The sequence below is a fragment of the Varanus komodoensis genome, unplaced genomic scaffold, assembly GCF_004798865.1.
Source record: "Varanus komodoensis strain SLA01 unplaced genomic scaffold, ASM479886v1 scaffold1, whole genome shotgun sequence".
Lineage (NCBI taxonomy): Eukaryota > Metazoa > Chordata > Lepidosauria > Squamata > Varanidae > Varanus > Varanus komodoensis.
Window position 1 is genome coordinate 25,418,123 of NW_025335268.1, and position 143,876 is coordinate 25,561,998.

General features: G+C 40.6%; 6 protein-coding genes across 17 annotated transcripts in view; 4 read left to right on the top strand and 2 right to left on the bottom strand.

Annotated features, from left to right (window-relative positions):
- LYST (lysosomal trafficking regulator) overlaps positions 1-19,061 on the top strand; it is a 115,275-nt gene extending 96,214 nt beyond the window's left edge. For 2 of the 3 annotated variants that reach the window (XM_044420004.1, XM_044420012.1), the window contains exons 42-53: positions 185-341; positions 834-974; positions 2,807-3,024; positions 3,377-3,607; positions 4,671-4,860; positions 5,169-5,305; positions 8,162-8,260; positions 10,359-10,498; positions 10,813-10,910; positions 14,364-14,520; positions 17,338-17,409; positions 18,204-19,061. In XM_044420004.1, the coding sequence (XP_044275939.1) occupies positions 185-341; positions 834-974; positions 2,807-3,024; positions 3,377-3,607; positions 4,671-4,860; positions 5,169-5,305; positions 8,162-8,260; positions 10,359-10,498; positions 10,813-10,910; positions 14,364-14,520; positions 17,338-17,409; positions 18,204-18,342 (1,779 nt within the window). In that variant the 3' untranslated portion in view covers positions 18,343-19,061. Of the gene's footprint in view, positions 1-184; positions 342-833; positions 975-2,806; positions 3,025-3,376; positions 3,608-4,670; positions 4,861-5,168; positions 5,306-8,161; positions 8,261-10,358; positions 10,499-10,812; positions 10,911-14,363; positions 14,521-17,337; positions 17,410-18,203 lie in introns of those variants that run through there. The other variant, XM_044420019.1, reaches the window with a different exon arrangement.
- A 9,107-nt stretch (positions 19,062-28,168) lies between these two features.
- On the top strand, positions 28,169-47,496 carry GNG4 (G protein subunit gamma 4). The gene is made up of 3 exons (XM_044420030.1): positions 28,169-28,364; positions 37,406-37,514; positions 46,057-47,496. The coding sequence occupies exons 2-3, from the start codon at positions 37,428-37,430 to the stop codon at positions 46,183-46,185; spliced, it is 216 nt and encodes a 71-aa protein (XP_044275965.1). The 5' UTR covers positions 28,169-28,364; positions 37,406-37,427; the 3' UTR covers positions 46,186-47,496.
- A 9,877-nt stretch (positions 47,497-57,373) lies between these two features.
- Positions 57,374-91,108, top strand: B3GALNT2 (beta-1,3-N-acetylgalactosaminyltransferase 2). 4 transcript variants are annotated; one of them, XR_006413736.1, is made up of 13 exons: positions 57,374-57,595; positions 62,659-62,806; positions 63,540-63,640; positions 64,119-64,315; positions 65,459-65,554; positions 76,901-77,011; positions 78,633-78,711; positions 79,779-79,962; positions 80,958-81,083; positions 81,362-81,521; positions 83,666-83,722; positions 84,734-84,869; positions 90,058-90,188. XR_006413736.1 is itself a non-coding variant. In XM_044420076.1 (12 exons), exons 1-12 carry the CDS (start codon positions 57,484-57,486, stop codon positions 90,190-90,192), a joined length of 1,506 nt encoding a protein of 501 aa, XP_044276011.1. In that variant the 5' UTR covers positions 57,374-57,483; the 3' UTR covers positions 90,193-91,108. The 4 variants fall into 4 exon arrangements, 3 of the variants coding, with proteins under 3 accessions (XP_044276011.1, XP_044276018.1, XP_044276025.1); XM_044420076.1 differs by lacking the exon at positions 84,734-84,869 and having other exon boundaries at positions 90,058-91,108; XM_044420083.1 differs by lacking the exon at positions 84,734-84,869 and having other exon boundaries at positions 64,122-64,315; positions 90,058-91,108.
- Positions 91,109-91,181: 73 nt separating this feature from the next.
- On the bottom strand, positions 91,182-116,732 carry TBCE (tubulin folding cofactor E). 4 transcript variants are annotated; one of them, XM_044420057.1, is made up of 17 exons: positions 116,547-116,732; positions 115,285-115,421; positions 114,956-115,040; positions 113,529-113,720; positions 109,776-109,864; positions 107,467-107,566; positions 105,920-106,022; positions 103,164-103,240; positions 100,900-100,992; positions 99,982-100,046; positions 98,652-98,716; positions 95,930-96,082; positions 94,495-94,648; positions 94,068-94,136; positions 93,520-93,579; positions 91,694-91,785; positions 91,182-91,455 (listed from the first exon to the last, which is right to left on the bottom strand). In XM_044420057.1, exons 2-17 carry the CDS (start codon positions 115,382-115,384, stop codon positions 91,363-91,365), a joined length of 1,590 nt encoding a protein of 529 aa, XP_044275992.1. In that variant the 5' UTR covers positions 115,385-115,421; positions 116,547-116,732; the 3' UTR covers positions 91,182-91,362. The 4 variants fall into 4 exon arrangements, with proteins under 4 accessions (XP_044275992.1, XP_044275984.1, XP_044275976.1 ...); XM_044420049.1 differs by having other exon boundaries at positions 116,542-116,731; XM_044420041.1 differs by having other exon boundaries at positions 116,433-116,729.
- An 11,980-nt stretch (positions 116,733-128,712) lies between these two features.
- GGPS1 (geranylgeranyl diphosphate synthase 1) lies at positions 128,713-135,308 on the bottom strand. Its single transcript, XM_044420138.1, has 5 exons — positions 135,129-135,308; positions 134,786-135,002; positions 132,129-132,234; positions 130,366-130,436; positions 128,713-129,694 (listed from the first exon to the last, which is right to left on the bottom strand). The coding sequence occupies exons 3-5, from the start codon at positions 132,196-132,198 to the stop codon at positions 128,933-128,935; spliced, it is 903 nt and encodes a 300-aa protein (XP_044276073.1). The 5' UTR covers positions 132,199-132,234; positions 134,786-135,002; positions 135,129-135,308; the 3' UTR covers positions 128,713-128,932.
- Positions 135,309-135,453: 145 nt separating this feature from the next.
- Positions 135,454-143,876, top strand: part of ARID4B (AT-rich interaction domain 4B) — a 120,972-nt gene continuing 112,549 nt past the window's right edge. For 2 of the 4 annotated variants that reach the window (XM_044420103.1, XM_044420119.1), the window contains exons 1-2: positions 135,665-135,925; positions 137,034-137,096. In XM_044420103.1, coding sequence (XP_044276038.1) covers positions 137,091-137,096 — 6 coding nt within the window. In that variant the 5' untranslated portion in view covers positions 135,665-135,925; positions 137,034-137,090. Of the gene's footprint in view, positions 135,606-135,664; positions 135,926-137,033; positions 137,097-143,876 lie in introns of those variants that run through there. The other 2 variants (XM_044420111.1, XM_044420125.1) reach the window with 2 other exon arrangements.

Below are 143,876 nucleotides of genomic sequence, written 5' to 3' on the forward strand. Positions count from 1 at the left end.
CATTTGATAAGTTTATTTTAAAGTAATCTGGCCAAATAATCTCAAATTACCTTATAAAGAGGTGAATAAAATGCTTAAAAAATTATAATCAGCCCATGATGTTACTTATTCAAGACAAGTGCCAATATGTTGTTGCTTTCTTGGGCAGAAATTGACCCCTTCTTGTGTGCTTTTCCTGTTGCAGTATCTAGAAGAGGAATATCGTAAAGGAGCTAGAGAGGATGACCCAATGCCCCCTGTGCAGCCTTATCACTATGGATCTCATTACTCCAATAGTGGAACGGTGCTTCACTTCCTTGTTAGAATGCCTCCTTTCACAAAGATGTTTTTAGCCTATCAAGGTAAAATTGCTCTTGATTTTTTAAAGATACAAATAGTATGTATTTTAATGTCTCACCCTTGTATGGAAACTTCATTGTATGTATTGCTAGTTTAATGCAGATATTATATTAGGATATGAAATGCCTTCTGAATTTAATATTTTAGTGCATGTATAATGTTAGAAATATAGTTTTCTACAGATAGGGTTGTTGAGCTTAATTTACGACAGGGTGAAATATAGATGATGATGATGAAGACGAAGAAGAACTAGATATAAAACAGTACAACATTTTTAAAATTGTACTTCAAACCTTTTAAATTAAGCTTAATTTCTTTGACAAAAGCTGAGTTGCTGAAATGTGCCACCTCCTTTCTTACTGTACATGCTCAAAAAATAAAGGAAAAATCCTATTTGTTCCATTTTTTTCCTGTACAGGATTCTATAATTATGCAGCTAGTGTGATGTGTTCCTTTCTGCAATATAACAAGTTTAATATGACTTTATCTTACAGATCAGAGTTTTGATATTCCTGACAGAACCTTCCATTCCACCAACACAACCTGGCGCCTTTCATCATATGAATCTATGACTGATGTAAAGGAACTCATCCCAGAATTTTTCTATCTTCCAGAGTTTTTGGTTAACAGAGAAGGTATGTTGAGGAAAAAAAATCAAGCTAATATCCCATTTTAAAAGTCCTTGCTTGCATTTACTTGACACTGGCTGTAAAATTGATAATCCCATTTATGAACAAATGCACACCTCCTTAATATAGGAATGAAAGGAGGGGATGTAAACAGTTAGCAGTACTGAGAGATGGAGCTGGAAACTGCTTGAATTTCTGACATCAATAATGCTGTGGTTTTAAAGTTGCAGAATGCAGTAAGCAAGAAAAGAACATTAATCAAATCAGCACTCTGTTTTAATGGCATCCTAAAATTCAGTGCTATAGGATCAATGGAAATAAAATTCTGAGAGAGCATTTCACCTTGGATTAATCATGATAGCATTAATTTTGTGGGGAAGATGATAATGAGGCCTCTGAGCAGCCATGTTGTGGCTGGTAAATTGTCATGTCATGCAACAACCACCATAACAGCCCATTGGTTGTTGTTTAGATAGGGAAATTGGTCTAAGTTCTTGTGATATGCTGTTGACTTGTAGTGTATATACCCATTCAACAATAAATCATTATTATTCTGCCTGGATTGTTCACGGTTAACATCACATAGTTAAACCATAGAGCAAGATTCACATATAACAACCTCCAATTCAACAACAAAATATTATTTAACAACAACCTATGCTCAACTCAGTCATGTGTTAAACAACCCACAGATAACTCAACTATTAATTGACTGAGTTTGCATGGCACAATAACTTATTGTGGGCGACTACCCATGAAGGGTTCTTGGTTTCCCAAATCCAGACCTCTTCCCACAAGTGACTTATTTTTTGGCAGAAAGCCACCCTGACAACCCATGCTTTGTTCTAGGGGTAGTTCAATCCATGATGGGTTGTTCTGTTGTCCAAACTTGGGAGAACAATTTTATTATTGGTTATGGTGATTGACGAGTGACCATATTTGACAAGAATGACAAAAATCCCTGCTGATTGTCATGTTCTTGGCCTTACTTCCAAGGTGCAATTTGGAGTGATGGTTACTTTAAAAAAATTGGCCCCAGGTAATCACTCAGATGTGTTAATATTTTTAATTAGCAGTTTTGATGATCTTTTTAAAGTATATTCTCTGATATGTGTAGTCTTTTCTTCTCAACTTCCCTGTATGTTTCATCTGTGAAAGGTAACACTGCCCAGGAGTAGGTAGCATACATGGAAATTGACAAGGTAAGATTTCCACACAGTTGACAAGGACCAATTGTCAGTTGAAAAGCACTGGGAAAGGAGTGGAGGGAGCTGCAAAAGAAGCTGCACCAAAAGCAGTGGAGACAGTATGAGCCCTTATTGCTAGAGGGATGAAATTATTCCCCCACCTATGTAATCCTCTTGATTTTAAGTGTAACTATTCCCACAGCCACTGTGCATGTCAGTATTACGTGCTACAAGGGTATTTGGGGTACATGGAGGGAACAGGCAAAGGAAGTGGAAAGCAACTGAGAGGTTGAGGAAAACAGTAGTTTGTTCAATTGTCCACCAGACAAACTGTATATAGGGAACCAAACTATGGGTTAATCAATGGGTTAAATTAGCTATGGGTTAGAGTTATGTGTGAGCCAGGGCACTGATTCCCAAAATAAAGATGAATATCTTATGAAAGAGTTTTGAAAGAACTCCCTCACAAGAAAGGTATTTGTACAATGTAAATTGAAGGAAAAATAAATGCAAAATGTAAATTGTTATAACTATATAACAACGTGCTCATTTAAAGTTTTTAATATAGTAACATTGATAACTGCATTTTTATATATATGAAATAGTGGAAGGACTAAGCCAACTAGTATAAAACACTGTTTATATTAATAGGGTTTGATTTTGGAGTACGTCAGAATGGGGAAAGAGTAAACCATGTGAACCTTCCACCATGGGCTCGAAATGATCCTCGGCTTTTTATCCTGATCCACCGTCAAGCTTTAGAATCTGACCATGTTTCCCAGACCATTTGTCATTGGATCGATTTAGTGTTTGGGTATAAGCAAAAGGGCAAAGCTTCAGTTCAAGCTATCAATGTCTTTCATCCTGCTGTAAGTATCTTTCATCAGTCATCAGTCTTTGACACAATCAGTAGAAACAGTCAAAGCAATCATTTCCTTAACCTGTGAGAAATTCTAAGGGTATTGCTGCTTTGGTTTTCTTTGGTGGTGTATTGGAGTTTTAAATATCTGCTTTGTTTGTTAATATACAAGGAGAATATTAGGCAAAGAACATGCACCAGAAATTTTGTTCAGGCTTCATATTGTAATATGCAAAAGTTGTGCTTAATAGTCTCAAGGTACACAGAAGCACTCGTATGTTAAGTGCCTCAGACTATGTAGTGAGAACCTCTTCTCACCCTACCACAGAACCTTATATTCTTGTGCTTGGCTCGTATTTTAGACATACTTTGGAATGGATGTGTCAGCTGTTGAAGATCCAGTTCAAAGAAGAGCCCTAGAGACAATGATAAAAACATATGGACAGACTCCTCGCCAGCTGTTCCACACTGCACATGTCAGCAGACCTGGATCCAAACTCATTATGGAAGGAGAGCTCCCTGCTGCCATGGGATTATTAGTGCAGTTTGCTTTCAGAGAAACAAGGGAACATACTAAAGAGATTATATATCCGGTATGTCAGTGCAATTCATAGCTTCACTGAATTGTGTGTGTTATTGCACCCTGCTTTGTGTATCCATTACAAACAAGTATATTCTAATTTCATTTGTGCATAGAATACACCCGTTGAAATCAAAGGTACTTGAGTTTGTCTTAAGTCCCATTGGTGGGCCCCCTTCAAGCATGACTAAAGCTGAATTCAGTGCATTGTTTTTCTGTGGAAACAACCTTTGTGAAAGAGTACTTGGAAGGGGATTTCTTTTTTTCCTAAAGCTTCCATCAACTTATGTGTATATAGAGTCTGAAAATTCATCACAAGCTTGTATTTCCTACCACACTGTTTTCCTTGGACAAAGAAACCATTTTACTGGTCTGCAAAGCATTGTGCTTCAAGTGTTTTATTGCAGTGGCCATACATTGTTCTGCAAGAAGCTTTATCAGTGTTTTGTCACCAGAGACATCAATGGCCTTTTCATTTTTAAGTAGTAATGTTTTAAAATCTTTCACTAATATTCTAACAAATTTTTATGCCACTAATTTTTACTTCGTTGCTTCAGAATAGAGCCTTTAGTAAAGAATGTTTGACTAAAACACAAGATCACATCTGTTACACTTGTTTTCCCCAGAAAGTCAGTCATTCAGTCTAGCTTGGATATTATGATCACAGTCCAATTGGCTATGTTTTACTGGCCTGAGGCTTAACTGCAATAAGCTTGCACACTGCCTCCCTCCCCTTCTGTTCTCACATCTGACTTCAACCACATTTCCTTTGTTTCTAGAATCAAGATTTTCCATTACTTGGAGCTGGTAAACTGCTTTAAGTTTCCTCATCTCAGTGAGATGGAGCATGATGTTATTGTTGCTTCTGAACTGTGCCTGTACCCCCTATCTTTCCTTTTGATGTTGGGTTTAGCACCTTAACTGTCACTGAAGTTAACTTTATCCGTAGATGAATAGCTATCTTGCATTAGTGTATATTAAAATTATGTTAAATTTGGTGTTTCAATTTATTAATGACAATGAATTTTTAAAATGCCTTCACTGACAGCTGTTCTATTTTGCTGCCTTTGTCCTAGAGTCCGCTACCTTGGATCAAAGGTTTAAAGTGGGGGGAATATGTAGGTTCTCCCAGTGCCCCAGATCCTGTTGTCTGCTTCAGCCAGCCACATGGAGAAAGGTTTGGCTCCTTGCAAGCCCTACCAACTAGAGCTATTTGTGGGTTGTCCCAGAAATTCTGCCTGCTGATGATATATAGTAAAGAGCAAGGTAAGGATGCTTACTTTGGAAAAGAATTCATGACTCTTTCTCTGTGATATGAAACTGAAGGATTTCAAAGGTTTCTAGTTTGACAGCTTCAGTGTTTGAAATAGACACAAAATATGGACAGCCCGGATAAAGTCTAAAAATTACATTAAATAAAACGTAAAATGGGAGCTGTGAAAGACAACTGGAGGTGCCCTGATAGCAATAATTGTAAAAGCCAAAAATAGATACACACTGTGTTCTGTAGCTTGTAGGCAAGGATAACATGAATATTTCACTCGAACTGAATATTTTTAATGTTGTTGTTGTAGGTGTTAGAAGCATGCACAGTACAGCTATCCAGTGGTCAGCAATTCTCAGTTGGGGTTATGCTGACAATATCTTAAGGCTAAAAAGCAAACAAAGTGAACCTCCAGTTAATTTTATACAGAGCTCACAGTTTCATCAGGTAAAATGCTTTATTTCTCCTTTCTCTCAAATATCTGTTCACCTGTCTCTGTTCAGCTATAAAAGGCAGTTTTGAAAAAAATTGAAGCCCTCAGCCACTGTATCAAAAACAGCCTAGTCTGTTGGCACTTATATGACTAAGACCTAGTTCAGAAATAGTGATCAATTTATTATACTAAGGACAGACTTTGTGTTTCTGTGCTCCCTCCTTCCCCCTCTCTTGTATTCCTCACTACTTTGTGGTTTATTAAACCACATTTTACCATTACATTCAGACCAGGATATTGAATTAGTCATGCTTTAATAATGAGGTTATGAAACCAGGGTCTGATGTAGTACTGAAATGACAAACTCTGGTTATTAAATATCTTGTATGTTTTATGATTGTGCAAGAGAAAGAGGTGAGGAAGGAGCATGTGGGTGTGATGCTAATTGGTATGCCTGAACTGGCCTGGGAGACATTATATCACAGCATGAATTTTCAAGGGCTACAGTTCATTTTGTCAGATATATTCATCATTATCTTTAGGAGACCATTGCATGTTTGTAAGCATTGGACCACTTATTAGACCACTGGCTTTTAATAGCCTTTTGGATCCACTGTTAAAAAGTTTATTTTAGCTGCACACATAGGCACTTACACAGTGCCTTGCAGAAGTGTTCACCTGCCATTTGACTTTTTCTTATTTTGTTGAGGTACGACCTGGAAATAAATTGATTTAATTGGCATAGTTAGCACTTGATGTACACAAAATACTCAACACTGGGAAGGTACAAAATATTTTTTATTGTAGCACAAAACTTAAGTAAACTAAAACAAACTGGAACTTGTTGGTGGCTTAACTGTTCGCCCCTTGGTTGTGACATGTCTAAATAATTTCTGCCGCCATCCACTGCCTCCAGAAGTCAGATACTGTATGTAGTTGCATGGAGTCCATCTGCGGGCAATTGTGTTGTTTCATGATCTCAGATTAAATGCATCTCTTTTTGGAAGTCCCAAAGTGATGGTGAGTATATCTAAACAAACAGCATTATAAAGACCAAAAAACAGTCAAAACAACTAAGTTTTGCAGAGGCACCAATCATGGTTGGGTTATAGAAAGAAAAATCTCAACTATAAACATTCCCTGGAGCACCATTAAATTCATTTTTACAAAATGGAGAGGAATATAGCTGAACCTAGGAAGAGCTATCCACCAAAACATCTTGACAAAGGAGGACATTAGCTGGAGAAGCAACCAGGAGGCCAGTGGTAAATCTGAAGGAGCAGGAGAGATCAGCAGCTGAGACAGGAGAAACCATCCATAGGAAAGCTATTGCCCAGGTGTTCCACAAAGCGGTAGTGCAAAGAAAGGTGAGAAGGAAGCCATTGCTGAAACAAACCCATAGCAAAGCCCATTTGGAGCTTGCAAAAAAGCATGTGAGACACAGAGCAAATATTTAAAAAGTTCTCAGTGAAAAACTGATTTTTCGGCCTTGTTACAAAATGCCATGTGTGGTATAAAAGCCAACCATGATCATTAACCTGAAAATACCACAGTGAAGTATGGTAGAGGCAGCTTCCATTTATGAGGATGCTTTGCCTCAGCAGGGACTGGGAAGGTGCTCAGAATTGAGGGTAAGAGGGCTGGAGCCAAATATAGGGCAATTCATTCTGCAAGGGAACTGGGACTGTGCCAGATGTTCACCTCTGAGCAGGGCAACACCCTAAGCACACAGTGAAAGTAGCAGTAGAGCGGTTTAAAAACAAGAATGTGAAAGTCTTAGAATACTTAGAATAGTCTAGTCAAAACCCAGACCTCAATCTGATGGAAACTGTTGAGAGTTGCTGTTCACCAAGAGGTCCCCTGCAACCTGACAGAGCTGGAGCAGTTTTGCCAGGAAAAACAAGCAATCTTTGTGGGATCTAGATATGCAAAAGCAATACAGTCTTACCTAAAAAGACTCAACTATAATTGCTGCAGAGGTGCTTCCACCAACTATTGACTCAAGGGGTGAATTCTTGTGCAACCCATGATTGCTAGTTTTTGTTTACTTTTGTGCCACAATAAAAATATTTTTGCACATATTGAGTGCCTTGTGTACATCAACTGGTCACAATGCCAATTAAATCCATTTCAAAACCAAGTTGCAACAAACAAGATGTGGAAAAGTCAACTACAGGGTACATGTGACTACTTTTGCAAGGTACTGTACTAGGATAAATCGATTAGTCTTACTGCTGCTGCAGCATTAGATTTAATATCCTCCTTTCTAACTGCTTCCTGGGTGTCTGCTTCCTGGTGTCTCTAACCTTGTGGGCATATCTCTTTTAATATCTAGATAGGGAAGCACTGCCCACGAGCAATTTCCTCAGAATATGTTACTGAGGCAGTGGTTGTCATGCTACTATGAATGAATAAATACTAAAAAGATAGCACTAAATTAGTGACTCCAGTTACACACACGTGCCAGCTCACAAGTATGCAGTCAGATGTTCAGTTCTGAGCAGTATTTTCCTCTATCTTTCTATAGAAGCTGCTTCTGGTACCTGTACACATTTTTCATGAAGCTCATTAGGTTGCACAGAGCAATGATTTCCAAATCATTGGAAATCATTGGAAGCAAGAGCTCTGTTATACACTTAAATCAGTACTGGTATATTTATACCCTAATTAACCAGTTGTAATTTCTCTGTGCCTGTGATTTATTGCCCCCCCCCGAAAGACAAAACCACTAAAGAACTAAGAACTATAAGCATATAAAGTATTTACGTTCCAGATGCTGTGTGTATTATGTAAGCCATCTCTTTGAGACAGGCGTGAATGTAATAAAAGTTACATCACTATTTAATGTGTCTACTTTCCTTGTATCTAAGGTAACAAGTTGTGCTTGGGTACCAGACAGCTGTCAGCTCTTTACCGGCAGCAAATGTGGAGTCATCACAGCATATATGAACAGATTCACTAATAGTACAGTAAGTAAATGAGAAGGAAACAATAGCTGGTTAAAAACTTGGCTATGGTGGATCTTTATTTCCCACTGGTATCCTTACTTTCCTGCCCTTACAGTGAAAACATCTCTAGAAGAAATGAATTCCCCCTTCTCACATTTTAAAAATGTAATCAGTACTCTGAATGGGCTCTTGATTTTAAGGACAGGTTTTATTTCAACATTGCTTGGATTGCTCTTTCCCTGTTTTTTATGAGTTTACTAGTGGCCAAAATATATAATGATACATGAGAGCCATTCAGATCACACACCATTTTTTATTATTATTATTATTGTTATTGTTGTTGTTATTATTATTATGTTTTAAAGCAGCTGCTGAAGGTTACAGGCTTAATGGGAACAGAAAAGAATAATTGGTCTGATAATTACAAAACTTCCCCCTCTCCTGGCCACCTGTGTATTTTCTACAGTGGGGCCAATAGCAGCATGAAACAGGTAGTTTGATTTGAGAAAATGGCAGGGGTAGAGTTAACCACCCCACATACTTGTTCCATCGTATTTAGAACTCTGCATTTGCTTTAAAATAAAATTTTATCATTAGATGTTCCAATCATGGATCTCCTGCATTGCTTGTAGTCTGTTCCTCATTCATGAATGAAGGTGTTGTGTGAATTAAAATTAATACTTGCTCTCAAGTTTGGTAAAGATGAACATTAGATATATTGTTCTCTGGAAGATTCTATTGACAAATTGGGTATAGGCTTTTTTCCAGTGAAGCTTATGTTGGTTTAAAAGATCCTGATTTATAATGTGAAAGCTTGTAGAGCTTGTTCTCTCTCTTCTGCACTTTAAACAGGTTTGTCTATTTAGGATTTTTAAAAAAAGTAGTTTTAGTAAATAAGCAATGCTTTAAAATGAACAATTAAAATATAGGCTTATTTTTGGCGTATAAAAACACTCAACATCAATGTGAGAATTTCTTTCATTGCTGCTCAGGTGTGTTCCCCTAGAACTGAACCACCTTTATGGGAGCCCCATAGGTCTGGCATCTCTACATGCCATGGACAGCATGCAATACATGAAGCCATATGGTGTGACAACATGTTCACTAGCATCTGTTCTGTTTTCTGTTCCCAGCAAAATAAGTTTGGCTCTAAATTCATGTTCCCCTAAATCTTCATGGATGAATAACTTGATTCAATGCAGTGTAAGAAATATCAAGCAAATGTTCATTTTTCTGTATGCATTCCTGAAGTATATGCACACTGCAATCCTGAATGCTTGACACTTCCATTTCTATCCATAAATCAGCATCATATGCTAAAATGCCAGTGTAGTGCTTTGGTTTGTGACATCATGTGGGTGTAGTAGACAATTGATGTACCTAAGCACTTATTTACTGGCACAAGAAACCGTAAGGTTGGCGTATTAATCGGCTGTTGAAGCCCTACTTCTGGCGTTCTAACAAAACATTGCTGTAACTAACATATCTAGGAAACTGTTGGGTTTGTCTGTCACCTTTGCCTGCTGTGTCAGTTTTTACTGTGATGATTCTGCATCTTAATTAGCTTTCTGGGTTTTAACAGAGAAAAAGGTAGAATTAAATAATAGTGTTGAATAGTTATTTCTTCTTGCTCATGTTCATCTTTAACTCTGGCAATATAAAGGACAGACACATCTGCTTATGAATTAGTTGAGTAACAATGTGTGCTGCAAAACAAAGCAGCTGCACACAGCTTTCCTCTGTGCTAATAACTATGTGAACAATCTGAAGAAGCTACCTTTCACAGCTAATACCATACTACCAATTGTTTGACAGACAAGTACTCTTAAGGAACAGTGGTAGAAACTTGAGGTTTGAATGTAACCCTCACTTAATGCTTTTTGTAAGTAAATGGAAAACACAATTGTGCTGGATCCTAGACAGATCTACTCAGAAGTCCTACTGAATTCCATGGAGCATACTTCTATTATGTGTATAAGATTGCTGTGTAAAAATCATAAATGTTGCACACTGATTCATAGCTTAAAACCTCATTTGCATTACAATATATTGTCCTCCATGTCCCTCCACTCTTCCCTTCAGTAAAGATGGATGGTATTGAGATCTTGTTCCTTTTCAGCCTTCTGAGATTGAAATGGAGTCTCAGATGCATCTGTATGGTCATACTGCTGAGATTACCAGCTTATTTGTCTGCAAGCCCTACAGTATAATGATAAGTGTAAGCAAAGATGGAACCTGCATCATATGGGATTTGAATAGGTACAGGTATTTTTAAATAATTACTTTCAATATCTCAACTTATATATTTAAGGACTGAAATATTATTTAGGATTGATTTGGTCTCTTTCATACACCATGAATTAATGTGTAAGCTACATCTGTCCACCTGTATAGCATGCAATACATGGGGTGTATATAAAATTTATAGTAATTTGATATTCAAAATTGATATTGTTGCAGATACTGGTGCCTTAAATGCTATTTAATGCACTAAAACTTACCTTTGTATACTAAACTAAACCTATTAGTAATCTTGAAAGCCAACCTGCAAATCACTGAACTGATTCTTTCAGGCTCTGCTATGTGCAAAGTCTTGCTGGACACAAGAGTCCTGTAACAGCAGTGTCTGCTAGTGAAACAACAGGGGACATTGCAACAGTTTGTGATTCAGGTAGGTGCCTTATCAAGGTCAACCACTGAGTGTTATAGTGTGTAGGGAATTACAGAATAACGAAAAGAATAAGTAAAAATATGAGGGGAGACCCAAAGAAAACAGGAATTACTTCTGAAGGGAGGGCCCCTTGTAGTACAGGCTTTCCCTGCTAGGTGGGTGTTCTAGGATCCCGTCTGCATCAGCGTATCCAGCTGGGTTGTTGAGACACTGTGTTTGGTTTCAGTGAGCTTTAATTTGGAGAATCTTTCAATGCATTTGCTGATTTACACAAACAACATGCGATGGTGAAATTTTGTTCAGCTGAGTGTTGAGCAGTTTTTGAACAAAAACAGCATGGCCCTTGTGCCACACCTTCTCTGTTCAACCAGTCTCGCCCTGTGTGACTTTTTTTTGTTTCCCTGGATGAAAAAAGTCCTCAAAAGTCCTCTTCCACATTTTGCTGATGTGGAAGAGGCGACACAAAAAATGGCAGACCCACTAAAGACATCAAAATTGTTGAGTTCAAAACCTGTTTTGAGCACTGGAAAAAATATCTCAATAGGTGTATTGCATCAATGGAGAGTACTTTGAAGGTGACTGAAGTTTGAACATGTAAAAAAAATTCCTGAGTGTTTTGGGGGTTTTTTGGTCCCCCCCCCCCTTGCATACTTTTTGTCAAAACAGTATCTGGTGGCTTATACAGGAATATGCAAGTTTTCAAATGACACACAAATATCAATTGGGCCAAATGGAAATACAACTGATTCTCAGCTGTATTGAGCCGAGAACATTGAGAACAAAATGGCAAGATAAGTTAACTTTCGGAGAGGAACTGGCAAAACCTTGAGAATTTCAAATATGATTCCCTCAAATAGCTCAGGTGGTTAATTGCCCATCAGTTTGTAAGGGAAATGGAAACAAGATACTTGTTTCTGCAGGTTTAGGGGACTGCCTAATTGTGAAAAAGTATTGTGTTTCTAAATGGTTAAAAAAGGATCCACAGCTTCTAGAAAATAAAGGTGTCAGTTGTGGTGGCAATGGGATAAAACTGGAGATGGGCATTGGAGGGAATTAGCCTGCTCAGGGTTCCTTGGAGGAAGGGTTGTGTGGGACATGTGTCATCATGAAGTTAAATCTCTCCCTCTTGCACTGTAGATGGATGTTTTAGATGAAAGGTCTGTTCTTCAGACCCCGTATTGGTATAAAATGTTCAGAAACGTATGTATCTCTCTTGTGCTGCAGCTACTATATCAGTGAAGAAACGATACTATCTTAAAGCAGCAGTGGGGTACTTCCTTACATTAGGCCAGATTATTTGTCTACATAGCCCAGACCTGTTTTCAGAGTCTTTCCAGGTCTTCGGAAGATGGGGAAATAACAGTGTCTTTTTCCTTCCCTTTTTATTTATTTATTTTATTATTTATTAAAACATTTTTATGCCGCCCCATTCACCGAAGCCTCAGAGCGGCTTACAACAATAAATTAAAAATAATTATAATATTAAATTAAAAAATATAAACATTAGATTAAAAATACAAAAATACAATATAAAATAAGCCGCCCTGGCCAGATAAAATCCAATAATATTAACAGTTAAAATGCCGTTTAAATAAAAAAGTCTTCACCTGGCGCCGAAAAACAAATAACGACAGTGCCAGGCGGACCTCTCTGGGGAGTGCATTCCATAACTTAGGCGCCACCGCAGAGAAAGCCCTCCTCCGAGTACCCACCCTCCTAATTTCTTTCACGGAGGGTTCCCGGAGAAGGGCCTCTCCCGCCGATCTCAAGGGGCGGCCGGGCATATATGGACGTAAGCACTCCTTCAGGTAACCAGGACCCAAGCCGTTTAGGGCTTTATAGGTCATCACCAACACCTTGAATTGGCCCCGGACTTCAATGGGAAGCCAGTGAAGCTGACGGAGAACTGGAGTCATGTGAACATAATGCCCAGTCCCCGTCAGCAGCCTGGCAGCTCTATTTTGAACCAATTGAAGTATCCGGACCGTCTTCAAGGGTAGCCCCACGTAGAGCGCATTACAGAAGTCAAGACGGGAAGTCACCAGTGCATGTGTCACTCCTGCATTACAAAGCCCAAAGCAGGACTTCAGGGTTGCCTTCTAGGCTGACAAGAGTGCTGAACAGGAGTGCTCTTTTGGGGCTTGGGGAGGCACAGAACAGCAAAAGCAAAATCTTGTTGTGGTTCATCATTTTACAGTTTATTTAAGAGCAAAGTGTTACCCTGTTGGAATAAGCAAACATGTTATCCAATTCTTTTTGCAAATATTCAGAAAATAAAGGCACAAACTGGGTTACATAAATGTCTGTGATTGGCAGGGACCAGGAAGTTATGGGAAGCTGCTGTATAACTATTTAGACTAATGAGCCATTTAGCTCATTGTTGTCTATACTGACTGCCACACAGTCTCGTGTCTTTCCTAGCCATGGGGATGCTAGGGATTGAACCTGGGATCTTCTGCATGCAAAGTACGTTTTCAACCACTGAACTATGTGCCCCTGCTAAAAGACAGTAGTAAGAGGATGAGCTAGGGATGGATCAGATGGACTAGCCCCTTCCAACTCTGATCCTGTAAATATGGAAATCCAATTCTGTAAATACAGTGAAATAATTCTTGTCAGTCTGCATGCTCAGAATAAGGCTCATATAGTTCTTCTAGTGTTTAGAGAAAAACTGTGGTAAGGAGGATCCCACCATTCTGATCTAGTATAAGTACAGAACTATGGCTGAATTAGCCTCCTCCAGGTATACTGTTTTCCAGGTATCCTCCTCCAGGTATACTGGCTGTTTTCTGTGCTTGCATGAGAGGTTTCAAAGAAAAAACCAGATACCTTCTCCCATACACCCCTAAGCATAATCTAGGAAGCCAACAGTGTTTGTTGGATAGCTGGCATTACTTATATGTTTATCTTTCCATTAGACAGGCTAATATTTTACATGACTTTACTTGGGTACATTTGAAATCTTCTCTATTGCTTGCCTATAAGGTATCAATTTTAGTAGATCCTTTGCTTTAATAAGTGGTTTTGAAAAGTTGTGTGAATCTGAAAAATTCATACATAATGTTTGAAATAACATACACGGAAAACGTTGAAAATCCTCAAATGTAGAGCAAATTCAGAAGACTCCTGCATCAACAGAAAAAGGCCCTGTAGACAAATCTTCCAAGAGACCAGTAGCTTTTCCATTTTTTGATAGTGCTTACTTATAATTTGCCTGATAAGAATGCTGCAGGATCTAGCGCTTCCAGAAGGTGTATTTTATTTTATTTTATTTTCCTGGTACCATTACTGACAGAAAATGTTACATAATTCTATATGCTTCTGTCTGATTGAACAGAGTCCTTCATTCTTTTAATCCTGTTAGTTGAGTGGTAATTTAGGGTAATACATCTCTTAATCTTAATTGCATTTTGGATTTTATTTTGCTAATGCAACATTTCTTTTGTATTTCAGTTGGTGGTGGCAGTGATCTCAGACTCTGGACAGTAAATGGTGATCTTGTGGGCCATGTGCACTGCAGGGAAATTATATACTCTGTTGCTTTTTCTAACCAGCCTGAAGGGGTCTCTGTCAATGTGATTGCTGGAGGTCTAGAAAATGGAGTTGTAAGGTGAATGGCTATTACATAATAGATTATTTTCCTTTTTGATTGTATGTGCTGCTTATAAAAGCTACAATACCCTCTTCTGAGTGCATATTATACTTTTCTTTGCGAATATCTCTCTTAAAATACATTTTTAAAGATTTCTATGGAGCAATGGGAGCATTCTCCATATTTCTGCAGAGGAAACAGTCTTGCAGCAGACAATTTTTTTTTCTTTAAACAAAGCAAAAAACATAAAAACAGGAGATATTTGTCCTATTGTTGTAGAGAGGGAGCACACACTGCACAAAGAGAAAGAGTTTCCTAAAATGTTACTAAAATAGCAGGTACTGCTGTAAGGAACAGATCGTGTTTTTCATTTATTTTATGTGACTGTGCAACTACATGCATTATAAAATCACATATGTGAGATGGGCAGTCTTCCTAGGTCATGGCCACAGTAGATGTTGAACCATCTTCTGTGGCCATGAGCAAAGAACAAAGACTTTTTGGCAGGGTTTTAATTTAAAAAAAAATTGCTGGGAAGGCTTGGTAGAAGTTTATAAATAAAACTTGGTAGAAGTGTATAAATGCATGCAGGGTGTGGAGACAGCAGAGAGAGAGAAAGAGAGATGATTCTCTTTGGAGTTAATACAATTTTAGGTCATTCAAACAAAGCAGATTAGCATTACCTTCAGGATGATCTAAAAAAGGCCTTCAAACAAGACATTTATAGAATTAGCTGCAACAAAAAACATGATTCTTACTGCTTTAACTGCTTAGACAATCCCTAGGATGGATGGATGGGTGGATTTATTTATTTATTAAAAATTACTTGCGTCTCTGGACGGCTTACAACATAAACTGACAAACCACTCTGGCTGCAAATTAATAAAATGCAACAATAAAATTCAGTATTAAAACATATTAAAATATTGATTAAATAAAAAGGTCTTGACCTGGTACCGAAAAACATATAATGACGGCACCAGGTGGACCTCTCTGGGGAGCGCATTCCATAGTCAGGGAGCCACCGCAGAGAAGGCCCTCCTCCGGGTACTCTGTCTCCTAATGTCTTTCACAGATGGTTCCCAGAGGAGGGCTTCTGTTGCCGATCTCAGGGCGGGAGGGCAAATAGGGAAAAAGGCGTTCCTTTAGGTATCCTGGTCCCAAGCTGTTTAGGGCTTTATAGGTAATAACCAGCACCTTGAATTGAGCCCAGACTTCGATGGGAAGCCAATGGAGCTGATAGAGGACTGTTATGAGAATAACACCCAGTCCTTGACAGCATCCCGGCAGCTCTATTTTGAACCATCTGAAATATCCGGACTGTCTTCAAGGCAGCCCCATGTAGAGTGCGTTACAGAAATCCAACCGGGAAGTAACCAATGCGTGTGTTACTGTTGCTAGGCAATCCTCCTCCAGGTAGGGACGCAGCTGATGGATTAGCCGAAGCTGGAGGAAAGCGCTCCTTGCCACCGCTGTCACTTGGGCTTCCAAGGACAGCTCTGGGTCGAGGAGCACTTCCAAGCTGCAGACCCTGTCCTTTAGAGGGAGTGCAACCCTGTCCAGGGCAGGGCCCAAGTCACCTACCTAGAAGCTCGAATCACCCACCAGCAGAACCTCCATCTTATCTGGATTGAGTTCAGTTTATTGGCCCTCATCCAGCCCATTACCTCAGCCAGGCACCGGTTCAGGACAGCCACTGCCTCACCTGGATTGGTGGAAAACGAGAGGTAGAGCTGGGTGTCATCAGCGTACTGATAACTCTGCAGCCCAAACCTCCTGATGACCTTTCCCAGGGGTTTCATGTAGATGTTAAATACAAGGGGGGCAAAATGGAACCCTGCAGTACTCCATGGCAGAGTTGCCATGGTACAGAGCCAGAGTCCCCCAGCACCACCTTCCGGAATCGGCCATCAAGGTAGGAGCGGAACCACTGCCAAGTATTGCCTCCTACTCCCAATCCCACCAGCCTATCCAGGCAGATACCATGGTCGATGGTATCGAAAGCCGCTGAGAGATCCAAGAAAACCAACAGGGACGCACTCCCCATCTCTCTCCCTGCATAGATCATCATACAGGGCGACCAAGGCAGATTCAGTACCATACCCGGGTCTGAAGTAAGACTGAAATGGGTCCAGGTAATCACTTTCATCCAAGAGTACCTGGAGATGTCCTGCCACCACCCGTTCCAACACTTTGCCCAGAAACGGGATGTTGGCCACCGGTCTATAATTGGCAGTCATCTCTGGATCCAGAGACACCTTCTTTAGGACAGGCCTGATTACCAGCTCCTTTAAAGGAGCGGCACCCCATCCCTCAGAGAGGCCATTAATGACCTCCAGGATCTAGGAACCAATCCCGTATTTGGCTTTGGTCATCAGCCACGAAGGGCAAGGATCGAGTAAGCAGGTGGTAGGACGTACTTGTCCAAGCACCTTGTCCACATCATCGGGCTGCAATTATCTATTAATAAATATTGGATACATTAGAGAAGGGGCACTAGAATGTTTCTGAATGCCATTTCCTGAGGGCATAAGGAGAAGCAGTATAGAGAGCCTACTGGATTTCCCAGAAGCATCTGCCTGGCCCCATTTGGAAACAGGATGCTATCCAAGATGGACTTTTTAGCCTCATCCAGCAACCTTCTCCTTGTATTACAGCAGCAGGATCATCCATCCAGGACAAGATTTGCTATTGCTTGAAACATTACAAAACTAGACAAAAATGAAGGTGTGCATCCTAGTCAGTGATGGTAGTACAATCCTACCTCCGCATCTTTGAATGGACATATGTGTAATTAGATAAACTGCTACCAACCTTGTCTTTTCTTTTCAACAGATTATGGAGTACATGGGATTTAAAACCTGTGCGGGAAATTACATTTCCTAAATCAAATAAGCCTATTGTGAGGTAAGCAAACTCATTTTCTAGGACATAGCAATTTAATGTATCCCTTTACAGAAATATTTCAGCATAAATTAGAACCCTGAAAATATTATTTCCTAATCTTTGGCATTTTTGTCAATGACAGACTTCATAATCCAAAAATAGCATTTTAAATAACTTCAATATGAGATAAAGCTATCTCTGCAATGTCTTCCTTGTTAAAATATGCAATTGATTCTCGGTCCACTAGATTTGAAAGCAATGGATATTCTCTTATAGTAAAAAGAAAGTGTAAAATGTGAATAGTCTCGCTTCATAAAGTACCTCATTGTAAAGAAAGAGGTGGTTCTTGTCTTTGAAATGGCTGAGACAACATTGGCTGGACAAATGATATGGTGGTTTCCATGCCAGCATGCTGGAAAAAGAAATAAAATAACTCGCACAGGAACACGAGAACTCATTTTAAATCTGGCTGAATACACAAGACTCTTGCACAAGAGGTAGCACATACATTCCGAGAGTGAGAGAGAGAATTTATATTGTGTTTATGTGCAAACTGCTGCTTCAACTTTTGTAACACTATGCATTCACTGTGTTCTACTCTAAATATTGATACAAAGCGTTTTGAGTTGTTCTTTTTTTAAAGAAGGGCAAGATAAAAATGCAAGAACATTTGCATTATTTGCATTGCTTTCTTTGCTTTCTTTCTCTTGCCCCCATCTCCCCCTCCCATTTAAAGGAGCATCTCCAAACCTTCAGAATGCTTCGAATACCATATAAGATGTAACAAGCCTGTTCCTTTTTGTCATTCTTCACAGCCTTACATTTTCCTGCGATGGCCATCATTTGTACACAGCGAATAATGAAGGAACTGTTATTGCTTGGTGTCGCAAGGATCAACAGCGTTTAAAGCTCCCGATGTTCTACTCATTCCTCAGTAGTTATGCAGCTGGCTGATGACTCTTCGTGCTCTTTGGCCGTGGTTCCTTCTAAAGCACTTTCAGTCCAGAGAGGATTGCAGAGCCTCTCTGTTTTAACTGGATTTTGAAATACATTGAATATATTTATGATAAGTGAGTAGATCAGCAATACATCAGTGAAAGGCTGCTATATATGCACATGTACCAAATTTATAAACCATATCATGGTGACAAGAAAGTTCTGGCCTGCCTTTTTTGGTATCAGGTGAGTTAGAGAAGCTAATGAAGAAGTTTAAATGCTGCAATGTATAATGTAAAAATATTTTTATGGATCATTTCATGGACATATATATTCTAAATCCTGAAGCACTAGTGGTGACTTATGCTCCTTTGTGATGTAAAGAATAAAACAGAATTAAAATACTCCAGAGGTTTATACAAAAAAGTCAGTGTTTGTGTGTGTAACTTGCTAGTAAATTGTAGTCCAACTTGCTGTAAGATAAAATATATTAGTGTTTAAAAAAGCAAAAATGTATAATTGCTTTTTGGAGAAGCAAATTCATTCAGTAGGTGACTCAGCACCAGCACTTTGGGCATACTGGCAGTATAATTCTATGAAATTAGATATTCTCTGCACTTTATCACTGTCATCTAATGATCATCAATTTGTAACAGGTAAAATTCACATACCTGTTGTTTACTAGGCAAAACTACTGTGACAAGATGAAGAAATACAACTGAGATCTTGCAAGATAATTGGAGTGCATGTGTGAACACCCATCTCCGGGTGTTTTGAAAACATGATTTGATATACATTGGTCAAAAATGGGGAAAAAGCGGTAGCAGAAATGTGCTTCTTTTGATCGTATTGCAATTTTCATAATTCCATGATTTGGGGGTTGTGGGAAGAAGTTTTTAAAGATAATTTGGCTAGTATTTTGAACAATTCAGTTCAATATATAATGTGCATCAAAATTATTACTATGATCTATATTGTTCAAGGGTGGGGAATTGTGCTGAAAAAATTATTTATGATTTATTTTAGTTGACTGAAATATTTGATAAACATCTGGTATTAGCAATGTAGACTTATAATTAGGCAAAAATTGTTGGCTCTTAGAGTAGACCTGCTGAAACCAGTGAGAACTAAGTTAGTCATAGCTGAATTAGGATACTCCCCTTAAAATCAGTGGCTCTAAGTATCACTACACCATGATCCAGTTCATGATCTGGAATTTGCAGAGATGCAATGATTTTCTGGATTATACTTCAATATAAAGTTTTCTTTCAATATTAACTATGCATGCATATCCTTAAAAACAGTGTATCCCTAAAAATGGTAGCTGGTGCTCTCATCATAAATATGCAATCTGTATCCTTGTCTGAAATGGTAGAAGAATTCTAGAATATGTATAGAAATTTTTGTGATTAATTCAGAATCTTTAAAAAGACACCTCGCATGAGGAATCCCTTGGGTGAACATATGCACCTCTATTCCAAATCTTCCAAAGTCTCAGATGAACTTCCATTACAACCTTTGGATCTCCACATGTGAGACTCCAAAGACAAAAGTCATTTTGGTATATATTTTAATCATGCATACCATGGTATAAAATGTAAATACTCATGTTACACTGGTATGCTTCAGTTATTGTCTTTTCATTGTTTTGAGGGACATTTTGATCCTCAGTTGGGATATGTAATGTCACCTATGAAACCTTATTTTTAAGCAGTTACTATACACCTTAAATATGCAAAACAACTGGCCTTATAAAAATCCAGTATTTTTATGCAGATATATCAAACCTTTTAGATAGAATATTTATTCACGCATGATAACATTGTTCTGGAAATTCTGAAAATACCTCATGAGGATTATGCATTTCCTGGAAATAATACATTAACAGAATATGTCACTGCACCTAAATCATTGAGTAATAAAATATTTTTTCATGCAAACTTAGATGAGGATTAATTCTATATAAACAGAAATAATAATAGCAGTGTATTACATTTGAAGTGCATGTTCCCCTTCAAATCTTTTCTTGGTCATTGTTTTCTTACATTTGTTCTGTTGCCATCTGTGTGTACTAAGATCAAGGAGGCGACAATTCTGTGGCTCCTAAACAGCATCCGAGCATGCACAGGTAACTGAATTCCCCCTTCTGGGGCTGGAGGCAGTGCTTTGACCTCAGAGCTGGGAATCAGAACTCCCGCCCCTCCCACTCCTTTTTGCCTCCAGCGTGGGAAGAAACATGCCAGCTGTTCTCTGAGATCAAGAAAGCAACTTTGAGGAGGGGTAAAGGGGCACAGAAGTGGGGAGGCTTGAGAGATTAGTTTGATGCTTCCCCACCTTCCTGCTGTCCCGCTTCAAGACACTCCAGCTGCCTTGCCACCTCCCCAGGTTCTCCCCAGGTTCTCCCCCATCTCCGAGATAGAAAGCCTGTTTAATGGAAAATGCGGGGAGGAAGGACAGGGAGGGGACCATCTGCATTGGTTGACTAAGTCTGCCCTGAGACTAATAAAATCTGTAGAACAGGGATATCTTATAACATAGGTTACAAGCATGATGAACTACTAATAAATCAGCTCATGACCAAGTCAACTTGTAAATGAATTAATTCAGTACATTTGCAGGAAACATATCTCAAAGGCCAACACTACAAACAGCAATACCATCTAAAGGCTTCTCTATGTATGGCCTTTAATTATGAGCATGTGATCCCTTACTCATGGTAGTTTGTATTTTACATGATGTTGTAATTGTCCAGGACCTTTTCCATGCTTTTGAAGCCTTTCTGCAAGGGGATTTGGAACAAGGCAGGTGTATTATTATCTAGAAATTGCTGGATGAATCGGAATGAGAAACGCATGTCTTTTTGCTGTACTGCCCCACCACCTTGTAGTTGTGTAATGGAACAATGGTAAAGAAGCCCATCTAATCCCACAAAGAACCTGGCAGCACAAGCTTCAGTAAAGTGGTGGATTAAAACCCTCATGTAGAGTGGCCATAAAGGTTTCGTGCCAGATTCAATTAGATATGTGCATTATTCTGTCTGGAAAAAAATGTAGTTTGTTGTCCATATTCCTCAGAATGTTTTGACTGGAAAAACCCCCACACTGGCCATAATGCATTCATCTGTTGATTATATTACATCTGGGATACCTGCCCAGATACAGGTAGTTAGTACATGTGTTTTTTTCCCAACTTTATGAAGCCTACAATTTCAGCAATGTACTACTTTCAAAAGGTGCCTTGAGGAAGACAGTATCAGAAAAATGTACTTTTCAGATGGGAGATGACAGTACAAAACCACTTTTTTCTGCAAATTTGACCTGCCTACTTCCAGACTTGCGTTCTTCTGAAGTAGCACTTCTTTGCAATCAGCCCTTGTGATGTTGTGAGTGCAGCAGTGAAGATACTTGCTGCCAGGGCTTTTTTTGTCAGATTGCACCAGAAAGGCGTTCCGGCATGGATTTTACAAAGTGATTTTGAATCATTAGGTCAGCAGCAAACATTAACATAGTGCCTGGGGGCTGCTTTTGTGTCCACACCGCCCAACTTGGGACGCTGCTCAGTTTGGGATTGGTGTGTGTGGTCACATGCTGAGTACCTACTGCCGGCGACGTGAGTTTCGGCACCTTGTTTTGTTTTGTTTTTTTACAAAAAAAGCATTGCTTGCTGCCAAGACTCAACTACATGACCACTGCATAACCAAATTCTGAAGTCATTACTCCAATATGGATTAACTGATTATGAAAGGCTCTTAGATAAGAGATAAATACAACCATATTTTATGGGAAATGAGAACTTAATTAGCTGACATTGCCCTATGGTTGAGACATCTGACTTAGCGTTCGCCCTGCATGGACCAGATACAATAGCTTATGTAGCGGTACTGAAAAATGACCTTTTCTTGCAATTGGTCACCAGTGGTGCCCTCTTGCAAAAGACTATTACACTATTCCAAATCCACAGAATCTCACAGAATTGAGCCAGTAATTGGCTTTGATTTAAGAAATGGAAACCTTTACTCCCTTGGCCAAAACTCAAGTTATTTGTGGGGTTTTGAATAGTTCTCATAAAAAAATAAATGCTTTCAGACTGACACCTAAAAATGTTTTACCTTTTATAGTATAGGTGACTTCAAGCAAAAGGTTTGCAGATAATCATGTGTCTGGTTTTTTTTAAATATAAAGATGCTGTTAAATGGTTTGCACTTGCAATGATGCAATATAAAATACAAACATCATCACTTTTTGGAGCATTATATGACTTATTAGAGTTACATAATTATTCCTTGTGTGAGGCTTAGACGCAACTACCTTCAACACAGTGGTTGAAAGAAATGCAAATTTAAAAATAGGTCATTTACATTCTGTTGTAGACTAATATGTTTTAAAAGTGCAAAGTTCTAAAGGTGAGCACAGACAGCCTGGGACAAAACTCAGCAGAATCAGTCGCTCTAGTGTTCATGGACTTCCTCCCATGCTGGGCCTGGTCTTGAGAAAACTGAGCTGAGTGGAAGCCTCTAGATGATCACAGAAAGAAGACTGTGCATCCAAGCAATCTTCCATATCAGGTGCAACAGCACAAAATAAGATTACTACATGAGATGCAGAAGAGGGATGTTGCTTGTGCAGCAGTCCGATGGGGCTCCATTCCAGGTGCCCCTTGCATGAACAGCTTTCTTCCACATTGGTGCAGCAGCACAAGCAAAGGCTGCCACGTGTAGCGCAGAAGAGGGATGCTGCTTGCCCTGGGTGTGTTCTCCAGGAACTCGGACTCAGGTCTGTGACAAAGCAGACTGGAGTCTGGGCAGTCCAACAGATTCCTACCTCCAAAATGGATCCCTCACACATCCTTACATAAACATATGTAAAACAGCAACTACTGCACTCTGGAAGTGCACTCACGCTAACTGGTTGTATGTACCTATTCCTCTCGAGGACTAAGTTTTATCTGGTACAACTGTTCTGGAGAGACCAAAGTGTTTCTGATTTTTAAAACTAAGGATCCCAGATTGATCAGTTAGGGTCCTCTGTTCTAGAAACTTTCAATAGGCTAGAAAGTCCCACATGATTTTAATATCTATGCTTAAACTGCTTTTGGAGCCCCAGTTTGGGACTTCATGGCCTCCACAACATTGACAGAGCTGTCTCATTTCAAAAAATGGGAGAGGGTATCCACATAACCTTATTGTCATGGTCAGACCTTTTCCTGGTGAGAGCTGAACTCACAACACTTATTTTTCCTGCCTGAAAAATAATGCGGGGAGGGGGAAGACACATTCAGATGTTCTATCCCAGGAGACAGCTGGAATACAGTGGATGTATGAATGCTCCTGTGATTTCTTACTGGACAAAGCTGGTGATCCAGCAAAGATTGTAGTCTTACTGCAGAACAGTGAGATGCAGGGGGCAATTGTCTTGATCAGACCCAAGTGTCCCCTCCTGTGCTGTAGTTCATGTTTTGCTCTTTGGTATACTGGGAGAGTTATGCTCAGGCTGGATGTTGGCTAGATTGCAAATAGTGGAAGACTCAAAGCCAAGATGTCCAAACACCTGCTAGAGTGCATATTTGGTTCTGCTCCATGCTGGGGCAGACAGCAAAGAAGTGTTCATTTGCTGCCTCCATTGCATCCCCAAGTAACTGTTTAGTAGAGTGCTTTTAGGTGGTCTAGGGGCCATTAACACTCTCACTAGTTAATTGGGCCCTGCCCACATCTAAGTCCCACTGTTAATTTTTTGCATTGAACTTTCGGGACAAAACTGCTTGTCTCAACAGAGAATTTGATGCTGTGGCACAGCTCCAGTTGAGGTATTTGACAACCATCCGCCCAATTTTGTGAAATCAATTTCAGTTGGTACAGCCCAATGACACGAACAAGAAGTTTGCAGCAATGTGACCAGCCACATGCCCTCTCAATCCTTCCCCTGAATGTGATCAAGAGGATCTAGGGAGTGGTAAATGCATCTCTGAATGAAAGAGTGGCCCCTGCTGTCTTTGATGTAATAGTGTGACCACGCCTGAAAAAAATCACTCTAGACCAGGGGTCTCAAACTCGCGGCCCGTGGGCCAATTGCCGGGACGGGCGGGGCACGGGGGAGGGGCCCTGCGGCCTTCAAAGCACCGGCGGTGCCTGGGCCGGCGGCGGGATGAGCGGCCCCCCACCCCTGCGGTGGTGGAATACTTGATGCGGCCCAGCCTCACCCAGACTCTACTTCCAGCGGCCCCCAGGTAAGTTGCGTTTGAGACCCCTGCTCTAGACCCAATGACAACTACTGACCAGTTTCAAATGAGTATGCATATGGAGCAACTGCAGGTACTCTTTGGAGGATAGTGGTCATTCTGGTCTGAGTTTAAACATGGTTTATGAGACCAAGTCAAACTTAGGCACCCTGATCTTATTAGGAGAGGGATGGGGGAGTGCAACCCTGTGAATTCTATTTGATCTCTCATTGGCTTTCAATACCATTGACCATGGTATCCTCTGTGAGTTGGGACTAGCGTTGCACTCTCCCTGTCCATTCTGCAACACATACCACCCACCAGGCCAACTGATGCTGTTTCAGTCCCAAGGATACTGGGGATGATGTGGAGACCAACAGGCAGCCAAGCCACTATTGGCTACTATAATTAGCAACCCTGAAGCCAAGCCAAACTTAATCTGGTTTGAAAATTAGAATTTGAAATAGAGAATCTTGAAACCTGATTTTTCCTTGAATTCTGACTGTTGTGGGGAATATAACCCCCTGATAGCCTGATCAGCAAACTTGTTAAAAGTGGGCTAATTTTAACAACTATAAGGTGGATCCACAGTTGGCTACAGGATTGGACGCAAAAGGAGTGCATCAATGGCACCTTCTCAAACTGGGAAGAGGTAACAAGTGGAATACTACAGGAGTCAGTCCTGGGCCCAGTGCTCTTCAGCAATGATTTGGATGGGGAAGTGCAAGGAATGCTTATCAGATTTGCAGATGACACAAAATTGGGTGGGATAGCTAATACCCTGGAAGACATAAACGAAATTCAAAGTGATCTTGACAGGCTGGAGTGCTGGGCTAAAAATAACAGAATGCAATTTAATAGGGACAAATGCACCCAGGAAAAAGAAACTGAATGCACTGTTACAAGATGAGGGACACTCTACTCAAAAATACTGTAAGTGAGAAGAATCTTGGATTGTTGTCAATCACAAGCTGAATAAGTCAACAATGCGATATGGCTGAAAAAAAGGGCAAATGCTATTTTGGGCTGCATTAATAGAAGTATCACTTCCAAATCACGTAAAGTACTAGTTCTCCGTTACTCAGCATTGGTGAGGCCTCTGGAGTACCATGTCCAGTTCTGTGCACCGCAGTTTAAGAAAGATGCAGACAAGCTAGACAGGTTCAGAGGATGGCAACAAGGATGATCCGGGGACTGGAAACAAAGCCCTATGAGGAGAGATTAAAAGAAATGGCCATGTCTAGCCTTGGGAAGAGATGTCTGAGGAGATATGATAGCACTCTTCAAGTACTTGGATGGCTGCCACAAAGAAAACAGGATCTTTTCTCTATCATCCCAGAGTGCAGGACACAAAATAATGAGCTCAAGTTACAGAAAGTCAGATTCCAGCTAGATATCAGGAAACATTTCCTGACTGTTAGAGCAGTAAGACAGTGAAACCAATTACCTAGGGATTAGCAGGATCAGGAGCAGGTTCAGGGCTCCATCCACTAGCCAAGGACCGACATAGCCACCCTGGTAGTTGCAGAATTGATTACTCCTCCCAATCTATTGCAGCTGCTAGGGCTCTCATGAGCATCACCTGGGAGCCCTGGGTGAAGAGCAAAGAAGAAAGGACCTTTGGCTTCTGAAATCCTTTAGCAAGATGTTTAGGAGCCTAGTTTCCAACCCATGAAATATGAATATGGGTTGGAAACTAGGAAAACCCCAGGTTGATCTTGGAATTAAGGGCCAAACAAATCTGTCCATGGTGGATTCCCATGGAAGGGAAGTTATGCACATAAAACAGGGTCACAATGACTTGGGTTAGCACATGATGATGAAACAAAAGGATCAAAGATTTGACTGTGTGTCTGGGAAATGAAAGAACCCCAAAGAGGGGTTTGAAGTGAGCTGCCAAAGCATTATGAAGGCCAAGTTTCTGAGAGACAGACAGAAGTAAATTGAATGAAAGAGTGGCACAAGTGGTGTCCAGCTGGTGTTAACCTGCTAATCCAGCTTGAGGTAAGGATGTTTCAGGACTGGATTTAATTTCCTGCCATGGCTATATAAATTGGTCAATTCGTTTTTATAGTATATGTGAAAAGAGAAACTGTGTGGTGTAGTGGCTTAAGTATGGATTTGAGACCTGGGAGATCAGGCTTCTAGGCCCCAATTTGGCCATGAAGCTACGTGGGTGACTTTCACCAACTCTCAGCATCAAAGAACTGCTATGAGGATTAAAAGGGGGAGAAGCAGGAGTACTATGTAAACTGCCCTGGGTTCCTTGCAGAAAAAAGGTGGGATATAAAATAAATAATAGATACACTTTTGAGAAACCCATGATGTTAAACATGTGCTAAGGCCCCTGGGTTTCATGTCTTGCTGTGACATATTTAGGAACACTTGTCCTTCACACTTCTTTGTATCTAATATGGGAACCATCTGTATAGCTCTAGCAAACATGACTCCTACCAAAGTGTGAAGCAGCTCTTACTCACTCACTTGTCATGTTAAAATTATAGACTGAGATAGGATGACCTTTTCCTGTTAAATCAAGAACTGTTTCTGACACAGACACCATGAGCCTGATCAACTTTAAACCCACAATCGCAGCTCATCCCTTTTCCTGTTTTCATGTGCAAAAGTGAACCAGGTGAAGTTTTTACTGTGCAATGCACTGCCTAATTTAAGCAAATTTATGAAAAGTTCAGGCAACAAGACCCTCCACTTGTAACCTTCCCTTGTTTGCCCATCACTTTTTTTCTTACCATAGAAAATTGGTATGGAAGAAACAACAGAATGACAGCAGGAAAGCTGTGGATTAGTAGTCCTAAAACTACTCTATATGAGGGCTTCCAACATTTATAATGGATCCAGATGACACCATCATTTTGAAGCCCTCACATGCTGTTGCAAAAAACCCAAAAAGGATGGAAATGCTTGCATAATTGGTGCTTCTAGATGAAGTTTCTATTCTGCCATCATTCTCCCTTGTTTATGGCATTTTGGAAGGGATCTGAACCTCCTTTTCCTTTTGTAACTCTCCTACACTGCTTCGCATGCCTGCATTTTGTTATCACAGAAAATGTATTAAAGGGAACTTGTCAGAGGAGCTACACGAGGCTTTCTGAGTTGGAGCGATAGGCAGGAGCGCATATTCATACGTTACAGTAATACTCACCTCACCGCAACGAGTCGCAATTCGTCGAGGCAATTCCTAGATTCATCCTGGCACTGTGCACATCTGTCAAAAAAACCGAGTGATTTCTATTTTTTTGCTGATACCGCTGCTGGATGGGTGGGGAGCCGCTGGCCGCTCTTACAGGGAGCAGGCGCGCGGTACATCTACGCGCGCGTCTCTCAGCCTTCGATGTTTCGCAGTCTGAGCGCCGTTGGAGAGGCACGTCAAACCCTAATTCGTTCAGCGTGTCGAGCAGCCTGGAAAGCCGAAGCGCGCTCGCGGGTTCTCTGCGGCTCCGCCCCGTGACGTCACGGGCTGGAATTCCTCCTCGCTGGGGACACGGGGCGCGTGCGCCCGAAGTGGGCTCCTCCAGGCTTGCCGTCCACCGGAGGGGTCGGCGTGGCTGGCGCTGCGCAGGGCGAGTGGGCCAGCGGCCTTCAGGCTTCTTCCGGGAGGAGGGCGACTCCAGGGGGCGTGGCGGGCAGGTCGCGCTCTCCAGCCTCGCCCCCGCGTCGCTTCTCGCCTTCTCGCCGCCAGCAGGACCGGGGAGCCCCGCAGACATGTGCAGCCCCCCCACGGTGGCGGCCGTCCCCTCGGCGTGAGCTTTGCTGTGGCTTCGCGCTTTCTCCGGCGGCTGGAGCCTCTAGCTTTCTTTCCGCAGGGGGTGAGTCTTCGCAGGGTGCTCGCGTGGATGGTCAGGCACCGCTGCAGCGCGGTCCAGGAATGCGCCGCGCGGCCACGGACCGGCGCCGCGAGCAGCGCACGAGGAGGGCGCTCTGTGCGACGGGCGCGGGGCGCCGAAGCTCTTCGCGGGGAACGCGTGTTCGCGCAGTGTGCGCGTCGACTGTTGGCGTTGGGTTCTGCTTGCTAGGGAGTGCCCATCTATTGCTTGCGCGCGTTAGAGGAGTCTTAAATAAACGCGGCTTATCCGCAACTTGCGAGGCAGTTCTTGAGTGGGGGAGGACGCGTTAGTTACCCCAGAAAAGAACAGTATCTTCCGCTCTCCTCCCTTTGTTCCTTTTTTTTGGGGGGTGCCTCCGGGTCGAGGGCTGATAGTCACAAAGCAGCGGATATGCTCGCTGTTTAACGATTTTTTCGCAGTAAGAAAAAAGACGCAAGAAGCGTCGGGAAAACCCGGAGGTTTTACAAGTGGAAGATGCTGTGGTCTGGAACCCCTGTGAAATTCTCCTAAGGAGGCAAGGCGATAGCAGGAGAACTGCCTCATTCGAGGCGCCCCAAAAGGATGGTCCTTGGTGTGATTAAGTCAGCAGGCCCCGTGCAGTTACTCCATCTTTCTCCACTTTAAGAGTTTGTGTGGTTAAAAGAAAGAGCAGCTAAGGAATCAGTGGGAAAAGACCAGATACAAAAGGAAGATGCTTCCCCCCCCCCCCCCCCGCCACCAAAGCTAAAATTCTGTGAGTGAAGCAAGATGTTGGTGCAATAAAAGTCTCTCCTGGAAGCAACCTTTGTGTACTTGCAAAGGAAAATAATTAATAGCTGGAAATAAGTGTGTGATGTAAGTGTGTCTGAACTGGTGGATGGGCTGTGTTTTTTCTATGGTATGCACTCTGTACTTGCTCAGATACATAAGCAGTATTTTCATGCTCTTGGAGTCAGTTTTTAAATCTCTGGGCTGAAATGGACTCAGTATAAAATCAGGCTCTTAAGTGTTCCCTTAAGGAATGACGGGGTGCTAAAGCAGATTAGCAGTGTGTCAGTGTTGTATATTAATTAACCCCTTGCAGTCTGCTGGTCAAAACAATCAAAAGAATCTAGATCTCAGTACTCCTAATCTTGATTAGGCTTGTAAAAAATGCGTTCAGAACTTCACACATGTAGCCTACTATCCAGTCTGTGCTATGAGAATAGCCTCTTGTCTACCCAGATCACTGGGAAAATCCAGATGCTAGGTGCTATTGTAATAAAGGTAGTCTTGGGTTACAAATGTTTGACTTATGAACAACCTGTACTTAACGAACATGTGGACTTCCATGAACCCTATATGAATATCTCTAGAAAATCTCTGTTTCTAGGGAAAAGCCGTGAATATCTGTAGGGAACTATGCAGCATGCTTGGCAATGTATCTCTCAGTGGCTACATAGTTCTCTAGAGATAGTCACGGAAACCTATTTCTTTAGACCAAATGTTTTCACCTTCTCCAACAAGCTCTTCAACACCTCAGACTGCATGTTTGCCCCCTCTTCTACATAAGCCTTGCGCTTTATCAGGAATTGCAACTGGAAGCTCAATAAATGCTCAGCCAGCTCTGCCCCTCTACATGGACCTGTTGAGACTAATTCGCCATGGATTAAAGTGTTTTGAATGTAATAAGCAGGCATCGGGCTATATTGCCCTAGCAGCCCGTTATCAGAAAACTTTGGGAGATAACGAGGGACTGGTGAGCCACTTTCTGTTGGGCTTACATTAAAATTAAAGCCGGACAAGCAATGAAAGCCAAACATACTTTAAGCCAGGTATAAGAGGCAAGTTACGACAATTTTTTTCAATACTGTATACCTACCCACATACATACAGATTCTGTCTCTTCAGTACGTGTAGTTACCTTATTACTGTATTATTATTATTACAATGCTGTGTTTAAAATATTTTAGTGAATATGGAAGTACTTCTTAAGTGTTTCATATGCATGGAAAAGTAAAATATATACCTATTCTAAGACAAACATTTGGCTGACTCGTGATCCAGCTTACATACAAATTTGACTTAAGGACACTCTCAGGAACGGAACTTGTCTGTAACTCTGGAACTACCTGTACATAGGTGGAGACAGTTATGTGAAAGAAAGGGAAAATTTGTTCAAAATAAATACAGTTGCATTAGCAGCCAAGAAGAATTTATATCAAAAGCAGATATTTCTTGCTTTAATTATCATCTAAAGGCTTGATCAAAAACTTTGATATGTCTGCAATATTAGCAATATTGTTAGTATCCTCTTTGGTCGCTTTTGGAGTGTAAATAGAATTTTGCACTGTAGCAAGTGCTATGATGCCTTCTGTGAGATGAAAAGGACAAAACTGGCACAACAAAAGCATTATTATGAGAAATGGGAAGGACAAACAATACATATAGAGGAGATATGGTAGAGGTTTACTGAATTATGCTCAGTATAGACAAAGTGGCTAGATATGGGAGGTTTTTCCTCTCTCACTTTCATAAAATAGTAGAATGTAGGGTCACCAATGAAGCTGAATAGTTGAAGATTCAGGACAGACATAAAGAAATACCTTTTCACATAGTGCACCTATGGAATTCACTGCCATTAGATGTGGTAACAATCACCAGCCTGGATAGCTTTTAAAAGGGGATTTGTTCCATTCATGAAGGTTAGGGCTGTGGCTACTAGTCACAGTGACTGTGTGCTGTCCATATGCTACTTTGAACAATCAAGGGCTGTTCAAATAGTAGTTGCCAGGGAAAATGAATGGACCGATACAGGCATCCAGTTGGTCAGTACAGGAGCTGTACTTAATAAGCCTTTGGTCTGAACCAGCAGGTCTCTTATTTTCTTACATTTTCAATTAAATTACTAAACAGATCTCTGAGGGTTTACAGTGCTCAATTATTACTGTCCCCCATTATTGTAGAACTAAAGCCAAATGTAGTTTCTGTTCTCAGTAAATTAATGAAAAGAAGGGAAAATAGTGTAAGAGAGTTTCTGGGGGAACTATGCACAGGGGATTCACAGGGGTTATTATGCAGCAAGGTGGGGCTGAGCTCCATATTCACTGTTATTTGGGAGGGGAAATAATTGCCTTCATGGGGGCTCAGTTCTCCATCTTCAGGGTCTTCCTGGTGGCCAAGTAGCATCCCGTGATTGGCTGCTGAAAAGCTCTTGTGGTGAATTGGGCAAGACCACTGTGTTCTGATGTACAGATGCAGGCTGTTTCCATGTATCATTACAGGGCTGTTAACCATGCATGCAAAGACCCCTTCCATGGCAGTTTTCTTCTCCCCCTCACACACATATGTGGCCTCTCAAATACAAATATAAGCAGATACACATATATTGGCTGGCCTCTTTTGTCCAAAATAAGTCGGCAGGCAAACCGCAAGGTAGTAGTTACACACTAAGGTCTTATTTCTGTTATTAACTTTCTGCCACTTTCTGTAGACCTCTCCCAAGATCAATATTTTAATCTTACATCAAGAAAAGTGCTTTTTCCCAATCAGGGAAATCCTGTGCTTTGCAGTTTCACATGCATGACTACCTATCTGAAGTTGCTTAGCTCTTTAGACTGTTGGTGGAGGGTGACCTGCAAGAGCTGAGAGAGGCACAGAGGTATGTACATCTCTTAGATTTCAATTTCCTGGCTTTGTAGAACATGAGTCAACTCAAGATAGCTTTACTCTGGCTTCAAACTATCAGGTTTTCTGATAATTGAAAATAAGAACCATAGAAACAGCACAAAATGGAATAGTGGGTACTGTTGCTTTATGTTTGTTGAAGAGGTAATACAGTCCAATACACTGGAACATTTAAGGTCTATAGTCTTTCTCACATAGTGTTTGAAAATAGATATACCAAGGCAAAAATGTAATTTAGTCCTGCAGCCAGACCCTTAGACCATATCCCAAAATTGGGCGGGGGTGGCGGCTGCTTTATTATTTCTGCTGCCCAATAGCTGAAGTTCTTTGGGTGGTTCATAACAATTCAGTTTAGTCTCCAGGTGTCATTTTCTTTCAGTTACATTAAGTTGTCAAACCCTCCACCCCCAGGAAAACTCCAATGTGGATGTCAAGGTGGTTGTCATTTCCCCAAAACACCCCTACACACTGGGATATGTTTTACATATTCAAACATCACCAGTAGTAATAAAATACTAATTGATTAAAAAAACAGGATATCTGCAATGTCGAAACTTCCCACTTTGTTCTCAAGTGTTAGATGTGCCACTGAAAGGTTATGAGTTTACTATTGTTGGTCTGTCATGTCATCTGAACCCTGTCAAGGGATTTCAGTGTGGCACATGTGGTCTTTAGAAACCATGGACAGAAACAATGCCCTCCCTTTTTTTGTTTCTTTGTACCACCATAGCTTGTTGTGAAGTTCTACCCTAGAAAAAACAATCCATTGTGGCACAAAAGCCAAATGAGAGAGGCACTAACCAGAGTGCCATTGCTCCTCTGGCTAAGTACACCACCTGCCTCCTGGCCCAAAGATCCCAAAGTGGGTGATCAGCTGTACGGTGCTGTCAAAAGGAGCAGTGCTACTCAGCTGTTCCCCCACTGAGGGAAGCCTGTCATGTGCACAAGTGCTGGGGTGGGGGCAAGAATCGGCTGGGCAGCAGTGCCCAGGTGGGAGAGCACAGCTCAGCTGATTCCCCCACTGCCCCTCTTCCTTGCTTCCACTTGCCAAAGAGGCTTCTCCAGCCTGCTGTGTGCTTGACAGGCTCTGGTTTGGGAATGCTTCTCTAGCAAGTGGATATCGTCCTCCAGCTGCATCTCCACCCTCCCATGCACATGTGAAGGGGGCAGCAGGGTATCCACTCAACAGGGCTGGACAGCCATCTGAGTGGGATGGTGTAAATTGGTGTCCTGCAACAGCAGGAGGTTCGACCTGATGGCCCTCATGGCTCCTTCCAGCTCTACTATTCTATGATTCTATGAGTCTCCTCTTCACAGCTCTGCCTAGCTACATAATTCGCCCCTTTTTGCCTGAGCACAGGTTAGGGACCCCCCCGCTCCCGCAGTTCCTTCTGCTGTGCTTTAGGGCGGGAACCCCATTGGTGCAGTAGAGAGTGATCGAAAGCTGCAGCAAGCTCAACTTGGCTCACGGTTGTGGCTGTCAAAGAGAGGGGCCTCATTCCTCCTCGTTGTGTCTGCTGGGATTCCATCTGGAGGACTGGGGGGGGAAGGAGATGATAGGGAGTAGAAAAGTCACTGTCATGAGTCTGATCACCTATTAAGGCACGTTGAGGTAGAAAATCACAAACTGTGGTAACCACGCAGGGTGAGCCCAGCCTATGTTTTTTAGTCTTATGGTTCATCCAAGGATGATGGCAGTGAAATGGAATCTTTCAAATGCTCTTTTAAGATGTAAACACAGGCCAGCAGGTGGAAGCAGTAACCTCCAGTAATTCTTAAAAATTATGTGGGTCTTGCAATACTTGATCCAGTTATAGGAATTGCCAAACATGAACTTAGCTGCTAGGATAGCTCAAACCTTCTGTTCCTGTTCACATAGAGTGTTGATATTCAGGGCATGGAGTTTCCAAAGACAACCAAGCACTTGGCCTGTGCTGCATTTATGAGAATTTATGAGACCAGTGGAAGTGACCCTTTCTGAGGCTGCATGTAGTTTCAATTAATGGAGTGCTGTTTCAGTGCACCCCTTTTCATTGTAGCCACTCAGGAATTATTCAGAAAGATGGTTCCACCTTCCTAATGGATTTGGATTTCCATGACAAAAGCAGTAGCCAGTTCAGGTTAGTTAGTCAGGTGAGGCAGGGATTGCCAAACTCTACTATTAGAGATTTTAGGCAAAACAGAGAGACAAAATGGCACATATTCTCAATTTTAACAAGAAAACAGAAATGCAGGCCCAGAGTTTAAAGCCCTGGGAAATGAGGGAGAAAGCATAGGCAAACTAGTCACAATTTAAGCAGTATTTTGCTAATAGTCTAAAATTTACATTACTACTCCTGACCTGAAATTACAAAATAGAGCACAGAGACAAAGTATTAGTATAAAACTATTAATTTTAGTATTACTGTTTGCTTTTAGTACTTCCATTTTCATATGTTGGAGGCTGTCTTGGAAGGGTTTCTGCCCTAAAAGGTACCCTAAAGATATTTTGAATAGCTGAATTACATTGTGCACGATCCAGTGTTGGCAATATGCCATCTCTCAACTACCAGAAATGATGACTAGCACAATGGGGAAGTAGTGCTTGCTAGCACAACTATCCTCAAACTATTGTTTCCAGAATGGGACAAGGCAGTGGCATTCCCTTCTGACTTGTCCCATTCTGGAAGCTGTAGTTTGGGAAGCACAGTGGTACTTCAGCTCACGAATGCCTCAGTTCACGACCAAATCGGGTCGCGAACAGAAATTTCATAAGCATTTTGACTCAAGTTGCGAACTCCACATTGGGTGGCAACCACAGTTGCAGCCATCTCCCCCCCCCCCCCCCCCCCCCGAGTGGGGAGATGGCCAAGATCATGCTGGGGGCACGGGGGGGAGATGGCCAAGTTTGCACCTGTCTTTCCTGCAGGAGCGCAATCGCGATCTCAGCCATCTCCCCGCCCAGCACGATCGCGCCCATCTCCCCACCACCAAGCATGCCTGCGATCAAGCCCGTCCCTCCCCCCGCCCCCCAGCGCGCCGATGACAGGCATGTGCAGGGATGACGGGTGCCATCACGGTCATGCTGGGGAGGGGGGAGATGGCTACGATCTTTGTTGTTCTTCGTCACTTTGCTTCACATTTTACTAATTAAAAAAAAAGGTACAGAACAGATTAACCTTATTTACATTGAACTTTATGGGGAAATTTAACTTGGCTTACGACCAATTTGGGTCACAACCAGAGTCCTGGAACGGACTAAGTTTGTGATCTGAGGTACCACTGTATCTGTTTGCTTTAGGAAGCTATACTTTTCCACATAGTGGCAGCCCAGTACTCCAGTTGAATGAGAAATGCATGATTTAAAAGGCTTAAGAAACCTAAAAACAAATCCTAAGAGAGTCAAAAATTTCTTTCAAAACTATGAGCTGATAAAAACAATTCAGTGTTCTTCACCCCAGAAAATTCATACAGCACTGTGCTCATACTCCCCCGTGCAGTAGATGTGCAGTGCAATTTTGTATATGTCTACTGAACAAATTCTTTTCATTGGAATTCACTGCAGAAGATACAAGACATATACGTATGTTTTCAGGAAGGGAATCTGAGGAACTGAGGCAAATACGGGTAGCAAAGGATGACATTTTCAGCCTTCTTGATAAATTGAAAGTGCATAAATCACCTAGATGGTATCTGTCCTAGAGTTCTTAAAGAATTCAAATGTGAAATTGCTGATCTTCTAAAATGTAAACCTGAAATAATCCTAAGGCATCCTCTCAGGGACCAAAAGCTGGGGACCAATCTCCATTCCATGAAGCGCCCAACAGTACTTTAGAGCAATCATGACTGCTTGGTCTCCCCCAGATCAACAGTGACCCCTTTTGTGGTTGTCATAACTTTTTCCTGTTTAATCTTTTTTCCCTCCTTCAGAGATTTTTTGTTTTTTTGGTGATCTTCAGAGTGACAGCTCTTAGCAGACTCTTCGGAGTGTCCAAAGTACCTGCTGCAGCAGATTAGAGAGTCTTCCACTGGTTCACTATCCAGTTTGGGCATTTTTTTCACCTATAATTTATGGAAATATTTTTGTTTTTGTTTTCCTTTGACAGATTTCATGGCTGTGTGTGTCCCTGTCAGAAACCCTAATTAGCCCTGGCAAAATGCTCTAAATGGAGTGATTCACACCTTTCCTCTTTCCTGAGCACTTATTATTATTATTTTCACATTACATACATACCCTACCTTTCTTCTTCTTGCAAAGAACACAAGGTATCTTACAAGTTTCTCCTCTCTGTTTTATCCTTACAACAACAACCCTGTTAAGTAGGTTAGGCTGAAAAATCCATAACTGATGCAAAGTCAGCTAGCAAGCTGAGTGAAGACTAGATCTTCGAAGTCCCCAGGCATTTCTCTAACCACAGGTGAGAAAGGTGATCTGCTTGCCATTTCAGTCCTGAGCAAATCCCTTTGCAGCCTCAGTTCTCATTTGACAGGTCATTGTGGAGGCAAGGTTACCCACTTTGAATAGCACTTCTGAAAGCATGTCCCAAACTAACACAAAATAGCCAAAACATTTGTACATATCTTGGTTGAAAAAGAAGACGAGGGTGGCAAACCAGTGACTGCTGTTCCAATCTCTTGCTTGGGTAGGACTTTAAAAGGGCTGTCTGTGGCAGTCACTTCAGTGATTGCAAAAACGGATCTTTGGAGTGGGGGTGAGGGGGAGGTAAAGCAGGAAAAAAGTTGTGATGACCCTAAAAGTGTCCATGGTTGCAGTAGGGAAAGGAGACAATATATCTCCTTGCCATATCCTGGGATACCCTCAGAAGGACTGAGATGGGAAAGATAAGGACAACCCACAGTGAGCCAAATCATCTGTCAGGCACACCATGGGTTGTTTCATGAACAACCCACCCTGTGCTAATTATTTGTAGGGTGGGCTGCCATGTTTTACAAACTCATCCACTGACTTTAGAGGAACTTACTCCTAAGTAAGGTTCACAGTCTTAGTGGAAAATTCAAGTGGCAACCTGCTATGATGGGTATTGATCGTCATGCTAGCCACTGCCCGAGAACTGGGTGGTTCTCTGAGCCTCTAACAATACCTTACGATGACTGCTTGATATGGCAGCTTTTTGTACACAGAAATGGCAGCAGCTTATCCGTATGTAATGTTTTGCTCTTGGGCAAAATGTATATTAGATGTAATAAAACACTTTGGGGAAGAGCATTTGTAGAGAGAAACTGGGACATGAGAATCGAGCAGCAAATACAGTGCTACCAAGGACTTATTTTTGAAATGAAAGAAAAGATAATAAGGAAGGAAATATGACTAGGATGTGCTTATATCTTTTTTAACTTGGAAAACCAATTTCTTGCAATGCCATTTTTTGCTCTTCTAGGAAAAACGGAACGAAGGAAGTAATGTCAAACAACAGTACGACAAGTATATCTCAAGCAAGAAAAGCCGTGGAGCAGTTGAAGATGGAGGCATATCTGGACAGGATAAAGGTGAATTTAAATCAAATTACTTTATGATGCTATACTTATTCTTAGGGGAATAAATGTCAGTCTGCTTATTCTCAAATGAAAGGCATATTGTCAGTACTTACAATGTGCACCATGCATGCTTTAAAATCAGTGGATCATTGGCTTCTGGAAGATCAGATTACACCTAAATTATTTCTTGACAAGCTTTATAGTCACCTCTTCTGGTACATAAAGGTTGTTCTTTGTTGACAGAGGCCTCCTCTTAATGGAGTTAAAAGTAGATTATATCCACTCCCAGGGGTGGTTAGCAGATATATTAAATGTCAGACTTGATGCATCCTTTTCAGAGTACAATTTAGTTTGTCTACATTGAACTAAATAGTAATTGAAGGTCTTTAAAGTCTTTTCAGTTTGCCACACAAAGGGGAGCTTGCTTGCAATAATATGTTAAGGATAGCACAAGCTGAATGAGTGATGGTCCAATGACAAACACACAACTTGCTGGGTATTTTCTTTGCATTTCGGCAACTGAAACTGGGCCTAATCAAGAGGAAAGAGGTTGGGAGTTTGTGTTATTTGTTGGTGGTACATCTCCAGAAGCTCAGTGGTATAGTGCAACCAGGGCTCAGAAGGGACAATTCAGATGACATGTTCAGACCACCTCTCCAGTTATTTAATGTATTATGCAAAACACAGTCACTATTTCATGTATAAACCCTCACATAATTTTGAAAAGCCTGTGGTTTATTCAAGGGTAATAAGTCAGCTTTGACGGTGGATTGTCATGATACAGTGAGCCACAATAGCCATTCACATTGGCTTGAATATTCAGGTGGGCAACCAGCATGTTTCACGACCCACCATGGCTTTAATAAATCACAGTGAGCTGATTAGGAATGTGTGAGGAATCTGTCTGTGAAGGAATCTGTCCATCTGTCAAATTGGATGGAAGTAACTAATGGTGTGCCACAAGGTTCAGTCCTGGACCCAGTGCTCTTCAACATCTTTATTAATAATTTAGATGAGGAAATACAAGGAAAGATAATCAGATTTGCAGATGATACAACACTGGGTGGAATAGCAAACACCCTAGAAGACAGAATGAAGATCCAGGGTGATCTTGATAAACTTGAACATTGGGCTTAAAGCAACAGAATGAGTTTGCTTTGAGCCCAGTAAGGACAAGTGCAAAGTTCATCACCTAGGAAAAAGAAACCAAGTGCATCAATACAAGATGGGGAATACATGGCTGAAAAGAACTGAAAAAGAAAAAAGATCTCAGAGTAACTGTGGAAAATAGGCAAATAATGTGATACAGCTGCCAAAAGGGCAAATGCTATTTTGGGATGCATTAACAAAAGTATTACTTCCAAATCATGAAAACTAGTAGTTTCTCTATACTCCTTGGTAGTCAGACCTCACCTGGAATACTGTGTCCGGTTATACTGAAAAAGATCTTGGAGTAATTGTGGACAATAAGCAAAATATGAGTCAACAATGTGATGCAGCCACCAAAAGGGCAAATACTATGAGTATTTTCGGATGTATTAACAGAAGTATTACTTCCGAATCACAAGATGTAGTAGTTCCTCTATACCTTCTCACTAGTCTGGAATCTGGAATATTGTGTTGTTTTGGGCACCAAGATTTAAGAAAGATGCAGGAAAATTAGAAAGGATCCAGAGGAGGGCAACAAGAATGATCCAGGTTTTGGAAACACTGCCCTATGAGGAGAGACGGAGTGAACTGGGCATGTTCAGCCTTGAGAAGACTGAGGGGGCACAGGATATCCCTCTATACCTCAAAGGCTGTCACAAAAAGGAAGGTCAAGATGTCTTCTTGCTGATGCCAGAGCGTAATCAATCAAGTTGTGGCAACCCAGATTCAGGCTGGACATCAGGAAAAGCTTCCTCACTGTCAGAGCAATACGGCAGTAGAACCAGCTGCCTAGAAAGCTGGTGGGCTCTCCCACACTAGAGACATGCAAGGTGTATCTGGACAGCCATTTGAGTGAGATGGTGCAACAGCAGGGAGTTGGAATCGATGGCCTTCATGGCCCATTCCAACTCTACTAGTCTATGATTCTAAGTTACTGGCAAGTGCTCCCTGTGTTTGCAAGGTTAGAGCCCCTCTCTGGTGCCAGGAACAGCTGCTGTGTGAGTGCCAAAGAAAGGTCTGCTCGTGAAGGGCCTGTCAAGAAAGCAGCCCAGCCGCACTTGCTCCACAAGCAGCATCCCTCTTTCACACTAGCTGCTGTAGCAGAAGAAGGTTGCTGGTTATACAACTGGGTTTTTGCAAGCATTTGTGGACTTCCTCTTGTCTCAGCTTGCTTTGGAAGGCCAGACTGAGCAGAAGAGAGAGTCCATGAATGCTTGGAGTGACAAATTCTGATAGGGTTCATCCCAACCCTAGTGTGATTGTTTTTCATTGTGTCCACAACAGGAAACTGTAATTACCAACTTTATAACAAGCCATGATATTAAAGCAAAATTTAATATCTACAATTTGGTAACTATAGCTTCCCATGTAGACAAAACACAAAACTATACTTTGAGACTTCTTGATTTAATTATGACTCATGCAAAGGGGATCCATGCACAAGGAAATCACTTGTTTATACTTCCGCTTAATAAGCCAAGGCTTGATTGCCCACACTAAGCCACTGTGACTGTCCTCAAAGGAAAAGCAAGGTATAAATGTAATACTGTATATTAATAATAATGCACACAACTTCTATAGCTTAAAGGGGAAGAGCAATATGGTCCAAAGAGTAATTCAGCATTACAGAATATTACTGTAAGGGATTTCTTCTCTTGCTCCTCCTCCTCATCTTCTTCTAAGGTTAGTAAAATTTGAATGAATAAAACATGAGAGGAGGAGAAATTATAGACTGGTGGCCAACATTCCATTCTTGGGCAAGGTGTTAGAGCGGGTGGTGGCAGGACAACTCCAAGCTGAGGTCGTGGGCTGGATGAGGGCCAATAAACTGAAATTCAATCCAGATAAGATGGAGGTCCTTTTGGTAGGTGGTTCAGGTTTTCAGGTAAGTGATTCTGGCCATCCTGGATGCGGTTGCACTCCTTCTAAAGTATGGGTCTCAAACTCAACTTACCTGGGGGCTGCTGGAAGTAGAGTCTGGGTGAGGCTGGGCCGCATCAAGTATTCCACCACTGCGGTGGTGGTGGGCCGCACATCCTGCGGCTGGCCCAGGCGCCGCCGGCACTTTGAAGGCCGCAGGTCCCCTCCCCCGTGCCCCGCCTGTCCCGGCAATTGGTCCGCGGGCCACGAGTTTGAGACCCCTGCTCTAAAGGACAGGGTCTGCAGCTTGGGAGTGTTCCTTGACCTGGAGCTGTCCCTGGAGGCCCAGGTGGCAGCGGTGTCAAGGAGCACTTTCCTTCATCTTCAGCTGATCCATCATCTATGTCCTTACCTGGACGAGCACTGCCTAGCAACAGTGACACACACTCTGGTAACCTCCTGGGTGAATTATTGTAACATGCTTTGTGGGGCTCCCCTTAATGATGGCCCAGATACTTCAATTGGTTCAGAACAGAGCTGCCAGATTGCTGTCGGGACCGGCCGTTATTCTCATATAACACCAGTCCTCTGTCTGCTTCACTGGCTTTCCTTTGAAGCCCAGGCCCAACTTAAGGTGCTGGTATTGACTATAAAGCCCTAAAAGGCTTGGGACCAGGATACCTAAAGGAACATCTTTTTCCCTACATGCCCACCCGCCCCTTAAGATCTGCAGCAGAGGCCCTGCTCTGGGAATCCTCCTTGAAGGAGGTTAGGAGAATATACTTGGAGGAGGGCCTTCTCTGCAGTGGCGCCCTGGCTATGGAATGCGCTCCCTAGAGAGGTCTGCCTGGTGCCAACATTTTATGCTTTTTGGCACCAGGTCAAGACCTTTGAATTTTCCTGTAATTTCAATGTTAAAATATTTTAACTATGTTTTATGCTCAGTCGTGGATTATTATGGATTAATTGGGTTTATATGTATTTATTGGATGTTGATTTGTAAGCTGTCCAGAGATGCACAACATAATTGGATGGGATAAAAATGCCCAAATAAAATAATTTCTGTAACTAATGTGTGGAGATGCTCAATGGCAAGGATAGACACCTTGTGGACCTCATGACTGGGTATGAACATGGCAATTATTGTGGATCCATGCTAGGTTATGGTATCATCAAAACTTAAACTACTTCCCACAGTGTGACTTGTTTTTCAGCAACAAGCCATACTGACAATCTATGGCTAGTTCTATGGGTTCTTCAACAGTGGATTGCCATGTTGTATGAACCCAGGGGAGCAAAAAAAAAAGTTGGTTCCAGAAAATTGTGGAACTGTGTTAATGGTTTTTTTTTTTTTTTTTTACATTTTCTACTCTCTTTCACAAATGCACTAGCATGCTCTTATGGCTGGCAGATAGATGTAGCTTTCTTTGTTGAATTTTCTGTTTCGGCTGTCAAAGGGAGTGACAATGTGGTAACAGATTGAAGTAGGTGATAGACTGACAAGCAGAAAACTAATACAAGCTAACTTGCATAAAGTAGCAGGGGACTGGTTGCTTGGCTCGCCATGGAAAAGCACTGGTAAAGGGAAAAAGGGAAAAAAGTTAGGTGCACCAAATGGGGAAAGCAGTGTCACCCGCTTAGCTATAGAATCCTCTTGATGTTAAGTGCTGAACTGACATTTCTCAGTCTCCTCCACCTTTTTAGCATTTCTGAGTCTCCACTTGAAAAAAAAAAAAAGATGTTAACTGCACCTTTTGCTGTACTGCTTTTTCCCTCTTACTGGTGATTTTTGGTTGACAGCTAGGCAATTACACTGTGTAATCACGCACAAATTAGCCTATTTGCAATCCTACTTTGTCAATCTGTTGCTTAATCCTCTTTGCTGCTCCTGAAACATGCAATGTAATTGACCAGCCAAAGCGGAAGACATTGAACAGATGCAAGAAGGTATTTGTGAAAGGCCAACAATTATAATAATTTTAAAACTTATGAATGCAGTTATGCAGTTTTCTGCAACTGCACACCCCCATCACACTCATCATGTATTTTTGAGACTCTGGATTTTTCTGAAAAAGAAAGGCAGTGATCAAAGAGGGGAAGTGATCATAGTGAGAAGATGGAGACAAGGTGGGTTTTGCTATGAAGGACACTGAGGTACCGGTGACCAAGGACCGGACAAGTCACCGTGAGCCCTCTTGTCTCTTTGGCTTACTGTTGTTTGTTCAGTGAACCAGAAAACCACCCCAACTGATCTGCAGGGATGTCAACCTGGTGTGTGAATGCAGCCTATTTTGTGCCCCATCAGTTTGTGCAGCGTAGCAAATGGTGAGGGATGATGGGAATTATAGGCCAAAATGTCCGGGGAAGACACAAGTTTTTCACCCCTGACCTATGGAAAGTCAACACTGCTGCTAATCTTTCTACCTTCTGATCAAGAAACTTATGTTAGTTCAAATCTGTGATCTTTCTCTCTTTTTAAAGAGGCCACAAGAGTGTGGTTAAATGTTAAAAAGTGTTGTGAGATCAGCAGTAGTGTTAGATGTTTGTGGATGTGCTCATTTTAGACTGAAACCAAAAGCAGATAGAGTGTCATTGTGAGAATAGTAATTAAGTCTGTCTTGTCATGGAAGGTGACTGTAGTAATTGCAGCATTTTCTCCTGTCACTGAATCTTATAATTATGGTGTATCTAACAGGATTACGTTCTAACTTGGGCTGTTTTTAATCACTTCTTCTACTCTAAAGAGTAATGGTAAAATTCCACAGTTCTTTCAAAGGTTTCTAACTCTCTTGCTTAAATCACAAATGTTTGATAACACGTAGTTTCTGGGTATTCATTTCATCCAGGGAAGGAGGTGGAGATTGTGGACATATACGTGTGCAGTGCATAAAAGCGGGTGAAGAAAGGGCGTGTATATCAACTTTCAAGAAATAATGGAGCTAGAAGGCGTCATTTCACTCAGGCAGTATTCTTCACATCCAGCAATCATTTCTCAAATACTTGACTCTGAAATGGAATAACTCATTGTTTGACACATCCACATCCTGGGTAAACAAATAGAAGCTTGTAGAACAAAAGAGTGCCTAATTAAAATACTTGAACAGTCAAGGATACATTGAGTAAAACCTATAGAACTTCTGTCTAAAGTGTATGGCCACCTGCTGAGGGACTTACATAGCCCATTTGTACTTCTTCATGTACAAAATGGTAACCTGGCCTGGGGGCTGTGCATGGACACTGTACTCTTACTTGCCTCCATGTGAGTTGGAAACCCAATAGTGTGGGATCTTGAATCACATGGGAGGGTATGTGTATGTATTACGCATGTGGGGAGAAGGCTGTGGCCAGGGCCTTACGCCAATTCCTATCAGTGCCATAGCCTCTTTTCCTCCCGCTTTTTGGAGCTTTAACTAGGTATCCAAAAACAGCCATCTAGAATAAAATCCAGCTTGCAAGTCCTGGCAGTAGAGATTGGCAATAGCACGCCTCGCCCTTGCCGTTGGATGTTCATAAGTCTCTGACTTTAGAGGTTTACATGCATCTGCTGCAGGGCAATTGGACATGCCCAGGGTACATTTGACCCAGTGGTTTTTAGTCTTTTTACAGTTGGGGACCAGCAAAAATAGAAAAATTATTTTGGGGACTGCTGAGGCAGAAATATAAAGCATTATATACATAATACAGTGTTTTGTGTATTAGTTTTTAAATATAGTACCAAAAGATGAAAATTCTCTAAAATAACCAGAAACTGAGCAGTAAAAAATGCTAGTAAAAGAATAAAATAATTGAAATTAAATGTAATCAAATACAACTGAAATTTTTAGAGAGCAATATGTAGTTCAAATTCTACTGCAAAATCTGCTGTTGCTTCTTTTCAAGAATACTTGATCAAAAATTTACAATAGCAAAATACAAAATTAATATAACTGCAATACTTTGCTCATAGCAAATACAAATTCATATACAATATGAACAGCAGAGCAATACAAAAACAGTTACTTAATACAATAATACAATAATATTCATAATGTTAAATAATGAAATACAATGAACACCACCTACTCAAACTCCCATACACAACAGCACAGACTGGCTGAGAAAACATTCTCAGCACATGCTGCCTCAGCTTTTCCCTTCCCAGCAGAAAACACAGCAGAGAAAGGAAAAGAACTGGTCTTTACTGGGCAGAGCTGATGCAGCTCAGCTCCCAGCTGGCTCCCATTGAGCTGCCTCTTCCCTCCCCAGCCTCCTTGGCTGAGGAAGAGGTGGGGAATTGGCAACAAGAGCACAGGTCCTGACAAGCAGGATGCAGCTGTCCTGTATTAGCATGACAGCGGCTCTTTCACGGACCAACAGGAAATGCCGGTGGACCGATGCCGGTCCACAGACAGGCGGTTGAAAACCACTGATGTAGCCCACATTTATCCTGATGTAGTTTCATTGTGATTGCAAGATTTGGAAACCAGCCCAGGCACCACCAATAACTGAGTGGTTCCATGTTGTATTGTTGTAAGTCTCCCAACAGAAAATTAATGTGTTGCTTTAAAGTTGTGCAGAATTATTTATTATTTATTTATTTAAAGCATTTGTATGCCATCTCTAGGCGGCTCACAATCAAGCAATTAACCATCATATAAGACTAGCTTCTTTGCCTTTTCCACTCCTTTCTTCATTTTCTAGTGCAAAAGATGTCCGGTATATCCAGGTAAGGTTATTTTACTTCATTTAGTTGTATCAGCATGTACCATTTGGTGTTTCAGTGAGACTAATATAAAGCCAAAATTCATATATGGGGGTATTCATGAATAAGATCTTTGCTTACCAACAGCATATGGAGAAACTCATGCTCGGCTAAGTGAAAAGGCTGATCATTTGGAAGCAGAGGGTCAAATAAAAAATTACTGGTGACAAGGGGCAACGTGGATAAATCCAACCACCAACTTTTGTAGAGGCACCACTGACAATTGGTCCTAGGACAGAAAATCTAACAAGCTAGTCCAACATCTTACAAGCCAAGGAAGGACAAATTTGCTGTATCTTATTTCTTTTGTTTCCTTAACCATATGAGATGCTAATGAAGAAGATTCTTACCTCAGTGTTTTCTCATCTAAAATATCAGGTGAAAATTTTATCAAGATAGAACTTACTCTTCTTACTAGAAATTAATCTGTATTTGTTTTGGTCTCCTCAGCATCTGTGGTGTGCCATTTTCAAGCATTTATCATAATCCTAGAGAGATGAATGAGGTGTCATACTGAACTGTAGAACATGTAGAGTTGCTTAGCCCGTTTAATAAACAGAACATGGGAGGCATGCTGTGCTCTCTGAGCATGCTTTATTCATTGACTTGCTGCATATTTTTGAGTTTGAATTGGAAAACAGTGTGCTTGGACTGTATTTCAGTTTTCCTTGGTGCAGACTGATGCTTTATGTTAATATTCCAACTGCTTAAATAAATTCATAGGCACTGTGGTAATAGTGATGATACTTAGCTTTACGTATCTCTTCCCATGTCCCATTTTTTGCTTTTTGAAAACCCTTCTAGGTATCCAAAGCTGCTGCTGATTTATTGGCATACTGTGATGCTCATATGGGAGAAGATCCCCTTATTATACCAGTGCCTGCATCTGAAAATCCCTTCAGGGAAAAGAAGCTCTTATGTACTATCCTTTGAATCACCTTGCAATTAAATCTGTCCTTTGTGCGAATACAATGCTGATGGTGCATGCATTTCCTGAAGACCTCTCTGTACATCAATTTAGTGCAAAAGTGACTGTTTCCAAGAAGCCAACATATTTTATGTTAATCTAAGTACATGGAATAGTCTAATATCATTTCTTCATGCAGTGCTCTGTACTCAGCATTTCTGCTTTTGACTATTTCTTCATTATTTTGTAATGAAAGAACTGTATTTGATTTCAGAAATGTGAATTAGATTTTACCAGTTAAACTTTGTGTAAGTATGTATATTTGTGAGAGAAATTGATACTAAGATGAGCAATATCTATTCTGAACTTTTAAAAATGTTTTATTTTCATTTAAGAAAAAGGAATTCAACAGATAGGGTTGTTCTTTATGACAAACACTGAAGCTTTTAAAAAGCTATTTTTTCTTGACTACCTTGTGGATAGCTTTTTAATCTGCCGTGCTGCTATATCTTAGGAACACAGGAAGCTGCCTTATTCCACATCAGAAGACTGGTCCTTCTCACTCAATATTTTCTACCCCACGGGTGATGGACCTATGGCCTTCCAGATGTTTGAATCCAGATCCCATCAGTCCTAGTGACACAGATCAAAAGTCTAATGTGAGAGAGTTCTAGGACAGAAGTGTCCAGGTGCTACATCTTCTGCACCACTGGAAGAGCTCTCCAGGGTTTTATTGCAGTCCCTTTGGGAGATGCCAGGGATTGAACACGACCCCTTTCATGTGTAAGGCATGCTCTATAATACTGAGCTATGACCCCTCCCCTTGTGTTCGATTGCATCACTGGCAAATACGGAAAGAGATTTTTTTAAAAAAAAATCAAAAAGTATTGATTTCAGCATGTTCAAAACCTGCAAGGTAGACTTGAGACACTGGAGTGATCTCATCCCACTGATCAGAATGCACACTGGAGGATTAGCAGGACTGATGTGGAGCACAGACCAAATTAACAACTATTGCTCAAAATTCTACACTATTAGTTTTTTCAGACATTGACTCCCTTATTTAGCCTGCAGTGCAGATGGCTTTGCCTGGAGATGCCTTTAGTAGCTGTTTTTAATCCTGGGTTGTAGACCAAATATCACCCGGCTTGGTAATGTGCATGTTCTTAGTATAGTTCAGCCTGCATTAAACAACTTTTTTCTATGTTTGTTCTTCAAGATGGCTCTTAATGTTAAATATTTATGTCTAATGCTATCAACAGTGTTACTATGTGACCTAAGTTATTTTCTCCTCACTTATGTTTTTAATATTTTAATAAATGTTATTTGATTTGTGATTGTTGCTTTTGTAATGGTGTGTCTTCCTGTTTGAGCAGTATTGTTCAACTGATTTAAAAGGTTGTGGAGAATTCTCACAGCCCTGCGGTTAAGTTTCACTTGTGACATGGAATAATTGAATCACTTTGGGCAAATCACACTTTTTCAGCCTCCCAGGAATAGGTAGGGGTTTCTAATTTCCTACCAGTTTTCTGCTATAGTTAGAGTCACCCTATTCTAATTCCCTGAATCCAGGCAGATTAATTTTTCCTGTAACATAAGCTTGCATAATGCAGAAAATTGATGATTTTTAAACAGTGCCATTCATCTGCATGCAAGACAATGGTGCACACAGTTTCTACATAGAACTGAATGTTGGATGTGGGTTGGGAGGGGTTGAGACAGCAGCTGTACCCGATCAGTCTTTCCTAATCTGGCGCCTCCAGGTGTTTTGAGGGTCAGCCATTGGTCAGCAATGCTGGGCTCTGTAGTCCAAAACATCTAAGGGGCATCTGCTTGCAGAGGACTGAACTAAATCAACTTCTGCTGCAAACTAAGGGCTGTTCCTTAAAGGTAGTCTTCAGCTAGAGATCCAACCCACCCTTAGCCCCATCTTTAACTTGCAACATTCACAGCAGATTACATTGCAGAGCTGTTAAAGGATATGCTCCTTTATTTACAGCCCATCCACCCACTGCTCAGCCTGGAGATAATGGCCTATACTGGTGTACGGACAAAAATGTAAAAATAACTTTTTAAATTTGAAAAATCCCAATTTTCACATGGAAAAGACTGAAGCTAGAAAGAAAATTCCTTTCTTTGCTTGCTTTTGTTTAGTACAGTTCAAACATAGGTGCATAAAAATTGGAGAGTTCTCTGTTGTTTTCTAGTTGTGCCTCTGGTCTATCCTAAGGGGCAGGGGTGGAAGGAAATAAAAAAAAATTCAAGAGCAACTAGGAAGTTCTATATTTCTAGACAAATAAATTATGACTAGAGTTTTCCCAACTCTGCCACTTTGGTTGTATGTCAATTCTAGGTTTCCCTTGCAGGGGGAAGGAACTTACAGCCTTCCAGATGTTCATCTGTCATTAGTGCTAGTCAGCATGATTAATGGTCAGAAATTATGGGCTCTGCAGTCGAACATCTGGAGTATCACAGATTTACCACTTCTGCCATAATGGCTACAACAATGGAAACCAGGAGGAAGCTTGTTTCACACAACATGTTGGGACAAAACACTAACTTCTTGTTTCTCAGATTTTATAAAGGCAGACTAATGCTGTGTTGCTTTTGAATAAAAGCTGGGGATCCTGGCCAGCAAATGGGTACCAGGTGGCATGGACAAGATCTAACAAAACTGGGCTGGGTGGCATTTCAGTTCATAATGGAGTGATAGTGGCTAGCTGACTCACTGGGAAGACAATCCAGTGAAGATGATAAAGGACACCATCTTAAAACTGGCAAATGCCTGACTAATAGTAATAGTGGAAGCAGCATTAATCTCACGACATGAATACTTGTTTAGATAGTGAGTTGATTTACTGGAATCAACCTTGCACTAGATGAGTGTTTTATGAAGTATAAAAAATAATAACTTGATAACCAATGAGACAGCTGTTTAGTCTGGCAGATGCTATACTACACTTGGGGTAGCTTAACCATGAACACACTGAAACAGGTCCAGTGGAGAATGCACTAAACAGAAAAGGCAAATGCTATTTTTGGAAGTGTGCACATAATCACTCCACTGCATAAACATGGCCCCTTGTCTAAGGACTTTACATTAGTCAAGGAAAGAAAATACAATACGATTTGTTGGTGAATGCCTCTTTGAACTCTCCTGCAGTCTTTTAATCAGTGGTGCTTCCACTGCTTAGCACTTTTCCTACTGGCACAGGAGCCCATTCGCAGAGTAAACGGTACCTCATACTGCAGCTGCACTGCTGCTCAAAGCCCCTGCCCGCACAGTCGGGCACAAGCGTTTCATAAAGGAACTACAGGTAGGAAAGGAAATGTTCATCAGAACTCACTTTGGCAAGCCTTGCTGACCTGCCCTGTTCCAAAAAGGAGCATTTCTGCTCTTTTTTTAGTTCCTTCCTGCTGTGCTAGCAGCAGGTCCGCCTAGTGTGTACAGGATGCTACCCAGGTTCACTCCCCCAAGTAATCTCCAAAAGTAATCTATCCTCCCAGGAAAACAGATTACTAGTAACTGTGGGTAAGTAGATTGAGCTAACTAGAAGAAATTAATATTGTATACAATTTCCCTTTGTCTACTATCCTTGAATATTAGAGTAAAATTCCAGTAGCTTTCTCCTAATTAAATGGAAGTTTCTGTATCAAGTTGTGAATTCTAAATATGAAATCCAGTGGGGAAGAATGCTGCTGCTGCTGCTGCTATTTTCACTTCCATATGGCCCAGTAGCCAGAGCTGTCTGAGTGGTTTACAACAGTAAACATAGTATACAGTATGCATGCAGTATATGTAGTAACTTTAGTTGTGAAGAGCCAGCAAAACAAAATATTTCCTATCTTAAGTTTGTGATGTGCTTGGTGCATTTGAACTTGATTTTTAAAGAAAAAAATAGCAGAAAGGGCATTTTAATGTGCTTTCTAAAAGCAAGAAAAACAATTAGCTGCTTCCTTCATAATAAGCTTCACTAGGGTACCCTTTCTACATAATTGATTTAATTTTAACAAGGCAGCACCAGTTACTATGGCAACATGTTTACTTGTCCTTTTCAGATGATGTAGGTCTAACCAGGACAGTGAACATGAAAAATGTAGGCCAACTGTTTCCTCCCTGCCCCCTTCCATTATTTAAGATTTCTGAGATAGTTGAACATTTTGAGGTGAATGCAAATGCAAACAAATTTAACAGCATGTATTAGTATATTAAATGAAATAAGTGACATTACAAAGAATAAAGCAAGCAAAATACTGATGACCCTGCACTCCAGATCCACAGATGACCTCGCTGGATTCATATACTGATGGAGAATAAAACAGGAGCCTGGGATGCTCTTGAAGTAAAACTGCCATACAATAGAGTATAGGTTCCAAGTACAACTTCTTGGAAAATTGGTATTCAGGTAGCAACACCCATTGCTAACCAGTGCCCCAACCCCATCCCAGGTAGCATTTCAGAGGGATACCATGGTCAATGGTACTAAAAGTCAGAAAGAGATCTAGGAAAAATTAATGAGGTTGTACTTCTCCATATCTCTTTCTGGCATAAGGTATTCATCAGAGTGGCCAGAGCAATTTCAGTCCAAAAGCAAACTGAAAACCAGATTGAAATAGAGCCACAAAATTCATTTTATCCAGGAATGATTGCAGTTGTGTGCGCAGTCGTCCAACTGACTGATATCAGGAGAAAGAATCAGGACATTATACAACCCATTGCAGTGAACACACAACCCCCTTAAATTGGCAGAAATCACTCCCTCTAGTAAATAGGCATTTATAGCCCCCTGAACCCAGGGAGGCCAATGTAATGTGTCAGGAAGGACTGGAATTGAGAAGATTGGTGGTGGACTACCCTCTTCTAAGCACCTTTCCTGTGTTTTTGAGCCTTTACCACTGAAACTTGGTCAATAAAACCCAGCTCAGTGATGCTTTGAATACAGTCCCTGTGGACATGTCTAAAGAAGGATCGAAGTTGGTGCAGTTCTAAGTAACTTTATGTCCCAAATGCTAAGCAAGTAAGTAATATCAATGCACCTCAGAGAGATTCTGTACCATCTGAAAAAAGCTTTGCTTTGAATAGTTTTCCATATTAAGAAGACAAACCTTAATCATGCAAAACTAGCACCAGAGAGAAGGGTGTCTTGAAATGAGAAAAAGGTCAGTAAAGAAGTTGACAACCCTAAGGCCACCTAGCGAGATAACATATGTTCCTCACTGTGCTAATTTCATTTAGCATTTGCATATTTAACTCCTACTTTATTTTATTGACTAAATCTAGTAATCTAGCTGTCTGGTTTCTGTTGCCACATCAAAATACATTCTAAAAGGTTTTTTTTGCATATATTTTCATGTGCACTTGCTTCTTCCCACTTGATGACTATTTCTGTATAGCACAAAAACATCTATTGCACAACTGTTCTACAACTACGCATTTTTTAAAACTGTTTTTTCAGATGTTTGGTAGTGTGATTTATTGCTGCCATCTGCTGGACGAAGAAATAAACTTGTATATGTATTAACGAAGGGGAAGTTTTGATAATTGAATTATGTTGTGAAAGATTATAAAAACCAGACTTAACATGCAATAAAAGGAGCTAAACAGGGAATGCTTTATTTAAATACTTGCAAAAGATTATTTCTACAATAACATTTCAACCTTTACACACACCAGCTGAAGGGTGATTTAAAGTTTAAGGAACAGTGGAAATAGTGGAATGGAGAGGAAGGTTGATGCTACTACTAGGAGTGGCAGCTTGAGCAATAGCTTTTGTCCCCCCAGGAGATTTTAAAATATGCCTTCCCACAGACACTAGATTCTAGGGCTCTACAGCAAGGAAAGCTATGAGTAGTTAGGGAATCCTTCATGTTAAATAAATCCCTCTGGATGAACTTGCATGTGAAGTGGATGAAAGCCACTTCAGAGAACCATTTTCCCACTCTGCAGAATTCAGAAATTGTGTCAGAAAGCAACAGGACAGAAAGGGAGAAGCAGAGGCAGAGGCAACAGCTAGGGCACATGTAGAAGTGCTAAGCCAAATCGAAATACTTAAATTTGATTAACTTATTGATTTGTATTAGTCATCTCATTGCACAAATTCTCTAGGTGGTGCATGGTAAATTAACAAATTATCTTAGGACAGTCCTTCATGTACTGAAGTCTCACAGTATGTAGAGCTATATCGGGATTTAAATAAGAAATCAGAACCACAGTAGCTTCCCCTACTGGTAGAAGGAGAGTTGATTTTTGGAAAGATGCAGTGGAGCAGAAGACACAGTTACATACAGTGATATGGACACTAAATTGCAAAAATTTCTGAAATCAGAAAAACAACTTAGAGATTATGTGATCTACTTCAAAAATAGCCAATCCAAGAACAAGATTTAGTTTACAACCTATTGTGAAAAGCAACAGATGAGATGATGCAGTCTCTTTCCTACATGCCTCAAGGAATAGAATCTATTAAAAGTCATGACAATCATTGCAATCTTTAAATGCATAGATTTAACTTTTCAGCTTTCCTAAACAACTTTTCCAAACCTGTCACATTGGAGAAGTTCACACTTCATGACAACTCACCTTGGTGATGAGACACTGTGGGTTGGTTTTGTACAAAAATCCACAATGCTCCCAACATATGATCAGTCTTACCATGGGTTGTTTGACCTCTCCCTCCCACTCAGTCCTCCTGAAGATACCCCGGGGACCCCATGGCAGGCCCTACTTGTCTGTCCTCCCACTGTGAGCCCTTTCTACTCAACGTGGCTTTTTTGTCCCTTTAATCTTCCTCCTCCTCCTCTTCTTCTGGAGACTGTAAGCACTGGCTGTAAAGCCAGTGTTTGCTATCTTCATTTTCACAACCAGTGACAGCACTTTCAAAGAGCCCAGGCAGTACATTGGAGGGGCTGACAATGCTTGGCAAACATTTTTTTAAAAACACACTGTTTAAAATTCATGCAACTGTGGAAGCCTGCTGTTCTGCAAATTTAGATATTTGTAGGCTTGCCCAGGTCAATATACTGGGTGGGTGCCTGCTGTCGAAGCACAGCAAGTATCAACTCTGGGCATAGCTATAAAGATGCTCCGGATAGGGTTTTCTTTCCTTCACATTTGCTTGTCAGCTATTAAAAAACAAGCTGTCAAGGGAAAGCAAAAGCATGAGTACTCTTTTACTTTTCGGGGAAGTAAAAGTTCTCAGAACAAATGTCAAAAATCTGTGTCCCCATTAAATCAGGGTCTGACAGGACAGAACTGGACAAATATCTCTATTTGGGATAATAGTCAGGACTGGTGCCTCCTGTACCACTACAGCCAATTCTCCCCAGGACATTAACCTAGCTTAGGCTTCACATTTCCATGCCCACAGAATTCTGCATCTCTGTGACTGTGTAAGTATGGCAATCAAATGAAAAAAATTAAAAGAATAATGCATAAATGGCGAGTGCATTTTTAGAAAGTTCTTTGCCAACTGTTGAAATTCTCTCCAAAGTGCTACTTGGGCACTTTGAAGGGAGTGTCACTGGCTGCCATTGCCTCCCTCTCCCCCCCCCCCCCCAAAAAAAAAGAAAGGTCAAAGGATGAAATGTGGCAGCTGAAACATTTTTACAATTGTGATAGTATCCACATTGGGGTGGTCACCCTAATTCAGAGAACACAACCACTCTGTGTACAGGAACTGTTACCCATAAAAAGGCACCCTGTCAGAAATGGTCCGGGTTCACACAGCTTGCCACCTACAATGGATAGTTCAGTCAATATTTGAATATTATTTAACACAGCACTCGCTGTGCATGTTTTCCATGCATCCTGATCATTTTTCAGGGTCAGTGCTAGGGAACCTGTAGCTCTCTCTATGCTTTTGGCATCTCTCCCATCATCCCTGGCCACTGGCCCTGTTGGCTGAAGCTTATGAGAACTGGAGTCCAACAAGAAATGGAAGGCCACAGATTCTGTCACATGTCCAAGATCATAGATGCTGAAGTCAACTCAATTAAACACCATTAAAGAAAAGAAGGTGCAACAGCTATACAGGACAAGATAAAATTTAAGGCAGCAATGATGAGAAGTCATCATTTTTTCTTGTGGGCAGGGAAGGGATCTATGTAGTACACACCTTGGATTTACTTGGTTTTGTTCAAATTTGGATGCAGAATTTACTGAACTGAACTCTTTACCTGTTTTACGGCTATTATTCACCATAAGATAGCGAGACACTAGTGGTGGATAGGGGTAGAAAAACTTTCAATAAATTAATAAATAAAATAGCAGGCAGTATCTAAGCCGTCTTCTTCAAAAACAAACACTAATAGATTTTACTAATTATTATGGCAAAATCATTGTTTAAAAATTCATAAAGCTTAAAGGCTGTAAGTGAAAAGCTTGTTATTTACACTGGAATTTTATTTACTCATTTGGATTCTGTGCTATCTGCTTCTACAGACATAGAATGAGTTACAAGAATTAAACATACATAGCATCAATTAAAATATTTTATACTTCCTACTCAGTAAAAGTGAATCCATTGGGGAAAGTGCATAAACAGAATGCAAATGGACACATAAGACTGCATATGTCTTTTCACTGCAGATATAAGTGCTAGGAAAATGTGATTGGCGAAGAATTCTTAGCGTGTAAATGCACAGTGAGTTGATTCACGCAATTAAATAAACCAGGGTGGGCTATTTAAAGCAATGGTGTGCACCTAAATATGCAGCTGGATGCACCCAATGACAGGCTGGGGGTTCTTTAGAGGTTGTTTCCTGATCGAATGAACCATGTTACCCAGGACTAGGCAAGACAAGCCAGGTCTGGGGGAGGGGGTAATTAGACACATAGCACCTGACACAGGCTGATAATTTGTAGAAACCATGATGGCTTGTTTTGATTTTGGGATTGACATCAATGAAACCACTGAATCATTACACCTTTGGTAACAATAAGCACTGTGGGAAGACATACCTTCTTTTATTTATTCTCAATTGTGCCTTGAAATGGCTGTGACAAAGGGAATTGGCAGTTGCCCCTTGTGGAGGCGACAACTCATCCTATTATTAGATATATAATTGCTACACTGTTCCTGTGATTTTAGCTGTACCCTATAATGCAGATGAAGCCCCTTCAAATAGCCAGACTACGAATGTGTTGGCAAACTCTACATGAAAGGCCCAAACAATTTTGTACTGACACCTTCTGCTAAAAGATGGTTAAGGCCTTAATTTGCCAGTGTGTGCACTGCTTTCTGCACTTTCTCTCCTGTCAATGCATGTCACAAACTTCATTTAGCTTACATACAACATGATACATGCTTAGGTGGAAAAAAGTCTTCCAATTCCCATCATTTCCCAGACAGCAAGACAGATAATTGACTGGAGAGGAGGGCTTTCTAATGAGCAGAGGGAGGATGAGACAAAAGAGGCCAGGCTATGATTTATTCTGAGCCCTCTTCCAGCCTCCTATTCACTGCCTCCAAAACAACTTTGCTGGATGCGATGAAAAGCCTACATAGAGAAAAATGCAAGGATCACTTCTGTCACTCAACCACTTTCAGTCTCGCAGGGCATGGAAATATTGTAAGCCTCTGAGTTTTGGGCCTAGGCCCATAAAATACAAATCAGTTAAAATGTGCATGTCCTAGTTTACATCTATATTCAAATTAGCAATAATTACTAGGATTTAATTTTATAGAATACAAAGCCAAATTAATTTTGCATGCAGTTCACAAAATAAAACCCAGGGGGTAACTGTGTTAATCTGCTGCAGCAAATACAGCAGTCTAGTGGTAGCTTAAGCGATAACAAACTTTAGTATGGCATAAACTTTCACAGACTGCAACCCACTTCATCAGGTGGGCTCTTAAGTTATGGCGGTTGCATCTGAAGAAATGGACGACAACCCACAGAAACGTATGCCATAGCACATTTAAGGTGCCAGAAAACTCTGTTGTTTCCAAATAAATATTCATTTTGCAGCCCACCCTAAATCAGTATTCTTTCAATAATAATTAATTTGCCATGGATTAGGGTTAAAAAAATGCACAAAATGAAGGGCTGATCATTTTTTATGAGCTCCCACCCGAGTTTTCCCCCAAAATGGAATTTCAAATGCTTGAGACACTAATTAAAAAACAAGCCAAGTGCGAATTCAGAGTAACAATCAGTTAATTTCCATTTTTTCCCCATTTATCAAATCATTACCGCTATAAAATAAAATAAAGCACTACACAGTTCTGTTCTGGGGATGGGGGAGAGTTAGCTGGCACTGCACACCAGAAGCGAGGGAGATGATTGGGAAAGGGGGCAGACGCAGATTTTGGAGCAGAGGGGCAGCTTTCTCACGTTTTCTGACATCAAAAGTGGTGGAGACGTGTGCTTTTCATCCCCTTCCCGATGCACCTTTATTCGGAGAACTGTTTGGGGGATTACTACCTGAATCTTCGAACTTCCTTAAGTTTTTAAAACCCCTGTATCCAAGATTCAAATACATCCCATTTGTTCCAGCTTTCAAACATTGCTACAGCTTGGCAAGGCTGCTGCGTCTTGACGAACCGTACGACCTTCCAAAGGAATGGTACGTTCTCCCCCTGCCCCAGGATGTGGCCGTGCTGCTCGGCAGCCTCCAACGCCGCGCTCCGGGACCAGCCCTTTGCCCTGAAGCCGGGCTTTTGGGGGTGCGAGTGCTGCCTTTCACCCCCGCCGGAAAAACGCTTCGGCAACTACTAAAAAGAGAAGAGGAGCCGAGAGGACGTCGCGCTTCCAGACACGAGGCAAAGCGCCAGATTTTAAAGATGTTTTCGCATTAAGCGTGTTTTGCCCTCGTATAGCGGACAGCCCGACCCCAATCCTGTGTTCGGATACGTGCCAAGTCCAGATAACATTCTGTGCCCCTGATGAAGTACGCTTCAATTTACGAAGGGTTATGCCATAATAATTTTTAGTCTGTATTGACAATAAAGCCCCTTCGCGTGGTTACGCATTGCACACCAGCTCCCTTTTTCCAGCCCCGGGCCCGGCCTCCTCCGAGCTCGCAGAGGGGCCTTCCCCAGGGAGGCGCAGTACTGGCGAAGAGGGCCCCCGCCGCGGCCAGGCATTGTGGGGATTGTAGTCGGCAGGACCGGCGCTGCGCACACGCGCTCCTGGGTCGGGGCGGGACTCTGGCTTTGGGCCGGCCGCAGGAAGGGCTGGTGGGGAGGCGGCGCGGGGTGGCCACCTCCTTGCGCTGCCGCCGAGAAGCAGGGAGGGAGCGGACAGCCCGCAGTTGTCCCTCCGGGTCACCCCGTCTTTGCCGAGGGAGGCCGCAACGGCTGGGTAGGGGCTGCCGGCGGCCAATGCGAAATTGGTTGGTGCTTCTGTGTCCGTGTGCGGTCGGGGTCGTGCTGCACCTCTGGCTGCTCTTCCTCAGCTGCCCGGCGAGCGGCCCCGGCAAGCAACACCCGGCAGGTAGGTGGGGAAGGTGGGAGGGAGCGACGCTGGCCGCGCCAGACAGCCTGCCCGCCTGCCTGAGGCAGCGGGTGGGTGCAGGGGGGCGCTTCGTCCTCCCGCTGTTGTGCATGAGGTAATGTAGGCGAGAAACATACGCGTTTGTGCAGCGGGGGCGAGAAAACGTGGGATGCGGAGAGGCATCTTTCGCTCCAAGTGTGGAAAAGACGGCTCCACTCTCCCCAGCTTGCCCTGGGAAGGGAAGGGAATGCGGTGGAGGAGGATCAGCTTCCCCCTTCCGTCCTATCCGTGGGGTAGTTCCTGGCACTCGAGGGCGTTAGGGAAGAAGGGCAAGAGGCTGAGGTTGGTGGTCCTTCATCCTAAGCACTGGGAAGAAGCAAATGTAGTGAATGAATGGTACTTGGGAAATGGGACGTTTATTCAAAAAAATCGCTCTGTATCTTGTGGGGAGCTGGGGGAGGAAGGATGGGAGGTCAATCCAGGGACATGGTGAGAAGGGTAGGACAGGTGATTGTAGCGCAACAAGCACTGGGGAGGCATGCCTTAACCAGCAGGTGGGATGTAATGTAGGACATCAATCAGAGATGTAGGCTATTGCTATTTATTTATATATTTATGTAAAGCTTTTATATCCCGTCCTTCACCATATCATTCACCCAAAGATTTGGAGAGAAGCTGGATAAAGATAGGAGCAGGTTTCCCAGGCAGGTCTTGTAAAGCAGATATGGGCAGCCTTCAGATGTGCAGGATCAACTTTGCTTTATATGTATATTTACACACACATTAGATGCTCTGGTCTTTCAGCTGGGTGGTGGTGGTTTTATATTGTTAAATAGTTGGAACTTGGAAACACTTTTGCTGATTTACTGTAAGTCACCCAGAGAATCCATCAGTAGAACGTGATCTACCTTCTGTAAATGTGCAGTAAAGAAAGCAAGGAGTAGGAGTAGGAACTGAGAGCAAGTGGGTTGTATAAGTTGTATAAGAACTGCAGAACAGCAAAATATCCCATGTTCAGGAGAAGTAATATATAAACAAGATGGTTTAGAGCCTGGCCCTCAGCATGCTTTTAGAAGTAAATGAGTTATCTTAGGGAAGCCTTAACATTAGGAACTGACATTTTTGTATTTCATTTCCCTTTGACCTCACTGCTTACACGTCCCCCCTGCCTCCAATCGTGTATGTCAGGATAACATTTCATGCATCTGATGAAGGTTAATTTACAAAAGTTTATGCCATAATAGATTAAGGCTTTAAGATACTGAAAAATTCAGTTTTTGCCATAGCAGACTAACACAGCTGCCCTTCTGGAGAAAATGATGTGGCTTGGGATGCATATCTGGACTGGAAAAAAGCCAGTTAGTGGCACTCAAGCTAAGAACCTTTACATCGGCTACAGGGGAAAAGATTGTGTGTGTGTGTGTGTGTTTGTGCGTACGGGCACGCGTGACACCCTTCAAGTAAGCTGTTCTTCATCTAACTACTACAGTAAGTAAGATTTGAAGAGAGGTTGATTAGGGATTATTTTCTGGAATTTAATATTTCACAATCTCTATTTTTTTTAGTGTCATTCTAGGCCACTCTAGTGTCATCCCTGAGTGATCCCTAAGACCACAGATAGGCAAAAGATAAAGCTGTTGAAATAAAGGAATAAGAGAAGCACTAACAAACTTGAAAACAATGGTTGGGGAGAGGAAAGAATGGCAAGTTATTGACATGATATAATTTGGCTACCTACAGGGTTGATTATAAGAAATAGTTTTAAATAAAGTGTAATGCTTTGAAGGAAATTGTTGTCAGTCAGTGAACTAATGTGTATTTGTTTTTCAAGTGCTAAAAGAAGAAAATGGGCCAGTAAATTAGACCTCCATCTTTTGCTTTTTTGAGTAGCATGGTTTCTTTAGTATCATCAGCTCTCTATAAAAATAGTAAATTGAGATGGGGAAAAACCACTAGGGGTGGCTTTTCTTAGAGCATTGGTGCAATGTTTAAACTTCAGCATAGAATAAACCAAATGAAAAGCTCTCTTACAGCAGTTCTTAGAACTTCCTTTGTCAAGTCTCTGTCTATAGTAGTATGTATCTGCTTCTACCAAGAGGGCTGAAGATCTGCTATTGCACATTTTGCCTAAGGAGCTAGGATATCACATTCCTGACTTCCAAGCTGACTTCCAAGTGTTATCCAGTCTGCCCCATGCCTTATCTCCTCTTTGCCCTGCTGGCCAGGTGCTCTCACCTTATGAGAGCTTCCTTTGTAGTAAACTAGCATTTTAACTTGGAAAAGGATCTAGAACTAGAAGTTAATTATTCATTAGTGGTTTCTGGAATTGGATTCCAATTTGCCTGTGTTCCTGTTTAGTCAAGTGTAGTACAAACTTCATTGTGTTTATATTGAACATACTGAGGTTGTACTTCTGATTAGCTGTTTGCCTTCTTCTGTTTTTATTTATTTAGGAGACTTTTATCTTGCCTTCCAGAAGGTGCTATTTTCATGAGGCTGCTTATAGTATTATGAAAACATTGACATACAATTGCTCCCTACCCTCCCCGTTCTCACAAGAGCAGCAGTAGCTCAGAATTTTAAAACACCAAATGCAGACTGAAATATATGTATCTTTAACATTTTTTAAAGACCCCAGTGATAAGGCCATACTTATTTCTCTGGGATGGAGTTCCAAAGGTTTGGGGCCACCACAGAAAAAGCCATATCATTAATACTTACTAGCACAATGGTGCTTACTGCTAAGCACCAGTAAGTAGGACCTGTGGCATAATTTAAATGCAAATGTATGGTTTAGCTGGTCTTTCAGGTAAAATGGTCCCAAAGTATTAACAACTTTAAAGGCCAAAATAGGCACCTTAAACTGGACCCAAGAAAAGGCAGCAGTATAAAGTCTACCAAATAGGAGTACTATGATCCAAAATGCCACATCCTGTAAAAAGAAAAAAAAGAAAAGAAATGGACAGTGAAAGACAAATCTAGTTTAAATGTACATTATTGTGGTCAATAACAAAGTGCAGCTTGCTGTGCAAAGGCTAAAGCCTTCCAAGGGCTGAAAGAGACTTTTAAGGCCTCTGTGCCTGAGGTCTTAAAAGACACACCACCAGTTGGAATAGACAGGCAAGGTGGACCAGTAGTCTGATTGTGTATAGGGAAACTTCGTATATTCATCAACCTATGCTGTAGAGTTGACAGCTATGGACAGCACTGCTTCTTGGTTCTGCATGGCTGTGGATGACCCTGCAGAATTTATTCCAATATGTGGTAACGGATCCTCAAATATCACAAGTGGGCAGCAGCTACAACTGTTCCCAATCACAGAAATATTTGCCAACATACTCTAATAGTATCCTGAAATTTTATGAAGACACTAAAAGTTGAATGGGGGTTGTTAAATTTGTCCCTTGCCTTCATATTTTTATGCAGAGCAGAACTATGTTCTTTGCAGAAGCTGAACTGATTGAGCAAAATATAGTTATTCTCAAAATGAAGGTAATTCAAATCAGTTCTAACTCCAGTTAAAAGCTAGACTATATAACCAAAGAAGTGACTCATTTATTCCAGAAAGTCCTAATATATATCTCCATATATCTCTCTCCAAAGGGTATAGTATATAATCTGGCCAAAGGGTGACCAAACATGCACCTCATTGAGCATGGAGAACTGAATGGTGATCTGCGCCAAAAGATCTCTGGGATGTGAAGTTGTTTCCATCCACTGGAAGATCTCAAGGAAGGCTTTCCTTGGCTTGATAACACCAGCTCACCTTTCATTTCATCCTGTCCATACTACGATATTTGCACTTGGCTAATTGTTGTGTGAACTCTAGTGTACTGGTAAAAGTATTGTTCTTAGTGGAACAGAACCTGGATTAAACATATTTTCTAAATTTAAAAGTATAATCTTGGCTATTCTTGAAATTGTGTGTTAGCAACAATATCTTGGATAAATCTAAGACTGTTATCAGTAGAGGACAGTGGTATTATACAATATCACCAACCCATTATATCTGAAACATGCAGTATAAATTTGTATATCTTTTGGGACATACTAAAATTAGACTTCTGAAATTACCTCTTATCCCTTAACGTGCAGTAGTTGTTCTAAAGTGTTCCGGCGTTTAGTTGATTTGTCATCTTAAATTTTTGGATTCATTTTCAAATTAAGCAGAGTGAGATGAAACGGATCTCTTGCCAATGCTAAATATAAGTCTAAGTACTTCCGTTATAGAATGACTGATTGAAATGACATGACTATATTATCCATCTTGTTCTATTGGTAGTAGGATTCTGGCCATGTTTATTGCATTTCAGTTTAGGAAGACATCTTAATTTTAAAAGAAATTAGTTTACTGTTGGTTTATTTTTAATTAAGTTTTTTCCCTTAGTAATTGAACATACATATGCAATAGTTGAGAATGCAGGGAAAATATGCATTCTATACATGATATTTTACTGCCCCGTTCTTGAAACTTGCAGAACATAGAGACTACTAACATTTTGCCCTAGATTGAATTAGTGGAGTTGTTTGCATGTAACAATGGGTTAATTAATTCATGATTTGCTGTGGTATGTACCCATGTGTTCTGCAGCCTTTTTATATATTCTTTTCTGATGGGGGTTGCTGTGTGATGTCTGAATCTAGAAAGCATAGTTGCTTGTGAATCAAATAATCTACAGTAGCATTACTTATATTTGCATTCACTGAATCATAATTTACTTTTTTATTGTGATAGGCTTTCACTCACATGTGACTTACTTTACTATGCAGTCCTGTGTGCCTGTAGCCCTCTGAACTTGGAGGATTCTGAGCTTCTTCAAGATTGCTCTTATGACCTTGGAGAAGCAGCCGACATAGTTTATCCTGACATAAGCCTTCATCAGTGAAATTCTATTTTACTGCATTCTGAATCTTCATAATAAGAGTAACTTATAGTTATGAAGTTAATGCTTATTTTTAATATTTAAATTTTAATTATCATTTGAAGAACCAGCCTGTAACTCTAACTACCACACTTACTTGTTCACTTTTCTTATAAGGTATTGTTAATTTATACTTTCTAGGTCTACTGGCTTTCTTTCCTCACTGGAAACCGAAACATTATGATGTCATCGTAGGGGTACTGTCTGCACGACATAATGATGGGTTGCGGAATGCTATAAGAAGCACTTGGTTCAGGCATTTGAAGCAGCACCCAGGACTGAGCCAACGGTAACTGTCTTAAGCTTTCTTTCATGAAGCTCAAAACCTAGAAGTTTTGTTTATCACTGAGGAGTCCCCATTGGTTTAAGTCAGATTTGTATAAAATGTAATAACTGAAAAAACCCTATCCCAACAGTCTTAGTTTAAAGGCAATTCTGATGTTTGATTCTAAATAATATGACAAGAAGTGCCCTAACCTAAATTAAAGTATTCACCTGCTTGACAGTGCTTTTCTTTACCCTAATGAGCTTCTCGTAGTAGTTGTCTCTATAGATGGATTTTTCTAGGATGATGCTTCATTGCATTTTAAAAGATCCACAAATGTTAGAGAAAAGGGTAACAAAATATGGCTAGTAGGTAGAATTTTATTGACTTTTAATGAATTATATTTGTGATCAATAATCTTTTATTATATGAAGACATCCAGAAGATCATGCTTCTCATTTTAATTGGATTAATATGGAACAACTGATGCTCTCTGGTTTTCTCCTTTAAATAACTGAAGGAAGTTGGAGTAGCGATTCAACAGAAACAAGTGATGAAAAGTTGCATGTGTGTGGGGGGTGTGTTATCTTTATTTACTACATTTCTGTAATGTCCAATATCTGAAGTTCTCTGGGGGGCCCACAATTGCAATCTTTAGAATACATCCTATTTTTGGAAGATTTATGCTTGCCCAGAATTAGCATTCTGAAGATGATGGAACAGAAATAAAAATGAATTGTTAATGAAAATATTTCAGTGTCCTTGTGAAGTTTATAATTGGTGCACATGGATGTGATGTGCCAGTGGAAGATAGAGAAGATCCTTATTCATGCAGACTTCTGAACATCACTAACCCAGGTAAGAATGTCAAACTTTAAAATATTTTTGTACTAGATGAGTTTCTTATTAAGAATATTCTGAAATCTAATCAGTCTTGTAAACCTTGTAATTGCCACAGTATTGCTCATTGCAGTACTACTATACTTAAAAGCTCTCAAACCGAAGGTCAACTATTTCCAGGCAGTTGTGACAGATTTAACAAAGTACGCACGGCCCCTTTACAGTAAGCTAGGAAATAAGTCTACAATCCTTTGTACCACTCTTAATTGATGCAATGCAGGAAATAAATTGGATATACTTTCAACTAAATGTGTTAAGGATTATGGTATAAGCTGTTTCTTAAGTACATTATCCACTGTATTTGCCAGTGATGGTAAATAATATGGAAGCATTTGCATCCCTTTTTAAATAAGTGTATTCCAACATTACTGAGTTGTGACTGCCTTCTTCCTACTTTAGATGGGCTTGTGTTGTAGTCTTTATTATTTTTTCCCAGTAGTTCTGAATCAAGAAATTGAAGCTTTCACTTTGCTAGAGGATGATACTTCAGTGCTCTCAGAAGACAGAGTTGTCAGTGTGCATTTCAAAGTCCTTTACCCAATCGTCATCACCAGTCTTGGGGTGTTCTACGATGCTAAGGGTGTAGGATTCCAGAGAAACATCACTGTGAAACTGTACCAGGCAGAACAGGAGGTATGCTGCTGTAGTTCTCTTCGTAATATGAAATAAATCTACAGCTTTTTAGGCAATTAGACGCTAACTGTAGCATCAGTTGACGGAGAGGTAGCGGGTGACAGTGCAGACCGAACATGCAGCTTAGGTTGTAATGCTGTAACCTGCAATCCGTTGACAATTTATTTTTCTTAAAAAAATTAATATTCTGAAGTAATTAGAAATGACTAGGTGGTGTCCATGGAATGTGTATGTGGGAGGCAGAGTAGTTACAAGAATGAAGTAGAAAAAGAGAATCAACCATTTTTATGACTTACATATGCTTTGTGAATATTTGGCAATATATTGAGGAGGCCACAATCTCTGGCAGTTTTTTCCTGCTCTGAAATAAAGAGGCTTATGGCACAGAATAAGAAAACACAGGCACTTTTCATATTAGGCCACCAAATTTAATTTTCTTTCAGCTCAGAATGATCGCTCATACTGGGATTTTTTGTTGTTGTTGTTTTTCTCCTGTAGGGCTTAGCTTGCCTTCTTTGCTTGTTTCATATGCAGCTTATGAAGGATTATGCATCTTATACCTGTACTTTGTTTAGAAGATTGTATAGGTTTTCCTGTAGAGTATTTTTGATGGATGACCTATATTCATTGCAGATTTTTAATAAACTGTTTTGGAAGTGTTTGCACCCTAAATGTTGGGAAAAAGATACAGCCACAGTGTAGGATTACAGTGTAATCCTACATGTTTATTCAGCCATAAGACCCACTCAGTTTAGTGAGACTTACTTCTAGTTTATTAATTTTGTTTATTCCAAGCTTTGATTCTTTGAATCCACTGCAGTTATTGATTCATTGAGTCTATTTTACTGACAGACATAGGTGCTGCTTGCTCATATCGGACCATTAGTTTAAAAACAGGAGATCTGTCAAAGATGGCAGCATGTCTTCTTTTGATTTATATGGAATATTATTCTCCAATGGAATTTGTATAGGATTTTATCAAGACTGTTCAGGCTGTACAAAAGGCATGCTGGAGGTTGCATGCTCTTTTTTGTTTTAAGTCAGTTATAGTTCCCTGCTGTAAATCAGCTAGAAGAGTATGAATGCATGCATTACATTCATGATGTTCATGGCTTACAAAATGTGTTGCTTATTGTTTCATAGGAGGCACTCTTCAGTGCTCGTTTTAGTCCACCTAGCTGTGGAGTACAAGTGAACAGACTTTGGTACAAACCTGTAGAACAATTCATTCTGCCTGAGGTATGTGCAGCATATAAACTGGGACATATAAAATAACAGTTTCTTACTACTGACATTTTTTCATCTATTCAGATTTGTTCTCCCTTTTTCTGTAGTAATTAAATTATTAGAGGCTTTGAGACTGTGAAATTGCATACATGGTAGGCACTAGTAACTATTTCTTCTTGCAACTCAAAGAAGTATGATTCTTCCCTTTTGTAAGTAAACAAAATCAAAATAACTTTTTATTATTACATTACATTTCTATATCACCTGTAACCAAAGCTGTCTGGGCGGGTCACAACATTTAAGTCACCCATCCAGATTTCAGTCAGACACTTAGCTTTCAAGATTAGGCAGGATCAGGCACTTTAGGCTTCACAAAAGCTTAGGGAGAACTCTTGTGCATCTTTCGATAGAATAAAGGCCTACAATTCCCATCTGCCTGAGTCAGTATCACTGGCTGGATGGATGCTGGGAGTTACAGGACTTTTTTATCTAAATGTGCATAAGAGTGTGGTATTAATGATGTGTGGGGAGATGTGTCTTGAGGCATCGTCCTACTCCTGAGTAAATACCCTGCTCCAAAGTTCCTTTTCACACTGTTTTATTGTTACATGTCCTTATTGTTAAACATCTCTGAGTTCACCCAGAATGAAGTGTTGAGCCCTCTCTAACACACCTTAGTCTTTACCCTGCTTATAGCCCCCTTTCCTACACCAACTCACAGGCAGATCACTGAGGTTCTTTACCTACTGGTGCTTTTCCCATTGCTCCATCAACTAAATCTCCGGCCTATGCTGTCTCCTAGCAACCAGCATTACCTCATCAGGGAGGGGACCTCTACATCTGACAGACTGTTCAACTCTTGGTGCACGTGCTGGCCAGACCCCAAACCCTCCTCCTGTTCTTCGAGTGGCAGGTCAGGGTTCTTGTCAGCATCAGCTGCCAACTCCTCCTCTTGCTGAGTTATCACCCCATTCCCACCAGATGACTTTTCATCACACCCGCCAACCTGGAGTAACCCTCCTTGTTCCTGAGACATTTCCTGACCTTGATCTGATACTGTAGTTTGCTGACATTCCAGAACTCCTTTGTCTTTACTGTCTGAACTCCTATTCCCATTGAAGGTCTAAGCAGGTAGCACACATCCTGGCAGCTTTTCCCTGTGCATGCACATGACAGGATGTGACAGTATAAACTTTTACAAGAATTGCCTCCAGGCCATGGTATAAAGGTAGTGGGTTTTAAGCAGCCATTGTTCATAGATTGAAAAGAAGAGGTATTATATTCCAGGATTTTGCAGATTAAAGTCTGATTCACTGTTAATGCATTGGAGAGTGAATATATTAGCCCAGAGAATGAAGTCCAAGACTTAAATTTGGAATCGATTCGTAACTCAAATGAGCATGTAAAAAGAGCTGTAGAGTGGAAATTCTTTTCATAGCTGATATTCAACCTGCAGAACTGGAATATTAGGAACTTTGATCATGGACCTATTTGAGAATAAATGAGGGAAAAATTAATTCCACTTCCTTAATATTATGGAAACAACTGTCAATGAACAGAGATGTATACAATAAATATATAATGGATTTTAAGCTTAACAGATCTTTTTAATATTGGTCCATGTTACCTCCTTCCATGAAGAACTTAAATGAAACATATAGATAGTGATATGGGCTTTCTTGCTACAGCTGTGCATGCTATGACGCCACAATTGCTCTTGCTTTTCCATTGCATGTTCACAGCTGTACAGTTAGGTTTCATTTTAATCCCTATATTGCAGTCCCTTCTGTGTAAAAAATGTGCAGTGTATGAAAGGATGCTGATTTTAGTGTTTAAACTAATTTGTGTCTTACGGTGCAAGAAATAATGTGAAGAGAGCTATATAATGTAGCTTGTTTGGCAAGAAGACAATGTAGAAGGAGTTGTCCATTAAACTGCTTTCATTAAATATGTATTAAGGTTCCTCCTATGTTGCCAATCTCCTCTTCTCCATAAATCGTTTTGGTATGGTCTCATTAGTTATATTCTGGTTAATATAAGAATATATATTCTTATAAAAAGAATATAAAATATTCTTAATTATATATATTCTTATATTCCTCAAGCTTTTCTGCTACTGGTTGGGTTTGGATACAACATAGAACTATAGTTTAGTATTATTTGAATGTCCTGGATTCCATTTTCCCCTCTCCTCTTTTAGCATATCTGTTACTTTGAAATATTGGGAATGAATACGCAAGGACTGCAACTAGCAATTTGCAAGTGTTGGAAGTGAACAAGCCAGGATTTAAAATCATGGTTTGATCTTGGCTTCTTTGACAAGATAATTGTTTTAAACCAGTCTTGACCAAACTAATGTCTCCAAATGTTTTAGATTACAGCTGTCATTAGCTCTGTGTAGCATGGCCAGTGGTCTGTAGTCATGGATGCTGGGAGTTACAGGCTAAACATTTCTGAGAGGCACCAGGCTGTGGCAGGCTGCTTTAAACCAGGCACAGGCTCCAGATAGATTGACCCACAATCTCATGATTATCACCAAAACTTGGCTAAGACTTCTGGAATTGTAGACCACACATTTGTCCACCCCTGCTTTACACTAACTACAGTTCCTCAAAATTCAAATGTAATGAAAAATTGTGGTTAGATAAAACATAGAAGCAAAAGGCTCTGATCTTCTTGCAGTCTTGTAAGATGGAACCATGTGATTTCAAGGCACTTTCATGTAGCATTAAACCATAGTTTTGCATTGCATCTGACAGCTTCTATACTGTTGAATAGCTGAAGCTCTCTAGGTGTTTTACATATTGTTCATCTAGCAGTATTAATAAAGAAGTTTATTAATGTATCATTTAGTTATTCATCTTATATAGTTAATTTAATATTGTTATTAATTGTTGTTTTTATTACTATTAATTTTATTGATATTATTTTTATTGCTTTGTTGATTTTATTGTGTTTGATTGTATGTAAGCTGGCCAGAGAACCTATGGTTAATTGGGCAGCATATAAAATAAACAAACAAATAAATAAAATGCTATTAAATCTTAACAAAAATGCTAAGAATTAGCAACAATTAAGAATAGCAGCAACAACAAAAATATACAGTGAAAATAGTCTTATTAAAAATCACATATTAAAAAGGGCTTGGCTATCCCAGTACATTTTTAAAAGCCTTAGCAAAAAGGGCCATCTTAACCTGGCACTGAAAAATGGCAGTTTTGGTACTTAGTAGGCTTCAGTGGGGAGGTCATTTATAGATGGGGGGCCACCACACAGAAAGCCCCTCTTCTTGCTATTGCCCTTCTGACCTTCCTTGGAGTTGGCACTTGTAGGATGGCCCTGGATGGTGAACATACTATCCAGATAGATTGCAGTTGGGAAAGGTACTCTGTCAAGTGTTGTGGTCTTAAAATGTGTAAGGCTATATAGGTTAAAACTGCCTTGAATTGTGCTCAGAAGCATGCAGGCAGTCAATGCAAGTGGACCAAAACTGGTGTTACATATTCGGACCTGCAGGTCCCTGTTATTAATCTTCACTAGCTGCATCATCTGTACAGTTTTCCTGGACAGTTCCATGTTGGAGATTGCTAGAGCATAGGTGATTGAAACCAGGCTGTCCCTGTCCAGATATGGGCATAGCTGGGCCAGCAGCTGAAGCTGCTAGATGCATCCTGTGTCACTGAGGCCACATGAGCCTCAAGCGACAAAGACAAATAAAGGAAATCCCCTACACTAAGAACCTGCTGTTTCAGGTTAATGATGACTATTATATACTTCTGATAGTAAATATTCTACATTTATACCTACATATAAAAATGGCATATTTATTAAAAATATATGTCTGTACTTAAGAGTACATACACTTTCCTTTTTCCTTGGAGGATTTAAATCATATATTGAGGAAAGGCTGTCTTTCAGACTGATTATCAGTAGTTGTGGACCCAAGAGACATTGTGTCTGATTGGTCAGAGGAATGGCACCTGGCTTGTGGCAGTGGCATAACTTGTTCAGATTGATTCAGTGTGCAGTCCTGATAAGCCACTCTGAGAACAAGCTTCCCTCAACAACCCAGCAAGTCATGGATTCTTAGAGTGGCTTGTCTCTGGTTTACAGACCATGCTGAATCATCCATTCCAAGTTTGGACATCAGTATAAACCACACTAGCACAAAGATTCATGCCATATTGTGTCTCATGAACCATATCATTCTGGGAGAGTTTGCATGATCACAGCTGGGGAAAAAAAGACATAGCAGCTTATGATTTCACTCTACACATGCCAGCTGCAAGTTTCTACTTGGCAGAATTACTGTTTCCTGGCACAGGTTGTTGTGACATCTGAATGTAGTGAGGGAGGATAGGATGGCTTATTTCCCCTTCATGATCATATGAACCTGGTCTCTATGAATAAGAATTGTGGGTGGCAAGCAAAAAGGAGATGCTAGACAGGAGCACTGTAAAATCTAATAAATATACTAGTAATCTGAGATTTCATATTTCAGATAATATGGAACCCAGTGTTGTACGTATACCTCCAGTTCTGGTTGAGGGTTGTTTTGAGAAACAGGAAACAAATATAGTTAAATATGATGCATATGTAAAGAAGATTCATAGAAAGACATAAAGGGAGAGCCTGGAACAATGTTACCTGTTCTAAAAATGGTTTGCATTTTTGTTTTGTGAATTGCTTTGAGCTTTGATTTGAAAGGTGGTTTATCTGATTTAGAAATACTTAGTGGTTTTAATATTTAACTTAATTTTACTATTATATTATGTTTTTATCCTCCCCTTTTTCCCCTTGAAAAGAACCCAAGGTGACATGCAATTTTCTCCTCATTTCCATGTTATTCTTAAAAAAACAAACAAACAAACCCGTCAGGTAGGTTAAGAGTCAGTGACTGGCTGAAAGGTATGAAGTAAACTTTATAGCCAAATAGGAACTTGAACCTGGATCTGCCAAATTCCAGGCCAATGCTTTAACACTAAACCACACTAGCTAGTTAATCTTTATAGGATTGCTTTAGCTATCATACTTTTACAAACAACATTTTATACCTGCTTTAAAAATGTTTGCATGGGGCAAATGTATATGTGTTGGACAAACAGATGTGCCAGAAACTGAGTATTGGCCATGTTTCCTTTTCATAAGAGCATATGACTGGAATTGTACTGGAATTTTTATTGAGTATATCTGGAATCATATATTGAAAGAGGAATTACAACATAATAAATGGAATGAGGAAACTGAGGATAAAACTGATCCATCTTTTGGGTTGAAGTGCAGCGTGTTTTTAATGCTCCTAAGAATGAAAGGAGAGGTGGGAAGGTTCAGAACAATAGTTATTACACTACATGGATTCCAGCTTATGAATGCTTTAGAACTAAGGTCAAGAAAGTCTACAGCCAAAATAAATAGTTAAACAAATAGGGTTTTAAAGAGATCAATTTAAAGTAGTATCAATTTGTCCCTGACTCAGCCATGTCTTCCATATGCTTATTAATGTGCAATAATCAGAACAACACATACTGCACTGCTGTACATTTTAAGCAAGCTGCATTATGAGTACATTGTATGGTTGTCTCCACTCAGATTGCGAAAGGGATGGCTTTAAACATAGTGAAAACTGGTCTTGGGTGTTATACAAATGTTTTCTTTTGATCAGTTTTAGGCCTGAAGTTTTCATCAGACAGTTTGCAGGCCAATATCATTGCTAAACTAAACTTTCTTACATGCTTCTTGGTGGGTAAAGGAGCATTTTGCATTGCAATGGAAATTTGGTTTCAGGGCCTAAAAATGCAAATTAATTAAGCTACATAGACACAATGTGAAGATATTACAGTGTCTTCCCTCTTCCCATGTCCTTTGTGCATTTTCACAAATGAAGAAAGGAATTGTATAAATGTATAAACACCAATATCATTCATAAAATTCTAAGTTTCTATCTTAAAACCTTGGTGTATTGGCCCCAGTTCTTGTAATCAGCCTGAATGAAATTGTAAGCAATGAGAACTCACATGGAGAAAACTTGAAATTGTTCAGGTTGTCTTTGAATCCATCAGTATTAGTATACAGCCTTCAGTGAAAGACAGAAAGGCAAAAGTTCTTTCTAATAGACTTTCATAGAGAACTCTATCAACTTTTAAGTTTAATTTTGGGGTAAAACAGTTGCTGGAACGGTTTCTCTCTCCCTCATCAAACACCATTAGAAAAACAGTGACAATTTTTTCTTAAGGAAGCAAGATCTAACAGTAGACTCTGTGGCTCCAGATACATACAACTGTGTGGTGTGTGTGGTATTTCAATAATGGGAAAACAGGCTTAAAAGATAAAAAGAACCTCTTGAGGATCATCGTTACAACTGGTGTTCTACCTGGCGACAGACACACCTGAAAAGAGCTTTGCAAAATTTTTATTCTCTTAAAAACATCTTGCAGAGTAAAACTGCATATGCAGCTTCTCTGCTGCAGATTCCCCAATCTCAACCAAGATAAAATTTGAGTATAAAGGGGAACCAGTTTCTGTTTTCCTTCTGGAGTTAGTGAATAAGTTGGGGAAGAGCTAAATTGGGAGATGGGGAGAAGGTATACATGGAAATATGCTGAAAAGCTATTGAATACTGGACACTTATGAGTGGGCTGCTAACAAATGGAGAAAAGAGTTTGTTTTTTTTAAAACAAATGAGATGCGTTTTGGAAGAGATCACTGAAATTAGTAATCTGACCATCTTGCCCTTTCCAATACAGTTATTGAGTTTTCAGCTGTTTTATTTATTTATTTATTTATGAAATTTGTATGCTGTCCAATTACCAGTGTCTCTGGATGGCTAACAGCATAGATAACCCACTCTGGCTGCAAATACAGTATTAAAATTCAATATTAAAACATATTAAAATATTGATTAAGTAAAAAAGTTTTTACTTGGCGCCGAAAAACATATAACGACGGCGCCAGGCAGACCTCTATGGGGAGCGCATTCCATAGATGGGGCGCCACCGCAGAGAAGGCCCTCCTCCGGGTACTCTGTCTCCTAATATCTTTCACAGAGGTTTCCCAGAGGAGGGCTTCTGCTGCCAATCTCAGGGGGCGGGAGGGCAAATAGGGAAGAAGGCGTTCCTTTAGGTATCCTGGTCCCAAAGCTGTTTAGGGCTTTATAGGTAATAACCAGCACCTTGAATTGAGCCCGGACTTCTATGGGAAACCAGTGGAGCTGATAGAGGATTGAGGTTATATGAGACTCCCAGTCCCCGACAGCATCCTGGCAGCTCCGTTTTATACCATCTGAAGTATCCGGACTGTCTTCAAGGGCAGCCCCACATAAAGCGCGTTACAGAAATCCAGTTGGGAAGTAACCAATGAGTGTGTTGCTGTTGCTAGGCAATCCTCCTCCAGGTAGGGACGCAGCTGTTGGATTAGCCGAAGCTGAAGGAAAGTGCTCCTCGCCACCACTGTCACTTGCGCTTCCAAGGACAGCTCCGGGTCGAGGAGCACTCCTAAGCTGCGAACCCTGTCCTTTAGAGGGAGTGCAACCCCGTCCAGGGAAGGACCAAATCATCTACCCAGGAGCTCGAATCACCCACCAACAGAACCTGGATTGAACTTCAGTTTATTGGCCCTCATCCAGCCCATTACCTCGGCCAGGCACCGGTTCAGTACAGCCACAGCCTCACCTGGGTTAGTTGAAAAAGAGAGGTAGAGCTGGGTGTCATCAACATACTGATGACTCCGCAACCCAAACCTCCTGATGACCTCCCCCAGCGGTTTCATGTAGATGTTAAATAGCAAGGGGGACAAAATGGAACCCTGTGGTACTCCATGGCAGAGTTGCCATGGCGCAGAGCCAATGTCCCCCAGCACCACCTTCTGGAATCGGCTGTCAAGGTAGGAGTGGAACCACTGCCGAGCAGTGCCTCCTACTCCCAGTCCCACCAGCCTAACCAGGAGGATACCATGGTTGCTGGCATCGAAAGCTGCTGAGAGGTCCAGGAGAACCAACAGGGACGCACTCCCCCTGTCTCTCTCCCTGCACAGGTCATCATACAGGGCAACCAAGGCTGATTCAGTACCGTGCCCAGGTCTAGAGCCAGACTGAAATGGGTCCAGATAATCAGTTTCATCCAAATGTGCTTGGAGTTGTCCCGTCACCACCCGTTCCAACACCTTGCCCAAAAACAGGATGTTGGCCACCGGTCTATAATTGGCGGCCATCTCTGGATCCAGAGACATCTTCTTTAGGACAGGCCTGGTTCCTGCCTCCTTTAAAGGAGTGGGTGCCTGGCTGTCCCTCAGAGAGGTGTTAATAACCTCCAGGATCCAGGCACCAATCCTGTGTTTGGCTTTGGTCAGCAGCCACGAAGGGCAAGGGTCGAGTAAGCAGGTGGTAGGACATACTTTTCCAAGCACCTTGTCCACATCATCGGGCTGCAGTAACTGAAATTCATCCATTAATATCTGACCAGATGGAGTCATTGGCATCTCCCCTAAAGGATCTGAATCACTTGTGGAGTCCAGCTCGTGACGAATCTGAGTGATTTTCTCCTTAAAGTGCTGGGCAAAGTTGTCACAGTGGGCCATTGATGGTGGTACAGGATCTTTCTTAGGGCCGGGATATATCAGCCCATGCAGCACTTGAAAAAGCTCCATTGGACAGCACTGTGAGGAGTCAATGGAAGTGGAGAAGAATTTCTTCTTCACTGCCCTCACTGCCACAGCATAGGCTCAATAATGAGCAAGTAGGCGTGTACAGTCAGATTCATCCTGTGATTTCCTCCGCCTACTCTCTAGACGTCTCCCAACCCGCTTCATCGCCCGTAATTCGGATGTGTACCATGGGGATGGACAGGCTCTGCCTGGCAGGAGAGGATGTTTAGGAGCAATCGTGTCAATTGCTCTGGCCATTTTCCCAGTCCACAGTTCAACCAGAGCATCAACAGGAGTGCCAGCTTTATCAATCGGAAAATCCCCCAGAGCCTTCAGGAATCCATCCAAATTCATCCGGCTCTGAGGGCGGACCATTACAACTGGGTCCGCACCCTTTCAGAGGGTAAGGCCAGCTCCGAGCTCAAACCTCATGAGGAAGTGATCTGACCATGACAAGGGAGTCAGACACAAATTCCTCACCCTCAAATCACCCTCTTCGTGCCCCGTCAAGAAAACCAGGTCCAGTGTGTGACCACGTTCATGGGTTGGACCTATGACATGTTGAGACAGCCCCATGGCCTTCATGGAGGCCATGAAGTCCTGAGCTGCTTCCGTCAAAACAGTCTTGGCATGGAGATTGAAGTCCCCCAGGACCAACATCCTGGGGGTCTTCAACACCAGGTCCGAGATGATCTCCGTCAACTCAGGCAGGAAGTCTGATGGGCAGAAGGGTGCACGGTACACCAGCAGAATCCCCAATCTGTCTTGATCGCCCAGTGCCAGGTATGAGCACTCTAGACCGGGTCTCGAGAGAACAGGAAGCCCCGCAAGGGAAATAGAAGCTCAGTAAATTAAAGCGACCCCCCCTTCCCTCCCCTCCAGACGTGGCTGGTGCTGAACTAGATACCCAGGCGGGCACAGTTGAGAGAGGGCTACATCCCCCCCTCTCCCACCCAGGTCTCTGTAATGCAAGCCAGGTTGGCCCCCTCATCCACAATTAACTCGTGGATGAGGGATGTTTTATTATGGACTGACCTGGCATTGAGCAGCAGCACCATCAGGCCCGAGGGGCGGTTGATAAGCTTACCCAGAACCTTCCGGTTGGGGGAATAACCAGAAGGAGGAACAGACATCTGACCCTCTTCCTCCTATGCTGACATGTTAAACCCCCAATGCCATATCAACTCTTGCCCACGCGCTCCCCAGGCAACCCCTTAAAAGCAGCAGCCAGATGTGGAGTCACTAAAACAAATCCAATAAAATGCAATTAAAACCCTCCAACCCACCCACTGCAAAACACACACACGCATCTGTTTTCCCCCATTTTTCAGGATGGAAAAAAAGACATATTTGCAAATGTAAAATATCAACACTGTTTCTGAAGATAACAAGATAAGATAGGACAGAAGGGCACAAGAAGAAGCCCCCTGCAACTACCATTAAGGTACTAACAGGGAAAAATTGTGATCAGAAGGTTTAAGTTACCATCCTGCCTGATGACTCTCCCTTGCAAAGCTCTCACTGTCTCCCTATCCTGTGCTTTAGACTTAAGAGAGAAACATGGTGTTGGAGACCTAGTGCTTGCCTTGAATCTGTTTATAACCTTGAGAAACATCTGGTGGTATTTCAAGCATTTTAAACTGACAAACGTATAGTACAATCCAGTGCATATTTAGACCAGAAAATGACCTAAAACTCCCAGCATTCCCCAACTAGCACCTGTTGGAGTGGACTGAAGTGTTAATCTTTTCTTCCTACAACAGAAACTAACATGGCTACTTTACTGAAAATGTACAGGGTTGTGCTTTAAAACAGCATGCAAACACTTGGAGTGGGGCAGCTGAATTACTTTATTGAAATGGAGAGAGAACTGTGGTTTTGCTCATCCTGACAGTTCAGTGGGCATTGGTGGGCTGTTCTGCTGATATAATACAGAATAGTTGCATTCTTTAATAACCAATTAATTGGTGTGTCATGAAATGATGAGGAAGTAAGGTGGGTTTGCTTATTTCTTTCCATCTAAAGCTGTTGATTGAGGAAATCGAGATTCTTTAATCCCTGTTAGTGATTTTGAGCAGAGAAAGTTTCTGGTTATGGATAAATTATTGTGGATTAACATAGTAGATAAAACTTGCAGCCTCAACATTTGCCTCCACTTGTTTCATTCATTGGGTTCAGACAACATGACAAGCCAGACTGAGGGCTTAGTTTACAAGCCACCCTTCCCAAAACGTGCCTGGAAGACAATCAGGTACCTTTTTGGTAGGGTATCCTGGTAGGGTATCCTCTCCCCTCCTTCGGTCTCCCTGCAGGTATCCAGGGGGACAGCATAGGACCATGGAAGCTTCCCTCCCTCCCCACCACTACCACAAGTCATTTTTGGTGTTGATGTTCTTTTGGGAGAGATCACAAAATAGATTGTTTGGCTAAAGTTCTTTAATTGTAGTTTCAAAACTATATTAAAGGTATTTTTCCTGGTGAGGAGCAAATATTCAACTAAAAATATTAAATGGTATGATACTACATTTTGCCTTTTCTCTAATTTTCCTAATATGATATTTATTCATTATGCAGCTGTTGGTATTGATAAGGATGTGATGCTTAAAATTAAATGATAATGCTTAAGTTTCCATCTGTCATAAACAATTTGACAAAATCCCTTTGTCTAGTGTGTGCACATACAGATACTGTGTTAATAGTAAGTGGTGACTGTTTTGACAGAGTTTTGAAGGCACTATTGTGTGGGAAAGCCAGGATCTCCAAGGCCTTGTTTCTCAAAATCTTCATAAAGTGATGGTGAATGATGGCGGAGGTGTCTTCAGAATCACCACGGTCTGTCCTTTTATTCTGGCATAGAGTGTTTATAACAAGGCAGTGCTTTGGTAAACATTTTAGGCATTTCAGAGTCTTAAAGAATTTCTTATTCTTTTTGTCTTCTTGTTTTAGTAGAATTATCACTTATTTAACTTGGACTTATAGTGTTTTATATTTCTGGCATTATGCAACTTGGATCAATTCACAATTTATATAAAAGGTTAGATCTGCTATAAACTTGGTGAATTGTGCTGTTATAAGTAGACTTCCCTACTCCTTCCCATGACAAATCTTCTACCCATCTGAGAATGCCACACAGAGTCAGGAGACCTGGGTTAAATGTGATATGGGAAGGGGGGGATCCTGAAAAATTGGGCAGATGGACTCACCCTTTTTCTCATAAAGGCAGATACTGGATCCAACCCAAGTCCTCATTGTTGGCTTCTTACTAAATGCTACCTTAAAGCACTTTGAGGGTGTTTGTCTTGGTTTATGATTTTTAGCCTGACAAAATATGTTCTGAACTATTTTATGCAAATAAGTATAACAAAATTTAAAATTGCTACTTGAGTATAAAATAAGAAAACATCATACTTTCCATCTAAATCAATGTTATTGTCTACATCTTGAATACTGTGTCAACTGTTAGAGTTATATAAAATGTAACAAATTATCATGCACAATTTTGAGTCAGATAAAGAGGGACCTGCTACACATACACAAAGTGCTGAGTATCAACATATGGAACAAATGTTTCCATAAAATATATGTATAAATATTCAGTAAGCAGAATAATTGTTTTATCATTCTAAGGACTTCTACCACCAGTACAGAAAAAAATACTTTGGAGTCCAGAAGTTGTACTTTAAGCATTACTAAGTGATCTGTTAAAAAATAGAAAATTTTGTTCTAAATAGATGTAAGGCCAAAGTTAGCAAGAATTAATAAGTGCAATAGTTAGCAAGAGCTCAGATGGCCCAACATAAGCTAAAGATTAAGGAACCTCTGAGTATATGCTCAACCCTAGAAGTAGCAGAATCAAACTCACAAATTCTTTCACGCAGAAATCCAGCATCAGTTTTCTGCCAAGCATTTATTTTCTACAATGGAATTTGGGCTGTGGGAAGAATTTTTAGTGGTTGCTATTGTGAGACAGTTGGGAGGCAGAAATCCTTCTCCTGAAAAATCAGCCAAAATTCTACCAGTAGATCCTATATGCTTCTGCCCTCCCCTGGCTGAAACAACCCAGATCGACAGCCCGCTAGCAAAACACGAGCTCTCCCTTTATTGGTCATTATGACTTGAGTGTAATGGTTTACAGGCTGCTCTGAGCAATTACGCTTGGATTAAGGCAGCAACATTTAATCAATTGATTCCCACTTGTGAAACCTCTTGATCCAACCAAGTGTGCCCACCTCTGCATACTGAACAGTATGGTCCCCTACTATGGGAACTCTGCTCTGGTACTGGTTCTAGGGATCAGCAGTGCAGAATTCACAGGGAACTGAGAAATGTGTTGGTGTTCTTTGGAAGAAAGCATGACACTAATAACTAGTTTTCAAATATTTTAGTTTTTCAGCACAGATATGATTGCACTAAAAGTTTAACAGATCTTCTTTTACATCCCTTTGTGTAATAGGCAGGGGAAGGATCATTGCCACATGAATTTACACAAGGTGTGGAGGGGATTGCAGGAGGCTTTATTTACACAATTCAGGGTAAGTATGTAAAAATTCAGGGAGCATCAAAAAGGAGAGTCTGCTCTGCCAATGTTTCATTCTACTGGTGCCTTACAGGTAGCTGAACTCTGACAGATACGCCTCAAATACTGTGTGGTTCACTGGGTATGCATCTTCTGATCAGTTATCACAATCGTAGAGCACCATTGTGCCAGAGAGTTGTCACAACTGATTAACCACTTACAAATCGCTATAGCAAATGGTGCTCAACTCCTGGGCCATGCAGCACCCTGATTTTGGGTGTGCCTTGGAGGTTAACTGTCTTCCAGTGTAGAGAGGAAGTCCATGGCTTGTTCTTGGGCTAATTCTCTATTGCTTAACCCCACAACAACCCAGAGTTCTGGCTTTGGACGGCATGATACCAACCCAGGGAAGGGGCATACCTGGCGCTGGGTTTGGAAGTCTTGACAAATTGTTGTGTGTAAGCCAGATCTTCTAATTTTATCTAATTAGTCCTTCCCATTGATGGATTGCCTTCCACCAATACAATGGGGAGCAAGTGATTCTTCCTTTCACTTGCAGATTCCTGTGTGCCTTCTGAATGTAACTAAATCTGAGTTGGAGCGTTAAAGACCCTCCGGAGCAAATTTGGGGAGTGGGTATGGGCTACAGGTGGAGGGAGGGAGGGGACAGCCATCTAGTGCATGTGGTCTTCCACTTGCACAATATTGGATTTCATGCATTGGTTTTTTATTGTTTCCACTGTTTGGTTGTCGCCTCATTTTGAATTCACATGCCTTTTAAGATGACACATTTCTTGAAATATCAACTTACCTATTTGCTAATATACTGCATATTAAGTTACATTTTATATCCTGCTTTTTTTCCTCTTGTGAAGAACCCAAGGCGGCTTACAAAGTGGTCATCCTCTCCATTTTAATTTCACAGGAACCCTGTGAACATAGTCACTGGCCCAAAGTCACTCAGTAGAATGCATGGCTGACTAGAATCAGGATCTGACCGCAAAAACCACACTGACTCTTCAAGAGAGTAGAGACTGCATATTGCTGTCCTGTGAATACTAACTTCTTCTGCTTCCCTTTTAGAAGGAGATGTACTTCTAGAAAGCCTGCAGAATCGCCCAGAAAGATTCATTCATCATATAAGTAAACTTGAAGAGGAGGATGCTCTTTTGAAGGAGGAAAGCAACACTTATGACGATATTGTTTTTGTTGATGTTGTTGATACCTACAGAAATGTTCCAGCCAAATTACTGAATTTCTATCGATGGTAGGAAGGAAGTCAGGGACTTTGATTTATTTCTGGTGACAAATTATCTGTACATGGATATTTATGTTTTAGGCATTTGCAAGTCAGAATGCAACATAACTTGAAATGATTGAAGTCCTTTCTGCACAATTAGATTTTAGTAGAAAGAATGTACATGTTTTCTCATTTTCTCCGCACTTTGTATCTGTCTTCCTGGTTGCACTCCTCCTTGTAGGGCTATCACATGTTCCAAGTAATGGATGCACATTAGATTAAAATGGGATTCTTTCTTCACATTAGTGCATCCCCTGCTGTTATAATTGCTGTGAAGAATTTGGCACATGTCATAGATGCCAGTTCCATATTGTCTATAATATCATTATCAGCAAGGAATGCAGCTTTGACAGTCCCCAAATCCTTCATACATCTTCATTATTGTGTGAACTTTTACTCATATATATTTCTTAGGGTTTTAATAACCTTGGAACGTGTGCATTCCCTTCTGTGCAACTCCAGTGCTTGAGTACCCATCTGGTTAACAAAAATGTTAACAAGCAATCTCCTAAACCCTGCTTTCTTCCTTCTCCATTTGATCTATACTTTTGGAATTTTTTTTAAACAGCCTATGTCTCTAGTATACTATCTTGCTGAGAATAAAATATGACAGGAACCCTTTGTGCAAGTATGGATTTCAGCAAAGCTTTGTTCAGAAAGAACTGCCTCTCAATGTTGAAAAATATAAAAATGACAGTTTTTGTCATTAGACAAAGAATGTCAGACTTTTCAGAAACAAGACTCGTTACTTTCATGTCTCAAAGCAGATTTCAAATAGTATGACTTGTTATGCCATGGAATGACTGGCATGCTACACTGGCAAGAGTTCTTTCCTTTGTGCAACTCTTAAACTGTTGAGACTGAATCTTTGATCATCCTTGCAATAGGTCTTTTTCAATGCTGAATTCCAGCACTGTGGTTGTTAAGAGCAACTTTTCTCATTGTTTCTGATTTGGTTACAGGACAGTGGAAGCAGTAAGTTTTGATGTACTACTGAAGACAGATGATGACTGCTACATAGATTTAGAAGCTGTGTTCAACAGAATAAAGCTTAAAAACTTGGGCAGACCAAATACTTGGTGGGGAAAGTGAGTAGCATAATTTATTTAATAAGCTGTGTTGTTCTATGTATAATCAGAATACATATAACTGTGCAGAGTTTCATAGAAGTAAAACAAAAGAGTCCTTCCTAGTGAAGTTGGGGTAAATTTTGACATGCAAGTACTTTTTCTGGGAACCCTGACAGCCAGGCCTAAAGGTCTTGACACTCCTCTGATGTCCCCAGATGGAGTTGTTAGGTTCCAGTTAATATCCTAAGGAACAAGAATATGGCCTTTCATCTAATATTTTGCAATGGCTTCTTAAGTTTTAGATTAAATTGGGCAGTCGACCGGACTGGGAAGTGGCAAGAACTGGAATATCCAAGTCCCGCATATCCTGCCTTTGCTTGTGGGTCTGGTTATGTTATTTCCAAAGACATTGTAGAATGGCTTGCAAGCAACTCAGACAGACTAAAGATATACCAGGTAAGTATTTTGATGGAAGGGAATGCAGCTGGGATGGAACAAACGGTATGTCTACTTAAATAATAACTTGGATTACATGTAAAATCATAGAATACTAGAGTTGGAATGGGCATGAAGACCATCAGGTCCAACCCCCTGCTGTTGCAGGACGCTAAGTTACACCTTCCCACTCAGATGGCTGTCCAGTTTCTTTTTGAATGTCTCTAGTGTGGGAGAGCCCACCACCTCTCTAGGCAGCTGGTTCTACTGCCGTATTGCTCTCACAGTGAGGAAGCTTTTCCTGATGTCCAGCCTGAATCTGGGTTGCCACAACTTGATTGATTACGCTCTGGCATCAGCAAGAAGACATCTTGACCTTCCTTTTTGTGACAGCCTTTGAGGTACTTATAGAGGGATATCCTGTGCCCCCTCAGTCTTCTCAAGGCTGAACATGCCCAGTTCTCTCCGTCTCTCCTCATAGGGCAGTGTTTCCAAAACCTGGATCATTCTTGTTGCGCTCCTCTGGATCCTTTCTAATTTTCCTGCATCTTTCTTAAATCTTGGTGCCCAAAACTGAACACAATATTCCAGATTCCAGACTAGTGAGAAGGTATAGAGGAACTACTGCATCTTGTGATTCGGAAGTAATACTTCTGTTAATACATCCGAAAATACTCATAGTATTTGCCCTTTTGGTGACTGCATCACATTGTTGACTCATATTTTGCTTATTGTCCACAATTATTCCAAGATCTTTTTCAGTTCTGTTGAGCCACGCATTCCCAATCTTGTATTGATGCATTTGGTTCCTTTTTCCTAGTTGGAGGACTTGGCACTTGTTCTTATTGAATCTCATTCTGTTGCTTGCAGTCCAGTATTCAAGTGCATCAAGATGGATCATCTGGATCTTCATTCTGTCTTCTAGGGTGTTTGCTATTCCACCCAGTTTTGTATCATCTGCAAATCTGATTATCTTTCCTCCTGCTTCCTCATCCAAATAATTAATAAGAATGTTGAAGAGCAGTGGGCCCAGGACTGAGCCCTGTGGCACCCTACACGTTACCTCCATCCAGTTTGAGGAGGTGCCATTGATGAGCACTCTTTGTGTCCGATTTAGCAGCCAATTTTGGATCCACCTAATAGTTTTTCCATCTAGTCCAATTTTTGCTAATTTGCTTATCAGAATGTTGTGTGGCACTATGTTGAAAGCTTTTCTAAAGTCTAGGTAGATTACGTCCACAGTGTTCCCTCTGTCCATTTGGGAGGTTACCTAGTCAAGAAATGAGATTAAATTAGTCTGACAGGATTTATTTTTGATAAATCCATGCTGGCTTCTATTAATCACTGTATTTTTTTTGAGATGCTTGCAGACTGATTTTTTAAATAATTTGCTCCAGACTTTTCCCAGGGACTGATGTCAGACTAACTGGTCTGTTGTTCCCAGGTTCATCTTTTTTCCCTTTTTTGAAGATAGGGACAACATTAGCCCTTCTCCAGGGATCTGGCACTTCTGTTTTCTAAGATTTATTGAAGATTATAGCCAGTTGTTCTGAGAGTTCCTCTTCAAGCTGTTTTATGACTCTGGGATGGAGTTCATTGGGCCCTGGAGATTTGAAAGTGTTTATTCCATTTAGGTATTCCGTGACCATTTGTCTGTCAGTCTTGGGCTACCATCTCTCACTTCCAGCTTGTACTTCCTCTTGATTGCAGATTTCCTTGTGGGAGAAGACTGAGGCAAAGTAGGAATTGAGCGCCTCTGCCTTTTCCTTGTCATCTGTTATCACTCTGCCATCCACTTTAAGTATCTGGACGCCCTTTCTCTTTCTCATGTCTTTTGTTTTGGATGTATCTGAAGAAGGCTTTCTTGTTGTTCTTAGTATCCCTTGCTATTCTCAGTTCATTTCCTGCTTTAGCCGTCCTGATGCTACATAAGCACAAGCCTGACATTCTAGTATTGAAGCTGAGTTGTTGCTGGGAGATAAGAGTGCCTGTATGGTGTCATGGTTAGGGCAGTAACTCTGTTTGAGTGCTCACCTGACCTTGAAACTCTCTAGATGGCTTTGGGCCAATCAAAGGAGTAGCCAGTTAGAATCCTGATTTTTTGAGTCCTCATTCAGACTAACCTGCTTTCCTTGTTTTTGTTTTGATGTGAACTGTATGCTTAGGGTGAAGATGTGAGTATGGGTATTTGGATGGCAGCCATCGGGCCAAAACGATATCAGGTATGTTTTACTAGGCTGCAGTCCTTTGCATACTTACTTGGAAATAAGCTCTGTTTAACTCAGTGAGATTTTTTTGAATAATCCTTTATAGGATTGCAGTGTAAAAATATATTTTCCTCAATCATTTTGATCTATTAAATGTGTGCATATTACTAAAACCTCAGTAATTGGTGATGTTTAGAGATATTGAAGGACTTACTACAATTTAATAAAGAAGCAATTGTGCATTTTTAGAAGGAAGGATATTTTCCCCCTTAGGATTGTAACTGAAAGTAAAATAGGTTCAAAGTATAAGGAAGGGTTTGCTTAACTTTCAGTCTTACCACATAAAATAACTTCTAGGGATTAATCAAATATAACTTGATCTAAAACAAAATTCCCCAAGGAGCTATTTTCTGGGGGGGGGGGTTCCTGCAAACACCCCCACCCCATCCCTATTTCCATGACAGTCTGCTTTTGAATGTGATGATAGGATTCTCACATGTAACCAGTTCTTTGATCACTTATCTGTGCATTTTTGCATTGTTTTTGTTTTATTTCTGTATCACCCAATCCTGAGAACTTTCTGGGCAGTGTACAAACATTGCTAAACATTTATCAAAACCTTCACACAAAACATTTAAAAACAATTTAAATGCCTAAAACATAAGATACTGGAACCTGGCAAAATAACTAACATTAAACTCTAATGCTTAGGAGTAGAGAATTTTAACAGGGTGCTGAAAATTGGAAATTGTTGGTACCAGGCAGGCCTCAGTGAGAACATTCCATAGTTGGGTCTGCTGCAGAGAAGGCCCACTCCCTTGCTGCCACCTCCTGAGCCTTCTCAGAAGGAGGGCCTCAAATGCTGATAAAAATCTACAGAGCCTTGGTCCAAGTATTCCATGGCTGATGATTTTGGCAGGAAAGTAGACAAACCTTCAGTAGGTGGTACTGCCAAGCAAGTTGGTTGTGCTTTGCCATCAGTCTGAGGGCCTGTACACCCAGGTGACATATTTGTCCATTGTCCAGGGAAAGAAGGCCTAGACAAGTCAGGAGCTGGATGTCCATGCTGTAACATGGAGAGAGCAGTAAACCAAGACTGTCAAGGCCACCATGGGGCCATCAGGATGAAGTTCAGATCCTCTGCAGCTTGTCAGTCATATTGGTGAGCAGAACATTCAGGTGGAAGGCACAGAATCATCCCAAGAGGATAGAAATTCATTTCTCATAGGGAGGGCATCTATCCCCACTTTGGTGCACTGACAGAGGCCATGAGAAGAAACCTTTGTACACCCTGTAAGGACCAAGTTGCCTATTGGTAGGGTCCTCCAAGCCTCCATGGAGTGGCCATGTCTGCAGCTGAATTCCAGTCCCAGTGATGGCCAGCCAGAGATGCTGGCTGGACAAAAGTTTATAGGGAGAATTGGACTGAATTTAGTGCTCAGGAGTTTTTAGAACCAGAAGATGACTGTGCCTGTGAAGATGTAGTGGCTGTGATCTGGAAATCTGATGACTACATGAACTCCTATGCCAATGGAGAGAGAGGTATCAGTGATCTCCCAGTGATCTCCATGTGACCAGTGACCTCCATGCAGTGTTCCATAGATTTCTGTAATGTCTGACCTGTGCTAAGCAGACTGTCATCTGCAGAGCACTTGGTAGAAGCTCCCGTGTCCTTACTCAGCAGTGACAGGACTGCTGCTGGTGTGGAACCAAGACTGGGACTGTGTTTCTTGGCTGGGTAACGCATACTTAGGTCAGCAGCCTGAATACCTGTTCCACGGGATTGCTTGGCATCTAGATGAGCAATTGTGGCATGCCTGTCAGGTAAAGTGCAAGCGGTGAGGACACAGTTTCATGAGGTGGCCATCCCTGAGGCAGAGCAGGCAGAAGAAGCTTGCCCCCATTGTCAGTGTATTTGTAGCAGGGAGCCTTCAAGGTCATATGCTTTGAAAGGAGTGCATGAGGGCATGTGAGCCAAAACGAAATGAAATCACTAAGGCAGAAGAAACCAACAGAAGCATGTAAGAAACGAGGGGAAGAAAAAGGATGAGGACTCAGTTCTTTCTCTCAAGGACAGAGCACTCCAAACAGTGCTGTCACCACAGCCGTGAAAAGAACAACTGCATGAGGACAGTGAGAGCCACGCTTTTTACGCATGTGCAGGCAGGCCTCCTGCCAAATAGCTGAACTCTCGAACATGCCATGTGAGGCTGTGCATAGGAAAAGAAACCCAGATGTATGATGCAATGACCATGAAGAAGGATTTGTGATAAGGAGAAAAACAAATTGTTGCTAGCACAAGCTCCTGCAATGCTTTTATGCCAGGACAAAAGCACCAGGCAGTAGCAGGGGTGGATAAGCAAATGTGCTCGAAGGGAAAACAGGTTCCAAAGTACGGATAGATTTTTGGAAAACATAAAGGAGAAGAGTAAGAATGAGTATATTATGTGGCTTTTATATAGCCATAAGATGCACAGGCCATTTAAACAATAAACTTAGAAAAGTTTAGAACTTAGTAAAAAAAAATTAAAAGAAAGTATCACAAGAAAATAACCCTGAAAAGCACCGAGCATCCATAAATTAATTGCACACTTAGGCAATTTTTCTTTCGTAAGTATAAAAAAAGTTATTTGTGTAGTCATATTTTTTCATTGCACTATAAATCATCATACTTAATTCCATTAAGGTTTTTTTTAAGACATTAAGCATCACCTGTATTTGTTTTGGGCCAGTGTTTCAAAATGTTTTGACAACTTGTCACATTTTCCCTATGATTTAAAAATGGAGGTGCACTTCATGCTTGCACTGAAAAAGACATGTTTTATTGGCAACTTGAAATGTGGTCAGGCATCCTCAGTACAATTGTGGTATAGTCCTATGTTAATGGTTGTGCCATTTGCCTGTTGTCTCTTGGGATAGCATCAATACCTATATGTTGGCAATGATAATAGGGAGGAATCAGTGCTTCAAAGACTCCACACTGAAGGCTTAGGGTAGCATCCTGATGCAGCTTGGCCCACAATTTATTGGTTTAATAATTGGTTTAGTCATTAAGAGCATTTTCCAGTGTTGAGTATACTTCCTTTAAATTGTTTAACTTTTGGGTCTAGTACAATGGTGCCTGCAGAAACCTCTCTTTGTACCCACCAGACATCCTGTGACTTCTGATTTTTATTTTATTAAGACTTGTATAATAGATGGTTACACAAATTGGAAGTTGGCATGCTGCAAAGTAAAGTACTGTGTACATTCCATCTATATTTGGGTTCAAAAGAGTGACTTTTTGCTTTGGAGTTCAGATCCTGTCTGCCTTGTACCTAGGTTCTTGACAGTCTCAACAGTTTGCCTTTGGGATAAAAGTTTTGTGACTGGAACTGGCTGAGCCCACAACACTTTCTCAAAATTACAAATGTACTCACAGACCCAAAAAGTTGAGGGGCCTTTCCTTAATCAGTTACATATATAGATAAACTCTCCAAATTGGTGAGTTATTGAAATACAGAGATCATAGCTTGTATCTGAAGATTCTCCTAGCATGAGTAGAGGCATTTCTGTTAGTAAAGGGATGGGGGCTCTCCAGATTCCCCGCTCCCTCAGCAGTGGCTGTTCTAGAGGGTCCCGTAATCTTCAGCAACAGCTCTATGTATTGCTGGGGTGGAAAAATTGCCATTTGTTACAAACTGTTTGCAGTTTTAAGGCTTTTATCCATATTAGAGATAAACTATTCCCATTCAAAAATCAGAAAATGCTTTGCAGGAGTATTCACCCACCTTTGACATTTCCACATTTTGTTATGTTAGAACCTAGAATTGAAATGGATATAATTGACATTATTACCACTTAATATACACAAGAGACACAACACTAAAAGTGCAAAATGTTTTACTTGGTGTGAATGTAAGTAAACAAAACAAACTGGTATTTGTTGGTTACAAATATATTCACCCCCAAGTCGATAGTAAAAGCACCGTTGTCAGCAATTACAGGTGTGAATCTTCTTGGGTCTTTTCTGTCTTCTCTGTCAGCTTTATGCATCTGGATCCTGCAGTGTTGGCCCATTATTCCTGGCATCACTCTTCTAGCTGTTAAGTTGCATGGGGTACATGGGAAAACAGCAACTTTTAAGCCTTGCCACAAATTTTCCATCAGACTGAGGTCTGGACTTGGAGTGAGCAAAAGACATCCAGATTCTATTTTATAAATTACTCTGGCTGTATATTTAGGGTTCTTGGTCTGGAGTGTGAATCTCCACCCCAGTCCCAGGTTGCTTGCAGATGGAAATAGGTTTTCATCTAAAACTGCCTCATATTTGGCTCCATCCATCTTTCCCTCAATTCTGACCAGAATCTGCTAAGGAGAACATCCGCACGAAGTGCTGCTGCCACCACTGTACCTCAGAGTAGGGTGGTGTTCTCAGGGCAATGGAAACTGCTTTTTTGCATCACTTATGAAATTTTGCAGCAGGCCCAAAAAGTTCAATTTTGGTGTCATCAGTCCAGATAATGTTTTCTAACACATTTGCTTTGTCTCCTTTTTGCAAACTTTAAATGGGTTTCAGATTTGCTTCAACAATGGCTTGCTCTTTACCAGTCTTCCATGAAGCCCAGCTTTGTGGAGCATCCAGCTTGATAGTTGTTCCATGGACTGTTTCTTCCATCTCAGCTGTGGAGCTCTTCAGCTCCCCCCGAGTTACCATTGACCTCTTAGTTGCTTCTCTAATGCCCCTTTACCCAGTCCCTGAGTTTTGGTGAATGGCCTTCTCAAGACTTGTACTTGATCCATATTCTATTTTGTAATAACAGATTTGATGGTGCTGTGGGGAAAGTTCATAGTTTGGGATTTATTTTTTTTTACCCAATCTTGAATGATGCTTCTGCACAATTTTATCCTAGAGTTGTTTGGATAGCTTCTTCATTTTCATGGTGCTGTTTGTTTAGATATGCTTTCCAGTAAACTCCGGAGCCTTCATTTAACCTGAGATCATGAAGCCCTGGGATTTCAGACAGGTGGACTCCACTGAGCTACTCACACATGCACATGGTGGGCATGTCGTGAGCGGAGCCGGCCACAGCCAGGGGTCAGACTAGATGGCCCGGAAGGCGCCTTCTGACTCGCGCTGTTTCTATGTTACAAAATCTGACTTCTGAAGGCAGTGAGTTGCAGCAGAGCTTATTTAGGCATATCATAGCCAAGGGGTTAAATACTTAGGAAATCACTAAGTGCCAGTTTGGTTTTGTTTACTTAATTTTTGTGCCATAGTATTTTGTGCTTCACAGTGCTGATCATCTTGTGTACGTCGAAGTGGTAACCATGCCAGTTAAATCTATTTCAGTTCCAAGTAGTAGCAGAACAAAACATGGATAAGTCAAAGGGTATGTGTGAATGTTCTGCAAGGCATTGTATAAGGAAAGCCAATGTTGCAGCAATGATGTACTGTGTGTTTTTCGTATTTTCTAACTGCTATACAACACCCAGAGAACTTTGGCTATTGGGTAGTATAGAATAAATTCATACTGGATTTATTGCCTATCAACTTATACTTGAATGTTGAACTATGGAGGAAAGTGCCATAGATTTCAGTAATTTATAGGATATTGTATTGTTTCTTTTTTGTTTTTGTTTGGGTGGGTGTTTTTTGTTGGATTTTTTTTTTTTTTTTGGAATTTTAATGCATTTTATTGGTTTGTCTTAATTTGTTGCACAAGATGCACAACACTGTGCATTCAAGGAACAGGTTTCCCTGGAATATGCCTTCTGACTAGATACTGCTATATATGCCTTATTGTCTCCCAGTTCACTGGGTCAGGCAGGCAAATCTATTAGTTCCAGTTGCTCGAGTGTCTCAGCTGTAATTATAAATTGCAAAAGCTGTTTGCCAATTATTTGTACTCAGGTGGTGGCATGCAACCTGATAGCTGATGCTTGAACTGCCATTATCCTAGTTCTTTCTTTAAATTTAGAGAGCTGTTAACTGTGCTAACCACATCATAAAGAACTAATGTGAATGTATTTCAGTTTTTTCCTGCTCTTAAAACTTCACTTTTGCGGATTGTGCAATTCCGTTGTCAATAACAGAGTTTTTGCCCATCTTAAACCAGTATTTGCCACCATCTCTGTTCCTAACTCAGTCTTTGTGTTAAGATAATATTCCATATAGATGCAAGTTTGAGAATTAATTAACTAATACTATCTGTATTTTAAAACTGCATGTTGTAAGAGAACCTTTGCCTAAACAGCTGATTCTGAAGCTGTCTTTGGAACTTTGGTTTGCTGGGGCTAGGAAACTTCTATCTATGTTTATAGCATTTGGTTTGCTCTTATAGAGCCATTGAAATAACTCTTTCAAACAGGACAATCTCTGGTTGTGTGAGAAGACATGTGAAAGTGGTATGTTATCCTCTCCTCAATATTCTCCAGAAGAACTTGCAGACCTCTGGAGAATAAAGGAACGTTGTGGAGATCCCTGCAAATGTCAAGAAAGATAAAGGCTTACAGCATGAACTTACAGCATCATATGAACAATGCTATAGGAAAACTTTCCGCATACTCAGCCATGCTTTGGAGAAGAAAAGGCAAAAGTCTCCAAGCAGCTTCTAACAAAAGAAATCCCACGAGTCTCCCCTGTAGTTTGTTGCTTGTGACAAATGTTTGTGCTCCTAACCCACCACTTACATGCAACAAGACAGGTATGTACCTTGACTATGGGTGGCAAACTACATATGAAATTCACACATTCTTCACAGATGTACGTAATCTGTCTTGTTTGAAGTAGCCCTTAGAGCAGTGTTTCCATATCCTTTTTCATAAAAACAGGATACTTTCCACTTTGAACATACACAGAGTAGTTTTACAAAGCCAAATATTAATGCAAAGCAATTGTCCTTACTAGTAAACTACACAGGTAGATAAATTTGATTCCTTGTGCATTTAGTGTATGAACGAGTAAGAGGTGAGGGAAGGCAAGTATACTACTGTAAAAATTGTTTAAGTGGGCAGTTCTGGGCCAATCTGCATTGCTTTAGAGGTCAGTTAGGATACATACAGCATCTTCTTTAAACTTGAGAAATTAGAGCTATGCTACTGTTGGACATTTGAATTTGTGTTCCATATCCAAGAAGAGAGAAGTAACTGATACTGCACTACTGTCCCCACCCCCAGGTACTGCCATACAGTTGACTATAAAGGAAGGGGTTGAATGCTGCAGAAATTAGCAACATCTTTGTCTTTTTAACCAACAGTAGGAGGGTCCAAGGGAGCATGTCCTTTCTTCATATAATAGATTTTTTTTTGTTCTCTTAGTGAAGTGATCTTCTGCTTTTTCCTAGTGTATGACTACTGGGGCAGATGGGCAATAAGAATACCTCAGCTTTTAACTGACTTCTGTAAGTTAGCAGTGCAGCACAAACCATGGATTAAGCATAGTTTTATTAAGTTGGTTAAAGCTTTCCTCTTCTCAAAAAATGAGGCATGCCACTGTTTTAAGAAGATTATTTATTAACAAAGGTGCAGGATCTAGCAGCTTGTCTAGTAAATTGCTTTCCTTTTTTATATCAAGGGTCTTCCACACAAGTTACAAATCAGCATATAGACTTAATTGTAGAGGCTCTGCTAAGTGGCATAAAACTACTCTCCAAATGATTCGCTAAGGGCAGCTGTTACCATCGTACCAGAATGGAGTCTTCATTTTCAATTGAGTAGAATTGCAAGGGCTTTAAGTTATTGTCCAGTTCAAATTCTTTGCCTTTCATCTAAGATAAGAAAAGATTCATGTAGACATTAGACTTGTATACCTTTTTAAAAAGACTAAAAATTATAATCAAGCCACTATTACTCAAAGGAAGATGAGCAATGCCCCAAATAATGGTACAACTGCTTTTTTTTAAGGAATCAATTCACTCAATAGTGTTAGAGCGCAGTGTTGACTTTAGCAGTGTGGCAAGTTGTATTCTGAATTCATGTACTGTTCCATTACTGAACTTGACTTACTTTAGAACTCTCATAGGATAGTTTCAGTTCTGAACCTGGGATTTTAAGTAGCCGATACAGCAATCCTTTGACTTTTTGAATAGTCATAGAATCTGCAAACAGAGAGAGGGAGAGAGAGAACAAACTGTTTGGCTATGATTTGTTACCATTTGATGCATTTTTATCACAGCAACTTAAGTTCTAGTAAACACTGATAATAGATTTGTTTGAGTCTGTTCTGTGCAGCTCTGAGGAAACAATGACTAGCACCACCTCAATCTGATATTAGAGTAGTTAAAAACTATAAACCAAATTGGTAATTTTCCAGTTTATGTATAAAACACAGTGACTGACCTAAGTGACCTTCAGGACTTAGTTTGTGGCATTTGCCCTTTTGTACTTTCTCATCAGGAGCAAAGCCCTTTCCCCGGAGAAAATGAATGTTATTCTAGGACTTCATATTATGAAGTCCCCAAAACTGTGTATGCCACTTAGTTCCAGATTACCACTAGCTTTATGCACTTGAATTATAAACCAATACATATGAATATGAAGGTGTATTTTTGTAGTAAGATTTGAAGGAGTTAGTTAGTTTTTAAAAATCTCTATTCTAAATTTGGACAATACAAGCTCCTGGTAATTTCTCCCCTACTTCATTTAAAGCTTTATCTGAAGGCACAGCAATAGTGAGTTATTCCTCTATTGTCACAAAATGTACTTAGAAAAATATTTTTCTATTAACTTTTTTGAAAAAGCTGTATCATTTTATGCAACTTGTGATAAATGTGATTTTTATTTTAGAATAAATACTTTTCAAAATACAATGTTCAAATGGCTTAAGACTTTCCAATTATGTAGATCATATATAGCAGTAACACAAATTATAAAGCAGAAGAAATAGTGCTTTTCACCAGAAACTGCATGGAAAATGCTGGGCCTTACATCCATCGAATAAATGTAACATTCATCACAGATGAACAACACTCAAGGTCAGTTTTGCCTGAATTTGTAAATTACTAACTGGCATATGTGACTGATGGGACCAGGAATGGAGTTGGGGGTTAGTAGCTTCTTTCTGCACTTGTCAAAAAGAATGCTTAAGCTGGGAGAAGTAGAGATTGATTCCCTAAATGTCCCTCTCTGTTATGTGTGTGAGGACTGCCTCATCAAGCTCCATTAACAGAAGCATATTTCTCAATTAAAGTAACATATCTGCAAAAATCCTTTTTGTTTTATTTTCAAATGCATATGCCACTCAATAGCCCGACAGGATTCTCTAAGCAACTAACAATATCAATATACAGCTGAAACTTTCTGCTTGAAATCTTCTGTACATGCAGGATTTCTTTTTACTGTGCAACCATTTAGTTATATTAGCCTCACTTGAAGTTTGAAATGGAACAGCTCAGACCCAAGTTTGCAAATTAAGTGAGAACTAGGCCTTTGGCAAGAGCTTAATATAAAGACTCATCTTGGCAAGCACTTCAGATGCCTGTTTATGAACAAGTGGTGTTAGCATTTTCTATACAAAAAGTCAACATAAATACAGATCAAAATTAATTACTCATCTATAATTTTATTTAGTTTTATTCCAAGATTTCCAATTAAGCACATAGTATTTTAAAGCACTGAATGCTGAGTGATTGATTTTTCTTGCTCTGTGTCAAAACAACACTCTTTAAAGACATGCCAATATCTGAATAGAAACAGACATTTATTGACTAAAAACACCAAGACAAGAAAAACTGCTGCCTCAAAAACTTAACCCATTTTACTACAGAAAATGTGAATGTTATACAACAATTTAGACATGCAGAAATATATGTAATTTTGATTCCTATGCTTACCTGGTAGCTTCTTCTCTATGGGCTTCTGTTCAGGTTTATCAGGACACTTAAATGTCAACGCTTAAGAGGGAAAAAGCAGAAGTGAGAAGCAGACAGAATGCCAACTGGGACTAAAGGGCCAACCCACAGTGAGCCAGAATGTCTGTTGCTGTGCACTGCATAGCTTATAGTAGGTTGTTGTGGCATGCAAATGCAAGCAATATATAATAATTGGTGGCAAGTGAAAAAGCTTTTGAGTATTTCTACTCAACTCCCAACACAGAAAACCAAAATTTAAGGGAATGGCTTAAAGATGTTTCCTTAACAAATGTGTGTTTACTAACAAGTTACACTACGTGGGATATCTTTAAAAATTAAATTCTAGAGTAGCTGGGAACTAAGGAAACAAGTCACCAATAGTATATGGTCTATTAGGATGTACAGAAAATCACATCTTGGGTTAATCTTGGAAACTTCATCTGCCCCAAGTACAAACATTTACATAATATTTCACTGTATTCGTCTACAAAAATTGTATCTAGATCAATAAGTACAATTTTATATCTTACTCAGCAGCTGATTTTTTAGGGAGAAAGGCTGTTCTTTTTTCAGCTCTCCATCTTCGGGTGCACCATATTCTGTTAGGGAGCGGAAAAGGTAAGTAATTTATTTATTGGATCAATGTCCTAATTTCTCATACTGGCAAATAAGGGGAGGGCAGGCACTCCTATATAGTTTAACTTTTTGACATTCCCTGCAGGCATATCCATAGATAGTTGCATACAGACTACAAATAATATAAAGGGTTTCAATTGGCTACTTGATAAGACTTAAGGAAACAGTTAGCTTTGGTTGTTTGGGAAGCTAGCTGAAACCTACCAGATAATTAACATTTCCCTTTTCCAATTAATCTGTGAAACACAAGCAAATAGGTGGAAACAAGAAAAATACTAGGAGTGGGAAAACAGACCTTCCTTCTTTTACTGCTATACTCACTCTCACATAACAACTGGAATCTGGGGTGGGCAGCAAGGAATTCCTCACTTGGATGGTTTTTGTTTGGATCCTGATTACCACCAGCCTTTAACCAGTCAAGTCCATATTTCTTTCTATAATCAAGTTCTGCTCCCTTTCTTTCTTCTGGAAAGATCTGTGACAAAACAAGAATGTATTGCTCTGGTGAATATCATCAGAGTAGCCAAATGAATTTATGTAAAGCCAAATGGGTATGAAGATTTTTACATCATGTTGATCTTGATCAGAAAATGTTTGTGCTTATGGCATTTCTGGTTTTCATCTAAGCAACCGGGAATGGTTCAGTCCATTTCCATCAGGAGTTTTACATTAGCAAAAATATATGATATAAAACAGCTTTATCTCCATTACGAATGATTCATAGTCCTGGCTTCCTCTTTGATGTCTTCTTTTGTTCTCACCAGTTCTTAGGTTTACAAATGGCTCTTCTGCTTGCTCTGCAATAACAGATGAGTATCCACATTCCTTTAATTATAGAAACCCACAGTTTAGCCATATCCTGTCTGGAACATCAGGATATTGAAGTAGCAACACTGGTGCATGTTTATAACCTGGGATTCAAATGAGCCATGCAACCAGTTTCACACCTGCCTAAGTAGGTTTTGGATTCATATTTCTCAAAGAACACCCCCCGTCAACAACATTGCAAACTTTCTTTGAAGCTGAAGGGTCTTTCAAAGCAGTTTGGAATATGGCTCAGAAGAAGAAAAAAAGGCAAAATTGCATAGACACATTCAAAACCTTGACTTCTTTTAAAATAGTTCTTTGAATCCCAGAGATGGTTTCTGTGTATTAGTTGGCCTTCTCACAGAAACAAAACAACGTCAAGCTAACTTTCATCTGAGGTATCTTTGAACACTACTTGTTTATCATGGGAAGCCATCTTATCATCTTACATTCTTATTTTAAGTCCCATTTCTAAGCATCAACAGTATAAAGTCTAGGATGAGGTATAACAATTGCCAATCCTATTTGCTGTTTTCAACAGGATGGTTTATGGGCTACTTTACCCACTTTAATCAAAGTTTGATAGCCACACAAATCAGAAATGCATGGAGTAGTGGCATGACTGGACTAGAACTGCAACAAAGTTGTATGCTTTCAGTAAGCAGCACTTGCTTCACTGCCACACTGGTGCAGGCACCCTGTCAAAAAGTACACATAGCTTTGGGGACAGGTTGCCAGCATCCAAGACTGTGATCCAAGTTGACAAGTACTCGGCAGCACTGTTAAAAAACATAACCTTACTCTTTATGGCTGTTCTTTGGGATCACGTTTTAGTTGATCAGGAAAACTCACTGAAGTCTTCTGCACCATGTTATTGTGGTCTAAAAGTTTCAGAAAACATTGCCCTTCATGTCTTCCTTAGTGTTACTGACTGAAAAAAATTACATACCTCAGACTTGTTCAAAAACTTTAGCTGGCCTATTTTAGCGATAATAAGCTGTTTCACAGTCTCTCTGTTCTCCTCTGTATCCATCACAGGGTTGTTCCGACAATCCAATGACTGAAGCCTTTGCAGTTTATCAAGTTCATTAAAAACTGACCACTGAAACAAGGAAATGGAAAAACATGGTACTGAACAACCAAAATTGGAAAGAAAACAAAACAACTTTCCCACTGTACTGCTGGGGAGGGAAACCTGCTGACCTAATCTGGTCAACAAAGGCTTGACTCCCTTGGAGGCCTACACCTGGAAGCTTGGGGGCGGGGGAGGGCTTGGCAAAAGGCTGGTAATCCCTGTTATCACTGGAAAGAGAAAGCAGGCAGAATCTTCCTCATCACCAAGGCCCATTATCAATTATTACTGATAACAGTGATAAGAGTTGTTGAACACCAACACCGCCCCCTCCCCTCCAGCCAGGCAAAGCATTTGATTAACTGTACTGAATTTGTGGAAAGGTGAATTATGGAACTCCCTGCAACAAGGAAACTGCTGTGGCAACGAAGTTAGCCATTTCCAAATAGCAGTTAGATAGCAAAATAGCATATCTGGAATTGCCAACAGATTATTCCAAACTCTGTTTCCATCTGCCACCATTTTGTGATTGGAAGGAATCATTCATTTTCAGGTCAAGCAGGCCCTGGGGGCAGAAGGTTTGAGAATGTCTGTACTACATTAAGTAGTAGCTAATGTACTAATGCATGGGATTAGCATAGCATTACTGAAAAAACCTATATACAATAAAAGCTGAAATCTTGGAAGATTTGGAAGATAACCCTGAGTCATGTTCATACCAGATGGCCACCCCTAATTCTGGACAACTGGATACCAAATTGACTGTGCTAGAAAAATCACTCAGAAGATGCAACGGTGACCATGTCAACTACTTGAAAAAGCTATGCCACATAGGCCTTCTAAGCAAATGGCCTAACCCAACATGATATAGTTCTCGTCCTGCAATTTCAATTGATTGTAAGTTTAAAAGACGACGGTTGTAACACCTTATAGAACTGGAGTTGACAGAAGTAGTGCAACTGGCACCAGTATACTCCTGGGTGATCTTCCTTGGTTTCCCTTGAGGACTTTCCCCCCTCTCCAGTTACTCAAAACAAAAACAGCAGCTGGCACTGCTTCTTGGCAAGCCGGGGGCGGGGGGTCCGTTTGCTGCCATAATTTCTCATGAATGCCTGTACGCCACATCTGGGGCTCAGAGATGCTCTTTGGAAATGATACCCGGTGACTGCAGATGGGTGCTTCCGCTACCAGTGCATCCAGCCACCGAGAAGAAGAGACTCCCGTTTTTGCGGCCCCATTCCCCTGTCCTGCTCCAACCACAGCCCCTTTTGTTTGTGATCTGTTACTTTTTCCCTAGAGCCCCATTATGCAGCCAGTGATTGTACAGTCATGACATCTGTGTATATTTTCCTATCCAAAAAGGCTATCATTTACTAGATGGGTTTAAAAAAAGGATAGCTTGTCAAAAGTAAATGCACACACACAGAGGGTAGAATGTACATCTCCCAGCGTACCTAGAGACTCAGGGAAGGGTGAAGATGGAGGGTGCTGTTAATTGTCAGGGCAATAGTAAAACACGAAAAGACTGCACTGTTAATGGGGAGATAAACTTGTTACCAGCTATTGTGTGTGTAAAGTAACCCACATGAAGCCCCGCCTTGTCAATGTCCATGGATGTTGCTGCTACACTTTAACAGAGTATAATGCCAATGGGCGGCTTTTAAACAAGTTTAATAAATAATAATTTACTGGGACATTTGCCAGGTAAGGCTCCGGATTTCAGGCACCTGCACCTCCCCCTTACTATCAAAACTGTGCCCCTCTCCCTGCAGCTAAATAGTAACAAACTAGTGGGGGCTGGTTGCTCCAAAGTGCTGCTTGGTCACTAGTGGCAACACAGTTGACAGTGCAAAGAGTGACAAGGGCGGTTTGCTTTTATACTCTGCATTACACTCACTGCCTCCAGCAACTCACAACCCATGGCTTGTTGCCCAAAAGCAAGCCACCTTGTAGGAAGTACTCTGGATCCAGATGACACAAGAACCCACTGTGGCTAGCTAGCCAGGATGGCTTGCTTCTCATGGAGACCCTGCAGCCTTACTCTGCTTTCTGTGAAAAAGGTTTCTGTTAGAACAGAAATCAGTGGGTTCAAATTAGGTTTTTTTTAATGAAATGGGGCTAAGACTCCACCTCTGCCTTGTACTCAAGTTGTATGGGTAGATTAGTTATCCATTACAGCTGCCTATTTCTCCCACCATCATCACAACCACACTTTGTACCCTGTCATTTTTTCCTCTTGTGAGAAACCCAAAGTGGTTCACATAATGCCATTTTATCCCTCCAAACAACCCTGTGAAGTAAGTTAGGCTGAGAATGAGTGACTGGCCCAGTTACCTAGTGAGCTTCAGGGACGAGTGGGGACTAGAACCTGGATTTCCAAAGTTCCCAAGTCCAACACTCTAACCATTGCACCAGTTCTCAGTGGATTAGTACCAAGGAACATTTTTCAAATTGCCAAGTGGGTCCAAAAAGTTTAGTGATACAAAGTTTATAAATAAAACAAATATGTTTACAAATTTATAAATCTATAAAGTTTATAGATACAAGAGTATCCACATTCTATTAACAATCCCACACGTGGCACTGATATTTTACTTACTTCTGCAATTCTATTGCCATTTAATACAAGATGTGTTATGGAAGGAAACATTTTAGTCTTGCAGCCTACAAAAAGAATAAACTGATGAGACATTAAAGAATTAAAATGCAAAGAATTAGCCCCCCCCCCGACTTTTCCTCTGATGTCTCCAATAGATGCATATTATTGCATTTAAGCAAAAGCAATGATTTTATAATTTATGGAGATATGATTGATCAACCAGGAGGAATCAATCATTGGCACAAACTAAAAGATGAAGGAAAAAATACAGACTTGCTTCCCTACTACCAATTAGTTTCAAGATTAAAAAGGAAATTCAAACAGGAAAAGGCATTATAACAGACCTGACAGAATTTGAAAAGTTGATTACACAGCAAAAAGTACACCTGTTAGGATGGCTTTCTAAGCAATTACTCTAATAAGTTACTGAAACTTAAGAAATTAAAATATGGTAAGTTGGATGCAAACATTTGTGGAAGAAATATCTTTCCATCAATGAGAAACTTTCTGGAAGAAGAATATAAAATTCACAGCTAGCCAAGCATTAAGATGAAATTGGTAGAAGTAGTTTTCTTGTTGGTATATTACACCAAAAGATATTGAGATAAGAAATATAATGGAAAGTGCTGGAAATGTAAAGAAGTGGGCAGGTTTTTTACCATATATGGTGGACATGTAATAAAGTTTTAAAATCTTGGAAAGAAATAAATGCAGAAATATAGAAAATTTTGAAAATTTACTTTCCTATGTATATTAAGAATGTGAGTATTGTACCGGAAACATGGGCAAGGAATATGGTAGAGTTATTTAAATAAATGATAACAGCAGCATGAGTTATAATTGCATTAAAAATGGAACACAGAAGACTACCCAACTGAAGAAAAATAAACTTGCTGAATATGCAGTAATGGCAAAACTAGTTACATAATTTAATTTAATAAAGAATCTAATTATAAACAGAAATCTTATATACCATTTACTTATTAATGGAGCTTGTAAAATATAATTAGTCATAATTCCAGTACAAATGCTTGGTTGTTATTTAAAATGATTTTTAAAGGAATGAAAAATAAGTTAGCATTATATATTATAAATTAGAAAAATTGTTGTATGAGTTTTATTTACTAATTAATTCAACTGAGTGTAAAGAGATAACAATTATGGAGTTTTTGAGAAATTTTCTTGATACTACATTTGTGTAAACCCCCTTTGTGTAAGACCCCTTGGTATTCTTTCTCTTTTTTTACATTCTACTTTTCAATGAAAATAACAATAAAAAAATTAAAAAAGAATTAAAATAGAAAAATGTAGCATCACTCAATTTACATACCAAATCCTGCATCAGGAAAACATATAGAAGAAATTCCATTGTTTAAAAGTATTAGCCTTTCTAACCTGAAATTTAAGAGTCAGAGTACAGCTGTTAAAATATGAGATACAATTTAGGTTTCATATGCAGCACCTTGTGCTAAATCATCAGTGCAAGCATTATGATCTAGTGAATCAAAGCACAGTGCAACACAATTCTAATAAGCAAAACTCTTCTATGCAAAGACACAATGTACAGCACCCTTTGCCCCACCCTCCAAAGAAAAAAGTAAGGGAAGTCAAGAAATGACTTGAACCTGCAGATAGTATCAAATACACTTCCTGACCAAAGAAAAGAGTATCTGAAAAAGAACTTTAGCAAAAAGTGCTTCAAGCCCGTATGTGCAAACCCCATTTTGGCTGGCATGAGAGGAATACAATATGTAAGTTGTAACAAATATTTAATGGAGTTTGTGCCTTGTATAATTTCTAGTTTGCCTTTATTGACTTTTTATACACAGTACACACTATCTTACTTGAACTTTCGTAACATTATTTACAAAAAAAGAAAAGAGAAAATTATTAACAATTGCAAACTAGCAGCTCATTCCATTGAACTTATTCCAATGTAAGAGCAGAAATGCAGCATTACATATTAAAGGTCCGCAAAATGGGAAGTGCCACTGATCGAAGTTTTATAGTAGAGCTCTACACCAGTTCTTTGAAGTACTGATTGAAACCGCTTTGCAGAAAGCAACTTACTGCATCTTTATGTAGACCTGGTACACAGCATGCCATGCTTCCATGGCCAAGGATATGGTTGCAGATTTGTGTACTACCCACCTCTCAGCCATTCTTTAGCATAAATTCTCCTTGCTGCCTTTACTATGCTGTGTTACATGGGCAAGAATATTAGCAGTACAACTGTATACTTGAATACCTGGGAAGATCTGCAATCAGATGAAGTTGACTTTCATCTAGATGGTTGTATGAAAGATCTAACCATTTCAGGTTTTGCAGAACATCAACAGGTCTGGTGTATAAGGGGAGAAATGCTGTATTTAAGACCATTTTTTTTAAAAAAAGGGTTAAAAAGTATTATAAATGCTTCACAATAAAAACCTAAAAAGGAAATGTTTATCCCTTAGCTATACTCTAACATAAACTACTGTCTCATTCATTGATTTTCTGATCATCATGTTTCAGCACCTTGTATTATGTGGACGTTGTAGTTGCTGCACAGTACAGCTTAATGATCACAGACCACAATCTTCATTCATTTGTGCTTGATAAAGAACTGAAACACCACCTAATCTTACTAGCTCTTGAAGGCAGAATGAAATACTCTGTGACTCACTTGGTTTGCTCATAACACTAACCCATGGTTTATTTAACTCAGTGTTGACCTATTTTGGGTTTTTCTGGCAGACCACTAAACCAAATTTGGTTTCTTTTTCTAATCCTTGGGCTGTTTTCCTCACTCCTCCTTTGCTTGCTCCCTGCCAGTAACCGAAATGCCGTTATGATACTGGCAAGAGCAACTGGATTTGTTTTTAACTACTGTTGCCTGCTGCCACTGCACCCAGCCAAAACCATCCTTGAACCAATCACAGTTTTGGGTTAGGGCAATTTCTATCCCAGCCAATCTAACTCAGCTGTTTTTGTTGCAATGCTTTTTTTTTTTACAAAGAGGTTGAGTTGACAACCTAGACCACCTACTGAGAACATATAGCTACAGACTAAAGACCAACAGATGGCCACTGGCACAGTTTTCCAGCAATACATTTGCCAGTTTTGTTGTTGCTGCCCAACAATTCAGAATGGAATCAGGCGTTTCCAAAGGTGCTTGCTCTTTCCCATAGTTGTAAGAATGAGAATTCTGGATGCCTCACACAAGCACAGAGCAGCAGGAAGTGTGCTAGTCTATCCTACATGACTGAAGAATGTAATGTAGCACAGGACTCAAGACTGGGTGCTGTTTCCACTGCCCAAGAAAACTAGCTTCCTGCAACAGGGAAACAAGTGAAAAATGTAAAGTGCTAGATGATGCTTTGTAAAATGCACCTTACCAGCCAATAGACTCATGATTATTACTGTCTTTAGGTCAGTCCCTTTGTCTTTCTTCCAGCTGATGTGCTGAGATTTGGATTCTTATTAATGTCAAATTTTAAAAGTGTATTTTTCTTAGCTAGCAATTCTAATAAATATTATTTTATTAAAAATAGTTTTACATGTCTTTAGTTAAAAGTACAGTGTGTGTGTGTGTGTGTGAGAGAGAGAGAGAGAGAGAGAGAGAGAGAGCGCGCGCACGCGCGCGCACGCTTCCTCATCTCAGCTTCCCCTCTTTTTAATATGCCATAACAACTCTAGGACAAAATAAATATATCATCCCATGAACAAAAATGTCACACTTTGCATTGGAAAGGTAAAGGTTAAATATTGAACACAGTTTTTGCTTGATGAACCTGTAACTGCAGTTTTTAAACATATGCTCTCTTCCTTTTGTCCTCTTAAGTGTTTTGCTATTCCTTTGTGCAGTGATGATTATAGGTTATTGATCCAATGTGATAATGTTTGGCTACTCAACTGCTTGTTTTTTAATCAAACAAGCAATAAAGTGGTTCCAGACGTACTGCCAAAAGGGCCATGAAGTATGAATGAATGCTCTAAAGCTTCAACCCTGAGTACTCCTTTTCCACTTGTCCCCTACTCCTCAGTGGCAAGTTCTGCTTTTGACACGTGTTGGGGACAGACCTGTTTACCTCAAGCCAGACTGGTTTGCCAAAGGGTTGGTCATGACCACCAAGCCAACAGTTGTTGTCACAGCTGAACTACCACTTTATTATGAAACAGCCTTTTACTGGCTAACTAAGCAGTCACAGCATTTTTTAAAAGTAGGGAAGTTTCACTTACTTGCACTGCTATTTACATGGACAAAACAAGAGTCATACAAAAATATTATCTACTGTTGATGCATTTTTGTTTATTGGATATGCTTTTATTTGCTAACTTCTAATCTTTGTTAAGCACTCTTTTTAAGGGAAAGGTGGGGTACAAATTTTGTGTGTGCATGGGCCTATCTAATGTTCACACTTGAACATATTGGCATCTTGCATAATTGTCAACATGACATGATAACTAAAACAACACAGGATGTTCAACCAACCATTACAAAATACTGGCTAGTGCATTTGCAACTCATACCTTTCTAAAAGAGAAATATCATTAGAAGCAAGAGATAGTTCTTCAAGAGCTGGCCATCCTGCAGCACACAAAAGAACCTAATAGGAAAACAACATTTAATACACCAGTTGCAAATCTTATACCTGGATAGCACACATGAAAGCAAAACAGCAGCATTACCAATTCCATGAACACTCAGAGCTAATCCAGATCTTAGCTGAAGGACTGGGGAAGTTCCTCCCCAACCTCAATGTCTTGTCTGCAAGTTGCCTGCTACTGTCCAGTAGAGCAATCTGGCCAAGTACAGGGTTTAACCTTCCATTTTCTTCTTTCATGCAAGAAAATGGTCAATGTTTAATCTTCTCCACTGTAAATGGATGGCTTAATTGTAAGGCTGCTATACTGAATTTTATTTACATAGATTTGCTATCAGTTGCTATTAAAATTATTAATTTTTGTATGTCTCCCAGAGGATGAAGGATATTGGATGACTGATAAGTATTATCAATTAAAAATTATTCTATCTCAGCTTCCCCGCTTTTTTTTTTTTTTGCACAGCAAAGAGCCTTTCACTGGTACTCATAGTGTAACAGTCTCTCAACAGAAATTAAATTTCCTTCAAAGCTTAATTATAAGCTACAAAACCTACATTTGTGTTTAATTTGCTGTGTGCCGCCCAGAGAGTTACTATTATGTAAATGTGCTAGCTGTATTTCAAATTTGAGATTCTTAAACCTTCATATTGCCAAGGCAAGTACCAGTGTAAAGACCTAAGATTTCTTCAACAGACAATAATTGGTTATCTTGAGATAAATGCAGACACAGTGGGTCTGACAGAGGCAGGCCTTTGTACCCCCTCCTCCTCCCACCAGCCCTGTTCAAGGGCTAGAGGTCTCCACCTGATCTCTGGAGATTCCCCACTTAGTCTTCCATGCTATAGCTCAAGGCACAGAAGAGGAGCTGCTTCAGAGAGTGGGGCATCTGCTAGGGGTAGGGAAGTCAGCTTCTGCTAGTTGCATATGCATCAATTCATTATCTTGCTTAAGCCAACAGTCTAACCAATACTTCAAGGATATCTGTTTTAATGTGTAAATATTAAAATTTAAATATAAAATATTTTAAAGAACAGTCATCTTGGTCCTAAACAAATTTATTGACATATTATTAACATCACTGGAACTTACTTTCAAATAAAATAAAGTAAGTTCAGCATTCCAAGCTTGGAAGCCACAAGATGTTTTTCCCTGCAAGTTCCACCATCCCTGTCCATTGGCCTTGCTGCCCAGGGGCTGATGAGAATTGTACTTCTAAACATCTGGAGGGCACCAGGTTGAGGAAGACTAGCTTAGGTTCTTACAAAAATCCATTTAACATAAGCCAATGTTAAAATAGCATAAAAGAAACCACTTAAGTAAACACATAACATTTGTAAGTGGAATAAATACAATTTTAAAATAATCAGTTTAACTGAAGAATGTATAAGCATTACATTTAGAATCACAGCTGGATAAGAAATGCCTTAAATATATATTATAATTTGAATCTAGCAATCCAAATTACTCTATAATCCTGGTTGCACATAAACTATACATTAGTAACTCATCATGAGCTATGCTTCCTGTGTACTTACTTTTCCCACTTTACATCAGGCTTTGTAAACAACCCAGGAACACCCCTTGTAGTTGTAATTGGATAAAGTAAGTGTAATATAATGCAAATTCGGCACTCTGGGCTTTTTAGGGTTACGTCAAACAGTGTTTTAAGTTACCATGGTTTCTTGTTTAGGTTTAAATCACCCAGATTTCTGATTCAACCCACATACAGTGCCAAGGCATTCCTAGGTAGTTTATGAGGTTGGATGTCAAATGGAAGTGCTGGGAGTACAGAATGCAGCATGCCCAATCATGCTGCACCCTGGTATTTCATGGATTAGATAAATCATGAACTACCCTTATGTGCAAGCCAGATGAGTGAGTCACAGATCATGTACACACAATCACTTTGGCCCACCATGACTTGGTGTTGTGTGCTGACCAGCCTTATGAATATTCAAGTTACAGTAGGTGGTACATGACTGACTTATCCTGTCATGTGAACCTGGTGCATGTGGCCTATATGAGTGTTAAACCTTAAAATAGCACCTAGGTTTTTAAACTCTCGCATAAGCCCTCTTCCTCAGGTTCACATGATACAAGTTACGGCATCTGCCTGCCATGTCTTGAATATTCAAAAGGGGGCAGTGCAACCCACTGTGGAAGTTGGCTATGGCGATCATGTGAACAAACTCATAATCTTAAGATGATTTCATGTAGATCCCATTTATGTTATGAAAATGACTTGGTCTACCAAACTGAAATAAGTCATGGTGACTTAATTTAATGTCTGACATTTGCTCGGCATCACTTCTCTAATCACCTGCCCTGATGCAGCTTGACGTATAGCCCAAATCTAAGCAGTTTGGCTTGTTTTAGGGGATCAACCTTCAAATAACCAATAGCCTGTTCTAGGATTTTTTTTTTTAATTGCCTGATCATGTGAACAAGGAAGCTGATGATCTTGTACTAGTAGCCTTCCTCATGGTATGCTATGGTACTACAACTAATTCATTTTAATAGTCTTCTCCCATTGATTTTGCCTGGGCAAAGTATTAACGAAGGTGATCTGATGTCAATATGGAGATGGTATGGCTGTTTTAAGCAATTTTAATTGAGAACTGGGGAAAAGATTATATGATCAACATATAACTGCAAGCTATTCAAGAAATGAAAGTGAATTACCTCAGCCCATGTCACTCTTGTTCGATTGAGCGCTAGTACCCTCAGTTTGCAAAACGCTGTTGAAGCAGGCAGTGGAGTAGATGGAAATCTCATTTTGTTGTCACTATGCCAAGAACAGAAAAGCAGTTCTCATTTTAATTAATGGAACCGATTCTGCTTAACAATCTGCGATTCCCCAAAGACTTCTGCATCCCTTCTGTTACATTTTTGTAAATTATTTCTTGTTTATATTAATATAAATATATTAACCTTGAATGAAAGTAATCAGGTGTGTTTTGAGCACATTTGCGCAAATGTTGTATTTCAGAAAAAAGATTAAGCCAAAGTATTTTTATGCATGGTCAAAGATTTCCAGCCACAACAAACTGACAAACTTGCAAGTAATACTTAGTGGTAAGGTACTACCTTAGAATTTAAAGCCTTGAATTAAAAACCAAACCTCAGAAAGTATCTATTATTGTATCTTCTAATGTTTCCATTTTTAATTAATGAGAAGTTATAAGGAATTCCAAATTGACTAAAACTTTGTCACATTCACACAGATGAGAGCAGTTTATTTCATCCTTCATTATTATGTTTCAACGATCCTTATTAGCCAATGCTCTCTGGGCTTAATCCTTTCCCTTGTGATGGCCTCCTGATTTAACACTCCTGCCCATGTTTTCCCCAGTCCACCAAGTCAAAGCAAGACTGGCATGTCTTGTGTTTGTTTCAATTTAGGTGCAGAAAAACAGCACAGGGAAAAGGTTTAAAAAACAAAAAACAACCCCTTCCTCTACCACTACTGCTTTCAAGAGCTCCCTGTTGTGACTTAATGAAAAACAGAAACACTGGGAGATCTAATAATATATTTTTTAATGTACTGCATTAGACATCCCTTGTTTAGAATCTTAGGTGCACAGACCTAATATTTTCTAGTAACAGTGAAGCCACAGCAACAGCCCAACTTCTGTATTCCACCCATATGAACGTTTTCATGTTGGTTCCACATTACTGTCAACATGGATTTGATAACTATAGTTAGTCTTAAGGTATGTAACTCTTTATATAGCAGCATTAGAAAACTTTTAAAGGACCCTGCTTCCTGTGCAGCTGTAACACTTAGCTTAAAAAATCATCTGCATATTGTTTTCCAATATGAGAATCATAATTTAAAGAACCAATATTTGAAAACCATGTTATTGTACCTGAGAATCAGATGTGAAAAGTACTCTGGACATAGCAGAGCCTATATGCAAGTCCCTATTAACAAAAATAGCATTACTTTTCTTGGCTTTTAAAAGTATCTGAGGAAAGAGGTAAAGATAGGCTCGCATCCCACAAATAGGAAAGCACTTTCTGTTCTCAGAATAGCTTGAGGAAGGAAATAGGGAAGGAAAGTTTGCAGATTTCCCTGGCATCATCTTGCAGTATCCAAGGGTCCCCACACACCCTGATACAGCTTTTCAAGGGGCATGGGCGATGGGGAGGAATGGGCAGAGATCTGGAAACATCCGCTGAGCACAACTCAAGACCCAACTAAAATGTTATAAAATATTTGTAAATACCTGAGATTAAGAGTTTCTAGTTTTTCAAGTTGGCAAGCAATAGCTACTACCTCTTTCCAAGATGACAAAAGATTTTTTGATAGATCTATTCGTGTGATGTCTGAGTATTTCGGTTAGGAAAAATATATCCAAATTTTATAACCCGAGTCCAAAAAGTAGCAACCTGCACATGATTATCTGCATTAAATGTATCATTTCCAGGCATAAATACTAAGTTATGACTTTCTTGTCCATAACAAAAACATAGAATTTAAATGTAATTTTATGTCTCTGTGCACACTCTTTAATTCTAATATTTGTGAGCTTCAATATAAACATTAATTCTATCAACATTCATTCCCTTATTGATGGCACATCTTTTTATTTCCATAGCCAAATGCAATTCTAGCACCATGAACAAACAGATAGATTTCTCAAGCTCATTTTTTTTACATACCCAAACAAGTAGTAAACAGAATCTAAGTCAGTTATACTCTTTTCCAATAGCTCAGGGGCATTTTGCCCTTGCAGCCTGATTGAGTGTCTGCTGGGGTTATGAGAACTGCACACATGCACTCACTAACATACTTCTCTCTCCCTCCCTCCCTCCCTCCCTCCCTCCCTCCCTCCCTCTCTCTCTCTCTCTCTCTCTCTCTCTCACACACACACACACACACACACACACACACATTAAGCCCAACATTTAAGAGGCTTGGTACCTTCTTTGATCAAATAAATGCAACATAAAAGCCTCTTCCTGCCAAAGCTCCTCAGTAACTGATGTACGCAAGCACACTGCTTCTAGTAAAGCACACAGCCAGCAAGGCTAGTAGCCACTGATAGCATCCTCCTCCATGCCTTTGTCCAATTTCCTCTTAAAGACAACCAAATTGGTGGCCATCACCAGTTCCCATGGCAGCAAACTCCACAGTTTAACTGTGTGTTGTGTGAAAAAATACTTCCTGCCACCACATTCTCCATCCCCACATATTATTTTGAATTCTGTATCATGTTTCCTCTTACTATTTTTTCCTTAGCTAAACAGTCCTAGTTATTGTAGCCACTCCTCTAAGGAAGTTGCTCCAATCCCTTGATCATTTTTGCTGCCCTTCACTATACTTTGTCCCTGAACGTTCACTTCTTAAAGCACACAGCCATCCAAAAATCTTGGCTCCTAGCTTTTCTCCCCCTTCTAATCCACTCTCTTGTGGAAGGAACCTGATATCCCACACTCTAACTTTGAACTTGTGGGGGGTGGGGCAGAAAAATGGAGACATGCTCTAAAAAAAAGATCTATGGTTACTGGAGTCCTCTTCTCAGAGCATCCTAGGAAGCAGTTGGGAGCCTTCAAGACCAGCATCCTTGGATGTTCAGGACACATTGGAGGAAGAAGGCTTTTATAGCAGGAAACATACATCCTGCTCCTCAAGCGTTCTAGTTCTTCCTCCTGGCTACTTTCTGGGGATCTGGGGTTTAAATAAATTTATTTAACAAATTTAAATATTGCAATGAAATCCATTAAACTATTAAATACATTAATGCTGGGAACAATAGATGGCAAAAGAAAAAGGGGATGGCAGAGGATGAGGTGGCTAGACAGAGTCACTGAAGCAGTTGGTGTGAGCTTAAATGGACTCTGGGGGATGGTGGAGGACAGGAAGGCCTGGAGGAATGTTGTCCATGGGGTCGCAATGGGTCAGACACGACTTCGTGACTAACAACATCATCATTAAATGCATGGGACAAAATCAGCAAGAATCTTGTCCCTTTCACTTCTCCTTCGTCCTCCATCATTCAGTGTAGTTTCTTTTATGAGTAGCCATACTGAATAGCCATTTCAGCTGCTGAAATGAGAAAGCTGGTAAGTTGTGTGGGCTTAGGTTGCAATACTTGTTTAGAGGTGAGTCACCTGTGTTCCTAGTCACATGCAAACCCTTGTAGTCAGAACCACAGGTTCATACATGATGCTAAGCATTTGTTTACTTAATCTGCTGTCAGCTAGTCTATTCAGGGTTTTCTAAATGATGATCAAACAAACCAGGGTTTGTTTTCTTAATCACTGAGTTTTTTGTTTCTCTCCTCCTTTAGCTGCTCCCTCACTGTACCCAAATTCTTTTGTGGCACTATGCATTCCCTTTCTGGATTGTTCATGGTTACTAAACCAAGGCTTGTTAGCAGAACTTGATTCCTACATCAAAACAACCTGGAATTCAAAACCTTTGCCATGGGTTAATATTGTGGCTAGGGCTCTCATGATAAGCTTCTACATTTAAAAGTACTTGTAAGAACTAACAACATATAATTTAGCAGGATTTTTAAAAAAAGGATACTGGGGCATGTTCTTCTGATTTCTCCATCTTGACCTGCAAGACTTACTGCACATTCATCTACTGAGATATCACTCAAAGTATTCAGCTGCCTACAAGAAAAGTATCTCATTAGGATACAACATGCAAAAGCAAAAGGGACATGCAAATCTAACAGACATTTTAAAAATTAATGAAATAGTATAATTATTCTTGAGAATAGTATGTCTAAAAGGTCTTTTAAAGAAGTATAATTATGCTTTGATTACTGGGATCATATAAAGAGAAGCCATTGAAAATAGCACAAAATAATAGAGAAGTCCGGATATTGTAGAAGATCAAACTAATGCAAAATAATCAAAGCAGGAAAGAGTGTAAAATTAGCCAGAAAGCAATAATGGCTAGTCAAAGTCACCCAGTTGGCTCCATGGCTGAATGGGAACTAGAATTCAGATCTCCTGAGTCCCAGTCCCATGTTCTTAACCACTACATCACACTGGCTCTCATAATACTAATAAGCTACCAATTGTGAAAGAAATTAATATACAATTCTGGGCTAACAGGCACAGAAAAATCTTGATTGCAATACGTAAGTGGCCAGGAGACAGAAGCCTTATGATTAATAATCAGACCCCGCATATCATCAGAGAGAACTGTTCTGACCAGCACATCTCTGGGAAGCCAGTGTGTGTCTAGAACCTAAGTGAAGCTGAATAGTGGGACTTTCAGAACAGACACTAGAATCACTTCTACATATAGCATTTTTTCCAATTTTCCATTACAAATAAGACAAAAGAAATTCTGCAGTCTATTTCAGTGGCTGTTTTGGGGTTCTTTGTGAGTTGTTTCTCCTCCAGCCTGTAATGCCAGAGAGTTTGGATAATGCAAAAAGCTGTGTTGGGCAAATTGTGCCTGCATGCATCATGGCTTAAACAAGCCACCATGGCTTCTTTAACCCAGAGTGATTATGTGAAACAGTTCATTTAGTGATAATGGTCCACCACCTTTAAGTTGGTTTGGACAATGCTTACTTATGAAATGAATCATGTGTTGCTCCACATGTATTTGCAAGTTTCTGTCCATCTTTTTTGCTGCTGAAACTAAAGCAGGGATGAAGCACAGATAAAGGGATCCAGAGCAAGGCTGGCTGCCTTGCATCTCTGCTATTATCTCAGATACAAAATAACGGGGATGAGGAACAGTGGGAACAACCTGCATGGGAAACTGCAGTCATTTCCCCTGGGCAGGCAAATCTCCACACCCACTGCCTTCCACCCTTATAGCCATCACTAATTTTGGAAATTACATTGGAAATAACAGTGAGTTTTCTGCAGAGATAAGGCCTGTGAAGGAATACTGATAGAAGGTGGGGCCTGGAGCCAAGGACCCAGCTTCTAGAAGCACCACAAAAGGCTGTATGCACTGGGGGGAATCCCTACTATAATAGAACCTATTTGGATGATCATATAATTTGGGCCATATGCTGAAAAACTAGTATGTAATATATTCTCACATACATTTTATACTGTAAGAGTAATATGTATAATCTTTTTCTTAGGTGCTAATTTACCCCATATATCAATTATATTGTATCAATAGTTTTAATTTTGTGAAGTATATTTTAACACCCTGCCAAGAAATTCCCCTGTAATTCTGCAGAAAGGCATACCATGATTTGGTAGCATCACTGAAGAAAGCCCTTTTTAGTACTAGACAAATGGGCTTCATGTAGGCTTTTCTGCAGATCATAATAATTGGACTTTACCCTGGACTTTTTATGACTTTAAAGATTAAACCAACACCTTGAATAGAGCCCACCGAAACGAGCAAACACTGTAAATCTCTCAACAATTATGTAATAGGGCCTTGATTCTGTGTACCAGTCAGCAGCCTGCTGCTAGATTTTGCAGGAACTGACATCTTTTCAAGTATATTCTGTAAGGCACATTGCTATAATCTAAGCATGGTATTACCAATGCATGGCTAAATTTTGACAAATCACACCAAATAAGGAAAAGTTGCAATTTGCACACAAATCATAACTGTGCAAACATATTCTTTGCAACTGGCTACAACCTGAAGATCCAGGGATGTGTAGAATAAGTACTAACAAGCCATAGATCTATTTTTTTTCCCAGGGGGCTGAGTACAACCCCTTCCAGAACAGGTTGAAACCTAATCCCCAAGGATCAGCAAAACAAAACAAAACAAAGCAGCGATAACAATTCAATTAATAATAAAATTAAAATCATAATTAAAGCATAGCATAAAAACAAATACATTAAAAACATAATAGAAGAAATATGGGTCCACTTCAGCAGTACCATCCACACACATCTGAAGCTACAATGCCATCACCTTCTCCATCATCATGATCAAGAATGGTAGATTTGAACCTGGCTTAATGATTAGGTCAATCTACTAAGACAAAGGAGGTCATATTAGTCCAACTTTTGAGCAAAAGGAAATAAAGAGGGAGTAAAAAGCCATTAATCCTCTCCCTTAACCATCGCTTCAGTCTCATCTTGGCTGATTTACTTGGACAAGGGTGCGAAAATAGGTGGCAGCCCTCACTGTTCCAGTCATCCTTTCCATATCTGAGACTACAAGATGGAAATAATCTCAAACTGGGAAAGCAGTTTACAAAGTTCGATCAATCTGACTTGCCCCAATTTTGACTTCCAAATCAAGACAGATCTGAGCAATTTTACCCGCAAAAAGAACAGTTAGCCACTGACTGCTCAGACTTCTTTTCAGAAAAACACTGTGCAAGATGAAAATAGTACTGTTAGTCTATTCTGCGGGAATATGATGGTGGCAGAGAAGTAAGCTTTCACTACCACATACAGGGGCCTGGGCCCACCATTCCACTTTCCTGAAAAGAAGTGATCAGACGTAAGCCACTGCCTCTAGAGGGGAGATGACACAGCATGCGACATCTCTAGGAAAACAGGAAACCTTAAAGCAAAAGGACAAAAGCCTAGCATTAAAACTTTCCCTCCCAATCCACTCCTCTAAGACAAAGAAAAAATTCTTCAAAAACAAACCACTAATTGAGGTCTTCTGACCAGAGATCTGCTGAGAAGCTGTCTGCTGCTAAAGGAACTGGGTCAGTTTGGGAGAAGTAATGACTCCTTATGAGCTGATCCTGCCCAAGGTCAAGAGGCAGCAGATTTCCTAAAATAAAGAACTGGCTCACCCCATTACTTCTAGTGAAAGAGAAATTTTGAAGATATTGCATTCTAGAGGTTAAAAAAGGACATAACAACCATGCCTGATTAAACCAAGGGTCCATCTAGTCCAGCATTCTGTTCACACAGCAGCCAACCCATAGCCTGTAGAAATTCTGCAAGCAGGATCCTGAGTGTAACAGCACTCTTCTACTCTCTCATGTTTGCTAGCAACTGATAGGGGCAAATTTGAGAAATAAGAAGAAAGAAACAGGGCACAAGATTCGCACTTAGGCAGGGGCTGCAGAGGTGAAAAATGAATTCACGTTTTCATTTAAAATGATCAGCCAGATCTGGAGACTGCATGATTTTGTCATGATATTAAACTTCTGTGCAAATTTACTGAGGAGCAAACTACACTGAACTCAGTGCAACTTCTGAGCTTCAGCTGAACCGATTTCCTTCCAAATATGCAAAAGACTTACTGTTTGGCAACTGCATATACTTTTTTAAAGTGGAGTATACATGGACAACAATAAATGTGAGTAGAGCACCAAAACATATTCAAGGTTCTGAAGTCATTCATTTGCAAAGGAAGCATACTTGCTTTTGTTTCTCTTTAACGGAATTGAATCCAACAGTTTCCACAGCCTTCTTTCTAAAAACTAACAATGTTTCTGTTCCATGTTCAACATCTTGATCATCTTCATTTGCTCCATACTTCTCCTTGACAGCAGAAAGAAAATCTACTCCAAAATGTGCTTTGTTTGGACGGATAAAGGACCCACCTGTGGAGTGCCTACAAAGAGGATACAGCTAATAAGTGAATCCTTTAACTTAGAAACTTTTTGGGAGAGGGTTCTTTTTGAGATTTTCTATTACATTTTTGTATCTAAGTTATGCAAGCCACTTTAAGTTTCTGGTGGAAAGATGAGCTAAACTATAATCATTAAGTATATTGTTGTAGCGTGTTGTGCTTCACATAGTTCCTCAATAATACACACAACAGCCCACGAAGTATCAGTATTATCATCTCCACACTACAGGCTGAGAGTGCACAAGGATTTGTATACAGGTCTGTGAAGGTCAAGGCAAGATCTAAACAGGATTAAGTAGATAAAATGGGTGGAAACTACAGGAAGTCATAGTGACTCTCCCAATTTCCCAAAAGAAATAAGCTGTGCTTATGAGGAAATACAGATGTTTAGCTAGTGGACTCTTTTATAGAATTTGAATTAAGTACCCACTTCCCACCCTTTACAAGTGAAACCAGGAGTGAGTTGGTAGTTGTGGTCCTTACGCTTTCCTTTGGGATGGGAGCTAACGATGTCTTTTGCAGACAGTGGTGGTGGCAGTAGCAGTGGAAGTTAGCTCATGTTTTCTCCTGCTCTTGTTTTTCCTAGAACTGTGCAATACCATATGAATTACTCTTGTTCAGCAGCAATGAGACATTAGATCAGATTGAGACACATCACTTAAAGCATGGGAGCACAACATTTTTGGCCTTGGGGGCTGCTACCTCTGGTGTCAGCTAAGGGACTGAGTGTGTATATATTGCTGGTATTTAGCAACCCTTTTATCCCTGAATCTGAGGGACAGTGGCTGCTGGAAGGTAGTACACATGAAAGTGTCTCCCATCCTGCATGGGCCACCACAAAATCACTGACTCTCTGCTACTACTAATGGTGGGAAAGCAGCAATTCTAGAAAGTGACTGCTGCAGTTGGAACAGGTTTTGTCCTCTTCCAGAGATAATAAACCCAATCCTAGGACAGTGCATTTCATTCCACTGTTCAACTGAGCTGCTGATGAGTGTGTGAGATTCTACCAGCTACACAGTTGTTGTAGCTCTGTCTTAAGAACAGCACACCTGAATTATAAAACCAATAAATAAAGTTGCCATATAAACATGACACCAAGATTCAAAGTTAAATTATAGCTTATTACAAGTTCATTTTTTCCTAATTCCTTCTCTTCTCCCTACCCATCTTCATCTAATTGCTCAAAAATACTGTGTATTTCAAGATTAACTCACCTACATTTGAAATATTGTATTCCTTCATGACTTCCATTATGTTTTCCTCTTTGAGGGTTATCCCATTCCACTCCAAGCCAAATTCCTAAGGCAATTAAAGTCACTGTTTTACAAATGCAAGATTCAAAATGGAAAAAATTCTGCTTGTATCATTTTATACATTTTATATGAAGCAAAACAAGTGCCATAAGTCACTGGGCTTGCAACTCCTTTCAAAGTCATGCACAGGGACCCTCAGGAAACAATGCAAAATTAATTTCATGCTTTGTTGAATGGCAAGTCAAAGAAAGTAGGAATGGTATGTGATGACATGAAAATATTCTTTCTACCTGTAGTAGGAGGAACACTGCCGACATAGAGAACTGTTCCAACATCTCCATTGCAAAGGATTCTTCTACCAACTGCATCAAGAGGAATGTTGTTAGTCATCAAGAGAAACAGAACTTCAAGGCACTTCTTTAAAGATCTAGGGAATGAAAATAGGGTTTTGATAAGTTACTATATCAGCATGTTTAATAGTCAAACCCAATCTCTGTTAAATTGCTAAATTTTCCATCCTGTTTTTCCTAGAGTTCAAAACGCTGCTCCCCTCCCCCACATGTGTGAGGGAATGAATGAGAATGTTTGTCTATTTTTGCTAATGGCTCTGCCTACCATCAAAGCTGCCCTGCTCTTTATCTCCCCAGCCATCACTGACCAAGCAGCCATAGCTTTGGGAGGCAATTCCCCAACTTTATCTGCTAGACACTGCAATATTACTAATTATGACATTTGTATTACAGTTAAGTACATAAAAGATTAGACAAATGGATACTGCCCAAGCATTCTGGACTACAATTTCTACAATCTCTGATCACTATGCTGGTGAGGGCTGCTGGGATCTGTAGCCAAAACATTGGAGGGCATCAGTTCATCTATCCTTCCTATACTGCAATTATGCAATTCATTAATAACTGTGTGCAGCAGCAGTGTGTGTGTGTGTGGGGGGGGGGAGGTGTTAGATCAATGATCCATAACAGAAAAAGGTACTCAATAATGGGATTCTGAGCATATAGCTATTTTCATGTATTTAATTTCCATATACTGCCCCATTCCCATAGGCTCTGAGCAATTTACAGGTTATGGATACAAACAAACCCTCTAACACTCTTCTGCAACCTAGGGCCCCTGCTGCACTGGATTGCAACTTTCATAATTCCTAGTCAGCACAGCCAGCCTGGAATGACAAGAATTATAATCCAACATTATCTACGGGATGGGCAAGATCCACGTAGAACACGGATGGGTAGAAGGTAGAGCCCCAGATGTTTTCGACCTCAACTTCCAGAAGCCCTTGTCTGCACGGCCAATAGTCAGGAACGCTGGGAGCTAAGTCCAAAACATTTGAAGATCTATTTTCTGCCCACTGCAGGCCTGAGGACAGCAGCCACTCCTCAGTGCAAAAACCGACCCTCCCCGCCCGCGCACTCGCACTCGCCTTTGCCAGGCTAAGGGAGGATACGCGAAGTCAGGCAGGCAAGTGCTCCGGCAAGGAAGAGACGGAAAGGGACCCTCCTTAAGCATAAATTTGAAGGGCTCTGATCTACCGTGCCTCGACTTCTTCACCGGTCTAATCCAAGCCCTCTCAGCCGTCCCTTGGCCCGTCTCAGCGAAGAAGCCGCGTCTAAAGTCACCACCGCCCGCCACTTAAGACGCCCCTTCGCCGGCCTGAGCGACAAATGCGCCACCGGATCCTCTTGGCGCAGGCGCGAGTTCCTCCTACAGCCGTTCTACAGCGCTCGTCCACTTCATTTTCTCCTTCGCCTCGCGATGCATCTTGGGAACTGTAGTACAGTTGAGGAAAAATACCTTTACAGGCTGCGACGGATGGGCTGGGGCTTGCTAGCTTTCTGTATGGAAATAGTGTTAGAACTGTATTCGTTTTTAGCAGATTTGCATAATTTAAGTCTAAAATGTAGGCTTTTAAGTATTCAAATCTCCTAGCGGCTTTCCTTACCGCTATTATGGCTACAACTTAAGAACTAGTTTAAGTATATCCGAGGTTTTTTCGATCCACACTTAAAAAGACGTATTTTGCACAGTTGAACGCATTAGCTGTGTTACTAAAACATTTTGGAAGCCAGAAGCAAAATGAAAGACTAAAGATTGCTAAATTAACAGATTCTACACAGCATATGAAAACTCAGAAGTTAGTTAATTTGCTGCATGATGATCAATAAAAGGAGCTGAGAGACCGCTTGATTTTTACTGTGAAAAATAAAGGTACTACAACCTGATAGGATTGTCTACACGCAGAATGTTTTCCTATTTATTGAAGTGCACACTTATCTAGGCGTCAAAAAAAATTTGGCGTTCCACTTCCAATCTCAGGGAAAAAACCTCTAAATTCTGAATTTAGAGAATTCCTCTCTCCACTTTTGCAGCCAGCATGGTCCCTTCTGGTGTTGGCTGTGGCTCCAGGCTTGCAAGTGCAACTTTGAAGCCTCAGCCCCCTCCACCTGCCCTCTTCCTTACAATCAGAGGTAAAACACTTAGATGCCCTATTTTTGGAAGGTCAGAGGAGTGTGGAGGCAATCCTTGTTTCTGCACTCCTCTAGCATTCCATTAGATGCTCATAATTCTCTAAGGACAGTTGCAGTCACGTTTGATGGTGCTGCCTCACATTTTATTTATGTTCAAATGCTTTTTGCCATTTCCAAACTTATTCTATTTGCATTCATTAATCTTTTCATTGTCCTCTGTTATTTTCACTGTCTTGGTACAATTGTATTGATCCATAGAACAAATTGAAAAGTTGTTACTTTCCTTAATCAGCCTCTTGAATTAAGGAGCTCCTCTGAATTGAGTACAAGATTTTATTGTGTCAGGACAAAATGAGTGAAATCTCTGCCATAATATGGCCGCTAAAAGCCTGACACTGTAAGAAGAGCTTTAAACTTACCATGTCTTACAATTCTTGCTTCCTGGGTACACTCTTAGATATGCTGGATTATTTGCCTGGATTGAAGATTATATTTGTTTTGTGTGTCTAAATCACATTCAGCCCTAATGTTCTACCCTCCTGTGGCTCTAGCAAACAGCCTCCATGATCCCCCATCCCTCCTCTGAACTATGTAATTGATCGTTTATAAAAGCATTTTGTACAGACTCCATCTTTGTAGTCTCTTTGGGGCCTGCCTACATAGGTGTGTATTTCCTGTATGTCTGAATAAACTTACAGTTCTTTCCATTGAATGTTCTTTCAATTTTACACCCTGCCATGGCCTCTTTCCAGTTTTTCTTGTCAACTGCTATGGGACAGAATAAGCCATATATTCATAACTATAAATGGATCAATATCAATATGATATACAAATGTCATTAATAATATCCTATAACCAAAAATATTCTGTACCCAAAAAGTATTGATTGTCATGCGAATCAAAACAAACATAGTCATCCACAGTACTTCAAGAGCCACAGGTTGTGTGTTTAAAGGTAAAGGTTTCCCCTTGACATTAAGTCCAGTCATGCCTGACTCTAGGGGGCGGTGCTCATCTCTGTTTCCGAGCGGAGGGAGCCAGCATTTGTCTGCAGACAGTCTCCGTGGTTATGTGGCCAGCATGACTAAACTCCGAAGTGCACGGAACGCTGTTACCTGCGCACCGAAGTGGTAGCTTTTTATCTACTTGCATTTGCATGCTTTTGAACTGCAAGGTTGTGTGTTTAATAATATACAAAAGACTACCAGGCCTCCAGTATAGAACCAACATCCTCTTAAAATCATTTCCATCAAATGGCTTACTTCATGGATCTTTCATATGCTTTCATACTAAAAAAACCTTTCCAACAACAGCTGCATTTAATCTTGTTGTAGTTTCTGTACTGCCTAATCCATTATATCCTTGAGGCAGACACCTTTTTCCTTCATGCGGAGAGAGAGAGAGAGAGAGAGAGAGAGAGAGAGAGAGAGATTCCTTAACACATGTTACCTAGAAGTATTATGAAGAATAAGGTTTTACATATTCCATAATTTTACTGACAGTATCTTTATCTTCTCCCAATAAAGATATGACTAATAATGAATGTGAGATTTTTTTACCCCTCTTATGGGCTGATCTTTTATAATAGACCTTGAAAAATGCCATATTTAGCTGGTCAGAATGAAATCTATCACTAAAAGCAGATGATGCAAGTGTAAAGTGACACTGGGGCAACTTCAAGCATAGGCTGATGAGATCTGAGCTAGCAGTAATTGACTGATCAAGAAAAGTGTTCTTGGGCTGATATACTCAGCTCGATTAACATGTTGGCCTAGTACATAACTGCTGTGAAAAGGCAAACTGCATGCTAAGCATAATTAGGAATGCAACAGAAAATAGAACTGCCAAGATCATATTCCTCTTATACAAATCTTCGGTGTGACAGCATTTACAATACTGTGCTGATCACCTTACCTGAAAAAGGCATTACTGAACTGGAAAAAGTACAGAGAAGGGCAACTAAAATCATCAAGGGTCTAAAGCAACTCCCCTATGAGTAGTGGCTCCAACAACTGGATCTGTTTAGCTTAGAAAAAGTTGAGTTAAGGAGACATGATAAAGATGTTAAAGATTATGCATGATATGGAGAAAGTGGAGGAGGAAACATTTTTCTCCCTCTCCCATAAAGCTACAGTCTGGGGTCATTCCATGAAACTGATTGGTGGGAAGTTCCAGACAGATAAAAGGAAGTACTTCTTCACACAACGGAATTCTCTGCCACAGCAGTGTGGGCACTGATCTGAATGGCTTTAAAGGGGGATTGGACACATTCATGAAGGAGGCTAGCAGTGGCAAGTGGTTTTGCTAGCTATGGGCTACATCTATTACCAGAGAAGGCATACCTGCTTATACAAGTTGCTGAGAAGCCAGGCAGATACAGGTGTACCACTGTGTGAATGAAGTACTGGAGTAGATGGACTATTTGCCTGAGCCAGAATGGCTTTTTTATGTTCTTATGATTTTCTACCACTTAAAGGAGTTTGAATTTTGAGTGCTCAATTTCTTCTAACCATGAGATATACTACACAATTTTCTTCAATTTATTTTTTCCTGATTTATATGCTGCCTTTTTCCTACAAAGGGCTCAAGGCAGCTTACATCATTCTCCTCCTCCAGCTTATCCCCACAACAACAACCCTGTGAGGTAGGTTGGGCTGAGAGTCTGTGACTGGCCCAAAGTTACCCAGTTGGCTCCATGGTGGAGCGGGGACTAGAACCCAGATTGTCTGAGTCCCAGTCCCATGCTCTTAACCACTACACCACACTGGCTCTCACTTTTATCTAGTACATCACACAAAATTAATATTCAGCTTTTTTTTTGGTATAAAGACTGGTTTCACTTTACTTTTGCTCTCTACCTACCCAGGAGCCTGTGTGTTTTTCCCAAAGCAAGAGACAGATCTGAATTACAGACCTTTATGTACTAGACCTTTATGTTTCCAGAAATGAGAGTCATTTATTTTTTGTTTCAAAATGCTTAATTTTGGCTAATGCAGTGCATGGGAACGTGTGGTCTCCTAGATTTTGTTAGACAAGAGAAAAGGACACATTTGTTAAAAACAATAAAGATGACAGTACATACTGCTGCACAAAATTTACAAATTCAAATTTTCAGAACCTCTTTGAAAATGCTTTTTAATGGATGGGGTGTAGCATTGTTTTTGTTTTAAAAATCCTGCTTAAAAAGGCATTGTGACATTGAGAAAAGGGACTTAAATGAAATCTATAGAGATAACAAGTCATTTGTTCCACCGAGATTTTATCCCTTCCAACATGCTGTTCTCATGAATATGTTCCAAACTCATCGATGATATAAAAGGCCTCTAATAAGAAAATGATGAACTCTGCCCCTGAGAAAGTGCCCCAAGTCTCTTAGACTGCAATCCTATGAATGTTTAGGCAGAAAATCCCTACAACTCAAGGAATTCAGCATCCAGAAAGGAGGATCAGCCATTGTTTGTCTCCGAATGATAGATGTAATCGGATACCAGTGACTATTTAGGGCCCTCTAGATATTGCTGGACTCGTGACTCCGCGCAATGTGCGAGTCCAATGTTGCGAGTCCACTACAGCCCACCAGCCCCAGGGCCATCGCGCCTTGGATGTGTATCTGATTAACAAGAACGAAAAGAGGTTTACTTCAGAAAACAATGATCAAAGCCAGTAAGAGCGGCACTGCAGCAGCAACGCATAGGGCACAGAAAAGTCCCACAACTCCCAGCATTCCCCAGCCAACATAGGTGACTGGAGAATGCTGGGAGTTGGATGGCTTTTCTGCTGCCTAAACATGCATAGGATTACGTCATTAAGCAAGTAGAGGTAGTCACCTGGGAGGGAGATAATGCCTTCCCCAGCGATCGAGGGGTGGAGCAAGCAGCCGGACACTTCTCCTTCCCCTCGTTCATCGGTGGGGTCAGCCGCGAAAACGGTTTCTCTCAACCACCCCGAAACATCTTTTTTGCCCTTTCCAGAACTGCAAAACAATGACATCATCGGCTATTGTTCCACACCGCCCCTCCCCGCCTCATCCTCCTCGTGGGCGGGCCTTTTACCCCCCACCCTCACGTTCTGTGCTCCTCAAGCACCGGAAACGCCGCAGCCATTGTGCTTACAGTCAATGTCAGCGGGCGACGTGAGGGCTGATGGGACGTCCACAAAGGAGGAGGAAAAGCTGTTCAGTTGGGGCAGGGAACGACACTCGTAGAAAGAGAAATAACGCAGAGGATTTCTGCCGTAAGTTGGAATCATCCTGGAAAGCTGCAAGTGTTCGAAGGACCACAACGCGCGTCTAGATAAAACGGAGGAAGTGGGGCTCACTTAACTCCATATTTTGCTGTGACCTGCGCAGTTTTGGGAGAGAGGAGCAGCTCCCCTTGGAACCCCAAACAGGCACTGAAAGAAAGTGATCAGGTTCTGCGGAGATGCGGAACGTCTGCTAGTATAAATAGCCGTTTTTGTTTGTTCAAAGGAATAGCTAATGTTCCCATCGGCAGGTATAGCGAATCTAATCCACTCTACCATTCTGCATGCTTGCTCATCCCCAAACTCTGACAGGACCAGAGATAAATATTTGCCATAATGGGTCCAAAGCCTGTGGGCTTATACATGCTGTTTAGTGTTTATTCAGAAGTAAGTTGCAGTGATTCCAGTGGGTTGCGTCCTGATTTCGACATACTGAAATTAGATCTATTTAAATCAATACGTTATGTGGGTCTACACGAAACTTGAGTCTAGATGCCACTGAAACTTGCTTTCCTCTGAGGTGTCTGTAGGACTGCAGTAGAGTTTAGACTGCCTGTATCTGATGGCAAAAGGTGAACACGTATGTCAAGCAAAGAGATTAAGACTAGCAACAAGGACAGTGTTAGTTAAACTCTGTGTAAAAAGGATCACAGAGCAAGCCATGCCCTAGAACAAGGAAAGGCATGATGGTAATTCAGTTACAATCCACCCCCACTTTCTATTTTACATGTTTAATAATTAAAAGTTTAAATCTGAAACATAACTGCTTCTCAAACCATCCATATCATAGCAGATTACAATAAAAGGCATCTAGTAAACTGTCCCCTACAAGGTTTCATAAACTAGTTTTATTAGTAATGCACTAGTTTATCAAAAACATAAAATAGATCTATTGATTTTAAGCACATTATAAAGAAAGCTGACCAATTGTCAACAAGGCTGTACCATGTATTTTTAAAAATGCCATTAGTTATTATGAAATTGTGTTCTACAGCATCACTCTATTTTTATTTGTTACACTGGCATCTCTCTTGTCCTCTAAAGGAAATTTATTGCTGCACTCTGTTTGCAATAACAATTTTTAAAAGAACAAACCCCAGCCAAAAGAAAACTATTTTGAAAAAAAGAAAACTATTTTGAAAGTAAGCAAGCAAGGTCAGTACCACACAGAGCTCTTGAATGTCTTCCAGCAGTGGAAAGTTGCTTGACTCCATAAATTGGCGCTAAAGTAGATCAGCCCCTTCCATCATGTCCTTTTCAAACTATGCACAAGAACTACATTCTCAAGATCACTTTACATCTTTTAAAGTGAAACCAAATAGGCAGAAAACTAGGAGTGATCTTAGAGCTCATTTGCTAGTCCTACCAACTCTTATTTAGAGAGTTTAAGGGGCTTTTTTTGGCTGAAATCCAAAACACTGCTGTATTCTCTGTGAAGTGAGGATGCTCATTAACGGCAGATATTTCCACAGCCAAAAGTAGTGTGGGAAGTGCCTTCTCAAGCCAGACCCAACACTTCCTTATTTTTTTAATGTTCAGAATCTCCCAGAGAATACAGATTCAGTTTAGGTGATGTACAGACTCTAAACATTGAAAGTTGGAAATAGAAGTTGACGGCTTCCTCACAGTGATGTCCAGCTGAGCTATTTCGGGTGGCGGACGGCCTATTTCATTCTGGGCCTAAGATAGATCCTATCACACCATTAGTTGTTCACTGTGATGACTTTGCCCAGCACTTTAGGGATAAAATCGCTCAGATTCACTATGAGTTGGATGCCACAGTTGATGCAGTCCTGGAGGTGTCCAGAGCACCGTATGGTCCGTTCTTGTTGGATGAGTTTCAATTGTTGCAGCCTGAGGAGGTGGACAAGGTGCTTGGACAAGTCCATTCAACCACCTGTTTAGTTGACCTTTGCCCTTGGCTGCTCACCAAAGCCAAGGACAGTATGTGTACCTGAGTCTGGGAAGTGGTTAATGCTTCACTGAGGGAGGGTCAGGTTCCCACCCCCTTGAAGGAGGCTGTGATCAGGTCCATCCTAAAGAGGCCTAACTTGGACCAAAAGGTTGCCACCAATTATAGACCAGTGGCCAACATCCTGTTTTGGGCAAGGTGTTTGAGCAAGTGGTGGCTGGGCAACTCCAAGCACTTGGAGGAAACTGACCATCTGGATCCATTCCAGTCTGGTTTCAGGCCTGGCTATGGGACTGAAGCTGCCTTGGGTGCCCTGTATGACAACTTGTGCAGGGAGAGAGATGGGGAAGTGCGTCCCTTGGTTCTCCTGGACCTCTCAGCGGCTTTGGATATCATCAACCATGTTAGCCTTCTGGATAGGCTAGCCGAACTGGGGGTTGGAGGCACCACTTTGCAGTGGTCCCGCTCCTATTTGACTGGATGATTCCAGAAGGTGGTGCTGGGGGATTATGGCTCTGCGCCATGGCAGCTTTGCCATGGAGTTCCGCAGGGTTCCATTTTATCCCCCTTGCTCTTTAACATCTACATGAAACTGCTGGGAGAGGTCACCCAGGGGTTTGGGCTGCAGAGTCACCAGTACACCGATGACACCCAGCTCTACCTCTTTTACATCCAATCCAGGTGAGGCAGTGGCTGTCCTTAACTGGTGTCTGTCCAATTTGATGGACTGCATGAGGGCCAATAAATTGAGGCTTAATCTCGAGGACAAGATGGAGGTCCCACTAAAGGACAGGGTGCACAGTTTGGGTGTGCTCCTTGACCCAGAGCTGTCCCTGAAACTCCAGGTGGGAGTGGTGGCGAGAAGCACTTTCCTTCAGCTTCTGCTGGTTCATGAACTGTGCCCTTACCTGGATGAGCAGAGCCTAGCAATGGTGATCCATGCCCTGCACTTCTGTAACACACTGCATGTGGGGCTGCCCTTGAAGATGGTCTGGATACTTCAGTTGGTCCTAAATAGAGCAGCCAGGATGTTAACCGGGATCAGCAGATATGCTCACATAACGCCAGTCCTTTACCATCTACACTGGCTACCTACTGAAGTCTGGGTCCAATTTAAGGTGTTGGTGATAACCTATAAAGCCCTAACAGCTTTTATAATAGATATTATGCTTTGCCTTTATTGTTAGACTATCCTGAGACTTATGTACAGTACGGGGCACAAAGTTTTAAACAAAGTAAATAAATAAATAAATATTCTGCATGGATTTCCTGTGCTATTATTTTCACATGGAGAGTAACTCACAGCAACCATACAATTCAGTTCATTGTTATATCCTTGTGTCTAATTTGGCTCCAAGGTTCCATGAGTCTAGAGATCAGACTTTCTTTTCTACACTTCTGGTACAGTCCTTTTCCTTGGTTATAGGTATCAGATCCATAACTTTTGGCTGCCTTTGTACAATACAGAATTCCACCATCTAACAGCAGGAATCTACACTAGGGAGAGACTATTATACCACTTAAGCTATGACTTTATTCTCTGAGAATTCATCCCCTCTGACAATTAGGTAAACTACACAATTTGATTTGTATTGACTCATTTTATATAAGAGTATCTAAATTTATTTCCAGCACTGCCTAGTTGGTGGACAAAGAAGTCCACCAACAATGGAGCTTATCTGATTTATCTGAGATGGAGACAGCAGCCAGATATTGTATTTTTTAAAAACAGGATCTACAATTGTCTGTGACAGTGTTTGACTTGGTAGACTTAAGGCATTTAAAGGATCAAAGCACTTCTAACACTCCTTCTCCCATATCAGCTTTAGACTGACCATCAGCCATCTTGACAACACTATACAGTCAGCATTTCTCTTCCCTCCACCAGCTGACTTCATAAGTCAGGAGATTTCAAGTTCGCATGCTTTTGTAACCCTCTAAGTTGGCCTAAGAAACCTATATGGAAGCTTGGATTTTTATGGCAAACCTAACTGCCTTAACTTTTGTTTCTAAAAGTTATCAAGTTAGTCCTGTGTAACAATAAATCCCTGGATTTATTCTCAGACCTGGGATGCACCAGTCTGAAGGGTGCCCAAGTAGAGATACTGAACCATAAATTTTTGAACTTCTACCTAGTCATAAAGGGTTTCACAGAAAGATTTCAGAGTGAATTTTCTCAGAACAAGTTTGGTACCTGAATATAAAGTTTAGGGAGGTTCCTTCCTAATAACTTTTATATGCAGTTTTTATAATCTATACTTTTATATTCATGGTAAACTACCCCAATATTCAGAACAGAAGGTGATCATACAGGGTGATTAGTTGGGTTAATGTTTGACCTCAGCGAGCTGGTAGGGAGGTTCAGATGTATTCTGCTACCAAGACATTTGATTGGCCATGTTCAAAGAGATTCTCCTGAATTAGCTGACTTGGTGGCCATATGGCAATTTGGTAGGGATCTCCATGCATTCCCTAGTCCCAAGAAATACTCCATTTAATCTCCCTCCCTTGCCCCACTCCCCACCTCCCGCACACACGCAGAGGGAGAGAGAATCTTCTGCAACCCCTTTATCTTCTTGGTGTCCATGCTGTATTTTCTAGTAAAAAGATGGATTCCCTAGCCACAATTTCGAAGTAATGTCCAATGAATGTATAACGTAATACATATGAGAGCCAGCACACCTTCCTATGTAAGAAAACGTATTTGCATGTCAGAGGTTTGAAAAGACTGTCTCATGTTGTTGCTGTTAGTTCATGCTCACAGAAAAGTCAGCTTTTGCTAATTTGACCCATATTCTTTCTCCCCACACCCCAAGCTTATTGAAAGCAAAAATAAAATTTGACTAATAGCGGGGGAGAGTTGGAGAAAGGGAAAGAGATAAAGAGAGAAATGTTTTTTAAAATAAGTGCAAGAAATATAAAAAAATACTTTTCCTTTGGAAAAGTGACTGCTCAGGTCCCATATACATGGGATTTTTTGCCTCAGTGTACCTTAGTTTACATTTGCTTATATTGAACTGCATTTGCTCTTTAATGACTATTGCCCTAGTTTTGAGATGTCCTTTTGGGGCTCTTGGAGTACCCTTTTTACTACCCCAGATACTTTGGTGTCATCAGCAGAACTAGCCACTTCACTGTTCATCCCTAACTTTAAATAATTAAACAAGATTTCTTTGACAATTCTGTTTTATGCATCTGGTACTGCTACATGTAAGAAATTGAGACATTGCATGAAACTTCAACCAGACTGCTTGAACTTAACAAGGCCCCTTATATGCTAGTCCGAAATAAACAATTACATGGGAAATCTTGAATGACTTAAGTTCCTACCTGCCTTATAAGGTCACTGTAAATAGACACAAGGAACAGTTCATATCTCTAGAACACCATCCTTTGGACAACTATCCAAGTGTGAAATTTCCTGCAGCTCTGATTTATTTTACTTCAACTATGATATTACAGTTTGACTTATCTACTAGCTGTAGACATTAATATATATGCTAGCCTTCACCATATGCGTTGGGCTACAACTCCCAACAGCACAGGACATCATGGCCATTAGCCAGACCGACTGGGAACAAAGATTTAGTCTAAAATATCTGGAGTGTATCAGGTTGAGAAAGGCTACCATATGTTTATAGGAGCATTTTTGGCTGGAAAGGCTTTAGGATGAACTATCTACATCTCATCTAGCATATTCAAGTAGATTGGCACGTATGCAAAACATCAAACATTAGTCCCAAAGGCCCCAGTATACAAGTAGTATATTTAAGCTGCCTCGGAAGGCCTTGGCAGTTATAGGCAGTCTATAAATACATGTATAAATATGTAGTATACAAGGCCTTAAAACATCTGTGCTTAGAATTCCCACTTTCCTTTTAGATTCACATTTTGTAATGTTCCATTTAGCATAGCTAAGTTTGCACACAGTGATACCACCACCTGCATGAGTTATCCCCAAAGGTTTCTAGGCTGCAAGGTCAGAACAAGAGTTAATTGGATTGAATCTCAATTGCATTCCTGTGGGAATTGTTGCCATTGCCCCCTAGGGTTTGGGAATACTGTTTCAGGCAGCATGTTTCTGTTCTAACTGATCTTCTGAGAGTTGTCAGGGGACTGAACATAAAAAGGGGCTGAAAACTGCCTTTTGTCTTCCTACTCCATCTGGTTTCAGACTTGAAGCCTCATCTTTTGGACACTATTCTATGCTAAGAACAAGTATAGGCAAGTTTGGTATTTTCTATCTGGAATACTGTTCCAAAGGTTACTGATTTTTATGTTTCCTCCCTCTTACAAATGAATTTAACACTTACTTCAAGAGTTGTGTGTACTTCTAAGGAAATTTTGGTACTACATCTAAACATGTAGGCTAAGATGTGAATTGAACAAGGTCTGTCAATACCCTGGCTCAGGCTGAGGCGGGTATAAGAGGTAGCAAACTGTACCTTGGCAATTGTTTGTTCTTGCCTATAGCACTGGAACCCAGGGCAACCCTTTCCCTTCACCCTCTCCTTGCCTGTCTATTTAATTTCCACATGTATGGGCCCTTGCAACCCAGCCCAAAGCTATGAAGAATAAACTTGGGATCATACAGAATTGTTTTTTAAAAAACAGAAAGATCACCCCCAAACTAGCCCATTCCACTTCTGCAGGGAGTTCTTTGTCCAATGCCTGCAAGGCTACACATGTGACCACTCTATATGCTAACAGTTTTCCATTAGGTTACCTTGTCCATCTTCTTACACAATATAGTCCAACTGGTTCTTATGCTTCAGCAAAATTGTATTAATCACTCAGTTGGAAGCGCTTGATGGCTCTCCCCCACTACACAGCTTAAGCCCCTGGAATGATTTAACTGCCTGCTACACCCAGGTTGACAAGTATTTGCATAATAAAGCATATATTAATTCATTATCTCAAGGGTAAAGAAAAAGAAATGGAAGAACATTTAAGAATACATGCCTGAACCACCCAGAACTTGAAAACCGAAAGAAAAACAAGTCAGAACTTTCATATGCTTTCAGGATCATATTTGGAAATGTGTCTTGAGGCCAGAATTAAATCACAATCAAATGAGAAAGTTTTACAGTAAGACCGAGTAGCTTTATTTCAATGGAAGTTTGTAGCAGAATGTAATTTTGTATAAGCAGCTGAAAATTAAAAGAACACTTAGGGTACATATCAAACTCCCAGTTACCCATTAAAATATGCTTCAGAGCAGTTCCTATGCAGCAAGGTAATGCTACTAGATCCTCATGATCATTTCAGAACTGTTTGTAGTAACCATAATTGGCAATTGTTTCAATTTTCATTGTCTTTGAACATTTTGCTTAAATATTCAAGTAACGCTGCAAGCTCAGGATTTCCACCAAGTGATTCAATTTGCTTATAAGCTTCAGACTCAAGTTCTTCCAATGTTTTCCGAGTGTATTCAAAGGAACCCACATCTTCAAGGTAATGCACACAATATTTTTTAATGTCCACATTTTCAGTCCTCTGTCGCAGAATATTCTGCACCTGTGTGCTTTCTGGCCTGGACCATATGGCATGGATAGTTGGGAATGAGAATTTCCCTTCTGTTAGGTCTTCACAAAAACTTTTGTTCTCACTATATTCTTTGGAGTGCAAGTTTGCATAGTCATCTCTAATTTGGAAGAAGAGCCCAAGGGTGTTAAGGAGTGGTTTTAAATCTTTTTTATAACTGGAGAACAACTGCATGAGGCCTACAGCTAGTCCAAAAAGGCCACCTGTCTTTTGCAGAACCATTGCTTTATATTCTGCTTCTGTAGGACAGGTGTAAGTATCTCTCCAGTGAATATCCAAGCCTTGGCCTTTATGGAGTTCCAGCAATTGGCGAGTGAACACTTTCACAGCATCTGGGTGATCAAGTGTTAAAACCTTTTGCAAGCCAAGGAAATAAACAAAGTTTGCACAATTTATTACAGATGGTATTCCATAGATGCTATGAGCTACTGGAAAACCTCGTCTTAGCTTTGAATTGTCTTCTATGTCATCTATAAGCAAACTTGCATTGTGCAACATTTCTGTCACTTCAATGATAACCTAATAAAAGAGAAAAAAGTCAGTCCTTTATTTCACTTTGTTCTCCCTCAGCTACTTTTAGATGATTCCATATCCAATGAACAAATCCCAATTAATGTATCTGTTTTATTTAATACTCTGCACTGCTACACAGGCATGAAGATGGGAAATTAAAACTGGGAACGGGTCAGAAAAGGGAGTAATGCACATGCATGAGTGTGTCTAAATGGGCACATGAAAGGCCGGAGTTCCAGTTCCCACCTCAGAAACATGTTCCGAGCTCAGAGTTGGAGCTCTAGCCCTGAAGTGCTCTCCCTCACCTCCCACATCAGCTGTGGTGCCAAGAATGGAAGAGTGACCTTGGAGCTGGTGGATGTTGCAAGGGGCAGGGAGGAGTGAGGCTCTGCCAGAATATCTCCCCTACTAGGACATCAGTCTGTTCTCATATGCAGATACAAACCACTCAGATGGATGAAACCATCCCTTTAAGTTTTTTGTTGGGCGCAAGAAATGTACATGAGATGGCTCCTTCAATTCTGAATAGGACACCCATAATTCTCTGAGTTCAGAAAACTTCAGGCATCTCAACTGGATTGTGCCTGAATAACCTTTCCTATGTCTATGTGATTACATTTTTAAAACAATTTTTTCTTGAATTGGCAATTCAAATTAGTGTGAAGAATGCAACTCACCTGTAGCTTATCTTCAGGAACATTCAACCAGTGATTAAAGGCTTGAGAAAGTTTGGTTCTGACTTGTTTACCTATAATTCAGAAAAAAAGGTATTACCACCTGTACAAAGCATGAAGCTTTGCAAAATTCCCAAACCACATCAATCCCTTGCTAGCCTTAAACATCTCTAGAAACAGTGGTGCATATGAATGCTGTGTGTACAACTTACTCAGATTCAGAAAAACCTTGCTATGTGGGAAAACTCTAAAGTTGATAGAGATATGTTCACTATATGGGGTGAAGTATTGTCTGGCCTGATTGGAAGCAAGTCCCAACTTAATTCAGGCCCTTGTGAAGAGATGCTTACCATACTTCTATGCTGGTATGCTGGACACATACCATGGAATTGCATATTGTTCCAGAGTGTCACCTTGTCCCAAGTGCTATCACTGATAATTGTCAGCTTTTTTAAATATACATTGATTTGAGCATCAAGAGCGTACTATTTTAATTAGCTGTGCTTAGAGTCAAGGCTGTACTCGTGCAAGCCAAACAGACCACACACTCTTCTCCCATAAACTGCTACTACTGTGTAGCTATTTGTTCAGCTGACCTTTACATAAGGCAGCTGCATTTGTTACTAAAGGCAAGGAATGTAGTTAATATGCTGATGAAAAATCCCAATTACCAGTATAATCTGGATTTCATTTTCCATTATGGCTGAAACCAAAGAACTGCTGGCAGGCATGTCAAGTTTATCCTAAAAGAATACATTCAATTATTGTGGGATGCTCTTTTTAACTGACTCAGAAAGCTTTAGAGCAGGGGTCTCAAACTCGCAGCCCGTGGGCCAATTGCTGGGATGGGCGGGGCACAGGGGAGGGGCCCTGCGGCCTTCAACGCGCCAGTGGCGCCCGGGCCGGCGGGATGAGCAGCCCACCACCCCTGCGGTGGTGGAATACTTGATGCGGCCCAGCCTCACCCAGGCTCTACTTCCAGCGGCCCCCAGGCAAGTTGAGTTTGAGACTCCTGCTTTAGATACATCCAGAGGTGCACATGTGGAGAAGCTGCATGTGCCAGGGGTCCTGAGGCTCCCATCTCCTACTGCACCAGTCAACAGAATGCTGAAAAACGCCACATGGCAGTCATGTTGCAGCCTGTTCCACTTTTAGGAGGAAGCAAGTAACATTCTAGATTCATCATTTAAGCATACTAGGCTCTAATGTTTGTTCAGTATGATCTGGATAGCAAGGCTTGTAAAAAAAAAAAAAAATACACACCATGATATCACTTTTTTTTTTTTTTTTTTGGAAGTGGAATAAAATAGTAGCAAGAGGTCATTTACAAGAAGCAAATGCTAACAGTTTCAGCCTGCTTTTTGGTCACATGTTATTGGGCACAAGTATCAGTGCATGGCACAGTTTAAGTTCATTCCATTCATTTTTATACTTCCCAATAGCTGAAACTCAGGCAGTTTACAAAGATTAAAAATGTATTATAAAAACCCTATACATCCAAACATGCAGTTCATAGAGACCCAGATATAGTTAAAATCAATATAAATTCAAGATCAATGAAAATGCCAACATATGCTGTCAAGCATCTAAGAGGAGGAAGTTTTAACAAGCAGGTAGCCAAGAGAATAAATAGGAGACGGAACAAAATGTTTACTATAGGCGTTAAAGCTGGAAAAACATTCTAGGCATATCAAAAGGGCTGCTATGGCTAATAGTTAAGATACTAGTTCATCAGACAGACATGACTAGAATTCATGAGATACTACCTGGCAGTTGCAGTAAGTAGTTATACGGCTCGAGGAGAATTCTTTTGGATGTCTCTTCTATTTGTTCCATTTTTTAAAAAACTATTTTGAAGTAGTGTGATTCAATCTGTTTAAGAACAAATTAACAATGTACTTTAAATATCATCAGGAAAAACAAAGCTGAAAAACTAATGAAGTACAGACTGAGTCAGTGTACAGATGACTGGAGCATCTGAACCAATAGTCAGCACTGCACTGTTTACTAAAGTCTGCTTTAAATGACGTCCTTCCATGCATCTTCCACAAAGTTCTAAAGATCAGTAGACAGCTACATTTCTTAGAAAGCACCACTACGAAAACTTCCTGAACTTTTACAAGGTTTTTACACATCTGCAACACAAGTTACAGTAGTGTTTCCAAGCAGCATTGCGCAACTTTTCCCACGTATCAATTCAGAACCCTTGTTCTTACATCCTGTACATTTTCCCTTATCACAATGTTTCAGGATGTAGGGAAACTATGTTTTCAGGTATTGTTTTGGTCTCCTCCCACCCCACCCATAATCGTTCTTTTCCCTCTCATCTCTGTATTTCTTGCTGCACTGCAGATGTAGCTGCTTCAGACTGAAACAATTCATCTCATGCAATTTAAATACAGAAGCTGCAGTCATAACATAGTCCCATGCCAATTTAGCAATCTTGCTGTCAACTGGTGAACACGCAACAAATTGTTTTCTAGCATATAATTCTTAACCAACTCCCAATAGTTTCACATATATTTATTACAAAATAGTGCAACATTTACAGCAGGAAGTGAATCAGAAAAGAACATCTAAGAAATGGGCTGATAAATACCAACTATCCAATGTAAGTCCACAAAGCATCAGTTCTTAGAGCTTCAACTGGTTTAGCCTCAATTATACAATCGAAGTCGAGATTAAAATAATGCTTTGTATTCTCAAATATTTGATTTCAAATGTATTATATTTTTGGCAGTTATTCAGTGAAGCAGGATCCACCATAAGAGTGCTGGTTGGCACACTCACATATACCAGATAATTTCTCCCATCTTTTATACAGAACCTGCAGATCTGCTCAGTGCCCAAACACAGCAGCACTATAGCATTTCCAGGAGAACCAAATTTATTTGAACTGAGAAAATAGCACAATTAAGACTACTAGACATGCATAAAACTTGCATTGCAAGCCCCCCCCCCACTGTTTTACAACTGATACTAATAAAAGGTTTAAGCTAATATGACAGACAATGCTGAACTGGATGTTTAGATTTAGGCTTCCTTGATGTAGGATTAATCACTAGACTTCAATGATCAATTATTAGAGCAATTAAAGCCTGTTGTGTTGAACCAGCCTGATCATTTGCTAAATGTGCTTCATAAATCTAACGTATAATTTTTATTGCAGTATTAAAAAAAGGATTGCAGCAGATGCATAAAGTCACCATGCAAACATTTTGGTATAATTGTAAGCAGTGCCTAAATTGTGAATATTTATGTAAGAATACAAAATACTGAATTAATAAATGCAGAAAAATCAACAGTTGTCTTATACATCAGGCAATCTTGGAAACCAACTAACCAGCAGAAATAGCTAGGACACTTTCAGCAATTAAGTCCACTTTGTATTACATCTTTCTTACATGGAAGGTCTTAGTAAACAAAAGCACACAGACTATCGTTTCAATTGCAGATTTTAAAAATACCTTAATAAAAGTATATCAAATATGTGATGCATATTCCTGGAATAGGAATGTACATTTAACGTTATCACACATGTTAACATTGGAAAGCCAGTGTGGTGCAGCGGTTAAGAGCATGGCACTAGGACTCCATTGACCTGGGTTCTAGCCCCTGCTCAGCCATGGAGCTAAATGGGTAACTTTGGGCCAGGCACAGACCCTTAGCCCAACCTACCTCACAGGGCTGATGTTATGGATAAAATTGAGTGGAGGAGAAGAACTGTGTAAGTTGTTTTGAGTACTTTGTAAGAGAAAAGGTAGGATATAGATCTAAGAAACAAACATTGATCTTCAGTTAACTGATTCTCTTCTGTTTAGGAAATTTATTGGCCTATGACCAACTTTTAATAATCCCTCACATTAAAATTGCTTTGTATTATTTATATGAAATTAAACCTATTTGGACTGGCTTTGTTTCCCTTTTTAGACACAGTAAATTATCAGATTTATAGACTTGGCTCTCCAAAGGCTTCACACTTTTTTCTTACTATTGAATAAATTCACTGAACATGTCGTCTATTCCATACAGTAAATACAACCCAGACACTTTTATACCAGAATAAAAAAGTGTTAACGTGCAAAGCTTACATTTAAAAGGATACATAGGCAATCTTCTCCAAGTAAGAATTTTGCTATACAGTACTATTTATTTATTTATTTAGAATATTTCTATTCCGCCCCATTCGGAAAAAGCCTCGGGGCAGCTTACTTCGAACACTCTTGAAGCTCAACAAATATAGAAAGAATCTGATTAAATAAACTAGATTGTTAGTTCATCCTGTACCAGATCTTAAGACTGCTAACAACAGTGCTTTAAATTTGAGCGAACAAAACTAGTTGCCAGTATCAAAGAATCTCTAAGAACTTTAGAGGTGGAAAATACACTCCTTCAGCAACATTAAGGCATTTTAAAGGCATACCTTAGGAGGAGAGTCGCCCTTGAATACAAGAACCGTCCCTTTCTCTTGCACTTCACACACTTGCGCTCGACTCCGCAAGCCTACGAAAAGAGCAGCGGCACACAGGCGAGCTCCGAGGAAAGCGCTCCAGCCGCTCCTCCCGACACGACCACGTACGTGCGGGGCTTCCTCCTCAAGCACGCCGCGGCCACATCTTATAGCAGAGGGGCGGAGCGTCCTAATAGGAAAGGGAGGAGGAGGAATGAAACCAGACACCTTCCTTGCGAGAAGGGGAAACAGTGGGCGGAGACTGAAAGGGGGCCTTTCTTATGCATGAAATTCAAGAGCGTTGACTTCAACCTACCGTAGCCTCCCCCACGACTTCTTCACTGGTCCATTCTAAGACCTCGCCGGGAGTTTTACGCGTCCCTTCGCCCGTCTCAACGCAATAACGGCAACCACAAAACCCCACCCCCTTCCGCCTCAATCGCCACCTTCGCCTGATGGGGGAAAAATGCGCCACCAGGGCCTCTTGGCGCAGGCGCGAGCTCCTCCTACAGACGTTTAATAAGCTCTCTTCGACTCCCTCTGCCCCTCCATTTTCTCATTCGCCTTCTGCCTCGCAATGCATCTTAGGAACTGTAGTACAATTGAGAAAAAAATCCCTTCGCAGGCTGCGACAATTGGGCGAATGAGAAACCTTGCTACCCAAAAGCCACCGCGACGCCAAGTCTCTGTTTCCATACAACCTGTGAGAGAATTACATCAGTGTTTCTGATAGAAAGGCTAATGGCGTTAGGAAGTAGGCGGGCTTTGTGGCTTTCCAGCCAGTAGTGGACAGGTAAGGCGGGGAGGGGGTGGGCTTTGAGCTGTCAGTCACGCTTCGGATCTTGGAGGGGGAGGGGAGTGAACAGCTTGGAGCGGAGCCGCTGCTGTCGCCGTCGCCACCGGGGTTCGGACGGGAGGGATTGGCCCCCGCTATTGCCGGGCGAGAGCCCCTCGACCATCCTGGGAACCAGGCGGACGATTGCTTGATAGTCGCGGGATTTTGGCCCAGGGATCGGGTCCAGCGTTGGGAGGAGGCTCCATCCTCCTCGCCCCCCCCCCCGCAGGTTGGGGGGACCAGCGAGCGGGCGGGTGGGCGACAGCCGTGGAACAAAGGTAACGTTGCCCTGGAAAAGACCTTCCCGGTCCCCCGTGGCCCTAAGTGGGTAATGAGACTCCTTGGTGGAGGCAGAAGTCCTTTGCAGGGGCGATGAAAGAGAGAGAGAAGGAAAGAAGCGCTTTAGGTTTGTTTTTCTCCTTGTTGAGGCTGCGGCGGGACTCGCCGACCCCCCTCCCCCCCCACGAATCCGAAACCTTTGAGTCTCGGAAGGGAGAAGCGAGGAATCCTGGAGCCGCCTGTGGAAAACGAGCTGGAGGGAAGGCCTCCCGTGTTTCTCCCAGTTGACCGCCGCCTTCCCGGCTTCCTCGATCGCTGACCAGCTTCGAGCAGGGAAGCTGGGGCTGTTGCTGAAACTCCTGCCGCGGAGTCAGCGTTTGAGGGGGGGCGGGGGACAAGCAGTGAGAGCGAGCCGAAAGAGAGACAGGTTGCCGGGAAGATACGGGGAACTGCAGTTCTTAACACGGGATGGAGAAAGAGGGCGACGACGACGAGGAAGATGAGGAGAGCTGCCTGTCGAGCCGCCCCCATCTTCGCTCCTTGTCCTAGTACAATGGAGAAGCCTCCCCACCCGCAGGGAAGTGTGTGTGTGCGCGCCTGCATGAACGGAGAAGCCTCTGTCCAGGCTGGACGCCCCGTAACCTGCCTCTGTCGCCCCCCACTACTCAGCCCCAGTTGAGTAGGGGAGGTGGGAGCCACTCCCTGTGAGGAGAAGGGTTTGTTCCTCCTCAAGGGTTTATTCCTCCCCCCGGAGAGGGGCTTGCAAGGAAAGCGGGGGGTGGGGGGGTTTAAGAAGCGGTTGTTGTGGCAAGTTTCTCCGCTGACAGAAATGGCGTCAAAGGCAGCGAGAGAGGGGGAAGCCAAGCGGCGGTGTGTGAGGCTCCGAGAGGAAGCGGCCGCGATAGCTAGAGCAGCGAGGCGGCGGCGGCGGCGAAACGGGGCCCTGTATAGAGGGAGTGAGAGAGGTAGGCTGTGTCGGGGGTGGTCTTAGGAACAGAGGAGCAGCTCCTGCAGAATGCCACCCCCACCCCGCGCACACACTAGCAGGAGCGCGCCCCAATGAGAAGGGGGTTGTGTGGTGCCTCAGTGCTTTGTTTTAAATTTCAGGTCCAGCCTCGGCAGCTCAACCTCTTTCGGGCTTTTCTCCTGCAGCCAGAGTTCATCATGAAGGTAAAACACTTACGGGTAGAGACGGGGTTAGTGGAATGGGGAGCCGCGGAGGGTTATGTCTGTCCTAGTTTGCTACCTAGTATGAGGATCGGAGCTGTTTCCGAATCGAGGCAGTTTTCTTCCTTTGGCTGAAAGGAAGGCGTGTGTATTGCTTTGGTTTTTGTATATTCTTCTGATGGCAGTGCCGAGGGCATAATGTAAATCCAGTGTGCTGGAGTTCTGCAACACCCTTTAAAAGAGGAACGAGGACATGGCTGCCTGGGCCAGCCTTGGTAGTTTGGAGGAGGAAGAAGGGGTATTTTTTTTCTCTCTAAAAGTATGGAGGGGTCGGGGGAAGCTCTCTTAAGCAGTTGTGCTTTATCTGTTCTAGTTAAAGGATAGATTTAATTTACTTTACCTTTATGGGAGGTCTATTGAATTAATATTTCTGATTTACTGGAAGTCCCTTTATTGAAGAGAAGACTGCAGCAAAAATACTGCTGCAAGATGCAGAAAGATTTTTTTAAAAAAACAGCTTTTCACGATTTGATGTATTGAGTAGTTGCATAGCATGTTCCTGTTTACTGAAAGGCACTGACAGCTGGTGGTATGTTTCTTAAAGCAAATGTAATGGAAGAAATATCAATAATGTATTCCTTATTTTTAAACGTGTATGTCTGTGAGCACATGACCTGGTGTTAAATGTTATCTAAACATCCAGACCAAGCTCCAAATGTAGGCGGTTTGTACTGTGATTAATTTGGTTTTCAGGCCTTAAAAATCTGCTAGGCATTTTCTGAATATCTGAAAATGAAATATTGTCAGATACTTGAATGATAAGCACGGGCTACCATCTTTGTTATTAAATATTGTAAGCTACTTTATCTGTTGAATAAGGTCTTATTCAGGGATATGGAGAGCTACGATTCTGCTGTGCCTGGAAGTAATAACATATTTCAGACAACTATGTTGGTAGTTCTCAGTAAATAAGCTCCATCAAGAATCTTTTCTCTTTTGATTAAATAACCATTATTTCTGAAATAATAACTAGTGAATTAAGTACTGTATCAAAATCTGTATTTTAGATTGATTGTGATAAGTAAAAAAATAGTTCTATTTTTTTCAGCAAGTGTTCCATTTCAAATATTTACACATGGCATTCCCCTTGTGTATATAGGGGAATTCTGGCCTTATTTAGGATGAGCAGCCTGTGATTATAGAAATAGCCATCCATGCAGTTCTGAAGAACTTGTCATTATAACTAGGAAGTATTAGAGAGCCATCTTTGCACTGTAACAATTGAAATCCCATGTTTGTGGTGTTTTTACTAAATGAGTAGATTTTTTAAAAGTTCTTATGATATAGGCATGAAATGAAAATTTACTCTACATCATAGTTTGGAAATTAACCAACCATTAACCATTTTAGTACCATAATATTCTAGTTTTAGCTCATGTTAGGGTGCAATCAAATGCATGTATAGACAGAAAAAAGGCTGGCAAATCCTAATATTCTCTAGCCAGCCATGGATGTTGCAGGACTCTTTCTGCCTAAACAGGCATAGGATTGTAGGAACCTTATAGTCCTATTTGGATAAGTCTGTTTGCAGTGATATTTAGTACATAAAACTTGCTTCACTGGGCATTTTTTCCAGAAATGTCCCATTTCTGTTTCTAGGGGGTTAATTCCCAATAGGTATTCATTAAAAGCTTATTCATTCATAGAGGGGTTTAGATATTTTAAGGGAAATCATGGCATAAACTTGCTATTGAGATGATGCCTGCTTTGCTTCTTCCTAGATTGTGGGATAAATGAATTGCTTACAGGTGGCAAAAAAGTATTTGAAAGTATGTGAATGCACACCCTGGCTAAAACAAGAGGATACAAAATTTGGTTACTCTAAAGACAAAAGATAGCATCCTTGCTGTGCAGATGTTTGGTTACTGACAGTTGTGGTATAATCATAATAGTTCATATATTTTCTGAGAAAGTAAACAGTAATACTTCATATATTTTCTGAACTAAGGCAGCATTGAAGAGAGGAAAATTCCACATGCCCTGTTCCAGACCTCATTCTGTTGAATGTCTGCACTTTGAATAATAGCTGGGATACATGTGTACAGGAGGAAAAATGAGCATGGTTGGCTAGGAGCTTATTCTGTAGTACTGTTAGTGCTGTGACTCATCAGGATGTTCCTTTCTGTCCTGTGCTGTGGAAGGAGTTATTCTCCAGGCTCTGTATTATACCCTCTGCTGCCTTTTCTTCCATTGTGCCTTACATTTCATTTGTAAATAACTGTTATATCTTAGAAACAGGCATAAAATATTGATTACAACTTCTTTCTAAACTTCTAGAAAAGAGCACACTACTTTCCTTTATATGAAGGAGTGTTATGCTATATCTGTAATATTGCAGGAGTAACACCAACCAAGATAACAAGAGTAGTCAAGGATTTTTTTTTCCTGCTGGTACTGTAATGTTTTAGTAGAGTGAACATAATCAGTAAAGTGATGTGGAAAGTAGTGCTTACACAGATGAGAATAAGCAATGAAAATTTTAATTAGTTGAGTGAATTCTACAAGCTCACTTTTGCAGGAATAAAATTAACCATAGAGCAATCTCCTAAGCTCTGACTGATAGACATGCTGGCTGTCCCTCAAGTGGAGCACTCAGTAATGTCTTAGTTCATATTCAAGGATATCAGTCTAGAAATGCAGTTTTTGTTCTCAGGTTGTCATTTTGCTTTTATTTTTGTGGTTTGAACTTGCAGAAATGTCTCTTTTGTACTGTAGTCTCTTAATAGCAACACTAGAATAAATATATAGTGCATAAAACAAAAGTTCACCTTGCTTTTTGTAGTTTAGTAAGTTACTTTTATTAAAATACATTGATATTACCCTCTATGTGGCATAGAAACTAATAAAGCATATAGTTGTGATGAATGAAGAGTCTTGAAACAATGGAATTTCAGCTGTTAAATATGTCTTCTGCCACTTTAAGCATATAATTAGGGATCGTTTAGTACGATATGCCAAGAGACAGTAGAAACAGCTCAATAGTTTGGGTTAATATGGGAATTACTTACTACATATGACATCTTTCCTTTAGTCCTCACAAATAGTCAATTGTGCAAGATTTTTAAGGGCACCTCTGTATATGGAATACTTTTTCTTTGTTGGTGAAAATATGAAATTCAATGCCAAATTTATCTTTGAATATAGGAGGTAATTGATCTAAGCAGCAGAATTAGTTTATTGCCATGCTTGTCAAATTGTTACTTATATTCAGCATACATAGCTATCTTGGGGTAAAATATACAGTCTTAATAGATCAGTGTGTACCTGATACATCCATAATTGTCTACTAATAGTAATTTATTCTTCACAAATATATAGTCCATCTGGTCTTTAAAATGTTAGAAAATAAAGTTATTAACTTGTCACATGATTTGCTCCTGACTTAAAATGCTTTACTTAATGTAGTTATAATTAACAAATTACAAGGTGGTCAATATAAGGTGATGAAATATAAGAGTCATTCACACATGATACCTTTCTTTATGGGTATTACTTTCTTTGTAGGAAATAATGAATGAAATATGAATTTGCACAAGTGGACCAGCTCAGGCACCTGGGCTTTCTGCTCCGCTTCTTCCCTCTGCTACTTCCTATCTCCTCCAAAAATCTGCTACCCACCAGATTTTGAGGATTCATGGAGGGCTGCAGGGGAAAGCAGTAACCTTTCTGTGATCCAGAGAGGTAAATTGTATATAAAAGGTAAAGGTTTCCCCTTGACTTTAAGTTCAGTCATGCCTGACTCTAGGGGGCGGTGCTCATCTCCGTTTCCTAGCCGAGGGAGCCAGCGTTGGTCCGCAGACAGTCTCCATGGTCATGTGGCTGGCATGACTAAACCCCAAAGTGCACAGAATGCTGTTACCTGCCCACCAAAGTGGTACCTTTTTATCTACTTGCATTTGCATGCTTTCGATTTGTATGGTTGGCAGGAGCTGGGGTAGAGCAATGGGAACTCACCCTGTTGTGCAGATTCGAACCGGCAACCTTTCGATCAACCAGCCCAGCAGCACAGCAGTTTAAACCACTGTGCCACCTGCAGTCCCAAATTGTATATAAGCCTATATAAATTGAGCAGCACACACTGGAAAAAGCTCTAACTGGCAAACCGCATGCAATGAAAGGTACATTGGTCATGTGTAACTTAGAAATGAAGATGGAAATTGGTTGTGTTAATATCTTCAAGTATGTTTATGAAGAGGGTATTTTAATGCTCATTTTCTGTATCTTATCGCCTTCTTCCCCATCTTGTTTTCTTAATGATGTCTTCTCCCATCTGGCCACTCATTGGTTTTGCTCTTGCAAAGTAAGAGGGGCTACCATTATTTTCAGATTTGTTTATTGTAATAAAAGATAGTAAAGTTGTATCAGTTATTTGTTTTGCTTTTTTATATGAGTGGCCTGAAGTAAAATTGTACTAAGTGGCTTTAACTTTCTGGCTGCAGAATACATTGGTTGAAAGCTCAATTGTTCTTGCAGACAATATGCCATAAGCTTGTCAAGAATTTAGTAACGTTGCACTTTTCTAGCCAGCTGTGGAGAAGCAAATAGAGTTAGAAGAGGAATGCTTTTAGAAACGCAGAAGCTAGAAGTGAGTTTTAAAGGAGAAGAAAGGAAATGCTTAGATGTTTATCTCTAGAATTTATGGTTAAGTTGTGAAAAATAACATTTCTTGTAAGAAGCACTTGCTTACATACCCTTTTTAATTTGTTACTGTTTTTTTCAGTTCTTCATACTTAAAGTATTCTAATGCAGTAACAAAAACAAATACTTAAAAAGCAACCCACACTAAATTTGGAATAAGATCTAATGAATGCATCATAAGTTTCTGTGGACTAGAGTTCACCTCATCAAATGAAAGGAGGATACCTTCTGTTGGCATAAGCAGGAACTTAGTAGATGGGTCTTAATGGAAAATGGTGGGATTTATGGTAACAAAATCCAAAAAGTAATCTTCAACAAAGCTTCTTTTATGCAAAATGAGCATAGTGACAGTATTTACATTTAAACTTTAATTATATTGTTACGGAGTGTATTTTTGCATTTCATTGAGTTTGCACTTCCTTTTTTGTGGTGTGGGGAAATCTCTATGCACATACGTTTGTATGCTTGTCAAATGAGTTTAACTCTTCTAGCTGGAAAGTGGCACAGATCTGTAATATTAAATATTAATATGTAATATTAAATAAACAGATAAAAACCTGTGTCTCTCTGACTCTACTTGGACAAAAGAAATCAGTTATTCATGGTCTGGTAATTTCTTTGAACTATTGTGATGTGCTGTATGTGGCACTGCTCTTAAAAATAGGCTAGAAACTTCAGTTAGTCCAAAACAGAATAGCTAGATTGTTCATGGGGGTAGGTTGATAGAATTCTATTATGCCAGAAATTCACCATCTGCACTAGTTGCCTGCTTGTTTCCATGTTCAAGTACTGATTTTAACCTTTAAAGACTGATATGGCTTAAGGCCAGGTTGCGTGAAGAAGTAACTTCCCATATTTACTTAGCCAACCTGTGAAATCATCAGCTGAGGTGTCCCTGCCAAATGAGGCAAATGGTTTCAAGAAAGAGGGCCCTTTCAATGGTGGTATTCCTTCTGTGGAATGCAATCCTTAGAGAGGCTTGCCTCGTGCCTACATTATGTTTTTTCAGTGCTTTATCCAGACTTAAAATAAGCATTTTAGGAACTGTTTTTAGTTCTTTTAGTGCTGTTTTGTTAATGCTGGTGATTTTATGATTGGTTTTTTTAATGTGCTGCTTTTATCAGATTTTCATTGTATGTTCGTACTAACTGTATACCACCTAGAGAACTTTACTTTTGGGTCACTTCAAAGTGTGTGTGTGTGTGTGTGTGTGTGTGTGTGTATCTATAATCTCTCCATTATTCCTGACAGAGGGCATTCTATCCAGTATTAGTTCTACTTACAGTACACACATTAAACTGAATAGGATTAACCTTAGTTATGACTAATTTAAGTCCCATTTATTTCATTTGCACACCACCCAATAGCTGAAGCGCTCTGGGCAGTTAACAAAGTTAAAAACAACAGCATTTTAACAATAGCAAGTTAAACCAATAGCAGTGGACCTCAATGGGTTTACTGTGAGTAGGACTAACACTGGACATGATGCAGATTTGCCACAGCAAGGAAGTTCTATACTGCACCTCCTGCAAAAGTTCAGTGGATATAGAAAAACTATCCTTTCTTTGAGAAGGGAGAAGAGGTTGTCCCATGACCTGGTCTTGGCTGGAAGTACAGTGTTCCTTACTAGTGCAGGATAGTAGCTTGCCGTAGACAAGTAAGTTTATGGAACACTTCACTACAGGCAGTCCCCAGGTTATGAATGAGTTCTGTTCCTGAGAAAATGGAAATTCATCTTTAAATAGAATTTGTATGTAAATCAGATCATGTATAGTCAGCTGTCCACATTCATGGGGGCTAGGGGTGCAGGAAAGTGGGGAAACTTGCAAATGTTTCTAGGGCCCCTCTCCACCCAAACTCACCAGTGCTGCCTCTTTGCAGCAAGCGAATGCCGGAAAAATTTCCCTCTCCAGCCTGGCAGGGCAGGAGGCCTCTCTCTCTCCCATTCTGCTTTCTCTCTCTCTCTGGTGATGCTTTGGAGGCTTTCCTACTGTCCTCTTTGATTCCTTTCTCTCTCTGGTGATGATGATTTTCTTCAGTAATTTTTAAAAATTAGTAGGCTTTATGGCAGTTTGTAAGTATGGG

Excerpts from the sequence above, each read along its gene's own strand:
- GNG4 (XM_044420030.1), top strand. The coding sequence starts at position 37,428 with ATGTCAAACAACAGTACGACAAGTATATCTCAAGCAAGAAAAGCCGTG. Across the intron at positions 37,515-46,056 it reads CATATCTGGACAGGATAAAG|GTATCCAAAGCTGCTGCTGA; the intron begins GTGAATTTAAAT and ends AAACCCTTCTAG.
- B3GALNT2 (XM_044420076.1), top strand. The coding sequence starts at position 57,484 with ATGCGAAATTGGTTGGTGCTTCTGTGTCCGTGTGCGGTCGGGGTCGTG. Across the intron at positions 64,316-65,458 it reads TGTACCAGGCAGAACAGGAG|GAGGCACTCTTCAGTGCTCG; the intron begins GTATGCTGCTGT and ends ATTGTTTCATAG. Across the intron at positions 83,723-90,057 it reads TCGGGCCAAAACGATATCAG|GACAATCTCTGGTTGTGTGA; the intron begins GTATGTTTTACT and ends TCTTTCAAACAG.
- TBCE (XM_044420041.1), bottom strand. The coding sequence starts at position 116,518 with ATGCTTAAGGAGGGTCCCTTTCCGTCTCTTCCTTGCCGGAGCACTTGC. Across the intron at positions 109,865-113,528 it reads TCCGTTAAAGAGAAACAAAA|GCAGCTGAATACTTTGAGTG; the intron begins GCAAGTATGCTT and ends CTTTTCTTGTAG. Across the intron at positions 107,567-109,775 it reads AATCAGAAGAACATGCCCCA|ACATCACACGAATAGATCTA; the intron begins GTATCCTTTTTT and ends CGAAATACTCAG.
- GGPS1 (XM_044420138.1), bottom strand. The coding sequence starts at position 132,198 with ATGGAACAAATAGAAGAGACATCCAAAAGAATTCTCCTCGAGCCGTAT. Across the intron at positions 130,437-132,128 it reads CTACTTACTGCAACTGCCAG|GTAAACAAGTCAGAACCAAA; the intron begins GTAGTATCTCAT and ends TCTGAATTATAG. Across the intron at positions 129,695-130,365 it reads TTCCTGAAGATAAGCTACAG|GTTATCATTGAAGTGACAGA; the intron begins GTGAGTTGCATT and ends CTCTTTTATTAG.